The following is a 144179-nucleotide window of genomic DNA, read 5'->3' as shown; positions in this document are numbered from 1 at the left end:
CCTTTGGTTTCTGGGGACATTTTGTGGTGTCCAGGAAAACTTATTTAGTACTGATCTATGAGAATAGAATGGTTTAAAGAATTTGTTGGGGATTGCTCTTTTTGAAAAAAGTTACATTATGTTCATTATGATTTCTAGAATTGTATACTATGCTGTATCTCACCCAAAAATAGTTTTTGATGTCAGTTGTAGTCATCGGAATGCAACAGTGACACTTGTTTCTTAAATAATAAGTTTTAAGCTTTATTATTTTATGGTAATAGCACTATCTTTCGTTAAAGAAATTTTGCCAAATACAGAAAAATAATGTATATTGTTTGAATCATCAATTTTGAAAGATTACTTTTTCCCTAAATTTACTTAGGCCTGTTGCACCCACAGCTAAATACCCAGGTTCCAAATTGGGAATGGTGTTAATAGCGTTGAATATGCAATTTGGGAGACTGGGGGCTTATTAAAAAATGTTATTTTTCTCCATTGAAACGTCAGCATCAGCAGAGACTATTACAGCATTTTCTCCTTAAAGAAAAGGATGTTGGGACTTCCTTGGTGGCGCAGTGGTTAAGAATCCGCCTGCCAATGCAGGGGACACGGGTTCCATCCCTGGTCCAGGAGGATCCCACATGCTGGAGCAACTAAGGCAATGCACCACAACTACTGAGCCTGCACTCTAGAGCCCGCGAGCCACAACTTCTGAAGCCCACGTGCCTAGAGCCCATGCTCCGCAACAAGAGAAGCCACTGCAATGAGAAGCCCGCACACCGCAACGAAGAGTAGCCCCCTCTTGCTGCAACTAGAGAAAGCCGGCGTGCAGCAATGAAGACCTAATGCAGCGAAAAATAAAATAAATAAATTTATTTTAAAAAAGAAGGGGATGTGATGATAAAATGCTATAATAATTTTGAATATTACAATAACTAACATTAAATGCTGGAGTTTTTTAATGGCAGTAAGTTGGAAGATTTTGAGAACTTAAGTCTTTCTGTCATCTCTCAGTGATGTGTCATTCCTAGAAGAGTTTATCATAGAGATCTCTCTTTGAGGGCTCAAGATTTTCTTTGCAGCATGCATGTAAGAGCTGTGATTTGATGTCAAGGCTCGTCAACTTCTTTTTGAATTTTTGATATGTTACATGAGCAAAATTTTGCAGTTTTAGATTTGGGGATTTACACAGATCGAATTAGTAAAGCATCCTTTGTCATTTCCCCTAAGTACCTTTTATTTTCTTTCCCATTAAGAGTTAATTAGGTTTTTGGAAGGCATATCACTCATACTTATGAAAATTCTTTAATATTTTAGATACATCTGACCCAGCAATTCCACTTCTGGGAATTTATTCTAAGGAATGGATATGTACACAGGGTTAGTTACTGGATGTTTGTTGCAATGTTGTTTATGATGATGGAACTTTGAAAAAACTAATTGTTCCTAAAAAGGGAAATGGTAAAATAATTTAAATCATGGAATATAATAATTCATACTATATATTAATACAATGTAAATCTATACAACCATTACAAATCATGTTGTGGAAGAAATTTGACAAAATGAGAAAATGGTCATAATATCAGTGTAAAAAAGAAGAACTTCTTTAAATTTATGAATATTATCCCATTTTGGGTAAAAGAAGTACAAAAAAATTGTAGTGAAGATAATACTTGATTCAGGCTTGCCACTTTGAGAGAAATTCTTCTACATAGTATAGTGCTAGACTGCAAGAAGGAAAAAGGAAAGGCTGTATTCACATATCTAGGCACTGAAACCATTCTATCTCTGAAATAATCATTGACTACCTAGAGATGAATGGGGAGTTTTCAAGTGTCCCTGCTTATCCGCAAGGTTTACTCCTTTTTATTTTATTTGAGCCTCTATAATCTTATTATAGGTTAGTAGATTTACTGTTGTGAGGATTAAAAGACTGGCAAGTAGGCTCTCAGGTTGGCATGTAAGTGTGCAAGTTCAAAATATGTGATAAGATTGCACTGTAGGGCTTCCCTGGTGGCGCAGTGGTTGAGAGTCCACCTGCCGATGCAGGGGATGCGGGTTCTAGCCCCCGGGAGGATCCCATGTGCCGCGGGGCGGCTGGGCCCGTGAGCCATGGCTGCTGGGCCTGAGCGTCCGGAGCCTGTGCCCCACAACGGGAGAGGCCACAGCAGTGAGAGGCCTGCGTACCGAAAAAAAACCAAAACACACACACACACACACACAAGATTGCACTGTATGTACATCAAAATGTTTTATCTCTGGAGAGATGGGATTTGGGGGTATTGTTTTCTGTATTTTCATTATTTCCCAAAATATTGAAAATTATTATATTTTAATTTTACACCAAGATAAAGAGTTATAACTTAAAATTTAAAAAAAAATTTCAGGTAGGCAATCATTTCACAGGGTTAAAGGTCAAAAAGTTAAAAAATAGTATACAATGGAAAGGCTCCCTCTTTCCCCTGTTCTTCATCTCCTCAATTCCTATTCCTTCAATTTGCCTGCCCTGGGTAGTCATTATTACCAGTTTATTGCTTGTCCTCCAGAGATATTTCATGCATTTCTATATCAAAATAGATTTACATTTTCTCCTTCTTAGATATATTTGAAGTTTTCTTCCATTGCTTTTTCCACTTGACAGTGTATCATAGAGACCTTTTTGTATCAGTACATACAGAGTATCCTCAATAAAAGTGTTTTTCTTTTTTTTTTGAATTTTATTTTATTTTCTTTATACAGCAGGTTCTTATTAGTCATCAATTTTATACACATCAGTGTATACCTGTCAATCCCAATCTCCCAATTCATCCCCACCCCACCCCCCTGCCGCTTTCCCCCTTGGTGTCCATGCATTTGTTGTCTACATCTGTGTCTCAATTTCAGCCCTGCAAACCGGTTATCTGTACCATCTTTCTAGGTTCCACGTATATGCGTTAATATACGATATTTGTTTTTCTCTTTCTGCATACTTCACTCTGTATGACAGTCTCTAGATCCATCCACGTCTCAACAAATGACTCAGTTTCATTCCTTTTTATGGCTGAGTAATATTCCATTGTATATATGTACCACATCTTCTTTATCCATTCATCTGTCAATGGGCATTTAGGTTGCTTCCATGACCTGGCTATTGTAAATAGTGCTGCAATGAACATTGGGGTGCATGTGTCTTTTTGAATTATGGTTTTCTCTGGGTATATGCCCAGTAGTGGGATTGCTGGATCATATGGTAATTCTATTTTTAGTTTCTTAAGGAACCTCCATACTGTTCTCTATAGGGGCTGTATCAATTTACATTCCTACCAACAGTGCAAGAGGGTTCCCTTTTCTCCACACCCTCTCCAGCATTTGTTGTTTGTAGATTTTCTGATGATGCCCATTCTAACTGGTGTGAGGTGATACCTCATTGTAGTTTTGATTTGCATTTCTCTAATAATTAGTGATGTTGAGCAGCTTTTTATGTGCTTCTTGGCCATCTGTATGTCTTCTTTGGAGAAATGTCTATTTAGGTCTTCTGCCCATTTTTGGATTGGGTTGTTTTTTTAATATTGAGCTGCATGAGCTATTCATATATTTTGGAGATTAATCCTTTGTTGATTCGTTTGCAAATATGTTCTCTCATTCTGAGGTTTGTCTTTTCGTCTTGTTTATGGTTTCCTTTGCTGTGCAAAAGCTTTGAAGTTTCATTAGGTCCCATTTGTTTATTTTTGTTTTTATTTCCATTACTCTAGGAGGTGGATCAAAAAAGATCTTGCTGTGATTTATGCCAAAGAGTGTTCTTCCTATGTTTTCCTCTAAGAGTTTAACAGTGTCCAGTCTTACATTTAGGTCTCTAATCCATTTTGAATTTATTTTTGTGTATGGTGTTAGGGAGTGTTCTAATTTCATTCTTTTACATGTAGCTGTCCAGTTTCCCCAGCACTACTTATTGAAGAGACTGTCTTCTCCATTGTATATCCTTGCCTCCTTTATCATAGATTAGTTGACCATAGGTGTGTGGGTTTATCTCTGGGCTTTCTATCTTGTTCCATTGATCTATGTTTCTGTTTTTCTGCCAGTACCATACTGTCTTGATTACTGTAGCTTTGTAGTATCGTCTGAAATCAGGGAGTCTGATTCCTCCAGCTCCATTTTTTTCCCCTCAAGACTGCTTTGGCTATCTGGGGTCTTTTTTGTCTCCATGCAAATTTTAAGATTTTTTGTTTTAATTTTGTAAAAAATGCCATTGATAATTTGATAGGGATTGCATTGAATCTGTAGATTGCTTTGGGTAGTATAGTCATTTTCACAATATTGATTCTTCCAATCCAAGAACATGGTATATCTCTCCATCTCTTTGTGTCATCTTTAATTTCTTTCATTAGTGTTTTATAGTTTTCTGCATACAGGTCTTTTGTCTCCCTAGGTAGGTTTATTCCTAGGTATTTTATTCTTTTTGTTGCAATGGTAAATGGGAGTGTTTCCTTAACTTCTCTTTCAGATATTTCATCATTAGTGTATAGGAATGCAAGAGATTTCTGTGCATTAATTTTGTATCCTGCTACTTTACCAGATTCATTGATTAGCTCTAGTAGTATTCTGGTGGCATCTTTAGGATTCTCTATGTATAGTATCATGTCATCTGCAAACAGTGACAGTTTTGCTTCTTCTTTTCCAATTTGTATTCCTTTTATTTATTTTTCTTCTCTGATTGCCATGGCTAGGACTTCCAAAACTATGTTGAATAATAGTGGTGAGAGTGGATATCCTTGTCTTGTTCCTGATCTTAGAGGAAATGCTTTCAGTTTTTCACCATTGAGAATGATGTTTGCTGTGGGTCTGTCATATATAGCCTTTATTATGTTGAGGTAGGTTCCCTCTATACCCACTTTCTGGAGAGTTTTTATCATAAATGGGTGTTGAATTTTGTCAAAAGCTTTTCCTGCATCTACTGAGATGATCATATGGTTTTTATTGTTTGGTTTGTTAATGTGGTGTATCACATTGATTGATTTGCATATATTGAAGAATCCTTGCATCCCTGGGATAAATCCCACTTGATCATGGTGTATGATCCTTTTAATGTGTTGTTCGATTCTGTTTGCTAGTATTTTGCTGAGGATTTTTGCATCTATATTCATGAGTGATATTGGTCTGTAATTTTCTTTTTTTGTAATATCTTTGTCTGGTTTTGGTATCAGGCTGATGGTTGCCTCATAGAATGCGTTTGGGAGTGTTCCTTCACCTGCAATTTTTTGGAAGAGTTTGAGAAGGATGGGTGTTAGCTCTTCTCTAAATGTTTGATAGAATTCACCTGTGAAGCTATCTGGTCCTGGACTTTTGTTTGTTGGAAGATTTTTAATCACAGTTTCAATTTCATTACTTGCGATTGGTCTGTTCATATTTTCTATTTCTTCCTGGTTCAGTCTTGGAAGGTTATACCTTTCTAAGAATATGTCCATTTCTTCCAGGCTTTCCATTTTATTGGCATAGATTTGCTTGTAGTAGTCTCTTAGTATGCTTTGTATTTCTGCGGTGTCTGTTGTAACTTCTTTTTCATTTCTAATTTTACTGATTTGAGTCCTCTCCCTCTTTTTCTTGATGAGTCTGGCTAATGGTTTATCTATTTTGCTTATCTTCTCAAAGAACCAGCTTTTAGTTTTATTGATCTTTGCTCTTGTTTTCTTTGTTTCTATTTCATTTATTTCTGCTCTGATCTTTCTGATTTCTTTCCTTCTGCTAACTTTGGGTTTTGTTTGTTCTTCTTTCTCTAGTTCCTTTAGGTGTAAGGTTGGATTGTTTATTTGAGATTTTTCTTGTTTCTTGAGGTAGGCTTGTATTGCTATAAACTTCCCTCTTAGAACTGCTTTTGCTGCATCCCATAGGTTTTGGATCATCATGTTTTCATTGTCATTTGTCTCTAGGTATTTTTTTATTTCCTCTTGGATTTCTTCAGTGATCTCTTGGTTATTTAGTAATGTATTGTTTAGCCTCTATGAGTTTGTGCTTTTTATATTTTTTTCCCTGTAATTGATTGCTAATCTCATAGCATTGTGGTCAGAAAAGATGCTTGATATGATTTCAATTTTCCTAAATTTACTGAGGCTTGATTTTTGACCCAAGATGTGACCTATCCTGGAGAATGTTCCATGCGCACTTGAGAAGAAAGTGTAATCTGCTGTTTTTAGATGGAATGTCCTATAAATATCAATTAAATCTATCTGGTCTTTTGTGTCATTTAAAGCTTCTGTTTCCTTATTTATTTTCATTTTGGATGCTCTGTCCATTGGTGTAAGTGAGGTGTTAAAGTCCCCCACTGTTATTGTATTATTGTCGATTTCCTCTTTTATAGCTGTTAGCAGTTGCCTTATGTATTGAGGTGCCCCTATGTTAGGTACATATATATTTATAATTGTTATATCTTCTTCTTGGATTGATCCCTTGATCATTATGTAGTGTCCTTCCTTGTCTCTTGTAACATTCTTTATTTTAAAGTCTATTTTATCTGATATGAGTAATGCTGCTCCAGCTTTCTTTCGATTTCCATTTACATGGAATATCTTCTTCCATCCCCTCACTTTCAGTCTGTATGTGTCCCTAGGTCTGAAGTGGGTCTCTTGTAGACAGCATATATATGGGTCTTGTTTTTGTATCCATTCAGCAAGCCTGTGTATTTTAGTTGGAGCATTTAATCCATTCACGTTTAAAGTAATTATCAATATGTATGTTCCTATGACCATTTTCTTAATTGTTTTGGTGTGTTTTTGTAGGTCCTTTTCTTCTCTTGTTTTTCCCACTTAGAGAAGATCCTTTAGCATTTGTTGTAGAGTTGGTTTGGTGGTGCTGAATTCTCTTAGCTTTTGCTTGTCTGTAAAGCTTTTGATTTCTCCATTGAATCTGAATGAGATCCTTGCTGGGTAGAGTAATCTTGGTTGTAGGTTCTTCCTTTTCATCACTTTAAGTATATCATGCCACTCCCTTCTGGCTTGTAGAGCTTCTGCTGAGAAATCAGCTGTTATCCATATGGGAGTGCCTTTGTATGTTATTTGTCGTTTTTCCCTTGCTGCTTTCAATAGTTTTTCTTTGTGTTTAATTTTTGCCAATTTTATTACTATGTGTTTTGGCATGTTTCTCCTTGGGTTTATCCTGTATGGGACTTGCTGTGCTTCCTGGACTTGGGCGGCTACTTCCTTTCCCATGTTAGGGAAGTTTTCAACTATAATCTCTTCAAATATTTTCTCAGGTCCTTTCTCTCTCTCTTCTCCTTCTGGGACCCCTATAATGTGAATGTTGTTGCGTTTAATGTTGTCCCAGAGGGCTCTTAACCTGTCTTCATTTCTTTTCATTGTTTTTTCTTTATTCTGTTCCACAGCAGTGAATTCCATCATTCTGTCTTCCAGGTCACTGATCCATTTTTCTGCCTCAGTTATTCTGCTATTGATTCCTTCTAGTGTAGTTTTCATTTCAGTTATTGTATTGTTCATCTCTGTTTGTTTGTTCTTTAATTCTTCTGTGTCTTTGTTAAACATTTCTTGCATCTTCTCGATCTTTGCCTCCATTCTTTTTTCGAGGTCCTGGATCATCTTCACTATCATTCTGAATTCTTTTTCTGGAAAGTTGCCTATCTCCACTTCACTTGGTTGTTTTTCTGGGGTTTTATCTTGTTCCTTCATCTGGTACATAGCCCTCTGCCTTTTCATCTTGTCTGTCTTTCTGTGAATGAGGTTTTGGTTCCACAGGCTGCAGGATTGTAGTTCTTCTTGCTTCTGCTGTCTGCCCTGTGGTGGATGAGGCTATCTAACAGGCTTGTACAAGTTTCCTAATGGGAGGGACTGATGGTGGGTAGAGCTGGGTGTTGCTCTGGTGGGCAGAGCTCAGTAAAACTTTAATCTGCTTGACTGCTGTTGGGTGGGGCTGGGTTCCCTCCCTGTTGGTTGTTTGGCCTGAGGCAACCCAACACTGGAGCCTACCTGGGCTCTTTGGTGGGGCTAATGGCGGACTCTGGGAGGTCTAACCCAAGGAGCACTTCCCACAACCTCTGCTACCAGTGTCCTTGTCCTCACGGTGAGCCACAGGTGAGCCACAGCCAACCCCTGCCTCAGCAGGAGACCCTCCAACACTAGCATGTAGGTCTGATTCAGTCTCCCCTGGGGGCACTGCTCCTTCCCCCGGGTCCCGATGCGCACATTACTTTGTGTGTGCCCTCCAAGAGTGGAGTCTCTGTTTCCCCCAGTCCTGTTGAAGTCCTGCAATCAAATCGCGCTAGCCTTCGAAGTTTGATTCTCTAGGAATTCCTCCTCCCGTTGCCGGACCCCCAGGTTTGGAAGCCTGACGTGGGGCTCAGAACCTTCACTCCAGTGGATGGACTTCTGTGGTATAAGTGTTCTCCAGTCTGTGAATCACCCACCCAGCAGTTACGGGATTTGATTTTACTGTGATTGCGCCCCTCCTGCCGTCTCATTGTGGCTTCTCCTTTGTCTTTGGGTGTGGGATATCTTTTTTTGGTGAGTTCCAGTGTCTTCCTGTCGATGATTGTCCATCAGCTAGTTGTGATTCTGGTGTTCTCGCAAGAGGGAGTGAGAGCATGTCCTTCTACTCCGCCATCTTGGTTCAGGACCCTAAAAGTGTTTTTCTAAAAAACGATCAGAACAGAAAGAGAGAATAAAGACAGAAAATGGACCTTGATCAAAACTTCTTTTTGTTTTGTGTTTTTTTTGTTAACAATATTCATTTATTTAATTAATTAATTTATTTAGGCTGCACCGGGTCTTAGGTGCGGCACGCAGGCTCATAATTGCTGCATGCAGCTTACTTAGTTGAGGCATGCGGACTTCTTAGTTGCGGCATGCAGACTCCTTAGCTGCAGCATGCATGTGGGATCTAGTTTCCCAACCAGGAATCGAACCTGGGCCCCCTGCATTGAGAGCATGGAGTCTTACCCACTGCACCACCAGGGAAGTCCCACCTCGATCAAAAAGTGAAAAAACAATTAAAAGAAGAGTTTTCCTCATGTTTGTTGGGGTATTGAGAACAAGACTCTCTTGCTTAGTGAAGAGGAAATTGCTCTGAGTACTGATGTAAGGAATTGTAAAACCTTCCAGTTTAGTTAGTCAATAAATTATTTTTTAAATGTTACTTCAACATCGAAGTAATAATATACCTCATTGAAAAAATAAATCGATTCTTAAAATTTTACTACAGAAATGTGGGACACATTCCTCTTGAGTGCTTGTTTATTTCCTGGGAGGCAACTACTTTCAACTCTTGCAACTTTTCCTAGTAGTATTTACCTCTGTCTTTCTAAAAAGTATACTTTATAACTACTTCTTGATTTAAATGATTTAATGGCTTTTTTGGTAAATTGAGAACTAATACATGAAGATGAGGATTTAGCTCCTTTTCTCTGTATTCTATTTTGACTTCTTCCATCCTCTCAATTGAGATTTTTAATCTCAATATTTAGTTAAATCAGTAGTGAGGTTTTATATTATTATGACTAGGTAAATATGATTAGCCTTTCAGCCAAAAGATAAACTAAGATTGTTTCTTTCATTTACTTACTTTTCTATTAATGTATGGTTGGTTTTTCCCAGTTACTGAGATGTGTTAAACAAATGCAGGAATCTGTCAATTTCATTTTTTCCTTAAGACTTATTTTCTCTAGACCTCATTCTTTTTTTCCTGTTTTTTATTTATTTAGCAGATTACATTCCATTATAGCTTATTACAAACTGTTGGGTATAATTCCCTGTGCTATACAGTAAATCCTTGTTTTTATCTATTTTATGTATAGTAGTTTGTATCTGTTAATCCCATACTCATAAAGTAGTTTTCTATGTCTGTGAGTCTGTTTCTGTTTTGTATATAGATTCATTTGTATTACTTCCACATATAAGTGATAACATATAGTATTTGTGTTTCTCTGACATTTCACTAAGCATAATATTCTCTAGGTCCATCCATGTTGCTGCAAATGTTAAAATTTCATTCTGTTTTATGGCTGAATAACATTCCTATGTGTATATATATATATATATATATATATATATATATATATATATATATCACATCTTCTTAAGCCAATAGGCTGTTGATGGGCACTTAGGTTGCTTCCATATCTTGGCTACTGTAAATAATGCTACTGTGAACATTGAGTGCATGTATCTTTTTGAGTTACAGTGTTCACTTTTTTTTTCCAGATACATACCCAGGAGTGAAACTGCTGGATCTTATGGTAGTTCTATTTTTAGGTTGTAAAGGACCTCCGTACAGCTTTCCATAGTGGCTGCACTAATTTACATTCCCATGAACAGTATGCAAGTGTTCCCTTTTCTCCACATTCTCTTTGGCATTTTTTTGTAGACTTTTTGATGATAGTCATTTTGACCCATGTGAGGTGATACCTCATTGTGGTTTTGATTTGCATTTCTCTAATAATTAGCAATGTTGAGCATCTTTTCATGTGCCTGTCAGCCATCTGTATATCTTCTTTGGAAAAATGTCTATTTAGGTCTTCTGCCCATTTTTTTATTGGATTGTTTGGGTTTTTTTGATATTGAGCTATATGAGGTGTTTATGTATTTTGGATATTAACCCCTTGTTAGTTGCATCATTTGCAAATATTTTCTCCCATTCCATAATTTATCTTTTCATTTTGTTAATGGTTTCTTTCGCTGTGCAAAAGCTTTTAAGTTTGATTAGGTCCAATTTTTTAATTTTTTATTTTACTTCTTTTGCCTTGGGAGACTGATCTATGAAAATACTACTGTGATTTATGTCAAAGAATGTTTCACCTGTGTTCTCTTCTAGGAGTTTTTATGGTGTCATGTCTTACATTTAGGTCTTTAAACCATTCTGAGTTTATTTTTGTATATAAGAAAATGTTCTAATTTCATTGTTTTACGTATAGCTGTACAGCTTTCCCAGCACCACTTGTTAAAGAGACTCTCTTTTCTCCATTGTATATTCTTGCCTTAGTTGTCATAGATTAATTGAGCATGGGCTTATTTCTTGGCTCTCTATTCTGTTCCATTGATCTATGTTTCTTTTTTTGTACCAGTACCATACTGTTTTGATTACTGTAGCTTTTTTTTTTTTTTGCGATATGCGGGCCTCTCACTGTTGTGGCCTCTTCCGTTGCGGAGCGCAGGCTCAGCAACCATGGCTCATGGGCCCAGCCGCTCCACGGCACACGGGATCCTCCTGGACCGGGGCATGAACCCGCGTCCCCTGCATCAGCAGGCGGACTCTCAACCACTGTGCCACCAGGGAAGCCCGATTACTGTAGCTTTGTTGTGTGTAGTCTGAGGTCTGGAAGGGTTATGCCTCCAGCTTTTTTCTTTTTTCTCAGGTTTGCTTTGGCAATTCTCAGTATTTTGTTATTCCATATAAATTTTTAAATATAAATTTATTTATTTGTTTATTTTTGGCTGCATTGGATCTCTGTTGCGGCACACAGGCTTTCTCTAGTTGCAGCGAGTGGGGGCTGCTCTTCATTGAGGTGTGTGGGCTTCTCATTGCAGTGGCTTCTCTTGTTGAGAAGCATGGCTCTAGGTGTGCGGGCTTCAGTAGTTGTGGCATGCGGCCTCAGTAGTTGTGGCTCATGGGCTTAGTTGCTCTACGGCATGTGGGATCTTCCCAGATCAGGGCTCAAAACTGTGTCCCCTGCATTGGCAGGCAGATCCTTAACCACTGTGCCACCAGGGAAGTCCCCGTATAAATTTTAGGATTATTTACTCTAGTTCTGTGGAAAATGTCATGGGTATTTTGATAGGGATTGCATTAAATTTGTAGATTTATTTGGATTATATGACCATTTTAACTATTAATTCTTTTAATTCAAAAGCATGAGATATTTTTCCATTTCTTTTATCAGTGTTTTGTAGTTTTCAGTATATAGGTCTTTTACCTCCTTGGTTAAGTTTATTCCTAGGGTTTTTTTTTATGTGATTTTAATTAATTAATTTATTTTTTAACATCTTTATTGGAGTATAATTGCTTTACAATGGTATGTTAATGTCTGCTTTATAACAAAGTGAATCAGCTATACATATACATATATCCCCATATCTCTTCCCTTGATGTGATTTTAAATGGGATTGTTATTTACTTTCTCCTTCTGATATTTCATCACTGGTGTATAGAAATGCAACAGAGTTCTGTATATTAATCTTGTATCCTGCTACCTTGCTGAAATCATTTATTAGTTCTAGTAGTTTTTGTGTGGAGACTTTAGGGTTCTCTATAGAGTATCATGTCATCTGCATATAGTGAGTTTTACCTCTTCTCTTACAATTTGGATATGTTTTCTTTCTTTTTTTTTTTTTTGTCTCATGGCCATAGCTGGGACTTCCAATACTTTGTTAAACAAAAGCAGTGAGAGTGGGCATCTTTATTTTGTTCTTGAATTCAGCAGGGAGACTTTCAGCTCTTCAGCATTAAGTATTTTGCTGGCTGTGAGTTTGTCATAAATGACCTTTATGATATTGAGATATGTTCCCTCTATACCCACTTTGATGAGAGTTTTTATCATGAATGGATGTTGAATTTTGTCAAATGTGTTTTCTGTGTCTATTGAGATGATCGTGTGGTTTTTGCCTTTACTTTTGTTAGATCTCATTCTTCATACTCTGATCTGGTCTGGTTCTAGGTTTGTACCAACCTAAAGAGTAGGATCTTTAAAGAGATAAGAAAGGAGATTGCACCCATGAAATAAGAATTGGACACTATGGAAAGGAACAATCAGAGAAGGGGAAAGTGCTGTATAAAATTAAAAATATGATAGCCAAGATGGAATTTTGAACTGAAGGGAGAAGATAAAGTTCTCTCAATTTGGTGCATAGCTGGGACTTTCCTTCACGTCTCTCCTAGTTTGGATCCTTTATTTGGATCCTGGTTTGGTTTACTCAATCACTTTGGTGAAGCACTTAGTCCAGTTACTTTCTAAGAAAGGATAAATTTTCTAAGTCCTTGTGTGTCTCAGAAATGTCCTTATTCTACCCTTACACTTGATTTCTCTGGCATGCTTTTTCTGGTACACTCCTCTCTGGTATTCTGAAATTTTATGGTTATGTGACCTTACTGTGGTTCTTTTTTTCCATTTATTGTGTTTTGGCTCTTTCAACCTGAGGCCTTTTTTTTCCTAGTCTGGTGAAATTTATTTCAATAAGCTTTTTTCTTTCCATTTAAAATGTTCTCTCTCTCTCTCTCTCTTTTTTTTTTTTTTTTTTTTTTTTTTTTTTTTTTTTTTTGCGTTACGCGGGCCTCTCACTGCTGTGGCCTCTCCCGTTGCGGAGCACAGGCTCCGGACGTGCAGGCTCAGCGGCCATGGCTCACGGGCCCAGCCGCTCCGCGGCATGTGGGATCCTCCCGGACCGGGGCACGAACCCGCATTCTCTGCATCGGCAGGCGGACTCTCAACCACTGCGCCACCAGGGAAGCCCAGTAAAAAATATTTTTTAAACTCATAAATATTTCAAAATTAACAAACATACTACTAAATAATGTTTCACTCAAAGAAATCAGAAGTGAAATTTCAAACCATTTTGAAGGTGATGAAAAGGAGAAAAATTTAGACCCATGAGATACCACTCTAGGAGCTAAAAGAGTCCTCAGAGGAAATTTTAGAGCCTTAAATGCCTTCATCATTAAATAAGGTTTTTAAAAAATGTAAGGAAATTATTATGCAAAGTAAGGAAAAAGGATAAAAAGCAGAATACAGTAGGAAGCAAGAATTGATACAGATAAAGCTAAGAGTAAATTTTAAAAACTAGCAAGGATATATAAATCCAAAAGCTTGTTCTTTGGAAGAACAGAAACCAAAAACCTGATTTCGGTAAATAGTGGGGAAGAGGGGGAGGGCTGAACGAAAATGCATAGGATCAGAAAGAAGAAACAAGACGTAAAAGAGCTTAAATAAACAGCAAGAAAACATCAGGTGCAACTCCATGACGACAAATCTGAAAACCAAAAGAAAACAAATGACTTCTCAGCAAAATATAAATTATAAAAATTGACTCATGAAATAATAGAAAATTTGATTAGATGAATTACTTCAAAAGAGAAAAACTGGGCTTCCCTGGTGGCGCAGTGGTTGCGAGTCTGCCTGCCGATGCAGGGGACACGGGTTCGTGCCCCGGGTCCGGGAAGATCCCACATGCCGTGGAGCGGCTGGGCCCGTGAGCCATGGCCGCTGAGCCTGCGCGTCCGGAGACTGTGCTCCGCAACGGGAGAGGCCACAACAGTGAGAGGCCCGCATACCGCAAAAAAAAATAGTATCCGTCTGCTAATGCAGGGGACACAAGTTCGAGACCTGGTCCGGGAAGATCCCACATGCCACGGAGCAACTAAGCCTGTGCGCCACAACTACTGAGCCTGTGCTGGCAAGCCACAACTACTGATCCCGCGTGCCACAACTATTGAAGCCTGTGTGCCTAGAGCCCGTGCTCCGCAACAAGAGAAGCCACCACAATGAGAAGTCCACGCTCCACAACAAAGAGTAGCGCCCGCTCACCCTAACTAGAGAAAGCCCGCATGCAGCAATGAAGACCCAAAGCAGCCAAAAATAAAATAAAATAAATAAATTTATAAAAAAGAAAAAAAACCCCACACATTAAAAAGGAAATTTAATGTAAATGGGTAAAAATATATTAACTTGATTACCGGTAGTGCTCCTGGAATAGTGAATAGTTGGGGTTAATACTGGACCATGTTGGAAAGAGAAGTCATAGATTTAATAATTTGTTTATTGCAGATTTTACTAGGAATAATTTTAGACCAAAAGCTTAAAAATGCAACCAATATAGTAATTATCACCATAAATTGGATATTGATTCCTGAACTTAAGATAGTTCAAGACTTTGCAGGATTTATGGTATGCACAGCTCTAGTTTCCAATATGTAGTTTAGAACTCATAGTGCTTTTTTAACTGTTATAAGAAATCAATCTGGGGACGTCCCAGTGGTCCAGTGATTAACACTCTGTGCTCTCAACGCAGGGGGCACCAGTTCGATCCCTGGCCAGGGAAATAAGATCCCACATCCCGCATGCAGCACAGTGCAGCCAAATAATAATAAAAAATAAAATAAAATGCAAGGATGGAAAAGGAAAAACAACAAAGAAATCAATCTGTACTTGTCATTCAAGGGAAAATCTTTGCCCTCAGTTTACCAGTGATGAATGGCTCAATGATTTGGCTTGTTTGGTTGACATTACAGCTCATCTAACTACTGCAAATACAGGGGCATTCACAAGGAGTGCAGCATTTATATGATTCAGTTCTCCAGTTTGTAGTAAATATATATGCTTTTTGGCAAACTTTCTTTTTTTTGGCTGCTCTGCGCAGCACGTGTGATCTTAGTTCCCCCACCAGGGGTCGAACCCGCACCTCCTGCAGTGGATGTGCGGAGTCTTATCTACTGGACCACCAGGGAAGTCCCTGGCAAACATTTTTTTAAGGAACAATCTGGATCACTTTCATATGCTGAAGTTGGTTTCCAGAAATGAAAATTATGGCCTTAACTTCATTCCCCAAATTATGGAATTTAAGACTGAATTCCAAGCAGGCTTTTTGATTTTACACTTTATGAAAATGAACGTTTTTCAATTAATAGCAATAAGGTGAATGGATAGCTACAAATGAAAGTATTAAAAACTAAATATTATAACATCGGAGCACAGAACTCTGCAAATAGCTTTGAATTATCCTAAATTTAAAGAACTATGCAAGGGCTTCCCTGGTGGCGCAGTGGTCGAGAGTCCGCCTGCCAATGCATGGGTCACATGTTCGTGCCCCTGTCTGGGAGGATCCCACATGCCATGGACCAGCTGGGCCCGTGGGCCATGGCCGCTGGGCCTGCGCGTCCGGAGCCTGTGCTCCGCAACGGGAGAGGCCGCAGCAGTGAGAGGCCCGCGTACCGCAAAAACAAACAAACAAACAAACAAAAAACTATGGAAGAACTTCATCTTTGTTTGAAAGTACCTGTGTTTAAGAAGAGTTTTTTTCTCTTATGAAACTCAGTTTTAAACAACATACTGCTCTTAGTTCAAGGATTCAGGGCTGAATTCTATATTATACATTGCATGCTAACTACATTGACATCTTGCTACAGTTTTATATCAAAAATATATGAGCTACAAGAAAAATTTAGTAATTACGTTCCTATTTTTTAATTTGTATTTTTTGAGTTTCAAAATTATGATCTCTTATATCATAAATGCTTGCATTATGTTACATGCCTAAATCATAGTTCATTAAAAATAATGTTTGATTCTATTCCCGGCATTGAATTTTCTGTTATCTTGATCACTTTAATTATTTATGTTACTAGCTTGTCCCCTGTAGGTATTTGAGTTTGTGACCTTTGTCATAGTTGAAAGGTAAAATCTTAGCTGTGTCCTTGGGGAAGATGCCTGTGAAAATATGGTGATCACATCATCCTAATTAATTTTACACTGTTACCACTTTTCCTTAACTTAGGCATTAAATGTATTTTCATGGTGGTTTGTTTCATGGTGGCAGTTTTAGGAACTGAAAATTGAGCATTTATGCTTATTTATTTCAACATTGTAAGTACATATTAGACAACTCAGTATCATGGGACAAGAGCATTTCCCTTCACCCTTCTCTCACCCCCTGTAGAATCTTCAGGGAAAATTCCCTGTGAAAACTTCTGGGCAAAGCATTGAAAAATAACACCCATAAGCTGTGATAGGATCAGAGACTCCACCCAGATTGTTTAGATGGGTAATTCTGTTCAGGTGAGGAACCAGAGGCTGTGCTACGTTTTGTAATAACTCCCGAGTTTCTGTCGTTGCCTCATTGAAATTCTTTGGTTTGGGATCAATCATATGCCGTCTGTGAGAAGCTGCCAGGTACTCTTCTCTCCCTGGCAGCACTATTCTTGCCTTGGCTCCAATGCAGCTATGGCTCTGCCTTCTCAATTGCTTGCTGTGTGTTGCCTTTTCATAGAATTATAGACTTTAAAGAGTGTAGTAAAACTTTTGACCACAGAAGAAAAAGATTTTATCTGGTTTCTAAACTGGTCCAAGGAAAACAGAAAAAGAGGACGATGGAAAAAGTTTTTCTAAATCTTATGTAATTTGTAGGTACTGAATTGTCACTATTCATATTTCCTTTGTTCTTCCCTAAAGTTCAGTGTCTATTTGGGTGTTTAAATTTTAACTTTGCTGACTGATTAGAAAAAATACGTTTATTTAAAGAAATGACAATATCAAGGGGTAAAATGGCAACTCTCCGCTCTTCTCATTTCTCCTCGCTCCCTTTTGATCCTTCTTTGGGGTCAGATAGGTATAACGGGAGTTATGTTTCTGAATCTGTTCTTCAGTGGTTCTCAAGTGTGGTCCCTGTGCGAATACTTACTGAAAATGCAAAATCTTGGGGGCCATCCCAAACCTACTGAATGAAAAACTGTTGGGGTGTATGGGGGCAGCAATGTGTGGTGATTGCGGCTTACACTAAAGTTTGAGAACCACCGTGCTATATGACTTGAATTATACCTCTCTTAGCTTTGTACATGGAAACCTAGAAAAGTTTTCAAACTCCTTTAGTGTCTTTGTGCTTTCCTTTCATTGCTTTGGGAGTCTGAGATAAAGTATATATATTGTGGTAAGCCGGGCACCTTTATCCTAGCTGGCTGGGACTTTGTGGTCCCTGCATTCAGTGAACTGCCTTGAATGATAAAACTGATTGGTGAGGTAATGGATGAGACAGAGATGCCATGGGTACTTCCAGAAGTCAGTTAGGTCTGGCATCCCAGGAACTGTTGATCAGAAGGGAACCTAGTTCTGAGACTTGGCCAAGAGCAATTATTCTCATCTTGATTAGTTAGTGTATGTAATTCACTAGAGAAAAAAGAAAGTCTGAGTATATGACTTTGCATGCGAAATCGTGTGTTTAATTTCTTTTTTTTTTTTTTTTTGCGCTACGTGGGCCTCTCACTGCTGTGGCCTCTCCCGTTGCGGAGCACAGGCTCCGGACGCGCAGGTTCAGCGGCCATGGCTCACGGGCCCAGCCGCTCGGCGGCATGTGGGATCCTCCCGGAGGCACGATCCCGCGTCCCCTGCATCGGCAGGCGGACTCCCAACCACTGCGCCACCAGGGAAGCCTAATTTCTTTTTGTTGTGGTAAAATATACATAACACGAAATTTACCATTTTAATCATTTTTAAGTGTACAGTTCAGTGGCATTAAGCACATTCACATTGTTGTGCACCTATCATCACTATCCATCTCCAGGACTTTTCCATCATCCCAAACTGAAATTCAGCACCTATTAAGCAATAACTACCCATTCCTCCCTCCCTGGAGCCCCAGGTAACCACCATTCTACTTTCTTTCCTATGAATTTCACTATTCTACGTTCCTTATATAAGGGGAATCGTACAATTTTTGTACTTTTGTGTCGGGCTTATTTCACTCAGCATAATGTCTCCAAGGTTCTTTCATGTACAGTAGCATGTCAGAATTTCATACTTTTTAAAGGCTGAATGCCATTGTATGTCTATACCACATTGTGTTTATCCATTCACCTGTGGGTAAACATCTGGGTTGTTTCTACCTTTTGGATCTTGTGAATAATGCTGCTATGAAAACTGGTGTACAGATACCTGTTCAAGCCCCTGCTTTCGGTTCTTTTGAGTATCTACCTAGAAGTGGAACTGTTAGATCACATGGTAATTCTATGTTTGGTTTTTGAGGGACTGCCACATTTTTTTCCATAGTGACTGCACTATTTTACATTCCCACCAGCAAGGCACAGAGGTTCCAGTTTTTCCAAATATTTTCTTTTTTTTTATAATGGCCCCCCTAATGTGTATGAAGTGGTCCCTTATTGTGGTTTGGATTGTATTTCCCTAATGATTAGTAATATTGATTTCATGTGCTTATTGGTCATCTGGATATCTTCTATGGAGAAATGTTTCTTCACATCTTTTGCCCATTATTTTAATTGGGTTATTTTTTTGTTCGTTTGTTTTTGAGTTGTAGGAGTTCTTTATATATTCTGGATATTAATACTTTATCAGGTATACATTTTGCAAATATTTTCTTCCATCCTGTCGGTTGCCTTTTTACTTTTTATACTGTCCTTTGATGCACAAAAGTTTTAATTTTGATGAAGTCCAGTTTATATGTTTTTATCTTTTATTACCTGTGCATCAAATGTGTAGATCCCTTTGGGTATTATTGAGATTTTAACAATTTTAATTCTTCTAGTACATTTACTTGTTGAGTATTTTTATCGTGAAAGGATGCTGAATTTTGTCAAGTGCTTTTTCCGTGTCAGTTGAGATGATCATGTGGTTTTTCCCCCTCGAATTCATTTTATGAAGCTAGTATTACCCTGATATCAAAACTAGACAAAGAATTAAAAAAAAAGAAAAGTACAGACCAACATCCCTCGTGATATTGAAAATGCAAAATTCTTAGCAAAATATTAGCATTAGAATTCAACAAGATATAAAAAGAATTATACACCATGATCAAGTAGAGTTTATTCTGGGGATGCAAGGATGGTTTAATACCTGAAAATTAATCAATGTAATCAATCATATTAACAAGTTAAGAAGAAAAATCACATGGTCATATTAATCGATGTAGAAAAAGCATTTGACAAAATGTAAAATACATTCATGATAAACACTCTCAAAAAATAGGAAGAGAGGAGAACTTTCTCAGCTTGGTAAAGGGAACCTACAAAAAGCCTACAGCGAAAATCATATCAATACTTAATGGCGAAAGACTGAATGCTTTCTCTTTAACATTGGGAAAAAGAATGGTCTGGGAGTTATAGCAGAGAATAAAAGACATACAGATCAGAGAGGAAGAAATAAAGCTGTCTCTATTTGCAGATGACATAATTATCTTCATAGAAAACCCCAAGGAATCAAAAGAAAAACTAGAATGAATACATGAGTTCAGCAAGGTTGCAGGATACAAGAAAAACATACAAAACTCGATTGTATTTCTAAATGCCAGCGGTGAACACATGGACACCAAAATTAAAAATATAGTGCCATTTACAATTGCTGCAAAAATCTGAAATACTTAGGTGTAAATCTACCAAAAAATGTACAGGACTTTTTTGCCAAAAACTATACAACACTGATGAAAGAAATCAAAAATGATCTAAATACTTCTTTGGAAAGAAATACTGTGGATTGGAAGACTCTACGTAGTGAAGATGTTGATTCTCCCCAAATTGATATACAGGTTTAATGCAATTCCTATAAAAATATCAGCAGCTCTTTTTTGGAAAATCTAGATAAGTTTATTCTAAAGTCTATATGGAAAGGCAAAGAACCTAGAATAACTACAATTTTGAAGAATAAGAATAAAATGGGAGAAGTCAGGCTACCTGACTTCAAGACTTACTATCTTTAGCTACGGTAAGCAAGACTGTTGGTATTGCTGGTAGGAGAAACACATAGATTAATGGCACAGAATAGAGAACCCAGTTATAGACCTACACAAATATGTCCAACTGATTTTTGACAAGATGCAAAAGCAATTAATGGGGGAGATAGCTTTTTCAGCAAATAGTGCTACTGCAAGTAGATATCCACAGGCAAAAATATGGACTTTGACCCAAATTTCACATCTTATACAAAAATTAACTCAACATGGATTACTGACTTAAATGTAAAACTCTGACACTTTTAGGAAAAAAAAAACATAGTAGAAAATGTCAAGATCCAGGGCTAGACAAAAAGTTCTTAGAATTAATACCAAAAGCACAGTCTAGAAAAGGAAACATTGATAAATTGGAATCCATCAAAATTAAAAACTTCTGCTTGACAGAGGACCTTGTTAGGGGATGAAAACGAGGCACAGAGTGGGAGAAAACATTTGCAAACCACATGTCTGACAAAGGACTAATATTTAGCATATATAAAGAACTCTCAAAACTCAATAGTTAAACAAAAATCAGTCAAATTAGAAAATGGGTAAAAGACATGAGGAGACATTTCAACAAAGAGGATATGCAGATGGCAAGTAAGAACTTGAAAAAGATGTTCAACATCATTAGCCATTAGGGAAGTGCAAATTAAAACCACAGAGAGATATCACTATACAATTATTAGAATGGCTGAAATACAAAATAGTGAAAACACCAAATACTAGCAAGGATGCCAAGAAACTGAATCACTCATGCTTTGCTGGTGAGAATATAAAATGGTACACTCATTCTGGAAAACAATTTGCCAATTTCTTATAAAACCAACCATGCAATTACCATACAACCCAGCAGTAGCACTTGGGCATTTATTTATCCTAGAGAACTGAAAACTTTTGTTTACACAAAATCCTGTGCACCAATGTTCCTAGCAGCTGTATTCATAATAAAGATTGGAAGCAACCTAGATGTTCTTTGAAGGGTAAATATTTAAATTATGGTACATCCATACTATGGAAAACTATTGGGCAATAAAATGGACTGAATTATTGATATGTGCAACAACCTAGGTAGATCTGCAGACAATGATGCTAAATGGAAAAATCAATCCCAAAAAGTTACACACCATATGACTGCATTTATATAATTCTTTTTTAAATTTTTATTTATTTTTTAATTAATTAATTAATTTATTTTTGCCTGCATGGGTCTTCGTTGCTGCGCGCAGGCTTTCTCTAGTTGCAGTGAGTGGGGGCTACTCCTCGCTGTGGTGTGCAGGCCTCTCATTGCAGTGGATTCTCTTGTTGCAGAGCACGGGCTCTAGGCGCACAGGCTTCGGTAGTTGTGGCACGCAGGCTCAGTAGTTGTGGCTCGCAGGCTCAGTAGTTGTGGCTTGCAGGCTCTAGAGCGCAGGCTCAGCAGTTGTGGCTCATGGGCTCAGCTGCTCCGCAGCATGTGGGATCCTCCTGGACCAGGGCTCGAACCCGTGTCCCCTGCACTGGCAGGCGGACTCCCAACCACTGCGCCACCCGGGAAGCCCCTATATAACATTCTTGAATACAAAAATGGTGAACAAATTAGTGATTGTCCCTTATATGGAAGAAGGTGATTGTGAGAGGGAAGTAGATGTGGGTATAAAAGGGCAATAAGAGGGATCCTCGTGATGGACGTGCTCTGTATCTAGGCTCTATCAATGTCAGTATCCTGGCTGTGATATTGTACTATAGTTCTACAAGGTGTTACCTTAGGGAAAATGAAATAAAGGGTACAAAGCACCTCTCAGTATTATTTCTTACAACTGCATATGCATCCACAATTATGAAAAGTTTAATTTAAAAATTGTATGTAGACAAATTCAGCAAAGTAGCAGGTTCCAAAGTCAACACACAAAAATCAGTTGCATTTCTACACACAAACAATCTGAAAAGGAAATTTCAAAAACAATTCCATTTACAAAAGCATCAAAAAGAATAAAATACCTAGGAGTTAACTTAACCAAGGAGGCAAAAGACTTGTACAATGAAAACTATAAAACATTACTGAAAGAAATTAAAGAAGATACAAATAAATGAGTACATATTCCATGTTCATGGGTTGGAAGACTTACTATTTTAAAAATGTCAGTACTACCCAAAATGATCTAGACATTCAGTGCAATCCATATCAAAATGCCAATGACTTTTTTTTTTGCAGAAATAGATAAACCCATTCTAAAATTCATATAGACTCTCAAGGGAACCCCAAATAGCCAAAATAATTTTGAAAAAGAAGAACAAAACTGGAGGATTCAGACTTCCTGATGCCAAAATTTAGTACAAAGCTACAGTAATCAAAAGTGTGATATTGGCATAAAGCCAAACATATAGACCAATGGAATAGAATAGAGAACTCAGAAATAAACCCTTGCATATATGATCAAATGATTTTTGCTAAGGGCTCCACGACCATTCATTGGAGAAAGGATAGTTTTTTCAACAAATGGTGTCAGGAAAACTAGATATCCACATTGAAAAAGAATGAAGTTGGACCTTTACCAAACACCATATAAAAAAATAACTCAAGTCCACCTGCTGATGCAGGGGACATGGGTTTGTGCCCCAGTCTGGGAAGATCCCACATGCCGCGGAGCTGCTGGTCCCGTGAGCCATGGCCACTGAGCCTGTGCGTCCGGAGCCTATGCTCCTCAACGGGAGAGGCCACAACAGTAAGAGGCCCACATACAGCAAAAAAAAAAAAAAAAAAAAAGAAAAAAAAACTCAAAATGGATCAAGGATCTAAATGTAAGACCTAAAGCAATAAAATGCTTAGAAGAAAACATATGGCAAAATCTTCATGACATTGAATTTGGCAATGATTTCTTGAATATGACACCAAAAGCATAGGTAACAAAAGAAAAAAATAGACAAATGGACTTGATGAAAATTTAAGAATTCTGTGCATCAAAAGACACTATCAGCAGAGTAAAAATGTAACCCACAGAATGTAAGAAAATATTTACAGATTACATATTTGATAAGGTATTAATATCCAGAAACTATACAGAACTAAAACTCAACAACAAAAACGGCCCAATTCAAAACTGGGCAAAGGACTTCCCTGACGGTGCAGTGGTTAAGAATCTGCCTGCCAATGCAGGGGACATGGGTTTGAGCCCTGGTCCAGGAAGATCCCACATGCTGCGGAGCAACTAAGCCAGTGCGCCACAACTACTGAGCCTGCACTCTAGAGCCAACGAGCCACAACTACTGAGCCCCTGCGCCACAACTACTGAAGCCCGTGTGCCCTAGAGCCTGTGCTCTGCAACAAGAAAAGCCACCACAATGAGAATAGCCCCCGCTCGCTGCAACTAGAGAAAGCCTGCGTGCAGCAACAAAGACCCCACGCAGCCAAAAATAAAATAAATAAATTTTAAAAAGCAGGGTCTCAAAGATATATTTGTAAACACATGTTCATAGCAGAATTATGCACAATAGCTAAAATGTGGAAGCAACCCTATTGTTCATCAACAGATGAAGGGATAAACAAAATGCGATATGTACATACAGTGAAATATTTAGCCTTAAAAAGGAAGGAAATTCTGCAATATGCTACTCAAAGATATGAGTCTCAAAGAAGTGACCAGAGCAAGAGGAAGCTTTTATACATTTAGACAAAGAAACAGTACATTTGTGAAGAATTGACAAGGCAGAGGTTTGGGCTAGGGACAGTAAATGGTGAAGAAGTAAGGTTTCTGCAGCCTTCTGGTCCCTATATTCCTTGACTCTGGTTGACAGGGATTTCTCCCTTCCTCCTGGTACAGGGAGGATACCTTTCACATAAAAAGATTTATCTCTTGCTTTCAGGGAAGAAGGGCAGGGGTTGGGGCTGAGGGGGTGGTCAGAGTGATCTTGCTTCTGCTGTCTTCTCAAACTCCTTCAGCTTATGATCCACATTTTGGGGTGGCATGTCCTGAACCCCATCATGTGTAAATTGCTAGAAAGTACTTTGGAAAAACTATTTGGCATTATCTACTAAAGTTGACCGAGAATTTTTACTCCCTTGGTTTATATTAGGGTAATCAACCATCCCAGTTTGCCTGGGATGAAGGGAAATGTTCCCTGGACATAAGACTTTCAATGCTAAAACTGTGAGAGTTCTAGGCCCCCCAGGACATTTGGTCTCCTAGTGTATAATCAAGAGATATGCATACACATGTGCACCAGGAAGCATTCAATGGATGTTCATAGTATCATTATTTAGAATAGTTCCAAACTGCAAATAAACTGCTCAAAAACAAAATTCAAACGAGTAAATTTTAAAAACCTTATTGATTTTATTCGATGATTCATGAATCGGGCAGCATCCCATCCAGCAGATAGAAATGAGCTCCGAGAAGCTGTACAAAATGAAAGATTTTTATAGGCAGAAGAGAGCAGGACAAGGAAGTTGTAGCAAAAAGTGGATTGACTGTGTCAAGGTTGCTTTCCTTTAGGGGATGGTGGGGGTCTCTGTGACAGATTACCTCACTAGCCTTGACCAGGTAATTCCAGATTGACCGGTTTAAGATTCTGTTTCCGGAAAAACTGAAAGTATAATCAAGTATTGGTTTGGTGATGTGGGGCTTAGCGTAAGTAACTCCATTTTGAGCCTGTTGTCTTGTTTTTAACAAACCCAAATGCCCTCCAACAGTGGAACAGTTAAGTTATAATATGTTCAAATAATGAGATATTATGCAGCAATAAAAATGAACAATGAAAATGTAACCATATAGGTGAAATTCACAAACATAACATTGAGTGAAAGAAGCTATATACAAGAGAATACATGCATGATTATAATTATATAAAGTTTAAAAATAAAGAAATGAAATTAAAACGTTTAGGAATGCAAGATTAGGTGGCAAAACTATAATGAAAAGCAAGGAAGTGATTATCATAATTGCCAGGCCCATAATAGTGGGGAGGGAAGGGATATTATTGAGAAGGGGCAAGGACCATCTTTGTAATGTTTAACTTCTTGACCTTGGTAACAGTTATATGGGTATTTACTTCGTCATGAATTATTAAGTTAGACATTTCTGTTTTGTCTTTTTTTCGTGTATATATGTCACATTTCTCGAAGAGCCCCCCTCCCTCTTTTCCTCCCTCCCTCCCTCCCTCCCTCCCTCCCTTCCTTCCTTCCTTCCTTCCAAGGTTTAGCCTTGCTGGGGAAGTATTAGAGAGCAAAAATAAAAAGAAATCATTGCTCACCAGGAGTATGATGGTAGTATCCTCTCACAGGTATTGTCACATAAACTATTGCAAACCTTCAAACCATTCTCCACACTGAATGATATCTGGCATTTATCAGTCAGAATAATGACCGTTTCAAAATAGACGTCTGATTATGCTCTTTGGCTTGAAATCCTTCCACAAAGACTGGTTAAGTATATTCTAGGATACCTCCATAAAATGAAATATTCTGCAGTCATTAAAAAGGATGAAGTAGAGCCCTTTGTATTAATATAGAATAATTTCAAAGAATTAAGTCAGGGGCTTCCCTGGTGGCGCAGTGGTTGAGAGTCTGCCTGCCGATGCAGGGGACATGGGTTCGTGCCCCGGTCCGGGAGGATCCTACGTGCTGCGGAGCGGCTGGGCCCATGGGCCATGGCCGCTGAGCCTGTGTGTCCGGAGCCTGTGATCCGCAACGGGAGAGGCCATAACAGTGAGAGGCCCGCGTACCGCAAAAAAAAAAAAAAAAAAAAGAATTAAGTCAAAAAGAAGGTGCAGAACAGTGTTTAAAAATGGGTCGATATAGTGGAATTTCATCAAAATTCATTTAAGCTACTCAAAATCAACCAATTCATGGAGGTGAAAGAAAAATAATATATTATTAGAGAGGGCCAAGGGGACTGCCATTGCCTTTTTCCCACTTTTTGAATATATAGTCCACTCTATAACAGTCTCTGGAAATAGTGTGTGAATAATTTTAAGGGTTTTACTCACCATTTATAAAGAAGAGTTATGCGTGATTTGAGAGGCCAGACAAATGAACGGTAGTGGTTCCCTTAACTATCGCGCTGGATTATTAATTTTAAGAGAGTGTCTCGCCCATTGCAGGATTTTTATTTATTTATTTTTTTAATTGAAGTATAGTTGATTTACAATGTTGTGTTAATTTCTGCTGTTCAGCGAAGTGATTCGGTTATACATATATATACATTCTTTCGTTGCAGGATTTTTAGTACATCTGACCCTCAACCATTAAGTGCCAGTAGTTCCTGAGTTATTGGGTCAAAGAACCACCCTTACAGATCTTCAAACATTAGTGGGTAGGGCAGGGGTTAGGAGCATACTGTCTCACGTTGAGAACACTAGAAGAACAAAAGAAGAAAGAATATAAGGTCATAGAGAAAGAAAGCTGAGTGAAGAAGAATTAGAGGAACTGACCACCTGGTCTTTAGCATTGGTTGCACAAAACTGTGAATGCTGTATTTGAATAAACAATTTTCAAAGATTATTTCGACCATAAGCAAGGCAGAAAAGCAGGTAAGGTGGGTTCATTCAAGTTCTCTCTGGGGCTTAAGTTGGACTCTCAGTTGCCAACACCAGGGAGCTGTCAGAAAATGGACTTGTGCCTAAGGGACTCATCAGTCTTCCCTCCTGACCCTCACTCAGAAGTGTTCCCCTGAGACCTGCACTTGCCTTGTCTCCCCAGTGCCAGCCGGTCCCTCCTCCCTCCCAGAGGAAGGGAAGGGGAAATACCCTTGAGGGGGAGACTAATTTAAGATTTCTAATTTGATACAATGTGTTACTCGTGTTAACTAAGGAAACCCCGAATGAATTCTGCATAAAGAACTGTCTTGAGACTCATAACTGTGAAAAGTCACACAGACTTCCCCTCAGAAGGGGCTTGGTGGGACTTCCCTTTATGGTTTTGGGCGTGGCAATCATTCATCTAGCACTTCAGTGATAGACTGGATTATGCCCAGTTTTGGTTTCTACACTTTTAAAATGATGTAGATGAATTCAGGAGCCGGTGGAAAGGTGATCAGAGCCCAGCCCAAAGGTTTAAAGTTTTCAGTAGTGATACTATAAAAGACCACAAGATGGCAACAAAAGAACTCTAACATGCCACTTTTCTTTTTTTTTTTTAAAGCTAGATTTGGGAGAGGCGATTATCAGATCAGATGTTCCTTGATGAAAACAAGAAAAAGAGTTTAAGAATGTCTATATTTTAGGTGGTGTGATGAATTGGGCGATTGGGATTGACATGTATACACTAATGTGTATAAAACTGATGACGAATAAGAACCTGCTGTATAAAAAACTAAATAAAATTAAATTAAAAAAAGAATGTCTATATTTTAAAACTTATGAAATGATCAAAATACTTGCTGTGGTAAATTTTTGCAATGCTTGCTTATTGTTTAGGCGAAGGATTTCATACATGTTAAAGAACAATATTGTGGTATCACTTATATATGAATCTAAAACAACACCTCAAACTCATAGAAACAGAGAGTAGAAAAGTAGTTTCCAGGGACTGGGGGGTGAGGGAAATAGGGAGAGGCTGGTAAAAGGATACAAACTTTTAGCTATAAGAGGAATAAGTTCTAAGGATCTAATATAAAACGTAACTATAGTTGATAACACTGTACTGTATAATTGAAATTTACCAAGAGTGAAACAAATATTCTCATAATATATATGTGTGTGACTCTAGCATATATATCATTTATATAGATATATACAATATATAGAGTTAATTAATATATCCATCAATATATAGAGTATAATATATATAATATATATACATAAGGATCTTAGTAAAAAATATATATGTAAAGCCACATGTTGAGATGGCAGTGTCACAAGAAGATGGAACCATTTCTGGGTTCCATGGACATGGACACACTGTGTGACTACTTGGAACAGAACCCTCTACCAAACTGCATTGGACAGGTAGCACAAGCAAAAAATAAACTTTGTTGTGTTAATTTAAATATATCAATATATATGTATATATACACACATATATGATGATGGATGTTATATGGTGATGGATGCTGTTAATTAACTAGGTGGGAGGAAGCCTCACAATTATATCTATGTCAAATCATCACGATGTACACTTTAAAAGTCTTACACAATTTTATTTGTCAAGTTACCTCAACAAAGCTGAGGAAAAAAAAAAAGCAATATTGTGGGGCTTCCCTGGTGGCGCAGTGGTTGAGAGTCCGCCTGCTGATGCAGGGGACACGGGTTCGTGCCCCCGTCCGGGAAGATCCCACATGCTGCAGAGCGGCTGGGCCCGTGAGCCATGGCCGCTGAGCCTGCGCGTCTGGAGCCTGTGCTCCGCAATGGGAGAGGCCACAACAGTGAGAGGCCCGCATACCGCAAAAAAAAAAAAAAAAAAAAAAAAGCAATATTGTTAAATGAGTTAGATATTTGTTTCTCAGACTTTAACAGGTGTCAGTATTGCCTCCTTAGCTTTCTGCCCTCTTTGTCTCTCTTTTCTGACCTCTGACCCTTTCTCTGCTTCCACCAAGACGTTACCAGAGGAAAACAATATAACAAAGTGGTGAAGGGCATGGGTTATGGAGCCCTACTGCTTGAGTTCAATTAGAGAGCACCAGTTATTAACTGTGTGACATTCAGCAAATTGCTTAACTCTGTGCCTTGGTTCCTTTGTCTGTAAAATAGGGATAATAATAGTGCCCACTTCATTGGCTTATTCTCAGGATTAAATGAATTGATATGTTAGAAGCACTTAAAACAATGCCTGGCATAGAAAAATATTGAATCTTTATGGAATTAATGTTTCAAATTTTTCTACTCATTTATAGAGTTACATTGTTTCAATTTATTAAGCAGATGAGTTAACTGTTTGAGGATTTTCTCATTAAAAACAAAAAACAAAAAAACTTTTAGGGAATTCCCTGGTGGTCCAGTGGTTAGCACTCTACACTTCCACTTCAGGAGGCATGGGTTGGATCCCTGATCGGGGAACTAAGATCCTGCAAGCCACGTGGTGCAGCAAGAACAAAAACACACCAAAAACCAAACTTTTAAATCAAATAGTTGTTTTGGTGTAGGTGGCATTTAATAGCTTTTTTTTTTTTCTGTCAGTCATGTTTTCCTATTTTCCACCCTTAGATAAGTCACTGAAGAGACGATGGCATGAATTTTGTTTATTTATATGGAAGGCTTTTATTAAAGGGTTTAGGGTTGTTATATTCCAGAAAGTGAAACAAGAAAATAAAAAGACAGATTAAAGCAGAATAGATTTTTATTTTATAGATATTTGCTATCTGTATAGAGGAAAGACCTTTTCAATAATCCAGAAGGTTTCTTTTTTTTTTTAAAGGATACTATGCTTACTTATTTAACCATTTCAGGATAATATTATTTTAGGGTTTTTAAAAATTGAAATACATAGTGATTTAAAATTTTTATAGATTATACTCCACTTATAGTTGTTATAAAATATTGGCTATATTCCCTATGCTGTACAATATATCCTTGTAGCTTATTTATTTTATTTTACTTTTTTTTAAACTTATTTTTGGCTGCGTTGGGTCTTTGTTACTGTGTGCGAGCTTTCTCTGGTTGCAGTGAGCGGAGGCTACTCTTCGTTGCAGTAAGCAGGCTTCTCATCGCGGTGACTTCTCTTGTTGCAGAGCACGGGCTCTAGGCGCGCGGGCTTCAGTAGCTGTGGCACGCGGGCTCACTAGTTGTGGCTCACGGGCTCTAGAGCGCAGGCTCAGTAGTTGTGGCACACGGGCTTAGTTGCTCTGCGGCATGTGGGATCTTCCCGGACCAGGGCTCAAACCTACATTCTTAACCACTGTGCCACCAGGGAAGTCCCCTTATTTTATACAGAGTGGTTTGTACCTCTTAATCCCATACCCCTATCTTGCCCCTTCCCCTTCCCTCTCCCCTCTGGTAACCACTAGTTTGTTTTCTATATCTGTGAATCTGTTTCTTTTTTGTTAAATTCATTTGTTTGTTTTCTTCTTTAGATTCCATATATAAGTGAAAACATCCAGTATTTGTCTTTCTCTGACTCATTTTACTAAACATACCTTCCGGGTCCATCCATGTTGTTGCAAATGGCAAAATTTCATTCTTTTTTATGGCTGTGTAGCATACCATTGTGTACATATATATCTTCTTTATCCATACATCTATTGATGGACACTTAGGTTGCTTCCTTGTCTTGGCTATTGTTAATAATGCGCTGTGGGACAGGAATAAAGACGCAGATGTAGAGAATGGACTTGAGGACACAGGGAGGGAGAAGTGTAAGCTGGGACGAAGTGAGAGAGTGGCATGGACATATATACACTACCAAATGTAAAATAGATAGCTAGTGAGAAGCAGTCGCATAGCACAGGGAGATCAGCTTGGTGCTTTGTGACCACCTAGAGGGGTGGGATAGGGAGGGTGGGAGGAAGACACAAGAGGGAGGAGATATGGGGATATATGTATATGTATAGCTGAGTCACTTTGTTATACTAACACACCATTTTAAATCAGTTACACTCCAATAAAGATGTTAAAAAAAATAATGCTGCTGTGAACATTGGGGTACGTGTATCTTTTCAAATTAATGTCTTTGTTTTCTTCAGATACATACCCTGGAGTGGAATTGCTGGATCATATGGTAGTTCTATTTTTAGTTTTTTGAAGAACCTCCATACTGTTTCCCACAGTTGCTGCACCAATTTACTTTCCCACCAACCGTATACAGTGGTTCCCTTTTCTCCAAATCCTCACCAACATTTGTTATTGTGGTCTTTTTGATGATAGCCTTTCTGACAGGTGTGAGGTGCTATCTCATTGTGGATTTGCGTTTTCTGATTAGTGATGTTGAGCATCTTTTCATGCGCGTGTTGGTCATCTGTTTGTGTTCTTTGGAAAAATGTCTATTCAGTTCTTCTGCTTTTTTTTTTTTTTTTCTTTTTGCGGTACGCGGGCCTGTCACTGTTGTGGCCTCTCCCGTTGCGGAGCACAGGCTCCGGACGCGCAGGCTCAGCTGGCATGGCTCAAGGGCCCAGCCACTCCGCGGCATGTGGGATCTTCCCGGACCGGGGCATGAACCCGCGTCCCCTGCATCGGCAGGTGGACTCCCAACCACTGCGCCACCAGGGAAGCCCTCTTCTGCCCATTTTTAAATCAAGTTTTTTTTTTTTAAAATATTGAGTTGTATGAGCTGTTTATATATTTTGGATATTAACCCTTTATCAGTCATATCATTTGCAAATATCTTCTCCCATTCAGTAGGTTGTCTTTTCATTTTGTCAATGGTTCTTTTGCTGTGCAAAAGCTTTTAAGTTTAAATAGGTCCCATTTGTTTATTTTTGTTTTCTTTGCCTCAGGAGAGAGATCCAAAAAAAAAAAAAAATTGCTACGCTTTATACTGTTTTTTTTTTTTCTTGTCTTACCTCATTAGCTAGGACCTGCAATGTAATGCTAAAAAAAGCAGGGAAAATGGGTATAGTGATTGAATGGCATTCCTCAAAATTCATGTCTGCCTGGAAGCTTAGAATGTGAATTCATTTGGAGATTGAGTCTTTGAGGCTGTAACCAAGGATCCAGATGAGATAATTGGGATTAGAGTGGGCCCAAATTCCAATGAAAGCATTCTGATAAGGGCAGAAAGGACACACACAGCCACAAAGAAAAGAAGGTGATGTGAAGATGAAGACAGAGGTTGTAGTGATGTATGTACAAGTCAAGGATTGCCAGCGACCACAGGAAGTTAGGAAAGAGGGTCATGTCCCTGTTTCTCCCTCAGAGCTTTCAGGAGTAACCAACCCTGCCAATACCTTGCTTTTCGATTTCTGGTCTCCTGAAATGTGAGAATACATTTCTGGGTTTTAAGCCACCCCTTTTGTGATTTATTATTACAGCCCAGGAAACTAGTGCAATGGGCATCTTTATCTTTTTTCTGGCATTACTACTGTATTTATTTATTTAATTTCTGTGTGTGTGTGTGTGCACGCGTGCGTGTGTGTGTGTTAGCTTTAAATCTGAGAGAACTTTAAAAAAGTACATTCTTTTAAAAAATTATTTTGAATAGGCAATGCATTTAAATGGTTCAAATTTAAAAGGTATAAAGGGCTATACTCCAGCCACCCACTGCACACACTGTTCTGCCTCTTATTTGTTGCTTGTCACTAAATATAGCTCAGTGATTATTCTTGACTATTCTGCAGATTCCTTGGTCATTTCTACAATTTCACGGTATTTTTATTTGTTGGATGTACCATAGTTTTTAAACTAATTCCTTACTGGTGGATATTTAGGACGTTCTCAGCTTTTTTGCAATTACAACTATTGCTCATATAATCTTATATGTTTGTACAATTATGAGTACATCTCCAGGATAATATTCCTAGTAGTAGAATTCCTAGTAATTCCTAGGAATTGTTTCAAAGAGCATGTGCTTTTGTAATTTTGGTAGATATCGCCAAATTGTCCTCCATAGAGATCACAACAGTTTACACTCCAAATAGAAATATATGGGGGTGCTGCTCTTCGCCTTAGCGCCATCTTCTGATAAACCTCCGCGTCATAGGACCGGAGTGGAGGAAGATGCGAATGCGCATGCCGAAGCGCAAAAGAAAGATGAAGCGGATGTCAGAGTAAACTCTTACACCCGTGGAAGCCACAGGAGCAGAAACAAGGGAAGCCAGAGGCCAGGGACGCTGGTACAAGTTGTTGGACTGCATGCCTACTGTCTAGAACTTGTCTCAATGGATCTGAAACATCTATGGCCATTCTGATGGCCTTGACCACCTTTGAGAGTCCCACCTTGCTCTTATCAAAACAGCCTCTTTTGGTCCTTTGTCCTGGACCCGGGACATTCTGGACTAGTTCTGTTCTCAGTTGTGACTGAATGTAACATGTGTACAATAAATTCTCTCTCTTGCTATCTTAGCTGAAGAAAAAAAAATATATATATGGGGGTGCTGATCACCCACACGCTAACCAATGTAAGTCATACTTTTTGATCTATGCTAATCTGATAAGAATAGCAATGAGTTATTTTTTCCTTTTTGATTTATAGGTGCTGTGTTGGGAAACTAGTCCTTTGTTCGAAATATGCTTTACAAATATTTTCCTTGATAATTTACTCTTTAATAACGTTTTCCACACTTTCTGATTTTGTGAATTTTTTTGTAAATTGTTTTTTTCCCTTGGTGCTAGTATGTAGTTGTGATAGGTGTCAAGCCAGAAAAAAATAGAAATTTAGCCTGCCTGAGAGATTGTATTTTCAAAGAATCCTTATGTGACTTTGGCAATCTTTAGTTAAAACTTGAGGGCTCTTATTCTGTGTTTCAGGTAAAATTTTAAATCTGAGAACTGTATCTTGATGGACACATAAGTTTTGCAAAGTTTGCTTTGGCACGAGGGAAAAGCTTGTTGTCATTGTTAAAAAAAAAAGTAGAAATAAAAATAAGCAGGAAAAAAACTCTCTCAATCTCTTCCACTGTTAACACCAGGCTTTTTATGACATATACTTTTGGATATGTGATTGCATATATATTTTGTTGTTTAAAAATGGGAACGTACTATAGATACTTTAAACTCTTTCAGCTAATCGTACGAATCTAAAAAATGCAATAGGTTAATAATATTCTATTATATGAATATAAAACAGTTATGTGGTCTGTCCTCAGTTATTGCTGTATGCTCATCCTTTTCTTCATAGTTATTCATTATTGCCTGTTCTCAACACTTGGCCTTGGCCATCTGCTCTTCTCACTCAATACTATCTCCGCAGGTAATCTCATCCACGGTTTTCAGCTTCAATTATTAGATACATGCCAGTGACTTCCAAATTTACATCTCCTAAGCCTCTTCTGAGCCCCAGCCTAGATATCTAACTGCCTATTTAACACTTCTAATTGTGTCAAAGACACCTCAAACTCTGTGCATCCAAGCTAGACAGAACTAATGAATCCCCTCTCCCCCAAACCTGGCAGTCTTCCAGTGTTCCCAGTCTAAGTGAATAGCAAGATCATCTGTCCCACTGAATAAGCCATAAACTTAGGGATCACCATTGCTGCATATTTCACCTCTCCCCTCTATCTACTGTATTACCAAACCATACCAATTTTTCCTCTTAAATATCTCAAGCCTTTCTTGTCTTACTGTTTTCAATGCCAGTGTCTTAGTCTCTGCTATGATCTTTGGCCAGACCAGCTGGTTTCCTGGACCCAATCAGGTATTTTTTGTAAGATACAATAAAAATAAGTTACTGGAAAAAATGAAATAATTAACAAAGATATACAAAGTACAAGCGTCACATTTTATTAGATTTAACAGACATAAAACTGCTCTGTCAAACTGGTATAAAAGTTTCTGAACACTCTTGATGTTTGCACGTAACTTGATGTGTTGCATCCCCAGTGCTTAGCATAATGCCTGGCATATAGAAGACATATAGAATAAATAAATTAACAAGTATTTGTGAAACTAAAGATATAACTTCGGCAATTTGGGGACATTTAAGTTGTTTCCAGTGATTGGCCATTTTGAATGCTATGAGAATGTTCTCATAGTATAGTTAAGTCTTCATTTCTTTTTAATTGAAGTATAGTTGATTTACAATGTTGTGTTAGTTTCTGGTGTACAGCAAAGTGATTCAGTTATACATATATATATATATACATATATATTCTTTTCCATTATGGTTTATTACAGGATACTGAATATATTTCCCATTCTATATATAGTAGTTTGCATCTGCTAGTCCCAAACTCCCAATCCAACCCTCCCCCGACTCCCTTCCCCCTTGGCAACCACAGGTCTGTACTATGTCTGTGAATCTGTTTTCTGTTTCGTAGATAAGTTCATTTGTGTCATATTTTAGATTCCACATATAAGTGATATCATATGGTATTTGTCTTTCTCTTTCTGACTTACTTGGTAAATTGGGAGGTTGGGATTGACATATATTGTACACACTACTGTATATAAAATAGGTAACTAATAAGGACTTACTGTATAGCATAGGGAACTCTACTCAATTCTCTGTAATGACCTATATGGGAAAAGAATCTAAAAAAGAGTGGATATATGTATATGTATAACTGATTCACTTTGCTGTACCCCTGAAACTAACACAACATTGTAAATCAACTATACTCCAATAAAAATAAAATAAAAAATACAGCTGTTCCCTGGCTGTCCAGTGGTTAGGACTCTATGCTTCCACTGCAGGGGACCTGGGTTCAATCCCTGGTGGGGAATTAAGATCCCTCAGGCCACACGGCACAGCCAAAATAAATAAATAAATAAATAAACTAAAAAAAAAAAAAAAAAAAACCCTGGCAACCGTAAGTTTGTTTTCTCCATCTGTGACTCTATTTCTGTTTTGTAAATAAGTTTATTTGTACCATATTTTAGATTCCACATAGAAGCGATATCATATGATATTTGTCTTTCTGTGTCTGACTTACTTCACTCAGTATGACAATCTATAGGTCCATCCATGTTGCTGCAAATGGCATTATTTCACTCTCTTTTATGACTGAGTAATATTGCATTGTACATATGTACCACATCTTCTTTATCCATTCATCTGTTGATGGACGCTTAGGTTGCTTCCATGTCTTGGCTATTGTAAATAGTGCTGCAATGAATATTGGGGTGCATGTATCTTTTCGAATTATGGTTTTCTCTAGATATATGCACAGGATTAGAATTGCTGGATCATATGGCAGCTCTATTTTCAGGGGGGTTTTTTTGGGTTTTTTTTTTTTGCGGTACGCGGGCCTCTCACTGTTGTGGCCTTTCCCGTTGCGGAGCACAGGCTCCGGACGCGCAGGCTCAGCGGCCATGGCTCACGGGCCCAGCCACTCCGCGGCATGTGGGATCCTCCCGGACCGGGGCACGAACCCGTGTCCCCTGCATCGGCAGGCGGACTCCCAACCACTGCGCCACCGGGAAAGCCCCTATCTTCAGTTTTTTAAGGAACCTCCATACTGTTCTCCATAGTGGCTACACCAATGTACATTCCCACCAACAGGGTAGGAGGGTTCCCTTTTCTCCACACCTTCTCCAGCATTTGTTATTTATAAGTCTTCATTTCTTTAGGATCAATTCCTATATATAAAATTGCTATATCCAGGGTGGATACATTTTTTTAAATCCCTTAATTGGGGTATAATTGCTTTGCAATGGTGTGTTAGTTTCTGCTTTATAACAAAGTGAATCTGTTATACATATACATATATCCCCATATCTCCTCTCTCTTGCGTCTCCCTCCCACCCTCCCTATCCCACCCCTCTAGGTGGTCACAAAGCACCGAGCTGATCTCCCTGTGCTATGCAGCTGCCTCCCACTAGCTATCTGTTTTACATTTGGTAGTATATATATGTCCATGCTACTCTCTCACTTCGTCCCAGCCTACCCTTCCCCCTCCCCATATCCTCAAGTCCATTCTCTACGTCTGCATCTTTATTCCTGTCCTGCCCCTAGGCTCTTCAGAACTTTTTTTTTTTTTAGATTCCATATATATGTGTTACCATATGGTATTTGTTTTTCTCTTTCTGACTTACTTCATTCTGTATGATAGACTCTAGGTCCAAGGGGTGGATACATTATTTAAAAAGGTTTTTTTTTTGGAAATTCCCTGGTGGTCCAGTGGTTAGAGCTCAGTGCTTTTACTTTGGGGGCCCGGGTTCCATTCCTGGTTGGGGAACTAAAATCCCTCAAGACACAAGGCGTGGCCACAATATTTATTTATTTATTTATTTTTGCGTTAGGCGGGCCTCTCACTGTTGTGGCCTCTCCCTTTGCAGAGCACAGGCTCCGGACACTCAGGCTCAGCGGTCATGGCTCACAGGCCCAGCCGCTCCATGGCATGTGGGATCTTCCCGGACTGGGGCACGAACCCGTGTCCCCTGCATCGGCAGGTGGACTCTCAACCACTGTGCCACCAGGGAAGCCCCACAATATTTTTTTTAAAAAGGTTTTTGTTAAGCTAAATTGCCTTCTAGAAAGACTGCATCCCCATTGATATTGAATGGGAAAGCTCATTTCTGTTCCTTAGGAATAGGCCTCTTTCTCGGTTAAGCTCCTTCAATCAATTTGACTGTTTCGGTCTTGGCCTCTGTCTTCAGGCAGCTTTGAGGTGGGGAGGCACAGCTTATCTTCCACTTGTCCCCATTCTGCATCCCAGAGACTGGCTCACCTATGTGGTATTTACCTTCGTCCCACCTAGAGCCCTTTGGGGTGGGCTGGAGGAGGCAGGAAGGACCTTGGCCCTTCAGCTGTCCTGGTTCTTTGGCTCTTCCTGGATCCTGATCAGATCTCCCATTTTGTCTCCTTCTTTACTTTAGCACGCAGTAGAAGTTTTGGCTTTTGCACCCTAGTAAGGTTATTATATTTGACTCACACCATTTTGGGATTTCTGTCTAGGCAATAAAGGTACCTCTTTGCAAGGCTATCTATCGTATTTCCTGTTTGCTTTTAGGTGGACCAGTTTGACTGAAGCTTGTTCTTTCCTGCAAGAATTATATGCCAGAAGTAGCCAATTATATGACTTAGAATAGTTTTTGACTTTGAGATACAGAAAAAAACAATTCAAACAAATTTATTGTCTTATGTAACCGAAAGTTCAGCAGTAGGGTGGGCTTCAAACTGCTAAACATCAGCAATGGCTCATTTATGTCGTTATAGACCCAGGTTTATTCCTCTCTTCATCTGCTATTATCAGTAGAGGCTTCATCCTACAGTAGAGGCTTCATCCTAAGACTGGCTTCTTGTGGTGGCAGGGAAGCTGCCAGTAACTGTGGAGAGCACCAGAGACTTCCTTGGTGATTTCTTGGAATAGAAGCAGGGAGGGTCTTTCAACTAAAATGGAAGAAATCTTTTCCCTTAGTCTGATTGGAACAACCTAAGTCACGTGTTCACATCTAAAATTTTCTAAAATCCTCTAAAGCTTTAGGTGTGATAGGCACAAAGTCAGTGTTCCAAGTTACAGCAGTTTTAACGAGCTCCTTTGTAACCACAGAATAAGACTTGTTACTTCCCAGCCAGGAATAGAAGAATCTTCATGGCATTCCATACTGTAAGGTCTATCATTGCCACCCCTCCCCTTTTCCATATCAATTTATATATTAGTTAGGACTCTGGTTTGCAAGTGACAAATACCCAACTCAAACTGGCTTAAAGAAAATGGGAATTTATTTACACATGGAACTGACAGGGCTGTGGAATAGACTGGATTTGGGCATGCCTGGATATAAGGGCTCAAGTGATGTCATCTACGTCCTCCTTTTCTCTCTAATAGGTTTTCTCCATTTGGTAGTCATGAGAGCCACCAGAAGCTCAAGACTCACATGTTATCAGCTTAGCAACCTTGGCAGAAAGAGAGCATCTTCTCTGATAAGTCTGGCAGAAAAATCCCAGAGAAGATTCTGATTGGCTATGTCCTCATTCCTGAATCAACCACTGTGACCATGGGAATGGAATATTCTGACTGGTCATGTGTCTACTATGGTCAGGGGAGGCAGATCAGCCACACCTAAACTATTTAGAAGTGGTTCCCTTCTGGAAAAGGGTTTGGTTACTGGAAGAAGGCAGGATGAATGCTGGGAAGGCAAAAGTAACAGCTGCTCACTATACTGGTATTTTAGCAATTCGAAGGAGGTCAATTTGGCTAGAGCAGTGGCTCTCAAATTGTGGTCCCCAGACCTACTGAATCAGAAACTCAGCAATCTGTGTTTAATAAACCCACCAGGTGATTCTGATACAGGATAAAGTTTGAGATCCAGTGATAAAGAGGTTTCCCTCAGGGGATATGGAAGTGCAATGGAGCTAGCAATTAATTCTGGGTATGGGGGGATTTCTTAGGGGACGTGGAATCTATTTGGGTCCTAAAGTAGGAGGTGGACCTCATGTGTGAGGAAATTTCCATTTCGTACTCTAACTTCCTAAGCCTGGCTGGTGCCAATTTACCATATTTATCCTGCCTCTTTGAGCCACTGTGACTCATCTTTTCTTTCTCCTAGAATATCCTTCTTTTTCTCTTCACTGATTCAAACCCTAGCCATCCTTGAAGGTTCAGCTCAAACTTTCGTCTTTTCCCGGAAATCTTACCTGATAATCTCAATTTTCACATGCTCAATGCTTCCTTATATACCAGGTACTGGTATATAAGGTGTACTCTTTTTTTTTTGCATTTTAACACATGTAGATTTATGTAACTACCACCATAATCAGAATAAAGAATGGTTTCCTTATATACCAGGTAAGTACCATGGTAAGTACTGGAATTGCTTAAATGAATTATACTCCTTGGTTTAAAGGCTATATGCATTTTTTAAATTCATTTATTTATTTATTATTTATTTTTGGCTGTGTAGGTCTTCGTTTCTATGCGAGGGCTTTCTCTATTTGCAGTGAGCGGGGGCCACTCTTCATCGCGGTGCGGCCTCTCTTGTTGCGGAGCACAGGCTCCAGACGCGCAGGCTCAGTAGTTGTGGCTCACGGGCCCAGTTGCTCCGTGGCATGTGGGATCTTCCCAGACCCCGGCTCGAACCTGTGTCCCTGCATTGGCAGGCAGATTCTCAACCACTGCGCCACCAGGGAAGCCCGCATATTTTTAAAGATGCCATCAGAATGCCCTCTAAAAACGGCTCTACCAGTTTACATATTCACCAGTACGTGAGGCTGCTTAGTTCCCCGTGCTCATCACCACTATAGACACTATCAGTCTTTCTCATTTTTGCCAGTCTGAAAAATGTACAATATCTTGTTGCTGTTTTAATTTGCATTCCTTTGACTTTTAATACACCTGAACATCTTTTCTTTGTTGGCTATTTGCATTTCTTCTATATCTTGCTTGTTAATACCTGTCTTAGTTTGGGCTTTGGCAGAATATCATAGAATGAGTGGCTTATAAACAACAAAAATTTATTTCTCACAGTTCTGGAGTCTGGAAGTCCAAGATCAGGGTGCCAGCATAGTCGGGTCTAGTGAGAACCATCTTCTAGGTTGTATCTTCTTGTTGTATCTTCACATGGCAGAAAAAGAGCTGTAGAGCTCTCTGGGGTCTCTTTTCTACAGGCACTAATCCCATTCATGAGGGCTCCACGCTCATGACCTAATTACCTCTCAAAAGCCCCACCTCCTGATACCATCACATTTGGGATTAGGATTTAAATTTATGAAATTTTGGTGGGAGGAAAGCATAAACATTCAGTCCATAACAATATTCTAAGCCCATTAGTTTTTAGTTTTTTTGATTTACTATATAGAAAAATTGATTTTTTTCTTTTGGTGTACTTTTTTTTTTTTTTTTTGCATTTTAACACGTGTAGATTTATGTAACTACCACCATAATCAGAATAAAGAACGGTTTCATCATTCCAAAAATCTCCCTTGTGCTAACCCTTTGTAGTCATACTTTCCCTCGACCCATAACTTCTGACAACTACTGATCTACTCTCCATAACTATAGTTTTGTAGTTTTGAGGATGTCAAATATATGAAATTGTATAGTGTGTAACCTCTTAAGGCTGGATTCTTTCACCCAGCATAATGTTTTGAGATTCTTTCAAGTTGTTGCATGTATCAGTAATTTGTTCCTTTTTACTGCTGAGTAGTGTTAACTGTATAGATGTACCACAATTTCTTTATCCATTCACCCTTTGAAGGACATTTGGGTTGTTTTCAGTTTGGGATCATTATAAATAAATCTGCTATGGACATTTGTGTACAGCTTTTGTGTGAACATAAGATTTTATTTCTCTAGGGTAGATACTCAGGAGTGGGATTACTGGGTTATAGAGTAAATGCATTTAGCATTACAAGAAAGGAGTAAACCATTTCCTAGAGTGGCTGTATCATTTTGCATCCCCACCAGCAATGTATCATATTACTTAACGCCCTTGCCACAGCTAATTAAATCAGGGGTAATTGCCTTAGCTAAAAGGTATATTACATTAGCCAGACCAGTGACTTATGAGTGGACTAGCATGAGAACTCTGCAGAAAAGGGGACAAGAATATCCGAAAAAATTGAATCTGAGACTATCAAAAAGAAGAGAGGCGGGCTTCATTGGTGGCACAGTGGTTGAGAGTCCGCCTACTGATGCAGGGGACACGGGTTCATGCCCCGGTCCGGGAAGATCCCACATCCCGCGGAGTGGCTGGGCCCGTGAGCCATGGCCGCTGAGCCTGCGCGTCCGAAGCCTGTGCTCCGCAACGGGAGAGGCCACAACAGTGAGGCCCGCGTACCGAAAAAAAAAAAAAAAAAAAAAGAAGCAAAAGCCAAGATTAGAAGTGAAGGAGAAATCTAGAAATACTGAGTCACCTGTGTGGTAGACTTATTAAAGTAGGGGACAACAATTGCCTGTTTCAGAGGGAATGAAAAGAGAAGTCAGCAGAGCTGCTGTCGGATCATGAATGATGAAAAGCTCATAGCCCATTGTTCCTTGAAAACTGGCCTTCCAGTAGCTGAGCTGAAAACATACTTTTCTTTTCTTTTCTGTGTAGCCTTAAGATAAACTCTCATTAGTTATGAAAGGAACCTTTAATATAAAAGCTTTATTGAGATATAATTAATATACCATAAAATTCATCCATTGAAATTATTCATTGTTTTTCAGTATATTCATAGAGCTATACAGCCATAACCACAATCAATATTAGAAACATTTTCATCATTCCAAAAAGAAACTCCATACCCATAGCCAAACAACCTTTCTTATTATAGGGACCAGGCACAGTTCCTGCTTATCCCTGAGTAACAGATCTCCTTTTATTGCAAGTCTGTGAAAGTATTCAAACAAGACAATCACAACTTACTGCAGGAACCAGGTATCAACCCACCTTCTTGAAATTGCAAAGCCTACCTCCCACATGGGAGTTCTTGAGTACAACTCCCATGGGGTCCTGTGTGGTGTGTCATGTCCTTCTCCCCCAGGCTGTGAGTATATGTGTAACAAACTGCTCTCAATCTCATTTGTCCTGTTTTGGTTGTCATGTGTTCAGTCATGCCCTTAATCCTAGAATGGGTGTCCCACCCTCACTAATGGGTGATTAAGGAGTAAATTAAAACAAAGTTCCCAATAGCTAATTTGATCAACACACTTTAAAATAGTTAATTGAGATTTTCCAGTCTGAGGGGCAGTAAAGAAAAAATAAAAATTTTAAAAAAGAACAAAGCCTAAGAAGTGTGTGGGACATCATCACACGTACCAATGTATTATAGGATTCCTAGAGAGAGAGGAGAGAGAAAATAGGGCAGAAAGACGTTTTGAAGAAATAATATACAGAGACTTCCCAGATCTGGTGAAAGACATGAAATTACATATCCAAAAAGTTTAATGACCTCCAAACAGGATAAATTCAAAGAGATACACATGAAGACACAATACAGCCAAATCGTTAGAAAAGACAAAGGGAGAATCTTGAAAGCAGAACGAGAGAAGGGACCTATCTTGTACAAGGAAGCCTCGGCAACACTGGCAACCAGTTTCTCTTCAGAAACCATGCTGGCTAGCAGGCAATGGGATGACTTAAACTGCTAAAAGAAAAAATTGTCAACCAAGAATTCTATATCTGGTAAAACTATCCTTGAAAAATGAAAGAGAGCCTCACTCCTTCAACTGCCACTGCTGCCACCCCCAGGAAGAGGGAAAGTGAGAGAGGAGCCCATGTCACCTGTCACCCAAGTCCTCCAACTATGTCACCCCAAAGATATAGTTCACCTATGCCAAGCTTGTCTGCACCCCACCTCTGATCCAAGCTGGATCCAGGATTGCATCCAGAGGAATTTCTGCATCATCGATATTCTCTTTGACTGGAGAGAGCTCTACAGTATTTAATGGGGCCCAGAATGGTGTCTCAACTAATCCAGTGGGAGTTTCCGACCAGTGCAATCAGCAGAGACATTGATACTGAAGCCAAATTTATCGATGCAGGTGCTGCAACAGTAGGAATTCTGGTCTGGTGCTGGTATTGGAACAGTCCTTGGTGACCTTATCATTGGTTATGTCAGAAACCCTTCATGAAACAATAACTGTTCTCATATGCTATTCTTGGATATGCCTTCTCTGAAGCATTGGTTCTCTTTTGTTTGGTGGTTGCTTTCTTGATTTTGTTTGCCTTGTAACAAAAACTACTGCTTAAAATGTTGTCATTTGTGGGCTTCCCTGGTGGTGCAGTGGTTGAGAGTCCGCCTGCCGATGCAGGGGACACGGGTTCGTGCCCCGGTCCAGGAACATCCCACGTGCCGCAGAGCAGCTGGGCCCATGAGCCATGGCCGCTGAGCCTGCGCGTCCGGAGCCTGTGCTCCGCAACAGGAGAGGCCACAACAGTGAGAGGCCCGCGTACTGCAAAAAAAAAAAAAAAAAGTTGTCATTTGTATTAATTACAGATGGAATTCTGTGTATCTTACTGTGACTCTGAAAACTATAGTGTTGGTGTCATGGAAATGTATGTTATTTCCAAAGTTATTTTATTGAAGGTTAAAAAAAAAAACAAATGAAGGAGAAATGAAGATATTCCCAGATAAACAAAAACCGAGGGAATTAGTTATTAGTAGACCTGCCCCATAAGAAATACTAATGGAAGTCCTTCAAGGTGAAATGAAAGAGCACTAGACAGTAACTTAACGCTATATGAAGAAATAAAGAAAAATAGTAGAAGTATCTGCATAGGTGAATGTAAAAGTCAACATTATTGCAAGTTTGGTTTGTAACCTTTCTTCCTATATAATTTAAAAATCAAATATATGGTGTAAAGCAATAACAATAAATCTGTATTAATGGGCACACATTGTATATAGTTGGTGACAACAGCAACATAAGGAGGGTGGAGCTGTAAACAAGCAGAGTTTTTTAATATAATCAACACTGAATTGGTAGAAAGTCTATTTTATCTAATATTAATATAGCCACCTCATGGGCTTCCCTGGTGGTGCAGTGGTTGAGAGTCCGCCTGCCAATGCAGGGGACACGGGTTCGTGCCCCGGTCCGGGAAGATCCCACATGCCGCGGAGTGGCTGGGCCCGTGATCCATGGCCACTGAGCCTGCTCGTCCGGAGCCTGTGCTCCGCAATGGGAGAGGCCACAACAGTGAGAGGCCCACGTACCCCCAAAAAAAAAAAAAAAAAAAAAAAAAAAAAAAAAATATATATATATATATATATATATATATATATATATATATATATATAGCCACTTCAGCTTTTTATTATTGCTATTTGCTTGGTATAAGTTTTTCCATCCTTTTACTTTCAACCTATTTGTATCTTTGAGTCTAAAGTGTGTGTCCCATAGACAAAATATATTTGGAGATATATTTTTATCTATTTTGATGGTCTCTGCCTTTTGATTGGATTCTTTAATCCATTCACATACAATGTTATTATTTATGTGATTGGATTTATGTCTGCTGTTTTACTTTTAATTTTCTGTTAGTCTCATAACTATTTCCCTCCTTTATTGCTTTCTTTTGTATTATGTGGATGTTTTCCTACTGTAATATCTTAATTCTTTTAATAATTTTTTCATTATATAGATATTTTTGAATTATTTTCTTAGTTGTTGCTCTAGGGTTTACCATGTACATTTTAACTTTTCAGAATCCATTCAGATTTATACTGACTTGTTTGTAGTGTTATTTAAAAGCATTACTCTTGTGTAGCTCTAGTGTCTCTTCCCCTTTTTGGTGCTTTTAAAATAACATTACTTTATATATATTACAAACCCCAAAATATATTGTTATAAGTATTATTTTATATAATTTTATGTCTTTTAGGGAAGCTGAGAGAAGAAAGGACAGCAAGTGTATATTTATAGAGTTTGTTATAGTAATCTTCTAATTTACCATTTTTGGTTCTCCTCATTTGTTCCTGTGTTTTCAAGTTACCACCTTGTGTCATTACCTTACTGAAATACAAATTTGCTTCCATTCACTTCCTTCTATTATTGTCAAATAGATTACATTTCTATGTGTTGTAGGCCAACAAAACAATTATATACCTGTTGTTTTAACAGTTGATTTTTAAACTACTTAAGAGAAGAAAGAAGAATAAATAGGCATTTTTATTGTCTTTCATAATTATCTTTACTGGTATCTTTGCTTTTTCATAAGGATTTGAATTACTGTCTGCAGTCTCTTGTTTTCCACCTTAATAACTTCATTTCGCATTTCTTGTAAGATAGGTCTTCTTGCAACAAATTCTCAGTTTTTGTTTGTTTGGAATGTCTTTATTTCACTTTCATTTTTGAAAGATTTGCTGGATAGAAGATTCTTGGTTGACAATTTTTTTCCTTTAATACTTTGAATATGTCATTCCAGTGCCTTTTGGCCCCCATTGTTTCTGATGAGAAATCAGTATGCTATGAGTTGTTTTTGTACTGCTGCTTTCAAAATTCTTTTTGTCTTTGTCTTTCAACATTTTTACTATGATATGTTTGTGTGTGGATATATTTGTGTTTACATGACTTGGTCGAGCTTCATGTACGTGTAGAATAATGTTTTTCATCAAATTTGGAAAGCACTTGGACATTATGTCTTCAATTTTTTTTTTTTCTGCTCTTTTCTCTGTCTCATCTTTCCTCTTCTTCTGGTACTTACATTATGCATATGTTGGTGCACTTACTGGTATCCAGCATTTCTCTGAAGCTCTGTTAACTTTTCTTCATTCTTTTTTTCCCTCTGTTCTTTGGGTTGCATAATTACCATTGGTCTGTCTTCAAGAGAGCTGATTCTTTCTTTTGTTAGTTCAAACCTATTGTTAAGCCCCTCTAGTGAACTTGTCATTTTAGTTATTGTACTTTTTTACCTACGCAATGTTCATGTAGTTCTTTTTAAAAATTACTTCTCTCTCTTTATTGACATTCTCTATTTGTTGCAATGTTGTCATACCTTTGTCTACTTCTTCTAGCATGGTTTTCTTTAGCTCTTTCAATATGTTTATAATGGTTATTATGAAATATTTGTCTGTTAAATCCAATATCTGGACCCTCTCACAGCCAGTTTCTGTTGCCTATTTTCCTATGTATGAGTCAGTCACACATCCTGTTTCTTTGTATGTCTTGTAATTTTTTGTTGTTGAAAACTGGACACTTAAGGTAATATATTGTAGCAAATCTGATACTGATTATCCCTCTCCCCTGGGACTTGTTTGTTGTTGTTTTTTTGTTTAGTGACTTAACTATTTTAGTGAAGTCTGTTGCCCCTGCAGTGTGCAGACTCTGTACTTGCTCCTTAGAGATTATAGCCTTCAATGTGCACAAGTTGCTCTGGGATGACAGTGTTTTAGCAGTGCTCTCTTTGAGTGTCTCTTTCCCTGATCTCTCTGTTAAGCTGTCTGCCTCCGTTGGTATCACATCCAGCTTTTAGGCTGATTTCTGTATTGTTTCAGACATAAATTTCTTTATAATCTGGTCCAATTCAATTTGGGCTCCTTGGCTGGTGTACTTTTTGAGACTAGTCTCTGACATGTCTTCTGTCCCCAGGAGGCTATTTTAACTTTTTCTTTCCCTGGTTCTCTCTGTTAAACTTGCTGATCTGCCAGTTTAGCTTGCTGATATTATGAAGCTATCAGCCTTCCTCCTAATTTCTTACCCAATTTCTCCATTATTTCTGAGATTGCCAGTGTCGGTTTGAAGTTCCCTACACTGTATTAAGTAAAGTCATTTCCTCTGAGGAGAGCTTAAGAGCTCTCTGTTGTTATGACTGCCTTCCTCCCTAGGCAAAACCTCTGAGCCACTGCTCCAGAGCAGGTGTTGGGGACAGTGGCCCACTTCTTTTGGAATGACAACTCTGCTTACGAACAGGACTTTGGGTGGGGGCAGTAGCCTCTGGTCTTCTTGGCTTGCCTCTCCTGGAGTAAAACCTCTGTCCTACCAACAGACTGGGACAAGGGCAATTAGGGCCACAGTATTTTTGGCCTGCTTCATCTGGGATTAAGCCTCCAGTTTATGAGTGTGGTCTGGGCTTAAGAAGGGAGCCCTAAACCTCTGTGCTGCACTTGCCTGAAATTTAGCCTCTATAACACAGAGCTGGGAAGGAACAGAAATGTTGGTGGCCCATCCTTCTTGATGGGGGGGGATGCCCTATCCCTTGGGAGTTAGGGGAAGAGGGAGCCCCCTCCTCTTATCAGTAGCAACTGGAGTAGAGCTTCCATCACACTGAGATTGGTGGGAGTGGCAAGTGAGTGGGCCATGGGTAAACTGCCACAAATGCTCACTTCTTATCAAAATTTAGTAGATTTTCTTAAATAAATATTTCTTCATTTGGCGTCTAAACTTAGGACAATTTACAGACACTTTAAATGATTGTTTTTTAAAAATAATTTTCACCGGTATGTTTGGTTCACTGGGGAGTATGTCTATAGAACTCTTCATGCTTCCACTCTTGAAGTGGGTCTTTTTCTGGAATTGCTTTTGTAGCTGGTATGTAGACTCTACATAGAATGTATAGGGGTAAGGAATTCGTAAGATGAAAATCTTGAAGGGAAAGGATTATTCTCATTTTATGCTTGTGGAAACTATTATTATCACTTAAATTAGAGTTCAAGTCAAAATTCTATTGTTTCTAAATCCCAGGTCTTTGTTCACTGATTGATATATCATGCTTTTGATTTGTATTTTTAATGAATTGAGACCCTAATCTTCAGAGAACAAATGCATTAGTTATGTACGGCTACATAAAAAATTACCCTAAAACCTAATGGCACAAAACAAAAATATACTTTTTAAAAACTATTTTATTTATTTATTTTTGGCTGCATGGGTCTTCGTTGCAGCACGCAGGATCTTAGTTGCAGCATGCAGGCTTCTTAGTTGTGGCGTGTGTTGCGACATGTGGACTTCTTAGTTGCGGCATGCGAACTCTTAGTTGCGGCATACATATGGGATCTAGTTCTCTGACCAGGGATCAAACCGGGGATCCCTGCATAGGGAGCTTTTAGTCTTACCTGCTGGACCACCAGGGAAGTCCCCAAACTATACTTTTTTATCCTTACCATTTCCATGGATAAGGAATTCATAACTGGGTAGTTCCTCCTTAGAGTCTGTCGTGAGATTGCTTTCAGGATGTTGACTTAAGCTGCAGTCATTTATGCTTCACTGAGGCTGGAGGTTCTGTCTCCCAAGTGGCTCAATGAAATGGCTGCCAATTTGGTGGTAGTTGTTGGCTGGAGGCTTTAATTTCTCTCCTTATGGGCTTCTCAGAGGCTGTTTGGATGTCCTCATGACATAGCAGCTGGCGTTCCCTGGTGTGAGTAATCCAAGGGAGAGAAGGGAGGGTCAGTCAGAGGCTACTCTTTTCCTGACCTAGCCTTGGAAGTCACATAGCATCACTTGCACCACATTGTATTCATTAGAAACAACCTGCTAAGCCTGACCTACATTCAGAGGAAGCGGAATTAGGCTCCACCTTGTGAAGTGAAATGTATCAAAGAATTTGTGGACAGGTTTAGAAACCACCTTAACAAGAAGAGGCAAAGGGATTTCTGGTCGCCATTGCACTAGCTTTGACAAAAACTCAGAAAAATAACTGCTTGGTTTTTTTTAATATTTATTTATTTGGTTGCACCAGCTCTTAGTTGTGGCAGGAGGGCTCCTTAGCTGTGGCTCGCCAGGTCCTTTGTTGCAGCATGCATGTGGGATCTAGTTCCCTGACCAGGGATTTGAACCCAGGCCCCCTGCATTGGGAGCACGGAGTCTTATCCAATGTGCCATCAGGGAAGTCTCAACTGCTTGTTTTCTTGAGTTAGTTTCTAAAATTCTATATATGTTACACCTGGGTACACACCTTATAGTCTGGCATGAATGCTGCAAAATTCAAGTGTCAGAACTAAGTATTCTCGATGTTTATGTTCTATTGCAGGACATGAAATGTTGTGGGATTTCTCAAACTTTCATCATGGCCCTGTGTCTATCCAGTCATTAGATTTGGATTCTAAAGACAGAAGGAAGGCAATGGTTGCCCCCAAATCCTGTTTATTAGGACAGTTGCAATAGAGATGAAATGGTGATGAGATTCTTTATGTCATTGAAACAAAGCCCCATTTATGTTAACAAATCACAGGAAACAGTTTGTGATGACTATTCTTTTTCTAATACGTTCGGGCATTGAGCTGTGGCTATGCTGAACAGGCAGAAGCTGAGCTTTGGATAGAGCTGCTCAGGACTTGTCTGGCCAATCAGAAAACAGAGTGGGTAAAAGTAGAGGATGGGGAATTGTAAAATAGAGTAATGGTGAGAAGAAGATGTGGAGTAGGATACATTTTTTTCTGTTAAGAAAATTGACATTTTTAGATGGGAATGAGAATTTCTGTAAGTGGTCCAAAGAGACTAGATGACATAAAAGCTTGGCATAAAAGCATGAATACAGTAGACTCTAAGGGTAAAAATATATTTTGCTTTGGAATGCCATGAATACTGGTGAGCATCTTTCAGTTTACAGATTTCCAGGCTCACATCTTATAAGCAAGCTAATCTAGTCCCCTCCCTTATAAGAAGTTGAAATCCAGTGAGATTAGTATCAGAGCAGGGACTAGAAAGGTAACTCTTTTGATTCCTAATCTAGGGTTTTATTCAGTGTTCTATATTGCCGTAAGGGGTTTATAAGCCTTTGCATTATCAGGTTCCTTGCTACCTCAACTTGTCCTTTCTTTACACCACTTCACCTCAGCTGAGCTGGCATTCATGTTATTCCTCAAACACACCCAACATGCTCTGGTCCCAGGGCTTTGCACTTGATGTGTCCTCTATTGGAAAGCTCTTCTTCCAGATCTCTGTGTGACTTTCCTCCTCCCTTCCTTTATATCTCTGCTTAGCTGTCACCTCACCAGGGAGGACTTCTCTGATTACCTTATTGAAAGCATTACCTAGCCCCTGCTTCATCATTTTCCCTTACTTCCTTTATTTTCCTTTAAAGAAGTGATTACAGTTAAATGAGATCATATGGGTGGGCCCTAATCCAATATGACTGGTGTCCTTATAAGAAGAGGGAGAGACACCTGGGATGTGTAGGCATACAGAAAAGCCCACATGAGGTTGTGGCAAGAAGGTGGCCAGCTGCCAAGGAGAGAAGGCTGAGGAGAAACCAAACCTGTCCACACCTTGATTTGGACTTTCAGCCCCCAAAACTGTAAGAAAATAAGTTCCTGTGGTTTAAGCCACCCAGCCAGTGGTATTTTGTTATGGCAGCTCAAGCTGACTAATACAACCTGTAAGTATTCCCTGTTCCCCTCCACTTACCTCCTCTGTCTCCTCTTACTCATGCTGTTGCAGCCTTATTGGCTTTCTTGCTGTTTCTCAAATATGCCAAGCTGGCGTTCACCTCAGTGCTTTTGTGTTTTACATTTACTCTGCCTGTAATACCCTTCCTCCTGGATATCTCTACTGCTTATTCCCACACTTCATTCAGATTTCTGCTCACATGCTGCCTTCTTAGTGATACCTTTCTTGACCATCCTATTTATTTATTTATTGGTTTTTATTTATTTTTTAACATCTTTATTGGAGTATAATTGCTTTACAATGGTGTGTTAGTTTCTGCTTTACAACAAAATGAATCAGTTATATATATATATATATATATATATATATATATATATATATATATATGTTCCCATATCTTTTCCCTCTTGCGTCTCCCTCCCTCCCACCCTCCCTATCCCACCCCTCCAGGCGGTCACAAAACACCGAGCTGATCTCCCTGTTCTATGCGGCTGCTTCCCACTAGCTATCTACCTTACGTTTGGTAGTGTATATATGTCCATTCCTCTCTCGCGCTTTGTCACAGCTTACCCTTCCCCCTCCCCATATCCTCAAGTCCATGCTCTAGTAGGTCTGTGTCTTTATTCCTGTTTTACCCCTAGGTTCTTCATGACATTTTTTTTCTTAAATTCCGTATATATGTGTTAGCATACAGTATTTGTCTCTCTCTTTCTGACTTACTTCACTCTGACAGACTCTAGGTCTATCCACCTCATTACAAATAGCTCAGTTTCGTTTCTTTTTATGGCTGAGTAATATTCCATTGTATATATGTGCCACATCTTCTTTATCCATTCATCCAATGATGGACACTTATGTTGTTTCCATCTCCGGGCTATTGTAAATAGAGCTGCAATGAACATTTTGGTACGTGACTCTTTTTGAATTATGGTTTTCTCAGGGTATATGCCCAGTAGTGGGATTGCTGGGTTATATGGTAGTTCTATTTGTAGTTTTTTAAGGAACCTCCATACTGTTCTCCACAGTGGCTGTATCAATTTACATTCCCACCAACAGTGCAAGAGGGTTCCCTTTTCTCCACACCCTCTCCAGCATTTATTGTTTCTGAATTTTTTGATGATGGCCATTCTGACTGGTGTGAGATGATATCTCATTGTAGTTTTGACTTGTATTTCTCTAATGATTAGTGATGTTGAGCATTCTTTCATGTGTTTGTTGGCAGTCTGTATATCTTCTTTGGAGAAATGTCTATTTAGGTCTTCTGCCCATTTTTGGATTGGGTTGTTTGTGTTTTTGTTATTAAGATGCATGAGCTGCTTAGAAATTTTGGAGATTAATCCTTTGTCAGTTGCTTCATTTGCAAATACTTTCTCCCATTCTGAGGGTTGTCTTTTGGTCTTGTTTATGGTTTTCTTTGCTGTGCAAAAGCTTTGAAGTTTCATTAGGTCCCATTTGTTTATTTTTGTTTTTATTTCCATTTCTCTAGGAGGTGGGTCAAAAAGGATCTTGCTGTGATTTATGTCATAGAGTGTCCTGCCTATGTTTTCCTCTAAGAGTTTGATAGTTTCTGGCCTTACATTTAGGTCTTTAATCCATTTTGAGCTTATTTTTGTGTATGGTGTTAGGGAGTGATCTAATCTCATACTTTTACGTGTACCTGTCCAGTTTTCCCAGCACCACTTATTGAAGAGGCTGTCTTTTCTCCACGGTACATTCCTGCCTCCTTTATCAAAGATAAGTTGACCATATGTGCGTGGGTTTATCTCTGGGCTTTCTATCCTGTTCCATTGATCTATCTTTCTGTTTTTGTGCCAGTACCATACTGTCTTGATTACTGTAGCTTTGTAGTATAGTCTGAAGTCAGGGAGCCTGATTCCTCTGGCTCCATTTTTCGTTCTCAAGATTGCTTTGGCTATTCGGGGTCTTTTGTGTTTCCATACAAATGGTGAAATTTTTTGTTCTAGTTCTGTGAAAACTGCCAGTGGTAGTTTGATAGGGATTGCATTGAATCTGTAGATTGCTTTGGGTAGTAGAGTCATTTTTCACAATGTTGATTCTTCCAATCCAAGGACATGGTATATCTCCCCATCTATTTGTATCATCTTTAATTTCTTTCATCAGTGTCTTATAATTTTCTGCATACAGGTCTTTTGTCTCCCTAGGTAGGTTTATTCCTAGATATTTTATTCTTTTTGTTGCAGTGGTAAATGGGAGTGTTTTCTTGATTTCACTTTCAGATTTTTCATCATTAGTGTATAGGAATGCCAGAGATTTCTGTGCATTAATTTTGTATCCTGCTACTTTACCAAATTCATTGATTAGCTCTAGTAGTTTTCTGGTAGCATCTTTAGTATTCTCTATGTATAGTATCATGTCATCTGCAAACAGTGACAGCTTTACTTCTTCTTTTCCGACTTGGATTCCTTTTATTTCCTTTTCTTCTCTGATTGCTGTGGCTAAAACTTCCAAAACTATGTTGAATAAGAGTGGTGAGAGTGGGCAACCTTGTCTTGTTCCTGATCTTAGTGGAAATGCTTTCAGTTTTTCACCATTGAGGACGATGTTGGCTGTGGGTTTGTCATATATGGCCTTTATTATGTTGAGGAAAGTTCCCTCTATGCCTACTTTCGGCAGGGTTTTTATCATAAATGGGTGTTGAAATTTGTCGAAAGCTTTCTCTGCATCTATTGAGATGATCATATGGTTTTTCTCCTTCAATTTGTTAATATGGTGTATCACGTTGATTGATTTGCGTATATTGAAGAATCCTTGCATTCTTGGAATAAACCCTACTTGATCATGGCGTATGATCCGTTTAATGTGCTGTTGGATTCTGTTTGCTAGTATTTTGTTGAGGATTTTTGCATCTATGTTCGTCAGTGGTATTGGCCTGTAGTTTTCTTTCTTTGTGACATCCTTGTCTGGTTTTGGTATCAGGGTACTGGTGGCCTCGTAGAATGAGTTTGGGAGTGTTCCTCCCTCTGCTATATTTTGGAAGAGTTTGAGAAGGATAGGTGTTAGCTCTTCTCTAAATGTTTGATAGAATTCGCCTGTGAAGCCATCTGGTCCTGGGCTTTTGTTTGTTGGAAGATTTTTAATCACAGTTTCAATTTCAGTTCTTGTGATTGGTGTGTTCATATTTTCTTTCTTTCTTTTTTTTTTTTTTTTGCAGTACGTGGGCCTCTCACTTTTGTGCTCTCCCGTTGAGGAGCACAGGCTCCGGATGCACAGGCTCAGCGGCCATGGTTCACGGGCCCAGCCGCTCCGCAGCATGTGGGATCTTCCCGGACCGGGGCACGAACCCGTGTCCCCTGCATCAGCAGGCAGACTCTCAACCACTGTGCCACCAGGGAAGCCCTGTTCATATTTTCTATTTCTTCCTGATTCAGTCTTGGCAGGTTGTGCCTTTCTAAGAATTTGTCCATTTCTTCCAGGTTGTCCATTTATTGGATAACTTTATTGGCATAAAGTTGCTTATAGTAATCTCTCATGATCTTTTGTATTTCTGCAGTGTTAGTTGTTACTGCTCCTTTTTCATTTCTAATTCTATTGATTTGAGTCTTCTCCCTTTTTTTCTTGATGCGTCTGGCTAATGGTTTATCAATTTTGTTTATCTTCTCAAAGAACCAGCTTTTAGTTTTATTGACCTTTGCTATCGTTTCCTTCATTTCTTTTTCATTTATTTCTGATCTGATTTTTATGATTTCTTTCCTTCTGCTAACTTTGGGGGTTTTTTGTTCTTCTTTCTCTAATTGCTTTAGGTGCAAGGTTAGGTTGTAAAGTAAAATAAAATAAAGTAAGATAAAATATAATAAAGTTATTAAAATAAAAAAATAATTATTAAGAGAAAAAAAACGGACGGATAGAACCCTCGGACAAATGGTGGAAGCAAAGCTATACAGACAAAATCTGACACAGAAGCATACACATACACACAAAAAGAGGAAAAGGGGAAAAAATCATAAATCTTGCTCTCAAAGTCCACCTCCTTAATTTGGGATGATTGGTTGTCTATTCATGTATTCCACAGATGCAGGGTACATCAAGTTGATTGTGGAGCTTTAATCCGCTGCTCTTGAGGCTGCTGGGAGAGATTTCCCTTTCTCTTCTCTGTTCTCACAGCTCCCGGGGCCTCAGCTTTGGATTTGGCCCCACCTCTGCGTGTAGGTCGCAGGAGGGCGTCTGTTCTTCGCTCAGACAGGACAGGGTTAAAGGAGCTGCTGATTCGGGGGCTCTGGCTCACTCAGGCCAGGGGTTGGGGGGGGGGAAGGAGGGGCACGGAGTGCAGGGCGGGCCTGCGGCGGCAGAAGCCAGTGTGACGTCGCACCAGCATGAGGCGCGCCGTGCGTTCTCCAGGGGAAGTTGTCCCTGGATCCCGGGACCCTGGCAATGGCGGGCTGCACAGGCTCCCCGGAAGCAGGGTGTGGGTAGTGACCAGTGCTCGCACACAGGCTTCTTGGTGGCGGCAGCAGCAGCCTTAGCGTCTCATACCCGTCTCTGGGGTCCGCGCTTTTAGCCGCGGCTCGCGCCCGTCTGTGGAGCTCCTTTAAGCAGCGCTCTTAATCCCCTCTCCTCGCGCACCAGGAAACAAAGAGGGAAGAAAAAGTCTCTTGCCTCTTCAGCAGGTCCAGACCTTTCTCCGGACTCCCTCCCGGCTAGCCTGCAGGCTGTGTTCACGCCGCCAACCGCAGCCCTTTCCCTGCGCTCTGACCGAAGCCCAAGCCTCAGCTCCCAGCCCCGCCCGCACTGGTGGGGGAGCAGACAAGCCTCTCGGGCTGGTGAGTGCCGGTTGGCAGCGGTCCTCTGTGCGGGCATCTCCCCACTTTGTCCTCTGCACCCCTGTTGCTGTGCTGTCCTCTGCGGCTCCGAAGCTTTCCCCCTCCGCCACCCGCAGTCTCCGCCTGCGAAGGGGCTTCCTAGTGTGTGGAAACCTTTCCTTCTTCACAGCTCCCTCCCACTGGTGCAGGTCCCATCCCTATCCTTTTGTCTCTGTTTATTCTTTTTTCTTTTCCCCTACCCAGGTACATGGGGGGTTTCTTGCCTTTTGGGAGGTCTGAGGTCTTCTGCCAGCGTTCAGTAGGTGTTCTGCAGGAGTTGTTCCACGTGTAGGTGTATTTCTGGTGTACCTGTGGGGAGGAAGGTGATCTCCGCGTCTTACTCTTCTGCCGTCTTCCTGGAAGTCCTCCTTGAACATCCTATTTAAATTATAGCTTCTGTCACCTCCTGGTTCCCTATGTCCTGATCCCTATGCTTGTTTTTATCCATAGCACTTAACACCATCTGACATACTACATACTTACTTTTTTATTGTCTGTCACCCCAATCAAGGCTGTAGGTGTCATGAGGGCAGGAGTTAGTGTTGCTGTCTGGTTTGCCACTGACCCTTTGGTACCCAGAAGGGTTTCTGGCATAGAGTAGGCCCTCGAGTAGTATTTGTTGGATCAGTTAATGAATGAACAAATGGTACTGGCCCATAGGTAGACAAGTATATTGGTAGGATAGACTAGAGAGTCCATAAATCCATTTTTGTATACAGGAATTTAATAATTTGTGGTTGTTTTTTAAGGGGAAGGAGCATTTCAGTGAAGGGGGAAAATGGTGGTTTGTTTACTTAATATCTGGAAGCTTCATGATGGATCTAATACATTTGGAAGAAAACAAAGTTAGGTTGCTACTTCATGTCACAAAAAGAATACATCTTAAATTAATTGAATATCTAACTGTAAAAAATAAAGTTATAAAATTGTAAGCAAAAATATAGAAATTTTAGAAGAATTTTTGTATAATTTCCGGGTGTATATGCTTCTGGAGGGGGTGAGATGAGCCTTCTTAGACCAGAAACAAACAAAACAAAAACCCACACCATTTAGAAGTCGTAAAGGAATAGATGACAAGTTTGATTGCATTTAAATTTTATAATGGCAAAAGACACTCAGAAACAAAATATCAATGTGGAGAAACCAATTGCAACATATTTGACAAAGGGTTATATTCCTTATATACAAGCACCATCTCCTGATAAAAAAAGAGACAATCAGCTCATTAGAAATACCAGCAAAGAATATTAAAGGTTTTTTTTTTACCCATCAGGGTCATTCACCCTTTCATCAAATATACACTGATTTTCTACTGTGTGCCAGGTATCGTTCTAGGTATTAGAGATAAAGCAGTGAAGAAAACAGACAAATATCCCTAACATAGAGCTCATGTTCTAGTGGAGGAAGCTAGATAAGAAATAATAAGAGATAAACTATATGGTATGTTAGAAGGTGATATGTGCTATAGAAATAAAGCCATGTAAGGGGGCAGCATAAAGGAAATGAATCAGTTTGTGCAACTCTAGGGAAATGAATTAGAAAACCTAGGTGAAATGGATGCTTTTCTGGGAGAATGTAAATTATAGGAATGATTGTGGAGGAGAGAGAAAAATTGTAATCAAATTATATATCATAAAATATCTAGAGAGCTTCCCTGGTGGCGCAGTGGTTGAGAGTCCTCCTGCCGATGCAGGGGACACGGGTTCGTGCCCCGGTCCGGGAAGATCCAACATGCGGCGGAGCGGCTGGGCCCGTGAGCCATGGCCGCTGAGCCTGCGCGTCCGGAGCCTGTGCTCCGCAAAGGGAGAGGCCACAACAGTGAGAGGCCCACGTACCACAAAAAAAAAAAAAAAAAAAAAAAAATCTAGAGAAAGTTGTTCAAGAACAGCTCCTAGAGAAAGCACCAGAAGAGATATTTCAAAGATGAATTCTACCAAACTTAGAAAGCAGACAGGTCCATTGATTTTTAAACTACGTCAGTTTAGAAAAAGAAGTAAGGTTGTGGAGAAATGGTCATTCTTTTACATATTTAGTGACAGTGGGAATTTGTATAAGCTTTTTGGAAAGTATTCTGTCAATATCTAGTAAAATTAAATAACTATCTATCCATGTCCTTTAATCTAGCTGTCTCACTTGCCTTTGGAAATAAAAATATTAGTTGGTAAGGCTGTTTGTATAAAACAATGTTTGTAAGTATCAAAAAGACTGAAAACAACTTTAGTGTTCAGCAGGTTGAATAATTGATGATAGAGCCATACTGTGAGTCTTATGCAACTATTAAAAAAAGAGGATTTATATGATTTACTTGGAGAGATGTCAGTAATCAGGAAAGTAAATAGCAGGCCAATGTGTAAATCTTTGGGAAAAAAAGAATGAAGAACATTTCCCATTACATGCAATTAACACGTTTGGGTATGTTTGTATGAATATAAAGAAATATATGGAAGGAAATAATCACACTTTAACATTGGTTATTTGGAGTTTGGGGAGAGCTTCTTGGCTTTTTCCTTGTTTTTGGCTTGTTGCCTCTATCAGGACTTTAAGTTTGAAAAGAAAATCCGGTAAGATTATTTTATAAAAGACTTTTCTTTCAGCCTTTTCTATGCTTAATGTGAATAAAAGAAATGCATCTACTTGTGTTGCATCACAACTAGCAGTCGCTCGTAGGTGATGTGAATTGCATGGTATCCAAGGGGCAGGACTTGTGAATTCTACCAGATTTTGTCCAATGATTGAATTTTTTTGTTGGTGTAGTAGAGGTACTTTGAGAAGTTACTCAAAGTCTCTCAACTCAAGGTTTTTAATCGGTAAAATAAAGGTACAAAATATCTACCACATTAGGTAGGTATTTTTATTATGAAACGACTCAAAGGATTTTCCAGGTGTTAAGCTTTTAGCTCAATTAGCTTTAATTGAATTCAAATTTCTTGACGTTTTCAGTGGCTATGATATACCTCGCATCATTGCAAATTTATATCTATTGATTTGATATTGAAATATTAAGTATTTCTATATCTATGTTTAAAGGATAAAGACAGGTGAAATCTTAATCATACAAAGCCTTACGATATCCAATGCCAGATGAATACCATGTATTTTAATGTGTTATTGAAGGTAAAAATGATCAGGGAAGACTTCATGGAGGTGAGACAATGCAGGTCTCACACATGCGCATGATTTGAACAGGACAATAGAGGACAGGCACATAAAAGGCAGAGGCACCGATACCGGTGCCCGAGTTTTGCCGGGGAGGCCTGGAACGCCGCACGAGAGAGCGCCCCCTCCCGGAACCGAGTTCCTCCTGCCCCTTTCTCGTGCCTCCGGGCGAGCGCGGTGCCGGCGGTACGCAGGCGCCGCGAGCAGCTGAGGGCTCGCAAAGGCTCGACCGGCGCGCATGCGTGCGGCTCTTTGGAGGCGGTAGCTTCTTCGGCGTCGAGACTGGAGGCTGAGTCTAAACTGTGTGGGGCGCAAATGGGATCCGGCTGTTAGTCGGGTAGGCATAGGTAGGACGGCTGCCTTGTGGGGAGCAGGGGGCTGGAAGGCGGGAGTCCGTAGCGTGGGGGTCCTGAGCCTTTCCTTTGCAATCCGGGCCGACTATTGTATCTGTGTCGCAGCGGCTGCGCACAAAATGGCGGCGGGCTGACGGCGGGGGCGGGAGGAGGTTGGGGGACCCCCGGGATGGGAAGGGAGCTCGGCTGCCTCGCCACCGCGTCGTTTCACCGCACTGCCCCCGGAGGGCCGGGTCGGGGCCCGTGCTAGGACCCTACTTCAGGAAGAGCCGCCTGACGCCGTTTGCACTGGGCGGAGGAACGAAAACAGCCCTTTGGCAAGGCCGTGGCGGCCCCTTCCCCATCCGCGAAGGGCCTGCCGAGAGCGCACCAGGCCTGACAGCCGGAGGAAGCGGTGGTGAGGGAGCATCGCGGAGGGAGTAACCATTCCCGTCGGGCCTGGAAGAGAGGCGGTGGAGCTCGAGCTGAGCCCTTTGGCGAGCAATATTGTGCAAGAAGCGTGGAGAGAAGAGCGTGTTTGTGTTTGGGGCTGGGGAAGGGGGAGTTGGGGTGAAGAGGGAACCTACGATCCAGCGGCTTTTGCTGGTCGGGGTTTTCTCTCCCTGCCTTGTGCGGGCCTGAAAGCAAAGAGAGTGTCACCTCTGTGCGGGATACCGAGGGCTCGTGAGCTGCTCTGATACTTAATTCCATATTACTCAGAGGAATCCAGAATGCGGATCGTTACTGATTTAGTTTTGCGTGGTTCCTAGCTTGGGCCCCGTTCTGTTCAAGGTGGGGGGAGAATGTGTACCACACACAAGAATCCTGGAGGACATCTGAAACAGATCTTTTGTTGTTTGGGATAACTGAATAAGGGAGACATATTATTACAAGATCTTTAGTTGAAGTAGACAACGAAGGCTTCCTCAAGCTATTTTCTCTTAATTTTAAAATTTGCTCTGAGGCAAAATTTGGGGGGAAAATAATATTTTAATCTGGAGGAGTTCTGAAGAAAAATTTGTTAGCAGGATCCGGCGACTTCTGTTGATTCAGATTCTTTTTCTAACCAGCTTTGGAATTGTGCACAAAATTTTTTTTTTCTTTATTTGTTATAAAGGGTTAACTCATTTTTCAAGGATGTTTGCTGGCTCAGATTTGCAACTAAAATTGATAATCTGAAAAACAATTTTAAAAAATGAGTTTAATGAAGTTTATACAGAATAATGAACACATAATTGACATTATTTCAACATAGCTTAAATATTGTTGATGATTAGGTATTCTAGGCTTAGTGGGCTTATGTTGCATTCTTTTTCCATTTGACAGCATTTCATGTACACTATATTCTCATACTCGGTAATATACACTTAAATAATCATGTGAAATTAACATGTTAATACACAGAAATAATGCTGGGCCTTCTTGATTGTGTTGGAACCAAGTGAGGGTAAAGATAAAACAGTTGGAAGAAACCACAGAATCTCGTTCGTTTTTATTAACTAGTTTTCATGTCACACATATTTATTACCTTGAGTAGTGGTTGTATTTTAGTTTTGTAATCTCTTGTATTTTGTTATGGAGGGCGTATACAGCATATACTCAGGTTTAAAAAAATACTTCTTACAATCAGTGATCACTTTGTACTTCATGGCTGTCTTAAAATTTTTCTCTTGGGTGCTCTTAGGAAGGTGATCTCTGGAGATTTTTTTTGTGTAGTGCAAGAAAATGAGAGACAAATAGTTTAGTGGAAAGAGAATATAGGCTTTGGAATCAGAAGATCTGGCTTCGAATCCCTGTTTTCTTCTTAACTGTATGAGTGAGATTTGGGGTAAGTTATTTTAGTCTTTCTGAACTTTTGTTTCCGTATCTATAAAATGGTGATACCACTACTTCCTGCTTGGGATTATTGTGAGGATTAAGTTAGAAAAGGTATAAAAAGCCCCTATCCTTTGGCACATAGTAGGTACTTAATAAATGTTAGCTGTTACTATTGTTGCAAATTTTTAAGTGCTTAGGCAGCATCTTTTTTTTTTTTTTAAACATCTTTATTGGGGTATAATTGCTTTACAATGGTGTGTTAGTTTCTGCTTTATAACAAAGTGAATCAGCTATACATATACATATGTTCCCATATGTCTTCCCTCTTGCGTCTCCCTCCCTCCCACTCTCCCCATCCCACCCCTCCAGGCTGTCCCAAAGCCCCGAGCTAATATCCCTGTGCCTTGCGGCTAGGCAGCATCTTTTAATAGAAAATTGCAACCTGTGGATACTACCTCTTAATTAAAAAGAAGAGGCTTAAAGGAATTTAGGTTAAATTGATAGAATTTTGGAGCTGAAAGATCATATAATCTTTCCTTAAAATATTTGGTTCATCTATTGATATAAACTTATCAAAATAATATTGTATCCATTTATTTATATGATTATTATGTTCATCTTTGTATCTGTCCCAGTGCCTGGTACGTATTAGATGCTCCCACGTTGAGTGAATGAACTCAGGTGGTGGTTGCCAGAGTCTGGATAAGAACACAGGCCCTTGGGAGTGCAAATCGTGCTCTTTCTACTGTGACTTAATGTATACTGGTCAAGGTTTGGAAAATATCTGTCCAAATAATTAATAAAATGCTTTATATACTGAGAAACAGTGCTTCCAGTATGGGTACCCAGTAATATATTTTGGGCTGTTGTGCAAGGAAACAAGCTACTGAATGTTGAAATGTGGTTTTAGAGATCCTCCAAACTGAAAGTAATCATACTTGTGGCTAAAGCCAATAAGCCTTCTTTGTATCCAACTTTACTTACTCTTTCATTGCTTCAACTTTATTTACTGTAGTCTGAAATTTGTGATTGAAATGAAAATGGAAGGAAGATAGGTATATGGAAAATAAGAGAATAATGGAATGGAAGAAACAATGGTAGGGAAAAGGTGAGGTACAGAAATAAAACACAGCTCTTATGATCAGTGAGGATCAAGAGTAACGGGCTTTGTATTGAAAAGAGAAATGTTCAGGGAGTATAGGAGAAGGGGTTTTAAGGTGCATATATTTTGATGTTTTCTTAGTGCTTACCTTGGGGTACGTACATTTTGGATTATTTTTCTACTCTTTTGAGCCCGTTAAATAACAAAGTATATTTATTGTTACAGTCATTCTTAAGTTTTCATACTTTTTTCTTGCCTTACTTCCACAGTCTTCATTTTATTAATCTTGCAACTGATTTCCCTGTTGTTCTTGCTAATGAGTGAATGTTGCCAACTTTCTATTCTTTTGAATTTCTTCACTTCTTTCAAAAAAATTTTTTTTTTATTAGGGAAAATTTTAAAGATACACAAAAGCAGAGAGTATTTTATAATGATTCACCTATCACCCAGCTTCAACAATTATAAGCTAATGGTCAGTCTTGTCTCTGCCCTCCATCCTGTTATTTTTAAGCAAATCCCATAACATATCATTCATCAATTTATAGTTTAGAATTTTTCTCCAAAATATTTAGGAAAAAACATGCATATCACACCTAAAGTAATAATAGTTCCTTAATATCAGAGATTCAGTCAGTATTCAAATCTCCCTAATTGTTTCTTATACACCACACATGTGTCTGTGTATACATGTATTAATTTAATTTCTATTTCTACTACCATATTGAAATTTTCAGAAATTACCCATGTCTTAATAAAAGGAACAAACAACTACCTGCTTCTTAGGTAAAGCATTTTGTTTACTGTCTTAACATTTTTTGAGCATCTGTTGCATGTCATGGGGTATAATTTTAATCATTCTTCACATCAACGTTCTGTGCTGTTATACTGAGTCTTGGGTTAATCAGCTTGCTGAGGCTCACATTTTTAGCAAGCAACAGGATCAGAATTAAAGCACTGAGTCCAGGGTCTAAGTTCTTAAAAAATGCTATGCTATGTTAGTGTTAAATTTTACTTATGGGAGTTACCCAATTTTGCATGAAGTCACTTGCTGGCACCCCTTGTAGCAGGGTGGATATCTTCAGATAAGTGGAAATTTCCCCAAAAATGAGATAATTATGGATTGCATAATGGGCTAACAGTCAATAGTTAGGGAGTGAACATGTTGCAGAAGAATAGCCAAATCCAAAAATGTGCTTAGGACTGATGCTCTTTATCATTGCCAGCTTTCTGCCTGTTGCCATACTTGCTTATAGTCCCTTTTTGACCTAGTACTAAGGTGTTAGACCTAGTACTAAGGTGTTAGATAGCCGGGTATTGGGTCATTTACTATTTGAATGAATTAAACTGCTGGCTTACAGGGGAATTCCGTATTTCCCTTCCCTTTATCTATCGTTTTGCGTGCTTGCATGCACCCTTATTTTTTTCCTGAACTATCTTGAGAGTAAGTTTCATATATTATGTTCCTTTACCCTTTATTAGTTTATTAATTAGCGTAATAGTTTGTTTCCTAAGAACAGGATGTTTTCTTTTGTAGTCATAGTGCCGTTATCGATCTCAGTAAATTTAATATTGATAATATTTTTTACCATATTCTGATTTTGTCAGTTGGCCCAATAATGTTTCTTATAGCAGTTTTTTCTCCCCTCCAGTACAGGATCAGTCTAGGATTAGGTAATTGCATTTAGTTGTCGTGTTCCTTCAGTCTTCCTTGCTTTGGAATATTTCTATAGTCTTTTAATCTTTTTGTGAAATTGCCATTTTCGAAGAATACTATTTGCTTTCTTTTTTTTTTTGAATAGAACATTTTTCATTTTGGATTTTTTTGATGTTTCCTCTTGAATAGACTCAGATTATGCATCCCTGGAGAGAAAAATCAAATTGCTTTGTTCCCCCATGGTATCAGATCTGGAGGTGCAGGAAGTCCATCTGCCCCTCATGGATAATATGATCTTTGATCACATGTTTGGTCAAAACGTTTGAGGTTTTTTCTCCCTTGAATTAATTGATCTGTGGAGAGATATTTTAAGACCATGGAAATGTCCTGTTCCTCATCAGAATTTCACTCAGGATTTAACATGCATGGATGATTCTTGCCTGAACCAATCTTTACATTACTGTGATGGTTATAAAATGATTTTCCAACTTAGCATTTTCTCCACATTTACAGTGATTGATTGGTATGGTGTTATGGACTCCTGGCTTTCTCAGTGGTTACTGCCCAGTCCTTTCTTGCTTTATCTTATTCCATGTATATATCTTGTTTTCCACAGTGAGAACCCTGGTCCCCAGCACTATCAAAACATTTACTTATATGCTCAGTCCCATGATATATAGCTAAAGTAATTTAAGAATTGTTTCATCCATACCACTGCAAAAAAAAAAACAAAAGACAAAACAAACTACTAAAAAGAGTAAGAATTTGTTTGTAGTTCTCAGTTTTCTCCTAGCTCCACCAAAACTGAGAGCGTATAAATCAAATAGTGGGTTCATAAATTACTTGTTTTTAGTTTAGTTTAGTTTTCTTTTTCCCCTTCAGTGAGTTACGGTATTCATTTGAAAAATGAATTAGTTTGCTTTCAGTTTTAGCTTTTTTCCTTCTTCCCATCCTTGATTTAATTTTTTTAAAACTTTAGTTTGTTGACATGCTTCTGAAAGTCAAAATTATATAGTAAGACATACTCCATGAAATATGGTTCCCATTTATTTCTTTTCAGTCCTGTTTTCTGTGTTATCCTACCTATATTTCTTTTTGTAACCATAAGCAGATACATGTGTTTTCTCATTTCCATTTTTTATATAAAGTAACATCATATATGCTCTTTTGTACTTTGTAAAGACTTTAAGGCATTTGGCATTTTAAGTCATTTGGCCAGATAATTTTGGTACACTTAATTGAAGATTTTGGAAACCCGTTTTAGGCAGATGGGAACATTTTCTGGCTCATGCACTTCATGAAAGAAGTGAACAACCAAATGGCAGGAAGGGTAGGAATGCAGTCTGACTTCAAGAACAGTTGGGAACTGGTAGTCTTCAGTACTATATTTACCTCTTGGTCCTGCTTACCTATTTTACTGGCTTTCCTTTTTTCAGTTTTCGTGCTTTCTCACTAAGGCAGTGAGTATGCCGTCAACAGCATTTTGACAACAGAGTTTTATCAGTATTCACCATTTTTCTCATTTCTAGTTTAAAAAAAAATCTCAGAAAAGATTTCTTTATTCCAAGTTGGATCTAGTGGTTTCTCTTGGACTAATGTGTTCTGTTTGTTGAGGGTGGCAAAGTAATAAGCAGGACCACCAGTGTGTTCACATCTCAGGGGGGCATCATTTACTGTGGGAATACAGTGTTGTCTGTAGAGACCCATTTATGTATGCAGTATACATATTCCTGAAAAAGAAAAAAGCATCTGATTATACTCACATATCCTGTTTATCAAAAAAGTTGTCTTCCTGGAAATAATAACTATTAAATCATTGCTGTATAAGGTTGTTAATGGTGATCTGTTCCTGGTATTGTGCATTATTAGCAAGTTGATCTTCCGTTTTCTTTCAGATCTGAAATCATGATGGTTACCAATCCTTCCAGGTAGCAGTGAAGTTTGACGATGCCCTTCATGATAAAAACAATGTTGCTAGTTTTCTGCTTATTTTTTTCTTTCTGTTTCTTTGACGGTTTCATTGAGGTGTACCACGTTTTGGCATTTTTAACATCCAGCATGGTACTCGTGGCACCTTCAGAATTATGACTTGTGTACCTTTTGTGAGACATGAGGCGACAAAACTAAAGGTAGAAAAGAGTTGGCTGAGTGGATCTACCTATATACTAGAGGAGATTAGAAGATTGAGTACCAGTCAAACTGAGAAAAGCACGGAATGACATGTACTCTTGTATTAACTGGCCAGTGTAATACTTGCATTCTTAGGTGTGAAAGTAAATTTTATATATTTTGAGACAAACAGTTGCTCTAACACAGGGTATCAACTGAAGTATGTGGATATGTACCTAGAAAATAATGTTAATTGTAGTTTTCCCTTCATGGTAAGATTATAGAAGACTTTTAATTCTTTTCTGCTTGTCAAGAGGATGATCTTTCTTTTGGGGGAGGGTGTTAATGAACATGTATTGCCTTTTTTAATAATTAGAAAAAACAAAGCTATAAAATTTAAATTTTATATATCTAGAATACAGCACGGAAAGAACACCGAGAGGAGTCACAGGTTCTGTTTGTGACCTTGCCACTTAGTTCTAAGGCTTTACTTAACCTGTAAACTTGGATTCACTTGCTCACTGGGTTGTTGCAAGGCTCAGATGAGATAACGGATATCAAATTGCTTTTTAAACAGTGAAGTGCAATAAAGTTCAAGTATGGGGTTTGATAAGTCTTTTCATTATGAATCTAATGGAGCCATTATGATCTGGCTGACTAATTTTTGATGATGCTTTTATATGTTTAGATTTCAGATTTCTTTATGAATATCTGTAAAGAAAATTAAGGATTCCCTTCCATCTGAAAGACTGTATCAAAATAGGTAGTGGACATCACAGAAATATCTCATGGGATATCATGGCGATTTTTTAAAAATCTGTTAAGCCATTTCTTCATGTCTGCCTCAAGAACTCAGTTTCTACTAGATGCTTCTAAAAGAATTTGTATGGTTGACATTTTATTGAATATATCATTTCTTTTCAGAGTGGCATATTTTAGTTCTTGATAGGACATAGAGTTTTTAACTGCTACTTATCAAAATAATAATCCTTCAGGAGTTGAGAATGTTTTGTGACCATTAAATATCCTGTTTTTGAAAACCATTAAATTTAGGAAAATAAAATGTTGATTGAAAATAGAAAATAGCGTAGTTCATACGATAAAGTTTGGTGTACCCTCTTCCCCTTCCCATCCATGTATGTATGCACATACACAAAACTAGAAGAAATTACATCAGAATATTAGTTCAGTGTTGGTAATGGCTTTACTGGTAAGCTTTTCATTTACTACTTTTTATTGTTTTCTTTAAAAAACATCTGTTACATCATCAGGAATAAAAATTTATTTTAAAGGGTAAGTATTATTTAATTGCAGTTGTGTTCAGTGGAGTTAATAATTAAGAACTCAGATCTCAACTCAGATTTTTCCAAGTTAGTTTTATGATTTGATGTGTTGGCTCTCTGTAAATTCCATTAGGTGAATGAACCTCTTTATGGCCAGAACTCCTAGAGTTAAGTGAACAAGGCTTTATAATTGTTGTCTTTATTTGTTCAGTTGTTTTCCAGGTGTTAATGCCAAATTTACCCTTGTCTTCCTGGTTCTTGTTTCTTATCACATTGTTTCTAGGTTATATCAGTTTCATTCTCAAAAGACTGAGGGTTTATTTTCTTTGGTGTGGCATAACCTAATTCTTAATCAGGGGTTTCATATCAAGAGTCCTTTGCTTGTTTTGCTTAATTTTACTTTTTTCATCTCACAAATAGTTTTTTTTCCACACAGAGAAAGAGTGAAATATGAAACTGTTTAATAACTAATAAGTCGGTTGAGTCAGGTGGGAAGGAATGATGTAGGAGAAAATGAACTAAAATGAGATTTTAGACTTAAATCTGCATGTTATTTATACATTGCCTGTTAATCATAGCAAATCAGCTGATTTGGGCTTTTGTTAGACTTTGGTGTGATAATATTAGATTAGATTGAGAAGTATGAAGTTACGTTGGTTTTATACTCTCCCACCCTCCTTTTTTGTTTTGTTAAAAATGTCATACTTAATATTTAGCACTTTAATTTTTTATTTTGGTAATGTTCAAACATGTAAAAAAGTAGAGAGGAAAGGTGATAAATCCTTTTGGACCCGTCACTCAGCTTCCACAACAAATATCTTTGCCGGTTGTGCTTCATCTAACTTCTCACTCACCAAACCCCACCCCTCACTCCCGCCGACATGCACCCTTTGTTTTCTAGATTATTTTAATGAAAATCCCAAATTCATCATTTCACTTGCTAGATACTTGAGTCAACATTTGATTCTTTAAATGCCAGTGCATCAACAAATCTATGTGGATAACTGTAGATTTTCAGTTTATAACAGCCAAGGAAAAAGTGTTAACTTCAGACTGGAGCATACTATTGTGTAGCTGGGAAGCTTGCCTTTTTCTGATCTTTTTGCATTTTGAGTTGTGTTTTGTTTTTTTTTTAAGACACTGACATTAGCAGGAATTCATTGCTTCAAAACACTTTTATAAAGCACAGCTGACTTTTTGGATTGCTTTTACTTTTGGGCTTACAGAGCATCTATTATATTGTAGTTCTTCCAGGATAAGTTTTGTGTTCAAGAGATTTAACTCTAATTCTTCTGAATCTGTTAAGATAGAAAGAGGTTGTATGTGAATAGAGATAGAAATTATTTTTATGATTTCTGCTTTTACTCATCTCTTACCCTTTTCGCCCCCCTAAATTTAGCTACTCTCTGCTTTGCAGAGGCAGAGATTAAAAGATATTGATGCTTAGGAGTGAGATTTGTCTGCCTGAAAGACCCCTGCTCAGTGGAATGAGGGGAGGGAGAGTGAAACTGACATTTAGTGGGCAGCTCATTTGTCAGACACTGTACATATTTGTATTTCATCTTAGTCCTTAACAGTAATCTGTAGAGGAAGATACTTTCCTTTTTTACAGATGAGGAAACTGATGCTCTGGAGATCAAGTAGCTTGCCCAAAATCTTAATAGTAAATGGTGAATCTGGTAGAATTCAAACCCTTCTCATCTGACATATAGAGATACATTACTAGCTTAGAAATGAATTTGAACATTGTATGTATTACTGCATTTATTAGATTAATAGCTTAATGTGTGCCATAGGAGATGATCAAAGAGATTCTTGTGGGGTGGGACTTGGAAACAATCTTGAAGATTGAGTTTGATTCAGAGACCTGGAGTATTCTAGGTAGTGAGGTATGAATAAAGTATGGAATGTGTTGAAAGTGGTCAGGAGATTGCAAATAGACCAATTTGGCTGTAGCAAAAATTTTTCATTAAGTAAGTATAGGCTAGGAAAGCGTGAAAGGTAGATTGGGATTAGGTTATATATTAAATGCCAGGTTGACAAGTTTGGACACTATCTTAAGAGAAGCAGTAAAGTGGTGAAGATTTTTATGTAGAGGAGTGATAATAAAAAGTGTTTTAGGGATATTAATCAGTAACGACAGAATGAATTGGGGTGGAGGCCAGCTGTGGTATAGAGTGATGAGAGCTTGCAGTAGGGTGGTGGTGGTGGTGAAAGGAAAAAGGAAAGTATATTAGAGACATTGACAGGAATATGTAGAATTTTATGTTTAGTTAGAAATGGAGAATAAAATGTTTTTGAGTTTCATTGACTAAAGGAATTGGTGTAGAGAACAGAGGGTTGAAAATGGATAGTTTTGGGAGAAAGTTCCAAAGTCAGTAAAAACAGTAGCTAAAAGTTGGCATAAGGGAGAGAGGTTCTTGGCAATTTTTTTTTTTCTGTCTTCATAGATACTTTTATTAAATAGTCCTGGGGTTAATGAAGAATCACGTGTCTTAAACTATATTTTGTCTTGGTCCAGAATTTTATAGCTTTGTCAGAAACACGCAGTTAATAAGTTTAATTAGTTTAAAAATTTTAAATCATCCCAGCAAGCTGTTTCATCTTATTACAGTGTTTTGTTCAGAAGCTTTAACCTAGGCTATTCTACATTTAAAAAAATTTGATAAACACATGTTTAGTAAGACCTTGTTAGCTGAAATCTCTCTTATCTCAGTTCCCTCAAAACTCTAGAAGATACTCATAAAACTCAACTCAAGCATTCATGACCTCTTCCAGAAATAAACCCTTTTATGATGCTTTTTAGCATTGTTGTAATAATGAAAAACTCTATTTTGTTTTTCTTGTTAGATTGCTTGCACTTTGGCAGGAATCATGTTTTATTTGGCTTGAAAACTCCATAATGACTGTTACATTAGACAAAAAATGTTTAATAAATTGAATGATTCTGTACTCATTCCTTTCCACTAAAATCAAAAAGAAGGGGGAAAAAGATCTATGATGATAAACAAACAACTTCTGAGAACTTACTGACCACAGCAACTGAATGTATATTCTCACCCCATCCCCCAGTGGCATGCAGGATTTGGACACTTCTAAGAAGTTTTAAAAGGAGTTGTAATTACCGCTCAGCACCTAGGACAGCACCCAGTGCAACACAGTGTATGAACTCTGGCTTGAGGTTTGGGGTTTGTGTTCTGGATTCGGGAAAGAAAAGAAGAGAAAGTTTTGGGGAAAGTTTAATATCCTCGTAAACACCCTAAAAGTGTATGAAATGCAGAATGGTTTCGTGGCTTTGTTTCAAAATGTTTTACACTGGCTGTAGAACCCACTTCATGAAGTAGTTTGAGTTAAAATGATCTAATATTTGTGTTTTAACTTTCAGCTTTGTGTTATTCTTGGAAAATTTCGCACCACTTGTGAATTCCTTGAACCTGGGCATTGCAAACCCACTTCTGTTGGGCCCATCTCCTTTGCACTTTGCTCAGATTAAGACTCAGTTGGCGCTTCAGCAGCTGAATGCCGTTGCCTCACATAGTTCAACACCACCTTATGCTTTATTAAATCAGGCTTTCTTGAAAATAGCCATGTCGAGACCCAGGTTTAATCCTCGAGGAAACTTCCCACTTCAGAGGCCACGAGCACCTAACCCTTCTGGGATGAGGCCTCCAGGACCATTTATGAGGCCTGGATCTATGGGTCTTCCAAGATTTTACCCAGCAGGGAGAGCCCGTGGGATACCACACAGATTTGCTGGCCATGAATCTTACCAGAACATGGGACCACAGAGAATGAATGTTCAGGTAACTCAGCACCGAACTGATCCAAGATTGACCAAAGAAAAATTGGATTTTCATGAAGCACAACAAAAGAAGGGGAAGCCTCATGGTAGCCGGTGGGATGATGAGCCTCATATGTCTGCATCAGTGGGAGTGAAACAGAGTTCTGTAACGCAGGTTACAGAGCAGAGTCCTAAAGTACAGAGCCGCTATACAAAAGAGAGTGCCTCAAGTATCTTAGCAAGTTTTGGATTATCTAATGAAGACTTAGAAGAGCTCAGTCGCTATCCTGATGAACAACTAACTCCTGAAAATATGCCATTAATTTTGAGGGATATAAGAATGCGAAAAATGGGGCGCCGATTACCTAATTTACCTTCTCAGAGCAGAAATAAAGAAACACTTGGTAGTGAGGCAGTTTCGAGTAATGTGATTGATTATGGGCATGCAAGCAAATATGGCTACACAGAAGATCCACTTGAAGTACGTATTTACGATCCTGAAATTCCAACTGATGAGGTCAAGAACGAATTTCGGTCACAGCCAAGCATTTCTGGATCTGTTCCCGCTCCAAATGTGATGTGTAATTCTATGTTTCCTGTTGAAGATGTGTTTCGACAGATGGACTTCCCCAGTGAGTCCTCCAATAATCAGTCCTTTTTCCCAGTTGAGAGTGGAAGCAAGATGTCAGGCTTACACATTTCAGGAGGACAGTCAGTCCTTGAACCTGTAAAATCTGTCAGCCAATCCATTAGCCAGCCAGTTAACCAGACAATGAGTCAGTCTCTGATTCCTCCTATGAACCAGCAACCGTTTTCATCGGAATTAATTTCAGCTGTAAGCCAACAAGATCGGATCCCACGTGAACCTGTCATTAATTCATCTAATGTACATGGATCGGGAGGAAGTAAAAAGAATTACCAGTCAGAGGCTGACATCCCCATTCAGTCTCCCTTTGGGATTGTGAAAGCATCATGGCTACCAAAGTTTCCACATGCTGATGCCCAGAAGATGAAGAGACTTCCAACTCCTTCTATGATGAACGATTATTATGCAGCGTCTCCAAGAATATTTCCACATTTGTGTTCTCTGTGTAACGTAGAATGTAGTCATTTGAAGGTGAGTGTTTTTAAAGATCACTGTATCATGATACTCAGCGCCCAAGTTTCCTCTAAATTCTCATGTATGCTGGTGTTAACTAGTCATTAAGGAAAAGGCAGAAATTTTGATTGCAACATCAACACTTAGTTGTAATCTTAAGTAGCCTGGCCTAAGTACTGAATTGGGTGTTAGGCTTTCTGTATTCCTGTGACTGGGCACACCACATGGGTCTGTCCATTTATTTTAAGCTTCTGAGAAGTTATCCCAGAAAATGCAACATAAAATTGATATGACGTAAACCGTACTTAGAAGACAATGTCACATGAGTTACCTTTATCTAAATAAGAATCTGTTAGTATAAAAATAAAAACTTGGAATAAAACATTTGTACTGCACACTTTTAAGAGACAGTCTATTGTAGCCTTGCATGTATCTTTCGGTCTTGAGCTAAAGACAATGTTGATTTAAATATTTTCTGATTCTGTCTGAAATAGGATTTTTAGCATTTCATGAGAAGGAGCTTCCTAAAATAACTTAATCCATAGCAAAGTTCAGTCAGGATGAATTATTCGGACCAGCTGTGGGCTCAGAGCATAGATTATAGAACGATAGAACTTTAGAGAGAAGAGTCTTTAAAAGACAAAGAAGCCTTAGGTGTCTTCATGGTTAGTATAGTTAGAATGAAGTGTTTTACAGAGGTGCCGAAGAGTAATGTAGACTATACTGTTTGATAGTAATCACTGGTGGATTTGAGTAGAAATTTCCAAGTATGTTTTATTTACTTACATAATGTTTGGAAACCACTGTTTCTTCTATTTACTAATGTGATTTGAAGATGTATATTATTCAATACAAGTGGTCAGGAAGGAATGTACTTCCCATGGGAAAAAGGCCCATGATTGGCCTTTGATTCAAGGCCATAGCATTGGTTGTATACTTTGAATAGGCCTAAAAGTCTTTTGGTGTTAATTCTCTTGTTTTTTCTCCTTCCAGTGCTGCCCTTTTATTGTCTTTCTATTACCCACTCACCAGGTTTCAGCCAACAAGAATCTGATACCTAAAACTGACGCTTTTGTCATAAAGGTTAATGCCAGCAAAGGAAATCAGCATTCTACCTCATTTTAGCCATATTTGCTGAGTTCTAATAAAATAATAATTGCCTTGCCCTATCACAGGGGATAGCAATAGCAAAGTCTTGGAAAATCTCAGAATAATTCATAGCACTTAGTTAAAATCTGTAAGTAGTCCTGGCCTAAGTACTGAATTGAGTGTTAGGTCCCCTGTATTCCATTTATTTTGAACTTTCAGTTAGTCATGATAAACCCAAGAAAAATATCTTAAATGTTTTAATTTTTTATCTGGTGAATAGAAAAGGTATACATTTATTCAGTAACTATTTACTGATTACTTGTTTTGTACATGGCTATATTAGGTGCTGGGATGGAAATAAAGAACTATATAAAGTTTACGTGTTGTTTCTAAGCAGTTTTTACAGTCTCACTGAGGAGAAAAATTATACACCTAAAGAATTTTTTAAAAATTGGAGGGTAACAAATGGTTCATAATTAACTTGTTCAGATATGCTGTAGGGGGAGAGATGTTTAATATTTCTATCTTGATTGCAGACATTTATATCAGTTCAGGCTAGCATTATCAATTTACTGACACTTGTGTATTTAGCAGTATGTAATTAGAAAGTATAATATACTTTCTGACATCAGAAGACTTCTGTATTCTAGTTAAAGAAGACTAATTGAGTGACTACTGCACTAAGTCTGTCTGGATTAGAGTGGTCTGGGAGGGAAAACTTCATGGAGTAGGTTGAAGATGGGTCTTGAATGATGAGTAGGCTTAGATATACCCAGGGGAGGAAGGGTGACATTTCAGATAGGAGCAACAACAGTAAGTTTGAGGGGCCTTGAAAAGCTAGCCTAAGGAGTTTAGACTTGAGGTGAGAGGCATTAGGAAGCTAATTAAGGTTCTTGATATGTGAAGTAACACATTAAAAATGTATTTCAGGGAGATAAATCTGACTGACGTGTGCAAGATGAATAGAAATGAGAAGAGATAGGGTAGGGCACCTAATTCGAGGTTCCCTAGTTATTCAAGTATAAGTTGGTGAAAGTATGGATTACTGTGATAAAAGTAAAAGTTCGAGAGGAAAAATCATTTAATGATTATTAGAATTCACAGAGATTGATTGCCATTTTAAATGAACAGATACCTTTTAATAGAACAACACAATGGACCTAACTAATGAATTCTTCACTACTGGATGACAAATTATAGGGATTTGTGAACATGGACTTAGGTAGTACAAACTACCTCTCTTGTTTCTGTGATATATCTTGCTGCCTTGTAAGTGTGCATGTATTTGACATTATAAATATGTAACCAATAAATATAAATTACCAACTGCAAATTTTTTCTTGCTAAGTAATATCTGACAGTATGTTCCCCATCTCTGAGTCTTTAAAACTATAGCCTGAAAAAGACAACAAGAAAATGTGAAATTATGTTTTTTCTAAATTGGGTTTCAGACAGAGGAGGAGCTGACCTTAGTTTAGAAGTTACGTCTTTTTGACTGTCACAGTTGGTTGAGAAACCATGTCTTTTTTTTTTTTTTTTTTTTGCGGTACGTGGGCCTCTCACTGATGTGGCTTCTCCCGTTGCGTGTGCTCCGGACGCGCAGGCTCAGCGGCCATGGCTCACGGGCTCAGCCGCTCCGCAGCATGTGGGATCTTCCTGGATCAGGGCACTAACCCGTGTCCCCTGCATCAGCAGGCGGACTCTCAACCACTGTGCCACCAGGGAAACCCCAGCCATGTCTTTTTGACTGAAATAATTGAGTTTGAGAAAATACTGACAAAAGATTTTTGAAATAGTTGGTGGATAGTGAGCTCTGATATGGGTAGGTATTTGTACAGTTTGATTCTGGGCCCACTCAAGTCTACAGTCCTTGTAGCATCTCCTGCTTAGTAGATAATTATCACTTTTTCTCTGGAGAGGAGTACTGCTCTTGGACCCTTGTCTTACTGGAGAGTCTAGAAATTGGGGTGGTGTACATATATTTACTGAGCTTAAAAGCGAGTGATGTCAGTGAGTAAAGCGGGCCTGTTAAAAGGGTGTGTGTGTGCGTGTGTGTGTGTGTGTGTGTGTGTGTGTGTGTGTAGAACTGGAGAGAGTATACCTTAAGTAAGTTAGCTGTCAGCATCACCTGATGGTTGCTATATCAAATACATGTCTAGTATTAATTACATCTTCATATTTTTTCAAGAAAAGCTGGAAATCTCTGGATTTTTAAATATCGGCAACTTATTCAAATAAAACACTTTATGGTCCAAATAAATCATGCCCAACTTGATACCTGCCAGTGTGTCTGATGTAAACAATATCCAGTTAATGTCAAAGACATGGGTTTAACAGTACTAAAGATTCTTAACTGCCAATCTCTTCTAGCTTTCTAAATATTTGTATCACTGAGCAGGATATACAGACATTTCTTTTTTGCAATCCACAATGAGTTTCATGGCTTAATGAAATAATTTTAGGGTTTGTCATAACCTGCTGCTGAGCATTGCAAATAGCATGCACTTATTTTCAAATAGTTCTCGACAAGGCAGATTCCAAAATTAGTGTCAACTGTTGTTTTTAACTCTGGATATTTCTAGTTCGTCTTTGGCAATGACAAACTAAAATGTTTTTGAAATGGAAATGAATAACATTTTCCTCAAGGAAAGCATTAAAATATGGAACTGTTCAGTAAGTTTTCTGCCTTCCCAAACGTTGGAGAAACAATAAAACATTGAGTAATATGCACATTGCTTTTAACTAACTGTTTCATTTGGGGGACTGTATCTTTGAAAACTGTATTGCCTTTAAATAAAAAAATCAGATGTATCTTCCAGGAGCTTTTTATGGATACAGAATGTAATTTTAGGGCAGCTTTGTGACACATGAAGTTATGTATAAGAAAGCATTTTGTTCATTGTAAAGCTCTATATGTAAGGGATATTATGTCTTTGAAATGATGTTACTTTCCATTATATCCTGAAAATAAATTAGATTTGATCAGCAGCATTTTTTCATATTTTTACTAATCTTATCCTTTGCCAATACATAGTGAGTACCTTGTTTGGAATAGTATTGGCCTAAGAGGTAGGATTTTTTGTTGTTAATGTTGTTAGCTTGAATTTTAGAGTTGTAAGGCATTGAGACTGTATTTTAGAGACTGTATTTTAGACTATATTTTATAGAATACCACCATTCTATCTATAGAGTTTTTGGTGTTCTCTGTAGTAGTGTTTTATATTTGAGATGAGTTATTTCTGATCCATGCTTTTATTTTCTCCAAGTTTGCATGTATATTTGACTTCAAAACGAGTATCCATGGGTATGATTTTAAAAATGTTTTCTATACTAACATGTTTTAAAATGGTATCAGTGAGTTGCTATGAAGTGCTTTTATTTGGAGGGCTTTTATTTTTGTTTGTGAAAATTTTGTTGTAGCCAAATGGTATTTATAACTAGAATTGGTTAATTTTTGATAAAACAAAGTATGCTGTGTCATGTTAAAAAGCCTAATTTCATTAGTCAAATAAGGAATGTTCTAATTTGTGCACTTTTCTCCTTTTACAATAGGATTGGATTCAGCATCAAAATACATCTACTCACATTGAGAGCTGCCGACAGTTACGTCAACAGTAAGAACAATTTTTTCCTTTTTTATAAGTAGCAAATTTACAAAATAATGTTTCAGGTACGACTGCTTAATACCTTTAGTGTGGTACTTTGGAGAAAAATATTTTTTAAGAAAGCTATTGTCTATTTGAAATATTAATATACAAATATATTTAATCGTTTTCCCAAAGGAGAGAATTAAATATGATCCTTTCTTCTGACTCCTTCCTAATTTAATCCCAGTAGGTAACTTTAGTATCATTGGTTCATTCCTGCTGGCTTGCCTTCCCTTGGGATGGTTTATCTCTTTCAGAGCACATAGTCTACCCTTCTCCTATACTTCTTCCCCCTCATCCCCACCCCTTTCCCAAAGGATAAAAAACTAAAAACCACCCAAACCAAACACTAGTCTTTAATTTCAGGTCTAAACCTCTCCAGGTTTACAACCTATATTCAGAAAAAACCTTAAGTGGGAGATGAACAAGCTAGATACGGTGCTTCCTCAACATTGGTTCTTCAATTCTCCGACCTTTTCCTTCTTTAAGACAGGGCACCTATGAAGGTGAAAAGTGTGATATTAACAGTATTCTCTAATATCACCTGGAGTTACATAAAATTAAATTGTGCTCCTTTTAACATCATTAAATATGCTGATATAGTTGTGTGTCAAATTCCCGGTCACTATACTGATGATAGTAACATGTTCTTGAGCAAATGGATTTGTGGCAGCTGTTTTGGTTTTTTGTTGTTGTTCTTTATGAAAATATCAACAAAATTTTTTTGAGAATATTCAGGACTCTTCTAGTCATATGTGATAAACCTAACTCAGACCAATTTTTTAAAGTAAGGAAATTTATTAGCTCATTTAACTGGGAAGCTTAAGGAGTGTGAACAGCTGAATTAGATGCTCAAACAAAAATCAGAGTGTCAGAAATATTTTCGTTTCTTGGCTGTTCTCTTCTGCTTTAGCCTCATGAGAAAGGCACACCTTTCTCCACAAAGCAGTGACCCCCTTAGTTCCAGACTTAAGTGATATGTATAGCTAGCAATTCCAGGAGTTAAAAAATAAATAACACTTCTTTCCTCATAAATTCTGCAGAAGTCCTTGGTTTGACTCTTTTGGTTCACTGTGGGTTAGTTGTCCATCTCTAAACCAGTTATAATGGTTCCAGGAATAGGGTACTGTACCTCGGTTGGTGTCATGTGTTGAGTGTGATATAAGTCCTACCTTAATTGTATAGACTAATAATAGAGTTGCTTACCTGTATAGATGTGTGCACACAAACATTGGTTATCATGCGGAGATAATTTGTTACTTGAATTGGATAGGCCTTACTGCCACTGTAAGCGGAAAATCTCTCCTAAGCCACAAATTTTCCCACAGATACCCAGTGGGATGTCTCATTTTTATGAAGGTAAGGGATTTAGGTGGGAGTTAGTTAGTTGCTGTAGGTAGGCATTAATGCTAGTAAGAGGATTCTAGCTACATGCACTGCCATTAATTTACTACATCACATGGCATTTATGCCTATTTAAAGACTTTTGTGTAGATAAGCCTTTTTTTTTTTTAATGCACACAGGACCCTGATTTTTTTATATATATATTTATTTTTGGCTGCGTTGGGTCTTTGTTGCGTGTGGGCTTTCTCTAGTTGTGGCGAGCGGGGGCTGCTCTTCGTGGTGGTGCGTGGGCTTCTCATTGTGCTGGCTTCTTTTGCTGCGGAGCACGGGCTCTATGCATGTGGGCTTCAGTAGTTGTGGCTCATGGGCTCTAGAGCGCAGGCTCAGTAGTTGTGGCCCATGGGCTCTAGAGCACAGGCTCAGTAGTTGTGGCATACGAGCTTAGTTGCTCCGCGGCATGTGGGATCTTCCTGGACCATGACTTGAACCCGTGTCTCCTGCATTAGCAGGCGGATTCTTAACCACTGCCAAGGAGGTCTCCAGGATGCTGATTTTAAAGCATGTGCTTTCCATGCCTGCTACTTCATTGCTTGTTTTACATTTTTATCTTTTTCAGGTTATGTGCTCTTGAATAGTTTCTTTATGGCTTTCTGTATTGCAAAAAAAATTTAACAAATATGTTAGATTTGATTAGGTGCTTTGGATCTTTCCATGGCAAAATATATGCTACTTTATTTATTTATTTTTTTAAAGCTGCGTTGTGTTTCTAAACCTTAATCTGTTTAGTCATTCCTCTGCTGATGTATATTTAGGTTCTTATTCCTTTTCTTAAGGCTGATTATCTCTTCTCTCTCTTTGTCTTGGATCTTTCTGGATTATGACATAAGAGTAGTTGGTTAACTTGAGCAAAGATACAGTGCATTAAAGTTTTAGTATTAAAAATAATAAATAATAAGAGCTGTATGCTTATTGTGTGCTGGGCATTCTTCTAAGTGCTTTACACGGTGTCTTTAATCTTCAAAGCAACCCTATGAGATATATGTATAATGATTATTTGTGATTTTACCAGTGCGGAAACTGAGACGCAACTTCCCTACTATAACACAGCAAATAATTGGCACAACTAATCTAACTCATGGATCTTCGCTCTTTTTTTTCTCTCAGCATTTTATTTTGAAAAGTTTCTAAGCTGCAAAAAAGTTGAAGGGATAATAAACATTCATAGAGCCTTTGTCTTTATTAACCAATTATTAACATTCGACATATCTATTATATCTTTATATGCACATTTTTAATACTATAGTTTTTGAAAACTACTTGAAAATAAATTAGACATTATGACACTTTACTCCTTAATTCAAAATCTGTCTCTTAAGAATAAGGAAATTTTTCTACAGTGGTTATCTGTTATAACCACAGTATAACACAGTGATTAACAATGATTTCATAATGCCTTCCAGTACATAGGCCAAGTTCAAATTTTCCCATTTGTTTCCAAAATGCCTTTATAACTACCTTTGCCTACCCCGCCCCTACACTTTTTTTTTAGCATTAATTTTTTTTATTGGAGTATAGTTGCTTTACAATATTGTGTTAGTTTCTGCTGTACAGCAAAGTGAACCAGCTGTATGTATACACATATCCCCTCTTTTTTGGATTTCTTTCTCATTTAGGTGACCACAGAGCATTGAGTAGAGTTCCCTGTGCTATACAGTAGGTTCTCACAGTTATCTATTTTATACATGGTATTAATAGTGTATGTATGTCAATCCCAGTATCCTTTTGAGGAGGATATTTTCACAATGGTTGACTTCTGAAATGTCCACAAAAGTTGTCTTGTAGAATATTCCACATTCTGCACCTTTCTGGTTTTTTTCCTCTTCATTAAATTCAGGTTGAACATTTTTGTCACAAAAACTTTATAGGTGATGTGTATACTTACTGCATCACATTGGGATACAGATAATGTCGTTTACTTAGGTCCTTGTTCTTAGCCATTATGTTTCTATTGCTTATGTATCATGCTTCTGAAACACATTTAAAAAAACTAGTTAGTACCAAATGTAAAATAGATAGCTAGTGGGAAGCAGCTGCATAGCACAGGGAGATCAGCTCGGTGCTTTGTGACCACCTAGAAGGGTGGGATAGGGAGGGTAAGAGGGAGGGAGACGCAGGAGGGAAGAGATATGAGGATATATGTATATATATAACTGATGGACTTAGTTATAAAGCAGAAACTAACACACTATTGTAAAGCAATTACACTCCAATAAAGATGTTTAAAAAACCCACAAAAACTAGTCAGGCAATATTTAGGCAGTCCAAACTCTATTTGCAGAATAGTATGTATGCTTTATCTTTCTGCTCTGGGCAGCAGAGACAAGAATATGTATTCTAGCAGTTAACCTAGATCTGAAACATCATTTCACATCTGAAACATTGTTACCCACTCTTGAACTGGAAAGATCTGGAAATTTAATAACTTCTGTGTGTCGACAACCAGCTGTATTTCCAGCGTTGTACATAAGAGAAAGCTAAGGCTTACTTATAGTAAGTAACTGGCTTTCAGATACATGGCCATTAAGTGGCAGTACCTACACTTATACACCCAGCTGTGTTTGATTCCAAAGGTCTTGCTTTAGTTTTTTTTTTTTTTTTTTTTTTCTTTTGGCCGCACCACATGGCTTGTGGGATCTCAGTTCCCCGACCAGGGATTGAACCCAGGCCCCAGCAGTGAAAGTGCCAAATCTTAACCAGGAGACCACCAGGGAACTCTCAAAGGTCTTGCTTTTAAACACAGTAACATAAGACCGGAAATGTATCTTCTTACATGGTACAGAGTAACAAAAGTTTTAAAAAATGTAGTAGTAGATGAAACAAAATTGTTCATGTTTTAACAATTGTTGATGCTGCGTGATAGATACATTGGATTGAAAGTTAAGTTTTTTTGCCTTCATAGTTTGTCACATTGTAGTTATAAGATGCATCATGTCTGCTCTTAAAGCAGGAAGAAGTGGGCAGAAGCTTTCTCAGAAGTCTGCCAGTGGTTTTGTACCTATGTCTGTCTCATTGGTTTGAACCTATCACTGGCTATCTTCTAAGGAGGCTGAGAAAGCAAATATTTAGCTTTTTTAAGCCTTTGTTGTGGAGGCAGGCATGGGAAAAGAGAGTTGAGAATTGCTTTTGAGTTAACCTGCTAACGATGTCTGAGACAAATATCAACAAATAAAAACCACTTTACTTTTAGTAAGGTTTTGACCTCACTTTATTTTCCTGCCAGGTGACTTGTTGAGTCTGCTGCCTTCATTTCCTTACCTGGCTCTCCTCTTGGTTACTGAAATTGTATTTTTGAACATCAGTGATTCAATAATTTAATTTAATCACCATTTCCAGTTAACTTTTAAGAGTCCAGAAAATCTAGAAAAGATGAGGATAAAGATGTCTTTTTTTAAGGCTTCTATGATGTTACTGTTCCTCCTACTTTTTCTTTCTGTAATTAACCCTTAATCTCTTTCATTGGTGTATCTTTGTCTGCTTTACTCTTAAGTGTTAGTGTGCATAAGATTCTGTGCTCAGCCCTCTTTTTTCCCCACAAACTCTATTCTCTGTTTATCTCACTCATTCTTAGTAGTATAGCTGATGCCTGATTTCTAAATATCCCAGCCCTCATCTTTTTCTCTAATCCAGATATTTATTTCCAGTTGTTCTGAAAACATTCCTATGTTCCCTTCATTTCAGAAATGTTTATTGTTCCCTGTTGCCTTTTAATTATGTGCAGCCTCCTTAACCTGATTTCAAGGACGTTCATAGTTTGTCTCTGAACTGCCTTTCCAGGTTTTCCCCCTTCTAATTGCTTTTCATCACTTCCATGCTGCAGCCATACCGGTTCCTGGAATAGAACACATGTTTTGCCTCCAATGCTTCTTTTATGTATCACCACTGTATGAAACCTAACCTGATCCATGCCTCTTAACACACCTTTCGCCACATGGCTTGTGAGATCTTAGTTCCCCTGAAAAGCAACCTTTTTCTTTGAATTCTCCCCTGAACCTTCCCACTAGATCCTCTCTTGAGGAGCACTTGGTACAGTGTAAGGGGCACTATTCGTGTATTACTCTGTAGAGCGGTGTCCCCTGGAGTTCTGCAAAGTGGGAGAACTGTCTTTAACCCCAACCTAAGCTTGTGTTTTATACCTCTTCTATACATCTCAACACTTCTATATGTACTGCTTGTTTTACCTAAATAAACGTCAAGGCCCTTGAAGTATAGGGAATGTGTTTCTTTTCCCTGAATTGCCTAATACCTTATTTATTGAATTAGACACTCAAAATATTTTACTTTGAAGAAAATATTCACATTTTAATATACTAATAAATCACTGTGTTAACTTTGTTTTTTTATCTTTTTTAAATCTTTTTAAAAATATTTTTTAAATTTTTAAAAATTTTTAAAAATTTTTTGTTTTTAAAATTTTTTAAATTTTTATTTATTTATTTGTTGCGCCACATGGCTTGTGGGATCTTAGTTCCCCAGTGAGGGACTGAACCCGTGCCCTTCGCAGTGAAGCACGGAGTCCTAACCACTGGTCCACCAGGGAATTCCCTTAACTTTGGTTTTGAACAGTCCTCTTGATATATTGCAGGGAAAGATTGAGCCTTATAATCTTATTTTAACTGTTCATTAATATTGTTTATTCTCAAAATAGGTATCCCGATTGGAATCCTGAGATCCTCCCATCAAGAAGGTAGTTATTTTTTTAATAGTGGTATTATTGAAATTTGATTTTCTTTTAAAAGTAAACAAGTACTTTTTTTTTTTAAAGGTACTGTTTTGAATAGAGTCCTGTTTTGACCATTTTTACTTTTAAACAATAGGCAAATGGAACCAGCTCAATGAATCTTTCTTTAGTTACCCCAGTTTAAGTGTGATAGCTCCCATCTGTGAACTTTTTTTTTTTTAAGTCTGTTCTGAAAATACTTTGTACTTTTATTATTATTTTATGTTTGTGGGATCTTAGATTTGAAGGCTGGGAATGGGGTTCCCGGTTCAATGTGTAGGTACACAAGTACAACAGTCAAAGAAATATTTGTGGATGGCATAATGTTTCAGGAAAAATTGTTGAAAAACATTTGTTTATGTAAGTCATTTCCTAAATTCTTCATGTAATATAATACTTTCAAAACATAATTGGATATAATAGTGGTATAGGAAAAATGCAAGAAATGGGTGATAATATTCTTTTGTAAATTAACAAAACAGAGGAATCTAAGCAATGAGAGAGGTGATCATCTGCTCTGATTGTGTCTTACTCATCTACAAGGCTGAATTGCATCATGTCAAACAGGTTTTTGCTTTATGTAAATACGTGGTATCAGAATTTGGCATTGTTAATAGTCTGTTTTTAAGAAGATAAATCTGTCATTTAGTATAGATTTAAATTTATGTTAAATTGATGAATCTTGTGGTTTTTTCCTGCACTTTGTAGAAATGAAGGCAATAGAAAAGAAAACGAAACTCCAAGAAGACGATCTCATTCTCCCAGTCCTAGACATTCTAGGAGATCAAGCTCAAGTCACAGATTCCGTCGATCCCGAAGCCCAGTACGTTATATGTACAGACCAAGAAGTCGAAGTCCAAGAATTTGCCATCGTTTCGTTCCTAGATACAGATCCAGATCCCGTTCACCGTATCGAATGAGAAATCCATTTAGAGCTAGTCCAAAATGCTATCGATCAGTTAGCCCTGAAAGGACATCAAGGAGATCAGTGAGATCATCAGGTACACTTATGGTTGTGAATAATAAGTACTTATTTTGACTAAATTTTTTTAGCTTTTTTGTTTGTTTGAATTTTTTATTTCTATTAAGCTTGAAATGGTGACTTATATACTACTGTCAAGATATTTTTAAATGTTGACATTTTGAGGTATTTGGCTCAGCTCTTTTTAAAACTTTCAAGGTTTTTAAGAAATGGAATGTTCTACTTTATTAAATTTTAGAATTTCTATATGAAATCCAGCCCACATCCCAACCTATTTCATTCTTCTTCCCTTTATTATGTATCAGAAGAAGTGTGGGAGACTGTATCTATCCACCCAACATCAAACTTAAAAACCAAGGATATACAAACATCTTAGTTTGCTTTAGTAATTGATTATAGACTTGTCTTCGGTGAATTAATTTAAAACATTAAAAAAGTTATTCATATTTTCAACCTGTGTCTTTGTATTGGTTTAGTGACCTTTCTGGAAATAGCTCTTATATAATTCTTTTCTGAGATCTTTGCAGAGGTCTGTGAGGTCTTTCCTTTTCCAACTACATGTCTTTGTGAAGCTGGATTTTTCTTTAAACGTTTCAGCTGAAATAATGTATCCAGCAGATTGGATGCAGAAGCAGATACGAGAATTCAGACTTTTTTTAAGCCCAACATTAAAGTGTTTGGAAAATATACAGTGGTGCTACTCATCTAACTAATTTTTGTTTTGAAATTAAAGTTTTTTATAAAAATATATTATTTATATTAACATAGGAGTTTATTATTATTAAATGAATTAATATTTTAAAAATTCTATTTTAGTTTCTTATATGGTAAACATTGATAAATTGAACAAAAGCTCTTGGGAGTCCTCAATTTTTAATAGTGTAAAGGGATACTGAAACCAAAGTTTGAGTACCACTGGTATAAGAGAAGCTCACTGAATAAGGGATCTTCATGTTTTTACATCTTCACTTTTGAGTGAAGAATTAAAGAATAATAATTTTGTGTGTGTGTGTTTGCCACCTTTTTGGCCTAACAATAGCTCAATGTGGTAAATATTTGGACAGTTGAGAGATGATTCTTTTTTTTTTATAATGTGATGAGATGTTTCCTACCTTAAGTTCTTTTCAGTTCAAGTAGTATTTATGTCCTTCTTACTAGACAGAAAAAAAGCATTAGAAGATGTAGTACAACGGTCTGGGCATGGATCAGAATTCAGTAAACAGAAACATCTTGAAGCAGTTGATAAAGGACACTCACCAGCACAAAAACTTAAAACTGTCAGTGGAGCAAGGCCATCAGTTAAATCTACGAGCTCTACAAAGAGTGATTCAAATATAGGACATTGTACTCGTTACAAATCAAAGAATCTTGAAGATGACACCTCACCAGAAAGTAAACAGGTGTCTGATAAAGCTGTTTCTCTACAACGTAAGGTCAGTAGTTCTTTGTTACTGGAAGTGTGTGCATACATTTGTTAATATGACAAAGAAAACAAAGTTTTCAGAATTTTTAATTTTCATATTTCCAGAAGTTTGAAATCGTGACTTGTTATGTTGATATGGAATATTCATTGGTTTCTCTTCTGAGTATAATAAAAGTCCAATAATTAAAATCCTGTAGATTACAAATCCTAGAGGTTTGGCATTTGATATATCAAAAGTGAGAACATTTTGACAGTTTGGTGTTTTTGGCTAACCATACAAACAGATCCTTGTGATAAGTTTTGCTCCCTTATTGGGGAAATGGATGTAATCAGCAGCATTAATGAGGTTTTATAATCTTTGTTAGTAAGTTATTAGTGAGTCTCTGCTGAGAATTGGTCATTTTTAATCTGTTTTATACTTTTTGCAGTACAGTTCATAAGTTAAATCATTATCCAGTGTAGAATACTAGTCTCTTTTCTGGGTACTAACTTATTGGTGTATTTTGATGGTATTGCTTTACTGTATATGTTAATGAAATTACTATTATAGCAGATAATATATAAAGCATCCTGAGACTATCAGAGTAACTCCTGATAGGCCAGATTTTCAAATGTTTATTATATTGTAATAATAACAAGTCTTCAAGTATTTAGGTATACATTGCTCTTAACATTGTCTTAACTTTCAACAACTACAGTTCCCTGCCCCAGAGAGCTTATATTTAGAAGGATAAACTTAAAATAATCAACCTGCAATTACAGTATTTTGAAGAGCATTAATTAGGAAGAAATGTTGAATACAGGGAATTAATCTCAAAGAGGCTTAATTATTCTGTAACGTTCTTTCATTTTGTTTCTAGACTTCTAGATGGTGGCAGTGGAACTTTTAAAAAGTTTTTTTTTTTTGAGTCAATTTTTAACATAGGTGGCAAATTTGATAAAATATATTCAAATTGTATGTAGTATAAATCTTTAAAAATATTATGCCTATCTAGATAACATTTTTAATTATTAGAACACAGTAAATAAAGCTATAATTTCAGCTTCACTAGTGATGTGCCATGCAGATTCATATAGAAAAATACTGTTTAATAGTTTTGGACCATTTCATTTCATAGGTCTTGTTTGTTACAAAATGTTTCTAAACAGAAAAGAGTATCTGTGATTGGTTACCCATAAACTCTGACCACTGTTGGGTTTGAGTGGTAAAATGTAAAACATATTCCTTACTACTTTTCTTTGGCCTTTAAAATTTTTTTAAATATGCTAAAATATGTTGAAAAGACTGCTTAAAGGACTAAGATTAATGATAGAAGAAATTATATTGGGAATTATTATTACTGTACTTTGTCACTTAATTTGGTTTAATTTTCTTTCATCCCCAAAAAAGCTTCGGAAAGATCAGTCTTCACATTATGGTCCCGTTCTTCTTATATCTGAATTACCAGAGGATGGCTGTACTGAAGACGATATAAGAAAAATATTTCAGCCATTTGGAAAAGTTAATGATGTCCTGATTGTTCCATATAGAAAGGAAGTGAGTTATTTAGTCTGTTCTAAAATTCATACAAAGTCATTATTTTATAAAGACTGTTGTTGGATCTTTTAGCTGCTTTTCCTGCATACACAATTGTTAACTGATTTATGTAAATGTTTGGATTCGAATGAACAATGTCCCTAAATACTGCTTTATATCGTTTCAAACAGCACACTGTTTTCTTAGAAGAGCACACTTTTTCCTTGAAGGGCCAGATAATATTTTAGGCGTTGCATGTTATAGGATTTCAGCTATTCAACTCTGCTATACAACTCTGTTGTTGTACAAACACAGTCTTAGATAATATATAAATGAATGAGCATGGCTGTGTTCAAAAAACCTGTTTACAAAAACAGGTGGCAGGCCATAGTTTGCCATTCGTTGCTTTAGTACACCAGTAAGGTCATATTAAAAAAATGATTTTATCTGTACAGTATTTTTTTACATATGAGTTGTATTCCTATAACTCACATAGTAGAGTTCACCAGAACTACAAACCCTAGGTTAAGCAGAACGTAAAAAATTGCGAGGTAAGACAAAGGAACATAGTTGGTATTGTTTTCTTTGTTGCAAGAACCCTTAAAAAGGTCAGACTTAACAGCAGCTAGACCAGATCCTGCCTTCTCTTCGATTGTTCAGTGAGCCCTCCTTCCCATTTCTTATTGTTCCATGATCCTGCCATGGACCCATGCTTCCTTCTTACCTTGGTAATGGTACAGAAATTCTATAAGATTAAGTGTCCATTTCATGTGTGAAAACATCCTAAACATCAAATTACACTTTAGCGAAACAAAAAGAGGTGAAAGTAACCAGGACTTGAGGTAATTTCAGTTTCATATTCCACGAAGAAGTATTATATTAGGTCATACAGAGAAATTTAAGGTAGATTTTTTTGGCTAAAAGTGGAATACATTTCATTTTAGGCTTACTTGGAAATGGAATTTAAAGAGGCAATTACTGCAGTCATGAAGTACATTGAAACAACACCACTTCTGATAAATGGGAAAAGTGTGAAAGTATGTGTTCCAGGAAAGAAAAAGTCACAGGTAAACTGAATTAAGTTCTTATGTGATTCATTGTTGATTAATTTTTTGTTTAAGTATGGCACATACAGAAAAAGGCATAAAACAAAAATGTTCACTCCACAGGTTAGGTATAAATTCAAATACATTGAACTTAGCAACATCTTTATGCATACATATATATATCACACTGTAAACAGTACTGAATGATAAGCAGTAGACTAGGGGAAAATACTTAACAGTATTAGCAAAAGTCTGTGAACCTCTACCTAAGTCACAAACTGCAACACTGACAACACCCTGGAAGCCCCTTGCATACTTCTTTTGAATACTTTGGGGCAGAAGGGAGTGTGTAACCCCACCTTGGTTTCTAATACTTGAGTTTTGCCTGTTTTGAAGTTTCTATAAACAGAATCATAGTGTATATATTCTTCTGGGCCTTTTGCTTCCTTAGAAGTATCAACGTTTAGGAGTTTAGTCTTTGTAGATCATTTTCTTTGCTTTAGTTTATATATCCATAGGTAAGTCTATAGAAGTACTTTAAAATATCCAGTAAGTTTTGCTTTGTGTATATGTGTTCTTTTTATTTTATTTTCTTATTTACTGAAGAATGCCTGCGTTGGAGCACACATTTTTCAATTACTAATTTGATTTGGAGATCAAACCATGTTAGTACGTTATAGATTTTCCTTATTCTTTTAAGGTTATATGTGGTGTTACTTCCTATGAATATACCACAGTTATTTCACCAGTTCCTTATGGATTGCTATTTAGGTTATTTCTAGTTTACTATAAATTGCTATAAATAGGACTTCAGTTAACTTCCTTGTATATGGCTTTCACAGGCCTTTCTTAATGCATTTATGATAGTGTTTTTTAAGGTGATAGCTACAGTGGAATTGCTGGGTTATAGGGTATACAGTAATTAATAATATTAGATTGCCTGTTAAATAACTAATAATTTATAGTCTAATAATTTATGTGAGTACTGGTGTTTCTCTGTTATCAATGACATCTTAATATTTGCAGTTTTAAAATTCAGTATGTAAAAAATGGTATCTAGTTTTGATGATCATCTTTAGTTTTGATTTGGGTTGTTTTTTCTCTTTTGTGTGTGTATCTGTGGTAGTGTTTGGGTTTGCTGTTCCCATGAGGTTTTGGTATAGCAGTCTATATATGTACAAGGTTGTTTTAAGTTGCTGGTCTCTTTCCCGCTTGAGAAGTTCCTTTAGCATTTGTTGCAAAGCTGGTCTGGTGGTGCTGAATTCTCTTAGCTTTTGTTTGTCTGTTAAGCTTTTGATTTCTCCATCAAATCTGAATGAGAGCCTTGCTGGGCAGAGTGTTCTTGGTTATAGGTTCTTCCCTTTCATCACTTTAAATATATCATGCCACTCCCTTCTGGCCTGCAGACTTTCCACAGAGAAATCATCTGATAATCTTATGGGTGTTCCCTTGTTGTTTTAATACTTTTTCTTTGTCTTTAATTTTGTCCATTTGATTACTATTTGTCTCAGCTTTCCTCCTTGGGTTTATCCTGCCTGGGACTATCTGCGCTTCCTGGACTTCGGTGACTGTTTCCTTTCCCACGTTAGGGAATTTTTCAGCTATTATCTCTTAAAACATTTTCTCAGGTCCGTTCTGTCTCTCTTCTCCTACTGGGACCCCTATAATGTGAATGTTGGTGCATTTAATGTTGTCCCAGAGGTCTCTTAGACTGTCTTCATTTCTTTTTATTCTTTATTCTGTTCTGTGGCAGCGATTTCCACCATTCTTTCTTTCAGGTCATTTATGTGTTCTTCTGCCACTGATTCCTTCTAGTGTATTTTTAATTTCAGTTATTGTGTTGTTCATCTCTGTTTGTTTGTTCCTTAGTTCTTCTAGGTCTTTGTTAAACATTTCTTGCATCTTCTTGATCCTTGCCTCCATTCTTTTTCCGAGATCTTGGATCATCTTCACTATCATTATTCTGAATTCTTTTTCTAGTAGGTTGGCTATCTCCACTTCACCTAGTTGTTCTTCTGGGGTTTCATCTTGTTCCTTCATCTGGGACATATTCCTCTTCCGTCTCATTTTTTCTAACTTTCTGTGATTGCGGTTTCCGTTCTGCAGGCTGCAGGATTGTAGTTCTTGCTTCTGCTCTCCTCTGGTGGATGAGGCTATCTAAGAGGTTTGTGCAGGCTTTCTGATGGGAGGGGCTGGTTCCTGCCTAGTGGTGGGTAGAGCTGGGTCTTGTCTCTCTGTTGGGCAGGGCTGTGCTCAGGGAGACTTGTCTGCTGATGGGTGGGGCTGTGTTCTCGCACTGCTGGTTGTTTGGCCTGAGGCGACCCAGCACTGGAGCCTACAGGATGTTTGGTGGAGCTAATGGTGGCCTCTGGGAGGGCTCATGCCAGTGTGTACTTCCCAGAATTGCTGCTGCCAGAGGCTTTGTTCCCGCAATGTGCCACAGCTGCCCCCTGCCTCCGCAGGAGATCCTATAATACTAGGCAGGTAGGTCTGACCCAATCTTTTATAGAGTCACTGCTTTTTTCCCCTGGGTCCTGGTGTGCACATGACTTTATGTGCACCCTGGGGGAAGAGTGGAGTTTCTGCTTCCCCCAGCCCTGTGGAATTCCTGTGATCAAAGCCTGCTGGCCTACAAAGCCAGTTTCTCTGGGGACTCCTCCTCCTGTTGCTGGACCCCCAGGCTGGGAAGCCTGACATGGGGCTCAGGTTCCAGTTTGTGGGTCTCCCACCCAGTGGGTATGGGATTTGATTTTATCGCGATTGCACCCATCCTGCCCCCTCGTTGTGGCTTCTTCTCAGTCTCTGGATGTTGGGTATCTTTTTTGGTAGCTTCCGACATTTTTTTGACGATCGTTGTCCAGCGGTTAGCTATGAACAAAGTGGTGCATGTATCTTTTTGAATTACAGTTTTATCTGGATATATGCCCAGGAGTGGGATTGCTGGATCATATGGTAATTCTATTTTTAGTTTTCTGAGGAACCTCCATACTGTTTTCCACGGTGGCTGCACCAAATTACATTCCCACCAACAGTATAGGAAGGTTCCCTTTTCTCCACACCCTCTCCAGCATTTATTATTTGTAGACTTTTTAATGATGGCCATTCTGACCAGTGTGAGGTGGTACCTCATTGTAGTTTTGATTTGCATTTCTCTAATAATTAGCAGTGTTGAGTATCTTTTCATGTGCCTATTGGCCATTTGTATGTCATCTTTGGAGAAATGTCTATTTAGGTCTTCTGCCCATTTTTCAGTTAGTTTTTTTGTTGTTGAGATGTATGACCTGTTCATATATTTTGCAAATGAAGCCCTTGTCGGTCGAATCGTTTGCAAATATTTTCTCCTATTCTGTAGGTTGTCTTTTCATTTTGTTTCTGGTTTCCTTTGCTGTGGAAAAGCTTGTAAGTTTGATTAGGTCCCATTTGTTTATTTTATTTTATTTTTTTTTTGATTTTTTTTAAATTTTATTTTATTTATTTATTTTTTTTGTGGTACGCGGGCCTCTCACTGTTGTGGCCTCTCCCGTTGCGGAGCACAGGCTCCGGATGCGCAGGCTCAGCGGCCATGGCTCACAGGCCCAGCCGCTCCACGGCACGTGGGATCTTCCCGGACCAGGGCACGAACCCGTGTCCCCTGCATCGGCAGGCGGACTCTCAACCACTGCGCCACCAGGGAAGCCCCCATTTGTTTATTTTTATTCTGTTGCCTTTGGAGACTGACCTAAGAAAACATTGGTATGACTTATGTCAGAGAATGTTTTGCTTGTGCTCTCTTCTAGGAGTTTTATGGTGTCACGTCTTATGTTTAAGTCTTTAAGCCATTTGAGTTTATTTTTGTCCACGGTGTGAGGGTGTATTCTAACTTCATTGATTTACATGCAGCTGTCCAACTTCCCAACACCACTTGCTGAAGAGACTGTCTTTTTCCCATTGTATATTCTTGCCTCCTGTGTTGAAGATTAATTGACTGTATGTGTGTGGGTTTATTTCTGGGCTCTCTATTCTGTTCCATTGATCCATATGCCTGTTTTTGTACCAGTACCACACTGTTTTGATAACTGTAGCTTTGTAGTATTGTCTGAGTCTGGGAGAGTTATGCCTCCTGCTTGCTTTTTTTCCCTCAGGATTGCTCTGGCAATTCTGGCTCTTTTATGGTTCCATATAAATTTTTGGATTATTTGTTCTAGTTCTGTGAAAGATGTTATGGGTAGTTTGATAGGGATTGCATTAAATCTGTAGATTGCTTTGGGTAGTGTTGCCATTTTAACAGTATTGTTTCTTCCATTCCAAGAGCATGGTATATCTTTCCATTTCTTTGAATCCTCTTTTATTTCCTTTATTAATGTTTTATGGTTCTCAGCATATAAGTGTTTCACCGTGGTCAGGTTTATTCCTAGGTATTTTATTTTTTTGTGTGCGATTTTTAAAAGGTATTTTTTTTTTACATTCCTTTTCTGATATTTCATTGTTAGTGTAAAGGAATGCAACCGATTTCTGAATGTTAATCTTGTATCTTGCTACTTTGCTGAATTCACTTATTAGATCTAGTAGTTTTTGTGTAGAGCCCTTAAGGTTTTCTATATATAGTATCATGTCATCTGTATGTAGTGACAACTTTACCTCTTCCCTTCCAATTCAGATATGTTTTATTTCTTTTTCTAGTCCGATTGCTGTGTCTAGGACTTCCAATACGATGTTGAAGAGAGAGTGAGAGTGGGCATCCTTGTCTTGTTCCAGATTTAGCAGGAAGGCTTTCAGCTTTTCACTGCTGAGCATTATATTGGCTGTGGGTTTGTCATAAATGGCTTTTATTATGTTGAGATATGTTCCCTCTATTCCCACTTCGGTAAGAGTTTTTATCATGAATGGATGTTGAATTTTTGTCAGATGCTTTTTCTCCGTCTATTGAGATGATCGTGTGGTTTCTGACTTGTCTTTTGTTAATGTGGTGTATTACATTGATTGATTTGCATATGTTGAACCATCCTTGTGAACCTGGGATGAATCCCACTTGGTTGTTTATGATCTTTTTTATGTGTTGTTGAATTTGGTTTCCTAATATTTTGTTGAGAATTTTCACATCTACATTCATCAAAGATATTGGCCTGTAATTTTCTTTTTTGGTGGTGTCTGTCTGGTTTTGTTATCAGGGTGATGGTGGCTTCTTAGAATGTCTTTGGGAGTGTTCCCTCCTCTTCAGTCTTCTGGAAGAGTTTGAGAAGAATTGGTATAAGTTCCTTACGTGTTTGGTAGAATTCACCTGTGAAGCCATCTTGTCCTGGACTTTTGTTTGTAGGCAGTTTTTTTGTTACAGATTCTATTTCAGTTATAGTGATCGGTCTGTTCAAATTATCTATTTCTTCTTGATTCAGTTTTGGTGGGCTGTATGTTTCTAGAAAGTTGTCCATTTCTTCTTAGGTCGTCAGATGTGTTGGCATGTAATTGTTCATAGTATTCTCTTATGGTTTTTTGTATTTATGCAGTGTCAGTTGAGATATCTCCTTTTTCATTTCTTTTTTTGTTTATTTGGGTTCTTGCTCTTTTCTTTTTGGTGAGCCTGGCCAGAGGTTTGTCAATTCTGTTTACCCTTTCAGAGAACCAGCTCTTGTTTTTGTTGATTTTTTTTTTTAATCTCTATTTTATTTATTTACTCCCTGATCTTTATTATTTCCTCCCTTCAGTTGACTTTAGGTTTTGTTTCTTGTTCTTTTTCTAATGCCGTCAGGTGGTAGGTTAGGTTGTTTACTTCAGATTTTTCTTGTTTTTGATGAAGGCCTGTATCGCTATGAACTTCCCTCTAAGAACTGCTTTTGCTGTGTCCCATAGATTTTGTATGGTTGTGTTTTCTGTCCATTGTTGTTTGTCTCACGGCATTTTTTAATTTCCATTTTGATTTCCTTGTTGACTGATTGGTTTTTTACTAGCATGTTATTTAGTCTCCACGTAATAGTTTTTTTCTCGTTTCTTTTCCTGTGGTTGATTTCTAGTTTCATGCCGCTGTGGTCAGAGAAGATTCTCAAAATAATTTCCGTACTCTTAAATTCGTTGAGGTTAGTTTTGTGACCTAGGATGTGGTCAATCCTAGAGAATGTTCTGTGTGCACTTGAAAGGAATATATATTCTAGTTTTTTTGGATGTAGTGTCCTGAAAATACCAATTAAGTCTAACTGTTCTGTTGTATCATTTAGTGCCTTTGTTGCCTTATTGATCCTGTCTTGAAGATCTGTCCATTGCTGCGAGTGGGTGTTAAAATCTCCTAGTATTATTGTATTCCTATTGGTTTCTCCCTTTATGTCTGTTAGTATTTGTTTTATGTATTTGGGTACTTCTGTATTAGGTCCATATATGTTGATAAGTGTAAAATCCTCTTCCTGTATTGATCCTTTTATCATTATATAAGTGTCCTTTATCTTTCTTTCTAGCCTTTGCTTTAAAGTCTATTTTGTCTGATATGAGTATCGCAACTCCCACTTTCTTGTCATTTCCGTTTGCATGAAATATCTTTTTTCATCCCCTCACCTTCAATCTATGTGTGTCTTTTGCCCTAAGGTGGGTCTCTCGAAGGCAGCATATTGTAGGCTCTTGTTTTTTTATCCAGTCTGCCACTCTATGTCTTTTGATCAGAGCGTTCAGTCCACTGACATTTAAGGTAATTGTTGATACGTATGTATTTATTGCCATTACAAATGGTGTTTTTCAGTTGATTCTTTGTTTCTACTCTGTTCCTTTCTTTTTCTTTTTCTTTTTGTGGTTTGATGATTTCCTTTTATTTTATGCTTGTGTTCTCTTCTTTTAGGTTTTTGTGAATCTATTGTGTTTTTAATTTGTGGTTGCCCTGTTTTTCAAGTATGTTAACCCCCTCCTGTGTCTGCTTGCTTTAGACTGATAGTCAGATAGGCTCAAACACATGGTAAAAAAAAAGAAATCTGCATTTTCTTACTCTGCTTCCCCACGTTTTATGATTTTATGTCCCTTTTTACATCTTCATGTTTATCCTTTTGCTGTTCCTTGTGTTTATCATTGCTTTCACAAATGGGGTGTTTTGTTTTGTTTTTTTCTTTTTGATCTGTATACTGGCTAATTTAAGTGATTTACCTTCCAATTGTGATTTCCTCCCTCCTATTTCTTCTTGCCTCTTTTCCATTTAGAGATGACCTTTCAATATTCTTTTAGCATAGGTTTAGTATTGCTGTATTCTTTCAGTTCTTGCTTGTCTGAGAAATTCTTTATTTCTCCTCCTATTCTAAATGATAGTCTTGCTGGGTAGAGTATTTTAGGTTGCAGATTTTTCTCTTTCAAGACTTCGAATATATTTTGTCACTCCCTTCTGGCCTGCAGTGTTTCTGAGAGAAATCAGCTCATAGCCTTATGGGGGTTCCCTTGTAATGAACTCTTTGTTTTTCTCTTGCTGCCTTTAGAATCCTCTCTTTAACTTTTGCCACTTTTATTATGTCTTGGAGTGGGTCTCTCTGGGTTCATATTGTTTGGGACCCTCTGTGTTTCCTGTATCTGGATATGTGTTTCCTCCTTTAAGTTTGGGAAATTTTCAGCCATAATTTCTTCAAATACATTTGCAATTCCCTTTCTCTTTCTTCTCCTTCTGGAATCCCTATTGTGTGTAGATTGACCCGCTTTATGTTATCCCTTAGGTCTCGTATATTGCTTTCATTCTTTTTCATTTGGCTTTCTGTCTGCTGTTTTGGTTGTGTAATTTCTGTTAGTCTTTTTTCCAGGTCACTTATTCTTTCTTCTGCATTATTCATTCTGCTGTTCATTGCCTTGAGCTCAGCTTTTGTCTTAGCAAATGAAGTTTCTAATTTTTCTTGGCTCCTCCTTATAGTTTCATTCGTTTTCACAGTAATATGCATTTCTGTCAATAGCCTTTCTTAACTCTTTCAGTGTTTTCATTACCTCCTTTTTGAACTTAGTATCTATTAGACTGAAGTGGTCTGTTTCGTTGTTGGTTCCTTCAGGGGAATTTTCTTGGTCTTTTAACTGAGAGTGTTTCCTCTGCTTCTTCATTTTGTTTACGTATCTCTTAGTTTGTGAGTGTAGGGGAAACAGTTATCTACTGTAGTCTTGGGGAGCTATTTATAAGTGGGAGTGTCCCTGTGTAGCTGGTGTGGGTTTAATATTTTTTTGGCATGAGGGCTGTTTTTGGTTTGGATGCTTGCTGTCTCTTTCCTTAGCATGTGCTGGCTGTTATCCCCTTGATAGGGGTTGCACAGGTGCACAGCTCCTGCAAGCTCCCAGGAAGTCAGGGACAGTGGTTGGGTCCCAGTTGCGGGTCACTCCACAGTGGTAGTGGTGGTTTTTACACCCCCGGGGAGGTGGGGGCAGTGGTTGGCACTGGGTCGTGAGACCCTCAGCAGCAATGGTAGGCCATGCACGCTCCCAGGGCAGTTGGCCCCGATCATGGGACCCTCGGCAGTGGTGGGCTGTGCCTGCTCCCGGGAAGGTGGGGGCAGTGACCTGCACCCACTCACAGGGCCCTTGGCATCAGCAGTGGCTTGCACACCCGCCCCTGGAGCTTGTGTAGGCAGTGTCCTGCCGCCTGCGAGTGCACAGAGAAAGAAGCTCCAGAGGTGGGCCAGTCTCCTCCTTGTGTACCCCCCAACAACAGTGGTGCCTTGCCTCTCTGGTGGGCCCAGCTTTCTTCCTGGACTTCCTCAGTTGTGGTGCATTACACCGTAGCCCCCTCAGGGCTGTCTTCACTCAGCCAACCCCAGTACTCTCCCCAGAGTCTGACCTCTGAAGCCCAAGCCTCAGTACCTAGCCCCCACCCATCCCAGCAGGTGAGCGAGCAGACAAGTGTCTCGGGCTGGGGAGTGCCAGTCGGTATGAGCCTCTGTGCAGGTCTCTCCGCACTTTGCACTCCACACACCTGTTGCTGTGCTTTCCTCTGAAGCCTACCCTCTGGCTTGGCTGATCTACTTGCCAGCGAGGGGACTTCACAGTGTGTGGAAACCTTTTCTTTCACAGCTCCCTCCCAGAGGCACAGGTCCTGTCCCGATTTCCTTCCTTTCTTTCTTTCCTTTTTTTAAAATTTTTATTTATTTGTTTGTTTATTTATTTATGGCTGCATTGGGTCTCCGTTGCTGTGTGCGAGCTTTCTCTAGTAGCAGCGAGCGGGGGCTACTCTTCGTTGCAGTACACGGGCTTCTCATTGCAGTGGCTTCTCTTGTTGCAGAACATGGGCTCTAGGTGCGCAGGCTTCAGTAGCTGTGGCACACGGGCTTAGTTGCTCCGCAGCATGTGGGATCTTCCCAGACCAGGGCTTGAACCCTTGTCCCCTGCATTGGCAGGCAGATTCTTCCTTTCTTTCTTTTCTAGTTTCGTTTGCCCTACCCAGTTACCTGGAGATTTTCTTGCCCTTTTGGAAGTCAGAGGTCTTCTGTCAGTGTTCAGTAGATGTTCTGTGAGAGCTGTTCCACATGTAGATGTTTTTTGGTTTTTGGGGTTTTTTTGCGGTACGCGGGCCTCTCACTGCTATGGCCTCCCCCACTGCAGAGCACAGGCTCCGGACACACAGGCCCAGTGGCCGTGGCTCATGGGCCCAGCCGCTCTGCAGCATGCGGGATCCTCCCGGACCGGGGCACAAAGCCGTGCCCCTTGCATCGGCAGGCGGACTCTCAACCACTGCGCCACCAGGGAAGCCCTATAGTAGATGTATTTTTGATGTACCTGTGGGAATTCCACGTCTTAACTCCTCCACCATTTGATCCCATCTGGTATCTAGTTTTAAGTTGCATTTTCCTGATTATTATTGAACTTCAACATCTTTTAATATAATTACTAGCTATCTCTATTACCTGTTGTATATATCTTCTCACATTGTTCTGTTAGGTTGTCTTTTTTGTTTTGTTTTGTTTTTAGGTTATTTGTCTTTTAAAAAAATTTCATCTGAAGGTGTTCATTATCCTAGACACTAACTTTGTGTTATAAATGAGAAGTATTTTCTTTTAGACTATTGCTTGTATGTATACATATATAAAGTTTTAAGTAATTTCAGTGTACTAAAGTTTATTACCTTTTTTCCTCTTAATGGCTTTTGCTTTCTTTCTTTTATCTTGTTTTAGAAGACCTTTGTACCAGTGCCAAAAAGATATGCTTCCATTATGTTTTAAATCTGTGATTTGTGGTATAATGTGTGAATAGTATCAATATTGTTTCCAAAATGGGTAACCAATTAACCGAACACCATTTATGCCTGATTTGTCTTTCCTCATTGATTTGGAAAGCTGTCTTTATGTGTATAAATTATCCTGTACACACAGATCTGTTTCAGTCTGTTTATTTTTTACAAATACTGTATGCTTTCAATTATTATAACAACTGTAACTTTATAATATTTGCTTAGTTTTCTAATAGAATCCTTTTCTTTGTTCTTTATTTAAATTTATTTTGGTTAATCTTAAACATTTACTCCTCAATATTTGTTTCAGAATCAGTTTAAGTTCTCTGAACAATCTTATTGAGAGTTTAAATGATACTATATTGAATTTGTATTGATGTCTTTACAATACTAAATCTTTCTGTCAGAAACGTGGTTTATCTCTCCATTTATTTAGGTTTCATCTAGTGTCCCTCAGCAAGTTTTACATGTTTTTTAAATAAATTTATTTATATTTGGCTGCATTGGGTCTTCATTGCTGTGCACAGGCTTTCTCTAGTTGTGGTGAGCAGTGGCTACTCTTTGTTGTGGTGCACGGGCTTCTCCTTGCAGTGGCTTCTCTTGTTGCAGAGCATGGGCTCTATGTGCGTGGTCTTCAGTAACTGTGGCACGAGGGCTCAGTAGTTGTGGCTCGTGGGTTCTAGAGGGCAGGCTCGGTAGTTGTGGTGCACAGGCTTAGTTGCTCTACGGCATGTGGGATCTTCCTGGATCGAACCTGTGTCCCCTGCATTGGCAAGTGGGTTCTTAACCACTGCACCACAAGGGAAGTCCCACATTGTTTTCCATGACATCCTTTTGTAATGTTTCCATAACGTACATTTTGGAGGAAGTGTTAAATTTAACTTTTATTTATATTTATTTATATACATCATAAATATTATTTCAATTGCTATTAGATAAAAGAGTTATTTATTTTTTTCTCTTATGTTTTCTGGTTAGTTACTACCAGAGTAACGCGTCGTCCTAGTTTACTAACACCTGCTATATACGTGCCCATTCCATTGTCCCATTGTCCTGATTTGAATAATGAATAACATGGTGACCCTAGTTATTACCAATTTAGAATTTCTTTCATTTTCAATTAACAGAAAACTTCACCATTGTTTTATTAAACAAATCCGAGGTTTATTTATCTCATAACAGGAAATCTGCAGGCAGGCGGTCCATGGCTGGTGCAGCAGCTCCATACTATCTTCAGGAACCCAGCCTTTTTGATTTTCTCCTCCACTATCGTTAGCGTGTACCTTTCATTCTTGTTTGTAAGATGGTTGTTGTACCTTCTGATATTGTTTCTGTCTTCCAAGCAGAAAGAAAGGAATAAAAATCAAGAGCAGAATGGATTTTTATCCCCCCACCAACCCCTCCAGGAAGAGCAAGTTCCCCAGCAACTTTAACCTACATTTGATTTACCAGAACTGTGACACGTGGCCATGTCTAGTTGCAGAGGATAATAAGGGGAATCAAGAATTGAATGCATAATTTAAAAATTTAAACTTTATCCTGTAGACAGTTAAATGTTACTCAAGGTTTTCAGCAGTGCTATGACATAATGAAATGGATGGATTAGAAAGGTTCATCAGGAAGTGATCTGCAGAATGAATTAGTTGGGCAAATGACTCTGAAGGCAAAGAAAGCTTAGCAAATTGATTAAAGGAAAGAAGAGAAAAGATCACTGATCCAGTTAGAGTGCTCATCTAGCCAACCAGACTGTTATTAATAATAGTAATGGTTTGGGGTAGATAGTAACCTTGAGAATAGAAAGGAGAAGTAGCTTATACCAGTGACTCTCAAGCAAGACTGGCTGATCATTAAATTTGGAGAACTGGGGAGATCAGTCTTCTTTAATTCTAAAATGTTTAATCTGGGAAAATGGGTGACTAAGGATACATTTAGGGTATTAGAGTGACTTATTGATAAGTTTGGTAAGGCAGCAGTGCAAGTCAGATAGCCCAATCATATTGATTTATTTTTGGCTGCTTTGGGTCTGTTGTGCACATGCTTTCTCTAGTTGTGGAGAGCAGGGGCTACTCTTAGTTGCAGTGCGTGGATATCTCATTGTGGTGGCTTCTCTTTGTTGCAGAGTACGGGCTCTAGGCGTGCAGGCTTCAGTAGTTGTGGCTCGCGGGCTGTAGAGCACAGGCTCGGTAGTGGCGGTGCACAGGCTTACTTGCTCTGCGGCATGTGGGATCTTCCCCAAACAGGGCTCAAACCGGTGTCCCCTGCATCGGCAGGCGGATTCTTAACCACTGTGCTATCAGGGAAGTCCCCATATTTTACTGTTTTGATTTTCATGGTAATGAATGGGCTAAGTATCAACACTAGAAACTAGAAAACATGCCATCTACCTGTCAAAAACGTTGATGTTCTTCAATTAAATATGGTTTGGATGGTGCTGAACTGAAGCCTTAGAATGCTAACTCCTGACTTCTGTGTTGTGACTGACCAGAGGGGATCCCCAACAGAACTCTGGTTATGGCTTCTTCAGATTAGAAGTATATGGGACAGTCTTTCTGGCCTGTTATCACAGGGGAAGACATTAAGTTTTCCTAATAGAGCAAGCCCAAAATAGGCTTGAAACTCAAACTAGAAAAGAAAGGGCAGCCCTAAAGTTTTCTTGATCCACATCTTAATTTTGGCATGAATAGTCAAAACTACGATGAAACTTTTCTGCCCACGTTTGATATTTCATGTTAGGATAGCCTTGGACTCTGGCTGTGATTCATAGAACATTCTCTTCATTTTGCTACTTCTTGGAGTCAATAATGAAATGTTAGAGAAAAGGTTAAAATTTTCTACATCCCTGTATTTAAGCCTGAAAGATTAAAATATGGGTCTGCACAACTCTGCCAAACTCAGTAACCTTGTTTTTAATCATAAGCCAGCATAGACCTCAATCCTTAACAATGATTCTTAACCAATCTCCTGAAAGCAAGCATTCTTCTTTTCCAGAGAAATGGACACATGTCGATACTGAAAATTTTCCTTAAAGGAGCAGGAGCCCTTGATAAAAAAGTAGAATCAGATTTTCCAACAAACAGTACCCTTGTAATTGTAAAATAGTGCTGCAGGTCAACCCTTTGCAAAGACAAAACAAACAAGACTTTAAAATTTTTAATTTACTGTTTTCAGCAAGATTCACGGGGACATTACATCTAAAACCTAGAGCAAGCAGGCAGCTTAGATTTAAGAAGACTGAATGGAAACAAAAGCAGTGCTGGGAAGCAGTGAACAGTGGTTTGAGTGTTATGGAAAATCTAATGAATAACAGAGATAAAACTGCAGAGATACAAGCAATTCAGAAGAGAGTTTAGTTTTACTTTAATTCAGAAACTATTTCTTGAACATCTGTTATGTGTCTGGCATTATGTTACATGCAGAAGATGCAGTGATGAACGAGGCAGATGTGCTTCCATTCTTCTTAGAACTTATTGTCTATTAAGGTTAAAAAGTCTAAAATGATTAAGAGGAAAGGCATGGTGGATACATCTGGGAGACCCAATCTGCATATAACTGGAATTTCAGAAAGAGAACATCACTTAAAAACTGGTAAAGTTGTTAATTTTCATAGTTACAAAGGTGCAAGCTATAGTGATCCAGGCAGAAACAGTATAAACGTAAAAAGTAGACTAGCCTTAGATAGCTAAGCAACACATTCTCAAGGTTGAGTGGAAAAAAAGATTGATTGTAATGCAGTACGTGCATTTCAAGTCACATCCCAAGTTGTATGTTAGGACCGTATTCTCAGACATGTATGGGCTCGAAGAACATTTCATCAGTCTGTCTTTCCGAGAATATTGCTATCAAAATGAACAACTTAAGGAATGGAGAAGTTATGATATAAAATGATTGGTGATGAGTAATGAAACCATTTAAGCGTAGAGTAAGATCCAAATAGTCATTCGTATCTTTATAAACTAACATAAATTGTAAAAAAAAAAAATTACTTAAAATTAAAAACAATAATAATTTTGGTCTAAAATATGTCATCAGAAATTGGCATGGGGACTTCCCTGGTGGTGCATTGGTTAAGAATCCTCCTGCCAATGCAGGGGACACGGGTTCAAGCCCTGGTCCAGGAAGATCCCACATGCCGCAGAGCAACTAAGCCCACGTGCCACAACTACTGAGCCTGCGCTCTAGAGCCCGCAAGCCACAACTACGGAAGCCCGCGCGCCTGGAGCCTGTGCTTCACAACAAAAGAAGCCACTGCAATGAGAAGCCTGCACACCGCAACAAAGAGTAGCCCCTGCTCGCCACAACTAGAGAAGGCCCACGCGCAGCAACAAAGACGCCACGCAGCCTAAAATAAATAAATAAAATTTTTAAAAAGTGGCATGTGAGCCAAGGTGTAAGGGCTTTTAAATTTATACAGAAGAAGTCAGTGGATTCACATTTCTTTTAACACTGAAGATACCCATTAGTAGAATAAAAGTAGGAGGATGATTATCTTCTAAACCATTGGGGTGAGGAAGATGTTTCGGATAAAATCCCATATAGAACAAAAGGAAATGGCAAGGTTGCCCCAAAAGAACAGAAAACATAAAATAACATGACAACAATTTTTGTTAAGATCAGATTAGTTGAACACATTTATTGAATGTTCACTAATTGCCAAGCATGTTTTTAGGCACCAGTGATAGTGAAGAGAAAGACCACAAGGAAATTAAACATATATATATATATACTATGTCTATTAACAGCAAGTGCTGTGGAGGAAAGTAACAGAAAAGGGAAATAGAAGTGCTCTTTTTGGGGAATGAGGAGCCGTGCAACTTTCCATAAGGTAGTTATAGAAGCTCTCATTGAATAGGTGATATTTGAACAGACACCTAAAGGAGGTGAAGGAGCAAACTGTTCCTTGGATTGAGGGCATTCCAGAGAGAAGGAACAGCAACTGCAAAAGGCTTCTCAGGTCCATGCCTATGTAGTTTGTTTTGTTTGAGAAGTATAAAGGATGCTTTAGGATTGGAAGTAGAGAAGGATGGGGAGAAGTATGTGGTAGTTTGGGGGTAGAGAGTGCATGGAATGTGTGCTGTAAACGCTTAAGTATTAGCTTTTTCTCTGAGTGTGATGAAAGGTTTTGAGTTTAGGAATGGCAAGATCAATCTGGTTCTATGTTTAAAATGGAGTGAGGGTGGGTAAAAAGGCAAAGACAGAAGCAGAGACCATTATGAGTCTATTACGGTAATTAAAGGAAAAGATTGGACCAGAGTGGTAGCAGTTAGACATCAGAAATATTATAGCACTATTTGTTTTTTGTGTTTTTTTACACCCCCTCCCCCCCAATAATAAGACTATAATTCCTCATTAAATATGACAGCTGGAATCCCGGCTTCTTTTCACAAAAATGCCATATATTTAGCCTATGCTAGGCACCATACCGCGGATGCTCAGTACTGGCAAAAAAGGAAATGCCCTGCCCTCATGGCACTGCCATTTTTTTTTTCTTACATCTTTATTGGAGTATAATTGCTTTACAATGGTGTGTTAGTTTCTGCTTTATAACAAAGTGAATCAGTTATACATATACATATGTTCCCATATCTCTTCCCTCTTGCATCTCCCACCCTCCCTATCCCACCCCTCCAGGCAGTCACAAAGCACCCAGCTGATCTCCCTGTATAGCACCATTTGAAATAATGTTTTTGAAAGGTAGTGATAAGAAAATGTAGATAAGTGATAAAAGGCAGGTTGTAAAATTACACTGTATGATCACAAATTGAAGAATTTCTCTCTATAAATAGAAAACGGTGATTAACATTTGTACTTTAGGGTAGGAATATTTTAGATTTATGTACGTGTGTGTTTCTTATGCTTTTGTGTATTTTCTAAATGGTTTTTTATAATTGGGGAAGAAACTAAATTTTTCAAAATACTTTTCTTTCATAGAACAAAGAGGTGAAGAAAAAGTTATCAGATTCAAAGAAAACATCTGCATCTACTTTAAAGTAAGTAATTCCATCATCCCCTATGTGAGAATGACTATGCATATGAATTAAAATTTTTTAATTTTTACAATGACATTTTAAATATATTTTATCATCCTGACTCCAGTTTAAATGGGACATCATTCAAACTGAATTATTTTAAACTTTTTTAGATTTAAGCTTTGCATCTTTAGAAGTTTATTCTTTGCTAAATTTTTTTCTCCTTTTAATAGAAAAGATACAGATGCTTCCAAGGCTGTTGAAACTGTGACTTCAGCTTCTGCTAGTAAGTTGTTACTTTCAGTACTCCTCCAAATGAGTATGTTTTGTCAGATGACTAGAAACTTCTTGTAAGATGATGCTAGGAAAACATTATTCATTGTGCTTTAGGAGAAGGGGGACCCACACTGGCTCCTGTATTAAGCTAATGGTTAATGTTAAGTGTTTAATTATGAAATCTCTTGTGGAATAAATATAAGGACTCAATGAGATAATGTATGCAAAGTACCTATCATAGTTCCATAGTTAATAGCTATTTAGGTTAATTTTGCAGTGTCTGTCTCCATTCCCTCCCAGTAAACTGATAAGACAAAACATATAGGTATGTTAAGATTGCTTGTGTGGTCCCCTTTGATTTTGAAAGTCTGCTAAGAACCAAAAAGTAAACAAAAAAGACTGAACAGAAATAGATGATATTACACTCATGTGTTATTTCTTTACACACAGGCAAATACTTCAGGTCTTTATTATGAATCTAGCTAAATGAATTTTGCATACAGTTTTAAACCCAGTTTATTTTTTTCTCAGTCCATTTAGGATTGGAAATGTCGAGAGAAAAAAGTTATTGCCAAAACATACACTCTTGAATCTAGTAAACAGTGTGATAGTGAAGGACAAGACATAAACAATATATTAGGAAACTTAAATTGTGTTTTGTATGTTATCTTTTTGAAAGGTAGGTAGTTTATGGATTTATATTCAGAATAGATAAAAGAGTTTTTGGTATTAGAACTAATATTCAAGTGACTGGAAAACTGGATTGTGTAGAATATCTCAGTTTTCCATAATGTTTAGTTGGATAATGTCCTGAAGTTATTGGGAGTTAGTGGAGGTGACTATGAGTGGCTTCTGGAAGGCAATAAATTTTTACTAAAGTTTTAAATGTGAACGTGTAAACGGATAATATTTAGAGGCAGAAGATACTTCAGTTAGGCAGATGACATAAAAAAGGTAACAGAAAGGCCTTGAAGAGTAGTGCTGGGGTGTTTTTTAATCTGACCCCATTAACAGCATTTCTCAAAATGTGTTGCATGAAAGACTTATTCATAGAACATGTTTTGGATCAGGTGAAGTTTAGGATATGTATTATACCTTTTTTTTTCTTTAAAAAATAATCCACAAACCCATTCACTTTATGAAATCCTGCAGGAAAGAAACCTATTTAACTTTGTTTAACCCACTGTTTCCAAAGCTTGGATAAGTGCACCCCATTTTTTCTGTGTAAGACCTAGTAATAATTGGTACAAACTCTGGGAAATTTCCTTAGAGAATAAAGAACCACTAGTTGTTTAGGATTCTCATGTAGATTGGATACATGGAGTGATTGAAAAATCCTATTGAGAAAACATTTGGGATTCACTTTCAGGTAATTAGGACCTGATATTAAAAGGTTAATTAAAATGATCTGGTATGCTAAAATCTGAATTTTTATTATACAGAATTTTTTAGTGGATAATATATAAAAATTTAAAAAATAATTTAAAAATTTCAAGGTTTCAGGCCGGATGGATTTTTCTAAACGAATGTAGTAATGTTGATTATAATAAAATTCAGCTGCAGTGATTTCTTTGACCTGGGGGAGAACATTGCTAAATATCAGTTATCAAGGAATATCTATGGGAGATATCATTTAGTCAATCACATGGCATTGAAAGTGGGATACCTAGGAAAATTTTTTGTTAAGTTTAAGGTCTGAATTTTGGGAATGGCCCTAACATAATAAAAGTAATGCGTAGGGGGAGAAGTGCTTCAAGTTAAGTACTTCCTCCCTTCTAATATAAATGTAGAAAGAAAGAGAGGAGCCCAAGGCTGAGAAAGTGTCAGGTGAGAAAGATAAGATAGCTTTTTGAGATCAGCAATGTCAGGTTGAAGAGGGATAGGAAGTCAGGGTAGTTTTTTGTTTTTTTTTTTTAAACATCTTTATTGGGGTATAATTGCTTTACAATGGTGTGTTAGTTTCTGCTTTACAACAAAGTGAATCAGCTATACATATACATATGTTCCCATATGTCTTCCCTCTTGCGTCTCCCTCCCTCCCACTCTCCCCATCCCACCCCTCCAGGCTGTCACAAAGCCCCGAGCTAATATCACTGTGCCTTGCGGCTGCTTCCCCCTAGCTATCTACCTTACTACGTTTGTTAGTGTGTATATGTCCATGACTCTCTCTCAGTCAGGGTAGTTTTAAGGAGAACTTTGGGGGCTTCCCTGGGGGCTTCCCTGGTGGCACAGTGGTTGGGGATCCGCTTGCCAGTGCGGGGGACATGGGTTTGAGCCCTGGTCCAGGAGGATCCCACATGCCGTGGAGCAGCTAGGCCCGTGTGCCATGGCTGCTGAGCCTGCGCTCTGGGGCCCGCAAGCCAGTGCGCCACGGCTGCTGAGCCTGTGCTCTGGGGCCCGTGAGCCACAGCTGCTGAAGCCAGTGTGCCGTGGCAGCTGAGGCCCGTGTGCCTGGAGCCTGTGCCTGGAGCAGGAGAGGCTGCCGCGGTAAGGGGCCCGTGCCCCGCAGCGGGGAGTGGCCCCCGCTCGTTGCAACTAGAGAGGGCCCGCGTGCACCAGCGAAGACCCAGTGCAGCCAAAAATTAAATAAATGAATAAATAAATAAATTTACTTTTAAAAAACAAAGAGAACTTTGGTTATAAGCACAAATCTAAAAGGATGTAGGAAAGTACAGGGAGGGAGCAAAAGCCTAATTTTATCAGAAAGGGAAACTTTAGAACTTTTACCCAGTACTAATTACTTACTTAGCACTGGGCTATATGCCCATAATTAGATGCGTATTATAAAGTGGTTAGGATACATCAGAGAGTTATTTCTAAGTAGTTTATAGTTTAACTTGTGCCAGAAGACAGAAAACAAGGGAAAGAAACTTGCCATGGTTACACTATTTATAGTAGACAATTTGTTATTTCACTTAATATTTCAGACCACCGTATGAGTCTAGTTCATACTGTTCTCCTTTGATAGATGAGGAAACAGATTCAGAGAGGTTAAATGACTTACTCAGGATCACATGGAAGAGTTAGTATTCAAACCCAAAACTGTATGCTTCCCAAGCTTTTCACCTATACTAAAGTACCTCTCTGAGAATGAAAACTTGTTCTATATCTGCTTTGATTGCTCTTCTTTTATCTTCCCTTCATTGTTTCCCTAAATGTCTGTTCCTCTTCTCATGTCCTACTTTTCTTGCTGGTTGATTTCTTTCCTTTCCATATCTTTAAGGACCAATGACATCTCCCATACATACATAAACCTCTTCTGCCCCCTCCAGTTTATGCCTCATTTTCTTATATTATCTAACAACACCACTAGTTATCCAGTGTAGGAATCTATTAGTAATCCTTTACCCTGTCTTGTCTTCTTTTTTGTCCCACCCAGTTCAAACTTAAATAACATCCTTCCTAAATAACATCCTTCCTCTTCTCATCCAATAGGTGGCTGATTCAAATTAGTTCTCTCTTGAATATACCTCAAATTATCTCACCTTTACTCCATCACAGCTGTAAATGTTTTAGTTTAGACTCACATTTGAATTTTTGAAGATAGCCTCCCGACTGGCGATTTTTATTCTACTCTGCTCCGGTATTAACACTCTTGCCCTGAGGTCACTTTAAAGCAGATCTGATCGTTCCACTCCTAGTGACCCACAGGGGAAAACCCAAATTCTTCATAACGACCCCTTCCCCTTTGGCCCAGATGACTTTTTCAATCTCTTGTCACGCAACTGTATATTATGTTTAAGCTACTCAGAATAGTTTATTTTCCAGCTGTGCTATTTCATTTCTCGGGTCTTTATGCTATCCATTTGTGTGGAATCATTGTCTAAATTCCAGTTAACTTCACTTATTAAGCGCTTATGAAGTAGTTATTTAGTAGGTGCCAGGCCTCGTGCAAGGTATTGAAAATACAAAGTCAATTAAGACTCCTTTTGGAGGGTCGAGGTGGGGCAAATTCTAATTTATCTTTTAAGGCCCATCTCAGATGAAGCTTCTTTGTGATACCTTCCCTGACTCTTAGGCAGTTAAATGCTCCCAACTCCCTCCTAGAAATACTGTATTGTGTACATTAAATCACTTGGTATTAATAGGTTGTTAATAAGTCTGTCTCTTTCACTTGGCTGGGTAAGGGAATATTTGTAGTTTTATTTTTCTGTACCTTAATATCTAATGTGGTGTAAGGGTTCATGAATAAATATTTGCTGGAAGAAGAGTATAGGGATACTCAAATCACATTTGTATTAATGTCATAACTGAACCCATGGAAGGCAACTAGAGATTATCATACTAAGTGAAGTAAGTCAGAAAGAGAAAAATAAATACCATATGATATCATTTATGTGGAGTCAAAAATATGACACAAATGAACCTATTTATGAAACAGAAACAGAATCACGACATAGAGAATATGTGGTTGCCAAGGGGGAGGGGGGCAGGAGAGGGATGGATTGGGAGTTTGGGATTAGCAGATGCAAATAGAATGGATAAACAACAAGGTCCTACTGTATGGCACAGGAAACTGTATTCAGTATCCTGTGGTAAACCATAATGGAAAAGAATATGAAAAAGAATGTATATATTTGTATAACTGAGTCACTTTGCTGTATAGCGGTAATTAACACAACATTGTAAATCAGCTATACTTCAATAAAAAAAATAACTGAACCCTTGGAAAAACACATAGTGAACCAAAATTTTCTGATTTGTCATTCTTGAATTAATGATTATTTTCTTCTGTAAGATTTTATTGGTTTCCTTTTTTTTTTTTTTGCGATACGTGGGCCTCTCACTTGTGGCCTCTCCCGTTGCAGAGCACAGGCTCTGGACGCGCAGGCTCAGCGGCCATGGCTCACAAGCCCAGCCGCTCCGTGGCATGTGGGATCTTCCCAGACCGGGGCACGAACCCGTGTCCCCTGCATTGGCAGGCGGACTCTCAACCACTGCGCCACCAGGGAAGCCCCCCCCTTTTTTTCTTAAGTGCATGTCTTTTTATCTTTTCAATTCCCAGATGAAAATGACTTTTTTTGTTTAAGTCAGTTATTTCCCCAGTAAAAGCACTCTGCCCAAATAGTTCCCACATGTGAGTTCCAGCAAACCTTAAAGGAAGTAATAACTCTAGTTCTGATTTCAACTATTCCATAGCATGCAGAGGAAAGGAAAACATTCTTTAAAAGGGAGTATGGAGGGGGAGGGGAAACAGGAAGGAAAAAACAGGCTAATACCAACATCAAATGCTGACAGAGACACTGCACACTTAGCACAATGGCTAAAATAAGAAAATAGTAATACCAAATGCTATTGAAGATGTGGAGAAACTTGTACATTGCTGGTGGGAATGTAAAATAGTATGGCCATTCTCGAAAAAAGTATTGTAGTTTTTTAGCAAAACTAAACATGTGCTCACCATAAGACCCAGCAGTTACACTCTTGGGCATTTATTTCAGGCAAGTGAATTACATTTCACACAAAACCTGTTCACACAAAACCAGTACACAAATATTTATAGCCTCTATTAATAGCCAAAAGCTGGGAGCAACCCTAATGTCCTTCAGTAGGTGAATGGCTGACTAAACAAACGGTGTTATGTCTGTAGCATGGAATACCTACCACTTAGCAATAAAAAGGAATGAATTATTGATACATGCAACAACTTGGATGGATTACAGAGGAATTGTGCTGATTTTAAAAACTCAATCTAAGAAAATTATGTATTGTAAGCTTCTATTTACATAACATTCCTGAAATGATAAAATTAAAGAGATAGAGAACAGATTAGTGGTTGTCAGGGATTCTAGGGGAGGGAGGAGATGGCTCTTTCTATAATGGGTAGTAGGAAAGATACTTGTGGTGGAACTCCTCTTTGTTTTGACTGATGGTCACCATAATCTACATGTATATGATAGAATTTCATAGAACTAAATATACTTTACACGCATGCAACCTGGGGAAAATGGAATGTTTGTAAATTACATCAATGTCAGTTTCCTGTTTATGATATAATACTTAGTTATGCAAAATATTACCATTAGAGGAAAGTCCGTGAAGGGTATATGGGATCTCTCCCTATTATTTCTTACAACTCCATGTGAATATACAGTAATCTCAAAATTAAAAGTTAGAGGAATGTTTTAAAATGCTGATAAAGCTATCATACTAAATTGGAATTATAGAACAGTTTCACTTCTGAATATTTGATGTAAAGTCTTTAAGTAAAATTTTAGTGTCTGGAAGTATATTAAATGAATAACATAGTATGCCCAAGAGGGGGACAGGGGTCATGTCAGAAGTATAAAGATGGTTCAAAATTAGGAAATCTGTCAGTTCCATTTACTATATTAAATAGAGGGAGATAAATGCTGAGAAACTCTTCAAGTAGGTGACTACTTCCTTAATATGATAGTGTGTTTGTGTACACATACTTTATTTATTTATATGCATAACAAATACGCATATATCAAGTCAAAAGCCATCATATGCTTAAGAGTTAAACAGTAGAAGCATTCCCATTAAAGTTGGAACCCAAACAAGGGATACTCATCATCACTTGTATGAGTTAAAAAATATTGTTCTAAAACTAATAGCCATTAGCTGGTGCACTACAAGTCAAGAGGCATAAAAATTGGAACGTATGATAAAACATTATTGTTTGCAAATATATACTTATGATGGAAAACCCAATAGAGTCTATTGAAATGCTATTAAATAATTAGCCATCTTAATTCTCTAAATCACTATAAAGTTTTAATTGCTTTATTACATAAAAAAGAACCATTCATACTAATATACTAATAAAATATTAATATACTAATAAAATATTCCACTTATAATAATAAAAAAGGTAGAAGCTATGAAAAGAAAACTTTTAAATACTAAGAGGCATAAAATAAGGCTTAAATGAGAAAACAGCTCATTTTTGGATAGAAAGCCTTTCACCATTATAATATGCCTTTTTTTCTTATATTAAAAGATAAATATTAGGAACCTAATACCAGTAAAGATTTTTTGAATCTATATAAGCTGATAATAAAGTTTATACATAGAATAGACAAGAAAATTCTGCAAAGGAAGAGTAATTAGGACAGAACAGCACAAACAGATATTAAAATATAAAGTTAAAAGATTTATATAGTTTCATATAATTGCATAAATAGATAAAAGATCAGTAGGACAGAATAGATTCCATGAATACTCCCCCAAGCATATGGAATATCAGTAAATCATTATGGTAATATTTCAGATTAGCAGGGAAAAGATGAATTATTCATTAAATTGACTAGACTCTTTGTAAAGTATATAGTTTATAGTATCAAAATAAATTACAGGGACTTCCCTGGTGGCGCAGTGGTTAAGAATCCGCCTGCCACTGCAGGGGACATGAGTTCGAGCCCTGCTCCGGGAAGATCCCACATTGCCGTGGAGCAACTAAGCCCGTGCGCCACAACTGCTGAGCCTGCGCTCTGCAGCCCGCGTGCCACAACTACTGAAGCCCACACGCTTAGATAAGCCTGTGCTCCGCAACAAGAGAAGCCACCGTAATGAGAAAACTACGCACCTCAACGAAGAGTAGGCCCCGCTCGCCACGACTAGAGAAAGCCCGCGCACAGCAACGAAGACCCAGCGCAGCCAAATAAATTAATTAATTAAATAAATTAAAAAATAAATTACAGCTGGATCAGAGATTTAACATGATACATAGACAGTAGTTAAAAGTATTGAAAGAAAATGTGGAGGGTTTTTTGGTTTGTTTTTAATTTCAGAATGAGAAAGTCCTCCCCTATCAGGAAGACATTGATTACACAAAAATTTTTTTATAAGTATTTCTCATAACTTTTTAAAAGGTTGTTACCTATATGATACAGATTAATTTTAATGTATAAAGAACTCTAATAAGAAAATCCTCAAAACCCAAAAGATAAATTGGCAGATATTAAGAATAGACAGATCACAAAGAAATAGAGATGAATTTACACATATGAAAATTGACACAGCTTTACTTAAAATTTAAGAAACAAAGATTAAATCATACTAGTTTCTAGCTCAGATTGGAGTGATTAATAACTTCTTTTACATACTGTGTTTGTGTGGAAATGGGAAGCCCCACTCTTGTATACTATTGATGAATATTAATTGGTACAACCTTTCTGGAGGACAGTTTCATGTTTGTTAAAATTTAAATCTATCCCTTTGTCTCAGCAAGTCCATGGCTAAGAATTTGCCTATAGTTATAGTTCCATGGGCATACAAAGATGAGTATAAGGATGTTTCTTGCAGTGTTTTTACCAAAATTATGCTAAGTTAGCTCTTTCCTAAATCTAAGTGATGTTTTTTGTAATGTGATACTGATATATTTTTCTTGTTATTTTAGCCAAACCTGGACAAACCAAGACATCTGCAGCCAAAGTAAATAAATCTTCAGGTATGTTTTCTGTATTAGGATCCTAGACATGTTAACTTTAAATTATTTAAGCAGTTTTTATCAGTAGTGTTGGATCTCATGTGACACAGTGTGTGCTGAGTATATACCAATCTGTGAAATTTATAGTCATCTAGAAGTTTTGAGAAAGCAGGTTTAGTAGATAATGCTCTTTCCTTGCAGTGATTATCAAAATAAAATAATTTAACTGGCAAACTGTTTCTCATGATGAATATTGGCAATATTTCTGTCTTTCTCTTTTATTGAGGTCTTCTCTGTTTACTTTCTTTTATAAACAAACTTACAGCAAATTATGTTCTTTTTGCATTTTTATGGGCTATAGTGGATTTTAAAGTAATATTAATTTTTTTCTCCTTCCTCTAGCATTATCCCCATTTCTGTTTTTCCTCCCATTTCTGCTAAATGCTGGTTAATTCAGAGTCATCTTTTTAAGAGGATAGAGATCAGTGTATTACATTGTCTTTATAATGGTAGGAAGGAAAGGAAGCGGTCTTGAACCACTGTTGGTGGCAGATCCATAATTATCATATAGTAGTTTCTTAGAAGCAGTAATCTGAGGGAGTCAGGTGTGGCTAGAAAACATGTTTTGAAGATGCACTGATTTAGCAAACAGTTTGATATTACTTTAATAGTAAGTTTATAGGAGTCATTGGTGGAAATCTGGGGGAGTGGGTGCTAAAACCAGTAGCTTCCCCCTTGAGTGTTGGAAATTAATTCTAGTTATTTTTTCCTTAAGTTCTGGTACCCAACTAGAAGTAGTAAAGTGAATCGACTTGTGGTAGTAACATAGGATAGTGAAAGAAACACCTTAAGGGCTCATGGGGCTAAGGTTACTGCAGTGTGACAAAACTTGGGAATTACTAAGAAATGACTGGTTGCGTGACAATCTATAAAGATTGGTATTTCTCTTTATGAGCAATAATTAAGGTCTGTCTTTGGATATAAAGTGTGGATTTGTAAACTATTCTGATTAAATTTTGCAGACGTCGGTAATTCTTTTTGTTTGTTTAATAACTTCAAAAGCATGGTCATATTCTCACAGAAGGTCCTGTTAGGTAGTTAAGGCAGTTACCACCCTGGTTTATAAATGGGGAAACGTGCACAGAAATCAGTAAATTCCCCCAGCCTTCACACCTTGACTTGGAATTCAACTTGAATTCACTGACTTGTGATCCTGGGCTTTTTCCTTATACTACCTTGCTCGTTGGGCATCCTAATTTTCAGAGCTAAACCTCCTGTTGGTCTCTGAATGCTCTCTGAATGCAAAGGTTTTTGACTCTGGTAATCTTTTTAGTGACACTTAGATGATCACAGTCTTTATAAACAGCATCATTTTGGAATATAAGCAACAGTAATATACATATGTAGAAAGAAGGGTCAGACAGTTTAAATAATCCTGTTCAGATAGGGATTTGACTATTTTGAAATAGTCTTTATGTGGCCTGACAATGATATAGGTATTCTTAAGTGCTTTTTAATCAACTGGGAGCCAAGGAAGCATGAGCTGGGAGGTCCTCAATATAACTGCTTTTGGAGCCATTAAAGGCATCATGGGCTTGTGTTTATATCCTTGAGGTTAGTAATTTTGCTTCTAATTACTAAGTTGATACACACATTTAGAGATCTGTGTAACTTGCCTGAACGCTGTTTTTAAGTACCCCAAAGGGGAGGTGAATTCTTATTTCAATGATATTTTTCTTCCTAAAGAAATTATCATTTCTAATTTAGCAAATGACCTGTGTCCCTAAAGATGATAACATTTTGTTTTGAATAAAATATAGTTTGTTGCTCTTATATTCTTTGTGAGGTTCTTTGGGAATTGTTGATATTAGTTAAATAAATCAGTTTTGACTAAGCTTTTGTGATTTAGGGAAATCAGCGGGTTCTGTAAAATCTGTGGTAACAGTAGCTGCTAAAGGTAATAAAGCTTCAATCAAAACAGGTAAGACTGTTGGAAAAGAGAGGTTATATTAAGTTTATTCTTAATTCTGCGTTAAAGAATGTAATAAATATGATATCAAAAGCAAGTTTTAATTTGTAGTATATAACATCTTGAAAAGTTTAGTAAATAATTCTTTGATATTTAGAACCTGACACACATAGGACTTCTGTTTTTTGATGCTTTGGTCTTTGACAGTATATCTGCCATTGCAGTTACATTTTTGTTTAGGAAACATTTCTGACAGCCATATAATCATAGGTTGCTCTGCCACTTTCCCCCCCGTTTAATCTTTTTTTTACTCATTTTTTTTAGAGCTGTCACTTCATATTACCTTCCCCAGCTTGTAAAATTCCTCTGATACTTGTTACTTTAAAGATTTTCTTTCCATGTTACAAGGATGTATCCTCCATAAAGAAATGGAACACTAAATTGTAACATGTTGAAAATAACATGTTTATTAATATATTTTTCCAATTGACTAATGTAATTTTAAAGAATCTTTGTGGAAGTTATAAAATAATGATTTTTATGTGTGTGATTATGATGTACTTTTGCCACATGAGGATTTCATAATTTGTGAATCATTAATAGCCCTCAACAAAAGTTGTATCTCAGTTTAAATTTGCTTTTAATCTTATTGGTAAACAGATACTGAAAATAAATGGAAATAAATATGTGGAATAATAAATATGTGGAAAAGAGCTGCTTTTATAATGAAGTTGAACTACTTATTTACTAATATATTAGTATGAAACATGCTAAATGACTGAATAGACCCTTAGAATAATGGTTCAACTCTACTTTTAAAAGCAAAATCTAGTGGAAAGAAGTCTCTAGAAGTCAAAAAGGCTGGAATTGTCAAATACAAAGACGCCAATAAACCTGTGATTGTACCAGGTAAGCTTGAAATGCTGTCATGCAGTGCTTTCTTTTCATTAAATCCTATTGGTATACACTCTAGGTATATTTTGAAATAAAACTTTTTGCTTAAAAATCTTCAAAAGGATTATTTGGTGTTTCAAAGGAAAACTTGTATTAGCTTTGTCTTAAATCAGGTCAGCCTAAGGAGACTTGAAGTAACAAAATAAACTAGCTTAAGTTCCTCTTTAGATTCATTAGTTTAATTATATTAGTGTATTTTTCTAGACTATTAAAGCAGACTATTTCATGCAGAAAACTCTGAAATAAAGACGAGTGTGGAAGTCAAAGCCACTGAAAATGGTGCTAAAGAAACTATTTCAGGTAGGTTAATAGAAATTTTATTTTGTTCTCTTATGTTTAAAGATAGAAAATTAAATTTTAGGTGAATAATTTTGTGTCATATATATATATATATATATATATATATATATATATTTCAATACCAGAGTCATACCTAAGTGAAATTAAGAATATTATGATTCACGTCTTCACCTTGTCTCTTGATTAGTCTGAAATTTTGCTCTCAGAAAGAATAAAACTGAATGTATTATTGAAAAGCCAGTGTTACTTATGTAGCTATATCCTACTTAAATTCTCTAGTCTTTTGCCCACTGTATACATTTTCATGTAGCTACTATTTAATCCATTGTGGAATAAAGTGGGATCTTGATAAATAAAGTATATCTGCATGAATTCTTATTTTATTTTGTATCTTAAGAAGCTGCTTTGGAGGCCACAGAAAATGAACCAGTTAACAAGGTCAGCTTTTATATTTTACTTATTTTTATAAAGCTTAAGAAATTTTGACACAATGTATTTTTCTTACTATAAACCTAGGTAAAAAATACACAGATTTGGTATGGTGAAAAATCCTGGTCATTGGAGACTTCTAAAATACGGTTTGAGTTAAAAAAAATCTTGAGTTACAAAAATTTAGGTGCAGATTATCAGTAAATGTACATGTTATTGAGGATAACTTTTCACTGAGAAGAAAATGTTAGGCCAGTTGGGTTTTTGAATAGATAACAGGTTGTCAAATTAGAACCAATGGAACTTTGTGAAATTTCTTTTTCCTTAGAAGCAAATTGGAGATATGTTAGTATTTAGAATACCATTTATTTTTTGTGTTTTTAGAGGAGCAAGTGGAGTTTACAGTTCTATTTGAAGGGCATAAAGTTCACTTTATTGTTTTCATGTGCTTATATCCGTTATTATGAATATATTAAGATTTCATTAATTTAGACTTTACTGGTTAAGATCTTGAGATCCTTCAGGTGCTCAGGTTAAGTTTATTTTAGACTGGTTGCTCCATTCTTCAAGTAGTAACTAAGTAAGTAGTATGTGTTAACTTACTGTTTTGTTTTAAGAAGAATATTGTAAAACACCAGTAGAGTATCTTAGATTTACTTACTGCACTTTAGAAAGAATCTATTTTTTATACATATATAAACTTATTCATCTTATTTATTATTTTATTTTTGGCTACATTGGGTCTTCATTGTTGCACGCGGACTTTCTCTAGCTGTGGCGGGCGGGGGCTACTCTTTGTCGCAATGCACAGGCTTCTCATTGCGGTGGCTTCCCTTGTTGCAGAGCACGGGCTCTAGGCACGCAGGCTTCAGTAGTTGTGGCACACAACCTCAGTAGTTGTGGCGCACAGGCTCAGTAGTTGTGGCACACGGGCTTAGTTGCTCCGCGGCATGTGGGATCTTCCTGGACCAGGGCTCGAACCCGTGTACCCTGCATTGGCAGGCGGATTCTTAACCACTGTGCCACCAGTGAAGCCCAGGAATCATTTTTGAACACAATTTACTTGCTAGTTAAAAATCGTTCTCAACTAGCTTATGAAAATTATAATTTCCCACCTTCCCCCACCAAAAGAAAAGTCACAAGTTGCCACATTTATGCCTTTGGGGATTTCGCCAACATCCACTAAAGGAAAAGTTGGCATTTATGAGAGTGATCTTGAAGAATAAAACAGATCTGAGAGAAGAGAAGGCAGAAATGAAAGTATTTACTTTGTAGTGAGGATCGGGTTATGGGGTAAGGATCCTAAGAGACTAGGTAAGCTTTTTTATATTGCCAACAAGGGATTATTTTACTCAGTAAGATAAAAGAATATGCACCAATTTGGAGCATGGGGATCTTGGCATCACAAGGCACAGGAATGGCAACAGTACATGAAAGGAAGGAGCTGTAGTCAGAGACAGGCAAACCTGTGTTTTTAAATTTATTTTTAAGCAGTGGTTGCAGAAGAGAACTAAAGACCTTGACTAGATGACAGATGGTATGACTGAATTATTCTGTGTACTTGAAGAGTGGAAAAGTGCATTTTGTTTTGTTTTTAATTTGTGGTTTAGACCAGCCTTCTGAATTAATCAGATTTAGTATTAAATACAATTTAAATACTAACATAACATATGATCTGCAGTGTAAATTTAAGTAAATATAACAGCAGTTAAGTTTTAATGTCAATTCTTAAATTGGTTTTGAAGGAAACAGAAGAAATGTGTGTGGTACTTATTTCTGATTTGCCTAATAAAGGATATTCTATTGAAGAAGTTTACAACCTAGTAAAACCATTTGGTGGTTTAAAGGATATTTTGATTTTATCATCTCATAAAAAGGTAAGAGTTGAAAATAGTTGTGAATTCATGTCTGCAAGCACATTTTGAAAAACATTAACTTCACAAAACTAGGACGAAAGGGTTTAAGAGTAACACCTCAGAATAAGCTGCCTCAAGTTAAGGCATTTTTAAAATATAAAACACAGATAATCCTTTATTTTAAAAATACATTATTCTAATCAGATGTAGTTTTACGTTGGGAAGGATGGATTTCCCCATTGAAGTTTTGCTCAAACGTTTAATTTAACAGAAAATACTTTACGTCTCTAATATGTTAATACAAAGTTTTTTAAACAACTTATAAAATTTTGTTGAGCACTCTTTACTATCATTTCTGGGTTTTTTTTACCCGTTATACTCAAATGGGAAATAACCATTTTCAGACTCAGACTAGTGAAGTCATCAGTATTTAGAACAACCTAGATTTATCTGTATGTCTTCAGTTTTCTATAATGAGTATATATTGCTTTTGTAATTTAAAAACAAAACAAAATATTGTTAATAATGAACAACTTGTGGAAGGTATTTTATAGGAAGTGAATTTCAGGGAAGTTTAAATAATGGAAACAACACCGTTAAGAGTGGTGGGAAGTAGTGTTCTTACTATAGGAAGGAGTTAATGATCACTAGAGATTTTTGAGAGTCAAGCAAGTGTGCTTAAGAAAACAAAGTAGGAGGGGAGAGTAAGTGTAAGTAGTCATATGCAGTTTTACCTTATGTTAAAAGTAGATTATTTGAATGGTTGCACAACTCTATAAATGTACTAAATATTAAAACCCATTAAATTGTACACTAAAACAGGTGAATTTTATGATATGTAAACTGTATTTCAATAAAGCTGTTTTCTAAAAAGCACATTATTTGTAATGTTTAGAGATGGACAAGAATAAGAAAGAATACATTTTTTAATGTAAGAATTTTATGTGATGACACATTAAAATAGGGGGAAATTGTGGGAAACTGGGAATGAATAATTCAAATTCATACTTTGCATCATATACCAAAGTGGATGTGTATGTAGATAAATATAGAATCCAAATACAGAAAATCTAGATTATTTGTGCCCAGTTTTGATTAGAGTTGAGTAGAATTATTTGGAGATTTAATTATTTGGAGATTTAATATTTTTCTAGACGTTATATGGAAAAATATCAGGTTCAGTCATATAAACATTTTAAACATTTGTGAAGCTAAAATTAACATAAAACAAAATGGAAATAAAAAATTTAAAATATTTATGTAAAATGATAAACACAGTTCATATAAACATGCTATAAAATATTAAAGTTTAATAAATAAATTGGCAAATGACATAAAGGGAATTTATTTTTTAAAATTACAACTATAAATAAAAATATGGACTATTTCCACCTCATTAACTATCAGACATATGGAAGAATGTTCAATCTCTTTACTTACCCAGGTATGAAAATTAAAACCAAAACGTATGGAGTTACAATTTGACACTTATGAAAACAACAAAATAAAAAATAACTTGGTAACCATTACATGTTTCTTTGATTCTTTCATTCCTCATATTTCTCATATTTTGTCAATCATTAAATTTATTTACTCAGTAAATGTTCATTAAATGTTTGCTACATGCTAGATACTGCTCTAGGTACGAAGGGTATAGTGATGAATAAGATAAATAAGATTTCCCTAGTGTCATTTACTACAAAGTCCCTTCTTATTTCTCTTTAGTATTGCCTTATGAGTTCAGTCATTCATTATTTCTTGGTTATGGTCGTAATGTTCTAAGGAATGCTTTTTTTATCTTAAAAACATTTACTGAGTTATTGAATTCATTTGACTCTTTAAGTATTAAATTTTTTTAAGAAAAAGTAACTTAAGATTTATTTTTTCATTCTTATAATTTGTATTTTAAAAGGCATTTATAGAAATAAACAGAAAATCTGCAGATTCTATGGTAAAATTTTATACCTGCTTCCCAATATCACTGGATGGGAATCAACTCTCAATAAGTATGGCTCCTGACAACATGAATTTAAAAGACGAGGTAAATAATAGACTTACCATCTTATTCACTAGAATATTATTAAATTTTTAAATCAGATTTATTATAGTCCATTATGTTTTCTAGTTTTCTTCTTTGGGTCACATATTTTCTCTCAAACACTGAGAAAGCGTCTTCCTATATTTCTCCATAGTTGCCCATCTCATTGTTTGAGAGTTACCTCCATATTGAGGGAATCCAATCCCTCATGTATGTTGGAATGGGGAAAAAAAAGTTGAAAACGGTAGTCTGTAAAGAACCCTATTCTTATCTCACTGCCATTATCTGTCATCCAAACTGGAATTCCAGAGGTTACCTTTATAATTTTTTCCTCTCATTTCTCGTAACCAGCTGGTCACTAGGTCTGGTCTGTTTTAACTCCTGAATATGTCTGGAATTTCCCTCTTCATCCCATTCACCATTGCCTCACCTCTTTAAAACGCCGGCTAAAATAGTTATTCTTTATATCCTCTACCTTCAGTTTTATCTCCCTTAAAACCTTTTTCCCAAAGTCATGAGACTGGCATACAGTTCAAACCTCTTCAAATTAAACTGATTTAGAAACCCTTCATTGTTTCTGTGTGGCCTACAAACATTTACTGCTAAGAGGCATGAAACAGAGATGCTAGAATCTCTAGAGGAAGGTGGAAATGCATGTATTTTTTAAAATTAATACTTATTGGAGTATAGTTGCTTTACAATATTGTGTTAGTTTCTGCTGTACTGCAAAGTGAATTAGTTATACATATACATACATATATCCACTCTTTTTTAGATTTCCTTCCCACTTAGGTCACCACAAAGCATTGAGCAGAGTTCACTGTGCTATACAGTAGGTTCTCATTAGTTATCTGTTTTATACATAGTAGTGTATATATGTCAATCCCAGTCTCCCAGTTCGTCCCACCCCCCCCCCCACCTCTGCTTGGTATCTATGTTTGTTCTCTACATCTGTGACTCTGTTTCTGCTTTGCAAATAAGTTCATCTGTACAATTTTTCTAGATTCCACATATAAGTGATATTATACGATACTTGTTTTTCTCTTTTTGACTTACTTCACTCTGTATAACAATCTCTAGGTCATCCTCATCTCTGCAAATGTCACTATTTCGTTCCCTTTTATGGCTGAGTAATATTTCATTTTATACATGTACCACATCTTCTTTATCCATTCCTCTGTTGATGGACAATTTAGGTTGCTTCGATGTCCTGGCTATTGTAAATAGTGCTGTAATGAACATTGAAAATGCATGTATTTTGAAAAAGCCTTCCATTGAGAATCATTCTAATGTGATGTAATTGCTGGGGTGGTTTTATATATATCAGTAGTGTCAAAGAGAAAAAAAAATTTAAGAACCATAGTCCATAAGATAAAGTTCCTTTTCTAAACATTTAAGCCTTTTATCAGCTAGCTTCTCCCAGCTTTGACATCCCTGTGTTGTGCCAGTCTTGGCCTCTTTATATAATTTAGCAGCACCAAATCACTATACACTTAATACCCTGTGATGTTTTTTTTTACTAGCCTACATCTCTATTCTTCCTCATCCTCTATTTTGCTTAGCTGACTTTTTGTTGTGTAATTTGAATTCTCTTACTGTCCACTAAATTAAATCTCTTATTCCTTGTATATGAATTTGAGTGTCTTCCCCTAAATGGTACCACCTTATTAGTCTTTAATGTACTTAGGGGATTAGGAAGAATTAAAGTCTGTGGGTAGGGTGGGACTTAGATAACTTGTTTTAGGAAGAGGGAAAGATTGTTGGAAGGAACAGAAATTTTGCTTACTCCTCATTTTATGAAATAGTTCTTAATGCTTATTCATATAGATTATTATATCAGTAAATCTTGACTAATTAAATATACAAATAAGAAAGAGCTTACACTTTCAATCTTCCTCTGTTTGCCTTTCTAGGAAGCTATATTTACAACCTTGATTAGAGAAAATGACCCAGAGGTGAGTTTTGCATTTAAATGCTTTTGTACACTTGTTTAATTGATAGAAACATTGGTTGTTTTATTGTTCACCTGTCAAGAATTAAAGAAAATCTTAGCACTAGTTTTAAAATATTGAGGTGATGGAGATGTCAGATGAGTCTTCTCTTGGTAAAAATAAGAAATGGAGGGCAAAGGAATCCTGATGTGCAATATTTTTTAGATTCTGGAGCCATATTAACTGACTTGGGTAAATATTCGGTATATTAAGTGTTTTGGGTACATATTATGTTGACAGAAGAAAGATTATACTTCCTTTTTTAGTATATTGTTTCACTGATTATTCACATCTAGTACTAAGACCTCACTGTCTTTACCTGTATGGTCATTTTCTTATTCTTGGGAGAGGACATTACCTGACCTCTGAAAAATAAATTGTTAATCTGTGTTTTACACTTTGATACTTTAGCTGTTTTTCTCTTTTTCTATGCTGTCTCTTTAAAAAAAAAACAAAACAAAAACTACAGGCAAATGTAGATAAAATTTACGATCGATTTGTACATCTTGATAACTTACCAGAAGATGGACTTCAGTGTGTACTTTGTGTTGGACTTCAGTTTGGAAAAGTGGATCACCACGTATACATGAGTAATAAAAACAAGGTAACAAGGTCCCTTCTATTTTTGCTGTATGTTCTGTAAAGAATATATAATTGAACCCTATATTCTTATGGTCTGTAACTTTTAATTCAGCTTCTGAACTGAAGCACCTATAAACATTATTCAGCCTCTTAGCAGAATTATGATATACCATCATATTTTCTCCTGGACTTTGGCAGGAAGGAGGAAGAACTCTTAGTTTGAAGGGGAAATAAAAACTTGCACAAGAGAGAAAGGTAATACGTGCAAAGAGCATTGTCTTTTGGGGAAGTGCAGACTTGTGTTCATCTAGCCTTAACTACCTTTGTGACCTTAGCTAAGTTGGTTTACACTTTTAGTTCTTATTTATAAAATGAAGGGGTGTCAACCAGGTATTTCTAAAGTCCCTTTACGTTTTCTGTGCCCTCTGTCTTCTCTATTTAATTCAGACGTGTCTATGAAAATTAGATTTTGGTCAACCAAAAGGTAGAAAGGGTTTTATAGCAAAGTTGACAGTATTTGCTTCATAAAAAATACCTAATTGACCAAGTAGTAGATACTAGTTTCTTTGACATGTTTAAGAAATTTCTTTAACCATGTTTAAGTGTCAGTTCAGTGGCATTTAAACATATTCACGTTGTTGTGCAGCCATCGCCACCGTCCATCTCCAGAACTTCTTCATTTTCACAAACTAAAACTCCCTGTCCATTAAACAACAGCTCTCCATCCCCCCTTTTCCTAGCCCCTGGCAACCACCATTCTACAATTTAAATTTCTGTATTTAACTACTTTAGGTACCTCATATAAGTGGAATCATACAATTTTTGTCCTTTTGTGTCTGGCTTATTTCACTTAGCATGTCTTCCAACATGTGTTGTAGCATATGTCAGAATTTTCCTTCTTGAGGCTGAATAATATTCCATTGTATGCATGTACCACATGTGTTTATCTACTCGTCTGTTGATCGACACTTGGGTTGCTTCTGCCTTTTGACTGTGTGAATAACACTGGTATGAATATGGGTGTACAAATACTTGTTCCAGTTCTGGCTTTCAGTTCTTTTAGGTATATACTAAAAAATGAAATTGCTGGATCTTACGGTAATTCTACTTTTAATTTTTTTAGGAACTAGTAATTAATACTTTTCTATCTTTTCCAAAGGCAATTCTTCAGTTAGATAGTCCTGAATCTGCTCAGTCAATGTACAGCTTTCTGAAACAAAATCCACAGAACATAGGTAACCATGTATTGATCTGCACATTATCTCCAAAGCTAGACTCATCAGAGGTAAGATTATTTTGTATCAACTTCTGTGCTTTTAGAATATGAGGAAAGCATAAAGGTCATTCTCCCAAAGCTAGAAGATACACTCTGAAGCTGATTTCGATAATTATTCTTGGACAGTAGTCAAACTCATTCTAAGTTTAGATACTGTTTCTTTTAAAAATTTATTTTGCAATCATTATTCCAGTTTTCATGGTTTATGGAACAGTATAAATTTGTATAAATGAGAATAAATTGAGGTAATTTTAGAAAATGTAGCATATTCATTCTGATGCTTACTATGGACATATGTGCAGAGTGATGCCATATACATAGCATGATTATCTCCAGGATGCAGTCTAGATGGAGTCCATTTTGACTTCCTCCTGTTAGAAGTTTGTTCTTTTCTTTTACTTGTTTAAATTATTATACTCTCTTCTTTTATAAGAAAGAAGATTTTACAGGTTCTTGGCTTGCACAGTAATAATCTTTGAAAACTATGAATAGTTTACCTTTGAAAGAATTAAATTGAAACTCAGATGTTTTCTCTTTCTAATAGTTTCATTGTATCTCAATAGCAAGAGGTAAATAGGGCCTTATATTTGGTGTCTGCAGGTTTTTGTTAATCTGCCAAACTCTTGTGCTAGCTCAAGAAAGAGAAAATTCCACCATCTAAATCCAAATTAAATAGATCACCTATAAGTAAATGAATGCATCATGATACTGATTTAAGCACAAATTTATTTTTTTAAATAAATTTATTTGTTTTTGGCTGCATTGGGTCTTCGTTGCTGCGTGCAGGCTTTCTCTAGTTGCAGCGAGCGGGGGCTACTCTTCATTATGGTATGCGGGCTTCTCATTGTGGTGGCTTCTCTTGTTGCGGAATACAGGCTCTAGGCACACAGGCTTCAGTAGTTGTGGCACACGGGCTCCGTAGTTGTGGCGCGCAGGCTGTAGAGCGCAGGCTCAATAGTTGTGGCACACAGGCTTAGTTGCTCTGTGGCATGTGGGATCTTCCCAGACCAGGGCTCGAACCCGTGTCCCCTGCATTGGCAGGCGGATTCTTAACCACTGGGCCACCAGGGAAGTCCTTAAGCACAAATTTGTGTGCCTTGTTTAACCTGATTTCAGAAGAAAATTTTTTGAAGTTTTTAACTTTTTTTTTTTCTCAACAGCACATTGTATTTTTAAAACTTTGTGTTGTGGTATGTTTCAAGTTATTACTTTCAACTGTGTTCAGAATTACAGTAAACACAGACTACACAGAAATTTTTCTTCCAGAATTGTGGTCCCAAATTCTTAGACTTAAAATGAAACAAGTGGAAATTATATGAAATTTCTGCCTAAATTAATGCTTTATTTCCCACATCCTAATTCAACCTCATTCTTGAAGAGCACATTTAACTTATTGTAAAAGACTTATTAGCTCAACCACTGATAAGCTAGCCTTGTAATCTTGAGCATGTCACATAATGTCCATTATATCCATTTAACAAATCATAAATTGGATAGTAGAGGCAGGTGGACTAATTTCAAGGTATTGTGATAGTCTGTATGAGAGGTAATGAAAGCCTAAGCTAGACTATGAGGTGGAAATAAATCCTGCCCCCAGAGTTTTTTAATAACAGTTTTTAATTTACCATGTTTATAATGAGTTAATTAGTATCCTATGTACCCTCTGTTCAATATCCTCCCCCCATATTTGTTACCTGTAATGTTACTTCCACATGTAATACGTTACAACCTTTAATTCTATAACTATAGTTACCTTGCATACAGAGTATGAAGGCATAATTCTAAGTACTGAAACCCAGTACCTGCATTTTTGATATCTTGATTATGAAGATATTTACTGCAGAATTTAGTAATGAGAGTGGTTCTATAAAGAAAGAAATACGTGTAATTTGCACACTTGGAAGTGACTCACTTGTACTCCCAGTCTTTTCTCAAAATGATGCTGTGTTTTTGTTCAGTATTTGGGTTATGGCTTTCCTGTACAGTTAAGGAGTTGTTTTTTGTTGTTGAAAGGAAAAAAGAAGACTGTCTTCATGTTACTCGGGTCACATAACTTAATTACTATTTGTTGAATAGAATATGCTCTCTTCTTAGAGCTATCCTTCTGACACCCTGTTCTAAATTTATGGCCATTTGCTTTGTAAAGCATCTATATACCTTTGATTTTCTTTTTATTGCTCTTCTGAGTTACTTCTGTTATTTCTTGGACTCTGTATCTCCTACTCTCTTGGATTACTTTCTGTTTGCCAGAATATATTGTCAAATAATTTTCCCAGAAAGTGTGTATGGCCAGTAAACTTTCTAAATCCCTGCATATTTGGAAATGACTTTATTTTTCTCTTACATGTTTCATTGATGGTGTGTCCAGGTGGAGAATTCTGTGCTCAGATTGTTCTTGCTTTTATTGTTTTGTTTTTCTTAACCAGTGTTTTTAAGGAGAAGGCTGATTCCAATCCTACCTCTATGTAATTTTTTTTTCTCTTTGAAACCTTTTAGCATTTATTCCTAATTCATTTAGCAAATAGTTATCTAATTCCTTCTCTATGCCAGCACTGTTTTAGACTTTGGAATACATTGGTAAACAGAGGAGTCAATGGCCCAATCTTCAAGGAGCTTATTTTATATATATATATATATATATATATATATATATATATATATGTACACATACACACACACACACAAATACACACACATATATATACGTAGTGTGAGGTGGTAAAAAGTGCTATGAAGCGCTGTGGAGAAAAATCAAGAAAAAATGATAGAGTGTGCTGGATGGTGGGGTGTACAGGGGGATATGTGTATTTTAGAGTGGTCAGGCCCCTCTGAGAAAGAGTTATTTGAGAGACCTGAAAGAAAGAAGTAGGAGAGCGAACTCTTCTAACGTATCAAAGAGAAGAGGTTTTTAGAGCGAACAAGAGCTAAGGCCTTAAGGACATATTTGGTGATTTGGGAATTCCAAGGAGGATCAGTATGGCTAGTGCAGTGAGCAAGGTTTTAACTTGGTTTGGGACTTACTTCCTATATCCTGCTTAGATCAGTCATTGAATTTATGAAATCTAAAAATGAGTGTGTTCCTTCACCTGAGGAAAATTTTCCTCTTATATCTTTGAATATTTCTTCTCTTCAAATTTTAATGTTCTGTCTTTCTGGAAGTAGCACCTGTACTGATATTATGGATGCTATATCCTATTGAATTTATTTTTAGAAAAATTTTTTAGAGAGTATTCTTTAGAGTTGTTTTTAAAGTAGTTCTCTGAAATATCTTCAGTCAGTTTTGTATCCTTAATTTGTTCTCTTGTGCGTTTTTCTCTTCTGTTAATTTATGAATAAAGAAGCAAGTTAGCTAATACAGGTATCTGGTATAGATTTTCTCTACTACCATATAGGTTGGTTTTGGTTTTGGTTTCCTCTAACAAGTTTCTCCTGTGAATGAGAAGACCGCTTGTAAGCACTGTGGATGGGACTTATCAACTGCCATCTTTAATTTTCTTTATATACCATTACAATGTAGACTGGATACCTTACCAGATACCCTAGTAAAGAAGGTCTTTACTCTGGGACTCCAACACCCCACCGGGAACCTCTCTAGAAATATTATTCAGTTTCTATACAATATAATTCTCGGCTTTTAATCTGAGAAAATCTAGAGAAAGATAATTCTCAACTCAGCACACGATTCCCCACAGAAAAAGCCTTCAGCTAGTATATGTAAGTTCTAAGGGGCAGATATTTTTGCTGTTTGTTCAGTGATGTATCCTAAGTACCTGGATCAGCGCTTGGTACATAAGCACTGAATTTTAATTCCTCCTTTCATTTTGGGCCCCAGGACATTGCTTTCTTGGTGGTTCAGATACATGTTTAAAAGGATTATTGTTAAATTTTGTCCAGCACTTCTATGTGTTTTGAGTAGAAAGCTTTCTAAGTCAACTAGTCTCTCATAAATAGAAGTCTTTTAAAATAATAATTGCACAAAAAATATGTTGATATTTCAGGTTGATTGTTTTTATTCTTAGTAAAAGGTGGTATTTCCAGGCTTTTAAAGTTAAAATTTTCTTATTTATTATAAACATTATGGAAACTTATTTTTCTCATTAATTTCTGTGTGTCATTTATTCTGTATAATCTTATTTAGAAATCTTTATCAAAAAATGGGAAAAAAATTCTAGAAGCTGATGGTTATGTGGACACTGAAAACTATCTGTTTTGATATATTTTTAAGGTATGGGTTTTTTTTTTTTAGCTTAGATTTTAAGAACTGAAAACACTGCATTGATGAGTTAAATATTTTAAATCCAGTAGAATAACCTCTAATAAAATGTGGAATTATATTACAGGCTGAAGCTGAGAAAGACCCAGAACTAGGGAAAAAAAGGTATGTTGCTTTAAGTTTGCTAACAGTTTTTGTAGTACGTAGTTAATTACTGAATATTATTTCTGTATTTTATGGTAGTTGTTCACTAGTAACAAAAAGTTTGTATCTTTTATGAGTGTTATGAGGGTGTTTTTTGTTTTGGGGTTTTTGGAGGGCTCTGTTTGACCTAGGGGCCTTTTTTGTTATTATTTTTGGTCTCTTTCAGATATTTACTGATTTTTTTTTTTAGGAGAAGTGAATGTGTACACACAGTTTGAATTAAATATATAAATTTGCCTTCTTTATGAAATGTTTTGCTAAGACTCTTGAACAGCTCAACTCTGTTATCAGTATTACATTCTTGTTAGATTTTTCTATTCCAAAATAGGCACAGTAGTAAATTTTAAGTTTGTATAATCCTTTTAAATTTTCATTGAGTTTTTAAAACTGGAAAGATAATATTTAGTGTGTATTTTGGTATAAAACAAAATAATATGTACACTGCTTTATATTTTCAGAGGTTGAAAGGTTGTTCTTCAGAGTCTATACAAACTGGTAACTCACAACTTTTTTTGACCACATATAGTATATCCTGTTCGTAGTGACTTCCTCATCCTGATGAATACACTTATCACCACCCTTGTCCCATCAATGAATAACCTCCCTTTTACTGTTCTTCATTGGGAATCACTGATAGAGAATTCTTTCTCTCTTTCATACTAAGTGGTTTACCCTTATTTCTTAGTCAGTGTAGTAAGAGCTTATCAGTTTGAAAGAGGAGTTTGAGTGTTTAAATATGGAAAGTTTATTTTATTTGATACACTGCCTAATTATAAGATGCCTGTAAAACAGGATGTCTTATAGATTTTTCTTCTCAGTAATTAATTTTTATAAAATGAGACTTTTTTAAATGATAAAGATGATTATGAGTATATTAAAATACATCGGTAACTTTAAGCAATAGGTTGGCTATATGTATCCACACAGACTTTTTTAAGTTGCACATCAGCATACCAATTATATTTACATGCCTAAGAAGTAATAACCAACAGCAAGCAGTGTTTGCTACAAAAGCCTGCAAAGGGCTGAATAAGTAACAATGCTGCATGTAGTAGTATAGATAGACCTGCAGTCTGGCTTTAGTAACTCTGGCTGGTAATAAAGTAGGCTCTTCCAAAAATCCATTTTATATATTTCATTTGACAGTTTCTTTCACGTCCAAAACAATAGCTATTGTGTGCGTTTGGTCATTTTCTCTTTCATTGTTTTCACTTATCTTTTAAAATCAGATACGTCTTAATGAATTTACAAATAGTTGTCTAATCTTATTAATTTTTAAAGTTCTAGCACTAATAATTTCTTAATTCCCACTTTGCAGTTTTTTTCTGACTTGTATGACATTAGAGAAAAAAGACATGGGATGTGGCTGAATACTTCACATTTCTTTATTGGAGTAAGCTGATCCTGAGAAAACACTGGTCCTTGTTGGTTTTTTTTTTTTTTTAAGCACTTGTGGATGCTAATTCGTTAACATGATCCTCTTGTTTATAGTTAATGTAGAGTATTTGTTTCCTTTTTAAAAGAAATCTCACATGGATATATTAATAATTTAATAAAATTCTACATTTTCCCTGTTTTAACCAACCCCCATGTGAACATTATTTATTTATCATATGATTAAGGCTCCAAATAAGGGTGCAAGAGGAAATGTTCATCAGTTCATTAATAATGTTGGGCAGTACTCAGTGGCCCTCTGAAATAAATACTGATCTTCAGTGTTATGTCTCAGTCTAAAGTTTCTCAGAAAGTGTATGGTATGGTGTTAACCTTTGTTCTCATGGCCAGCTTTTACTATATACCTTCTCTGAAGATTTTGAAACCCTGGTTTTATGGAGGGATGGGGTAAGACAGGGGAATGGGAAATTAGATACCCCTATCCTGAACCCAGCCTTCCTGGAATCCTTTTTTGGTCCAGTTTCCAGAATATGATTTTGTTTTCTTTGTTCTTTTAAAAGACTGTTTTTTATACTCTGGTGTTAATAATTTCATTTATTTGACATCTCAAACTGACTTTCCAAGCTAACTTGATGAACACTGAAGGTTTTTACCATATCAGCCAGAAAACTAGGTACTAATTTTTGGAAAATAAATCCTATGAAGAAAGCACTATAATTTTGAAAGACTGGCACACAAGAACAAATATGGAATTAACCCATTTTCCTAAGTAGGTTCATGCTGTCTGTTTCAAGTGTGAAACTGCATAGTGATTCATTTTATATAAAAGATAACAGCTTTTTAAATTTACTGACAAACTTTAAATGTGGTAAAGGGGGAGGACTTGCTATGTCCTAGAGCCAGGAATCAAAATCTCCATTGTTCACCTTCTAAAGCCCAGTAAATTGGTGTTTTTGTATAGCTCTAGTTTTTAAAGCCTTTAGGGTTAATATGCAGTTCTGTACTGAGGCAGGAGTTTGAATTTAATGTTCATTATTGGAAATGAGTCTTGTAACTTAAAAATGAAAGCTTATTTCTTGAAAAATAATATTTATATAACTGCTTTAACTGAATATTACAACTTTTTCTTTGTCATACTTGTGCTTGGCAGCAAGTTTTTTTTTTTTTTTTTTTTTAACTTTTCCTAAGAATTTGGAACACCAAAAATCAGCCATTGGTTTTTTTTGTTTGTTTGCGGTACGCGGTCCTCTCACTGTTGTGGCCTCTCCCGTTGTGGAGCACAGTCTCCGGACGCGCAGGCCCAGCGGCCATGGCTCACGGGCCCAGCCGCTCCGCGGCATGTGGGATCTTCCTGGACCGGGGCACGAACCCGTGTCCCCTGCATTGGCAGGCGGACCCTCAACCACTGTGCCACCAGGGAAGCCCCCATTGGTATTTTTTAATATAAGGGATGTGAATCATTTCAAATACAAACCTTTAAACCCTTTCAGCATACAAAGGATAGCTTATACAGTTGAATAGAATATTATTTGATAAAGGTCTATGGTTACTGACTTTTTAACTTAAATAAATTCGTCAAACTCTTTGCCTTAATGGCTTTTCTTTAAGAGGTGTTTCTCTGATCTCTTAGAAAAGTTTTCTCCTCTGGAAGTTTAAACTTACCATCATTGGAGGAGGGAGGAATAGTTTATTGGCTCATATGATTAGACCCTGATGTGGTAGCACTTTTTCAAACTTCTGAACTATTATTAATGTCTCAGGACACGGACACCATCTTGCAGTAACTAAAGAATATATAGCCATCCTTTGAGAAGCATATCAAAAGGGATGTCTCATCCCCTCCTTCCTTGAAGAGTAGGAGGAAAAAGTCAACACTGAGATATTGATATGGCAGGATCACTTTCTGGAGTCTTTTTCCAAGCTGTACCTTCTAATGTAATTAAGCAGATGTATTTGTTAAACATTATTGTGTTGACAGCGTGCTGGATGTGTCTTCAGAAGCTAAGATTTTCCTTATTACTATTCAGGATAATCTCTTATCTATGGAGCATTAATATAAAAAGTTTATTCTGTCTCAGTGAAAATAGTTGTATCGCACACTTTTATTTTTATGTTGGATTTGGGAGGACCTTGATGAATTAGATCAGTTGCATGTTATTTGCCATGTATTTCCTCCATTTCTTCTAAATAATTTTACTTAAAATTTTAAGCTATGTATCAGAATCTTAAATTAGTCTCTGTAACTGGAAGGATTTCTTTTAACAAATTTCTTCTTGTGATACAGCCAAAGGCACATACTTTATAATAAGAATACATGTTTATGTTAAGGTGATTGTATCAGCTTTGCCTCTAACTTTAATCTCCAACAGAGTATTTAAAAGATATTTCCAAAGAAAGTTTTCTTTTAAGTATTACTAATAAATACAGTTCTTGGGAAATTGAAAACAAATCTGTTTCACATCCAAAAGAAAGAGGTGACGTGGTTAAGATAACTGTGGCCTATCAGTTCTGTTCCTTTTAGGTAAGGCTCACTTATAAAATTGTAAATTTTAAAGCATGGATCATTAGTTTCGCGAACCATAAACATGTTTTATTATTTCAGTTACCACTGTTGGGGAGATAGGACCTAATAATAATTTGAGATGTCTCAAATTCACATTCAGCCTTCTGGTCTCCGGGGCAAACTTGACACAGAAGGAAAAAAAAAATGGTTATAACTTATATGAGTAAAATGATTGTATCAGTGGTCATAATATTGCCATAATTTCCTTTGAACTAAAAAGAAATCTTTAGTGCAATGGAGGATCTTTTTAAAATTTTATGTTATTTGTATATTTACATCAAAATTTCTTAACCATTATAATGCTGATTGACTGGATTTCCCAATGCTTATTGCTCTTGTATCAGGAAGTCTTAACAATTAGCATCGACAGGACTATTTATGATGGTTGAATTCTCATCATAGTTTGATATTTGTTTGTGTTCTTTTTGTTTTTAAATACTTTTAGCCCTGACTTGAAAAACCGTCCAGTTGATGAAAGTGAGGTGCAAAGAGCAGCTGATAGTCCCTCTGTTAAACCTAGTGAAGTTGAAGAAGAATCTATTCCCAGCATTCAAATAGAAGCTTTTATACAACAGGAAGAGCCTTGTGAGGAAGAACCAGAAAAAGCACTATGTGTCTCTGACTTTGCTATTGAAACATTTGAAGTTGAAACTCAGGGAGAGGAGGTCAAAGTGGAAATTCCTCTTGTAGCATCCACTCCAGCCAGTATTGACTTATTCACTGAAAATGGAGAGCAGTCTGTTTTAAATCAGCAGGTGTATACCAGTGACTTTGAGAAGGAAGAGGCAGAAATTATTAACCCTGAAACAGAATTATCATCATCTGATAGTGCATTTATAGAAGAAAGGAACATCAAAGGAATTCTAGAAGACTCTCCATCTGAAGCAGAAGATTTCTTTTCTAAGATTACACAGTCTATGATAGAAGCTGTAGCTGAAGTAGACAAACATGAAACTGTTTCAGAAATAGTACCATCTACTTGTGTTGTGGCCTTAGTACCTGGAATTTCCACTGGGGATGAGCAGGCAGTGAGCACAAAGGGAATTTCTGCAAAAAGTAATATGGATGAAAAGGAGGAGAATGAATTAAGTACCAAGGAAACCAGAATGGATCTGCAAATACGAATAGAGAAGGCTGAAAAGAATGATGATAAGATGGTTGCAGAGAAGTTGGAAAAGATTGTGGCTGCAATGAAAGAAAAGCCTGCAGAAAACTCAGTGACCAAGGCATGCCCAAATAAAGGAGTGGTTCAGGCCAATAAGTCCGATGAAACTAGTAAAATTAGTATGCTTCCTGCATCAAATGCATCTAGCAGTAAATCAAGCATCAAGGCTGGTATGGTCTCTTCTCTAAAGGCAAAAGCTACAGCTTCAAAATCTGAAAACCAGAAAAGTTTTCTAAAATCTGTACTCAGAGATCAAATAAATGCTGAAAAGAAACTTTCAGCCAAGGAATTGGGTCTCCTTAAACCTACAAGTGCCAGATCAGGCTTGGCTGAAAACAGCAGTAAATTGAAACCCACTCAGAGCAGTGTTACCAGAGGAGGCAGTGGAAGGATCTCAGCCCTGCAAGGCAAAGATTCTAAACTGGATTACAGGGATATTACAAAACAGTCTCAGGAAACAGAGGCTAAACCTTCTGCCATGAAACGGGATGAGAGCAACAATAAGGTGAGGAGGGTAGGAAGAATGTTCAGAGAATCTATGAAGTGATTATCTCTGTAGCTAAGGAGCAGGAGATGTAATCTTGTTTTATGCTTTCATCTCCTCACTCCCTTCGCCCCCAAGCTCCCTTTTCCCTTTCTTAAATGACTCCATTGATTTAAGCCAGTAGACACTTAGAATAATAAGCTCAAGTCTGTAATTTATTAACAGGTGTGAAAGCATTATTTGGATAAAGTGTGGTCAGAAATAAAACTTTGTATTCAAAAAAAAAATTCTGCATTGAATCTCCTGAGGTGATTTAGCACTCTGCTCCTGCAATGGGAAACAGTTTTCTCTTTTAAATTGAAGCTCCCTTTATCAGCTTACTGATGGCCCGACTTAGGTAGTAAAACTGAATTTAACTACAACTTATGGAGATGATGCCTATACTGTTAAATGATTGTTGACTTAGCTTGGTATACCTGTTAAATATTTGTATAATTGAATGTGTTTGGGTAATATTTGCTGTTTGAATTCTTTTTGTGTTTTAAAGAACATTAATAACCTAGTTGTAAATTCTGTTTTTCTGTATTTCTTATTTAATATTTCAGACTTTGACTGGGCAAAACACTAAGACTTCTAAAAGCACCACTGGTAGAAGTTCCAAACCCAAAGAGGTAAGAAACAATCTACTAACACAGACCCATCTATTCCATCATTCCATAAAAGAGTTCGTCCACCTTGTAACTTGTGTCTCTCCTGTAATAATTAGTTTGATATAGAGCAAGGGACAGGAATGAGATAGTATATTTTTGACCCCACCACCAGTTCGTTTTCTGACCTTGAGCTAGGCTAAATAGTTTGTTCTTGGTGTGGGGCAAAAAGTTACACAGGGATGGAAAGGGGATTAGAGTAGGAAGACACGTCCAGTCTCACATCAGTAGGAATGGGTTGTAACACAGAATAAAATCATCTATGTAAAGGAGGTTGACATTTGACTTGAGTCCTCTCCATTTTGTTATCCTTTTGGTATGGCTCAATTTATCCTAACAAGACGGGCTTTAAGGTTTACTTTCTTGGTACTGACTTCTACTGCCAAATAAACGTGTTACAATATATTTGGCTGTTTGGTATTTTAGATTTCTGTTATTCATAGAATATTTTTTCAGTTATTTTACTTTTTTCCCCTGGTAGGGCATAAATTTGGGTCTATTTTATTAGAGCAAGGAGAAATGTTAGTAGTTTAAGAAGCAGAAGTAAGGATTATGGTTCTTCCATGGCTTAATAAATTGATAGTACAGTTGCTTACAGATTCCCCCTCCTGCCCTAAATTTACTGGGTATGTATTGTAATGCCACTATTATATTTACTAGTAATTGACCATTGATAGTGTACTAAATGTGTAGGATGCCTGCCAGGAATTTATTTTCTTTAGTAATTGGCACCATTTTTCAAATTACAGATACTATTTTTTTTCCAAGTGCAGTCATATTTGTCATTAAGTCTTAGTAATAAATTTTCCATATAACTTTCTCAAAATATAAATCTTATATAGGCATACCTCAGAGATACTACAAGTTCTATTCCAGACCAGAATAGTAAAGTAAATATCTCAATAAAAGTGAGTCACACATATTTTTTGGTTTCCCAGTACATGTAAAAGTTATGTTTATACTATACTGTACTCTATTAAGTGTACAGTAGCATTGTGTCTTTAAAAAAATGTGCATCCCTTAATTAAGTACCTTATTGCTAAAAAATGCTAACCATCTTCTGAGTCTTCAGTGAATCATAATCTTTTTGCAGTCGTAACATCAAAGGTCACTGACCAGAGATCACCATAACAAATATAATAATAATGAAGAAGTTTGCATATTGTGAGAATTACTGAAATGTGACACAGAGACATGAAGTTAGCAAGTGCTGTTGGAAAAATGGCACCATTAGACTTATCACAGGGTTTCCACAAATCTTCAGTTTGTAAAAAGTATCTGCAAAGTACAATAAAGCGAAGTGCAATAAAGCAAAATGTGCCTGTATCTTAGTATTACACATCTTAAAATATGTATATAAATTGATTGATGGAACAATCTAGTTAGCTATTAATTTTCTAGTTGCATTTGAGGTGCTTTTAGTAGTCCATGAAGTCTCCAAAACACTTGCTAGATATCATTTAACGTATGGAATAGTAAATTCTTTATATTATATTAATTGTTTGATAAATGCTCTTAATGTAGTATTTTTGTACATCATATTGACAATTCGCACATCATTTAGGAAATAATTGTAATCTTACTGAAATTAAGTAAAGGTGGAATTAGATTGATATTGTTAGGATTTTACCTTTGGCATTGTTTACTCTTCGGATTTGTTTGTGGGGCTTTGAAAAATAACTAATTTCAGCTTTTGGAAACATCTCTATACTGAAATTCTCACAAATGATAGATATGTCATGAACATTTATTGAGACTGTATGGAATCTAGCCAGTTATCAGTAGTTGTTCACAATTCTGTGAGTTTTTTTACCTTTCCAACAGGAACCCTTATTTCCATTTAATTTGGATGAATTTGTTACTGTGGATGAAGTTATAGAAGAAGTGAATCCTTTTCAAGCCAAGCAGAATCCACTGAAAGGAAAAAGGAAAGAAGCTCTCAAAAATACCCCTTCCTCTGAACTTAACTTGAAGAAGAAGAAGGGGAAAATCTCTGCTTCTCGTGTTGTTGAGGGAGAATTATCTTTTGTAACATTGGATGAGATTGGGGAAGAAGAAGATGCAGCTGCACATATAGCACAAGCTCTAGTCACTGTGGATGAAGTAATTGATGAAGAAGAAATAAATATGGAAGAAATGGTAAAAAATTCAAATTCACTTCTTACATTAGATGAGTTAATTGATCAAGATGATTGCATTTCCCACAGTGAACCTAAAGATGTTACTGTACTGTCAGTGGCTGAAGAACAAGATCTTCTCAAACAGGAACGCTTGGTAACTGTGGATGAAATTGGAGAAGTGGAAGAGCTACCTTTAAATGAGTCAGCAGACATAAGTTTTGCTGCTTTAAATACTAAAGGAGATGAGGAAAATACTGGAAGGGATTCCATTGGGTTCATTTCTTCTCACATGCCTGAAGACCCTTCTGCTTTAGTTACTGTAGATGAAATACAGGATGACAGCAGTGATCTGCATTTAGTGACATTAGATGAAGTAACTGAAGAGGATGAAGACTCTCTGGCAGATTTTAACAACCTTAAAGAAGAGCTTAATTTTGTTACTGTTGATGAAGTTGGAGAGGAGGAAGATGGAGACAATGATTTAAAAGTTGAATTAACACAAAGCAAACATGACCATCCCACCGATAAAAGAGGGGATAGAAAAAAGAGAGCTATGGACACAAAGAAGACAAAACTTGAAGCTTTGTCCCAAGTGGGTCCAGTAAATGAGAATGTTATGGAAGAAGATCTGAAAACCATGATTGAAAGACACTTAGCAGGTAGATACTCAGAAGTGGTAGCTTTTGCTTTATGAGGGGACTACATTAAAAATTTTTTTAAATATATGTTACAGCATTACCAATAATTTCACTGTGTATTGACATAAGAAGCCAACAGATAGTTATGGCCAAGTGATATTTTCCAAAGAAATATGTTCAAGTTTCACAAATTTCTCTTAGTTCAGACCCTGCCCCAAGTTACTGTATCTCAAGAAAAGACAACAAAGCCAGAAAGCAAACTAGAATACCCAGATTAGAATTGGAATGAAAATGATATGTTTGTATTATTGAGAAAATACAGCTTTTGATAAGTAGAAGGCTGTTTATACCAGCCTGCCTTCTAGTTTCTGCTTAGACTTAGGATTTGGGAAAATTTGTGAAGGTACCATTTCACTTTTAAGTAATATTTTGATGGTATAGAATAATAGGTCAGCTCACTTTCAGTACTTTAGGGAGATCAAAATAATTTCAAATACAAAAATCTTGAAAGATTTAACCAAACTAAGAATAAAAAATACTAGCAAGGTCCCACAGTCTTGAACAAAATAGAAAAATGTGTGTAGGCTCCTTGAGAAAAGCAGGTGGGAAGGTGGAGTTTTGATCAGGATAAGTGGGAAAATAAAAGGAGAATGCTTAGACTAGTGCTGAATTTTTAAAAACAGAATTCTTCTATTTTATATTAGAAATAGGTTTCCTTCCCAAATTTGAGTAATATCTATCTTGTTTGCAAAAAAAGGTGTTAAAGTTGTTATTCAGAGTTAAAAGCAATTTAAACACTGTTACTGTAGCAATAAATTAGACTTTCTCTTTAAAGCTAAAGTGCCAGCCAAGAGAGTTAGAATTGGGAAAACGCCACCATCAGAAAAAGCTGTTACGGCAGAACCAGCAAAAGATGAAGAGGCCTTCCAAATTAGTGAAGGTAAAGCAGGATCGACAGAAGTGGGGGAGAGAGTAACACAATATGAGGAGGTGGTTAAAGTTCCAAAGATCTACTGTCTAAGAAGAAAAGTAGAAAAAGAGTCAACAGAGCAGGGATGGGAGTTGAGGGAGTGAGGGAAGGCAGCCCATTAATGATTAGATCTGGATAAAGATTTTTATCTTTGCAATTATAGAGATAATGGAACATAATGGAATGGGATAATAGAGAATAATATGTGATCCTATTATAATAGAATGTGACAAATTTTCGTGGAAATGATCTACGAAAGGTTATTCTGACCATGTTGCAGCATCAAGTAAAAATTATTTATTAACTAGCTTTAATTTGTGTACCAGGTCCCTTGCTTTGTGGATGCTGCCAAGCAGGCAGCCATGAATTAAATAAGATGTCTTAATAACATTAATACAATTTATGTTGAAAGAAATAGGGAACAGTGTCTAGAATACTCCAGTTACTTAACAAGTATTTGTCATTGTGTCCATATATTCATAGCAAAATCCTAAATCCCTAGTACCATTCTCCTTGAAAACAGCACCCTCATTGCCCTCCTGCTTTTGTATGCTATGTTCTCTAAGGAAAAACTACCACCTGTGATTCAGTGGAATCTCATTGACCTAGCTCTCAGCTGGGTCCTCAGTGCTGCTCCACAGTTTATTTAGGCCTCTTCCTTTCCCATTTCCTAACCAGGTGTAATAAAAACCTAAAACCCTTCTGCTTGTTGTCATACTGGATTAAGTTTTTTTCTTCTTAATTTAGTCTTATTTGACTTCTCTGCATCATTTGTTACTGTTGATTATGTACTCTTTCTTGATGCTCTCTCCCTTGGCTAAGTGGGTACTCCTCCTTTGTTTATTGTTCTCCATTAACCTCTCCTTGATACCAAGCCATAGTCAATGGTTTTACTAACTGACAAATGCTTCCAGCATAATTTCATGAGGGCTTTCCCCCCTCGGATTTCTGTTGTGATAGGGCAACTTCAGCTACCAGTTTGCTTAGAACTGCCTCATCTCAACAGAAGAATAGAAAAAGAATCATTTCTTTACTGCTTTTGTAACCATTTATTTTCATTAATAGACAATATATTTGATGAAAGAATCTAGCTTAAGAAAAAGTCATTTTTTAAATAATTTTAAACTTAAAATATTTGTTTTAATCTCTTAAATGATTATGTAATTATATATAATATGTATTATTGTTGTTATTAGATAAAGGTGCCTTTGGCCTGGTAGCAGCAAATGTGTTTGAGAAAGTATTACTCTGTTGAGGGTTGTAGCAAGACACTGGAGGCTGTTTTAAGCATCAAGTCAAGAAAAGCGAGACAGCCTTTTTAATCTACTCTTTGGGACTTGATGACTGGTAAAATGCAAGGAGTAAGAGAACAGTAAATAACGATGTCATAGTTTCTAACCATCCCCTCAGATTTGGGAAAGAGTAGCCCAGTTACATGGGGAGAGCACTGAACTTGAAGTCACAAGTCTCTGTCACTTACTGGCTATGCATCCTTGGACATAATCAGTTTCTTACCTCTTTCGGTTTTTCTTTCTCCATCTGTGAAGAAACAGGGATAATAATGATTTGACCTGCTTGTCTCACATGAGATAAAAGCTAAATGAATGATATGTATGTGAGAGAGATTTGTCCAGTGCTTTACAACAGTTAGGTATTTCAGCTGCTGAGGGTAACCAGAATTGCTTGGAACCAGTTTTTGTTTTTGTCTTCCCCCAAGATCCTGTTAGGCATTTTGCTGATAACATTGAGTGCTTCTTACATGTTAATTCACTTTGCTGGGTTTGAATGTTTGTAATTTCACTTGTGATTCAGTCTAACAAGGGTCTTAGTCCATCAGTTTAGGCTTTGTTTTTCTTGGTTGGAAGGGTTTCAACACAGGACAGCAGAATTATTCTCTGCTCTGTGTCCTTTTCTCCTCAATCCACACTCTTCTCCCACCCCAGCACTTTTTCATACACACGTTAACTCTTGCCAGTAATATAGAACTTGAACTTCTTCCATTACCTTTAAAATTTTTTCCTGAACAATGTGTAAATAAAGTATGCTGCTAAGCTTTAGTCCCATATCCTTGAATCTATTTAATAAGGTTGAACAGATTTACCCATTTATTCCTTATATAAAGACTCTTGGAAGAATAGTCGGGTGGGATTAACCAAGAAAGGTTTACTTAGAGAGATGATCCGTAAATTAATCTTTTTTTTCATAGATTAATCTTTGAAGGCAGAGATTATCTGATGTTAGCTTCAGATAACATCACTTAATATAAAATCTATAAATCTATTTTGAATAACTTTTTTTTTCCTTGAAAAATTTAATGACTTTAGTTGATGAAGAATCTGGATTAATGGATTCAGAACCAGAAAGAAAACGCAAGAAGATTGAGGACTCTTCTTTGGGGAAATCAGTGGTACCTGATGTCCCTGAAGGTAAAGTAAAAACGACATTTTTTCCATATCCATGTGAAATAAAAATTCAGAACCGTATTAAGTGTTCTGTTGTTTAGATGAGTAATGCAATGACCTTGCTTAGATGATTAGAGTGGAAATTAGCAAGCTTTGCACACTGGCATTTCTGAGAACAGTTTATTAAGCTGTGTTTTTACCTGACAAAGATACTTTTATTGCACTCGTGAAGTCTGGGATATGTACTCTGTTTGTTGCTCTGGTAAGAATTGAGTTATACTTGCCCAGGCAGAAATTCCAGTTGAGTAGGACATGATGGAAAAGCTTAGCTAGCAAACTTTGTTCATGGCCAGCTCAGATGAGCTAAGGGGCACCTTATTTGTTTACCCATCGTATTCCTCAAGCAGACAGTTGACTATCATTTTGCCTCTTCTCCCTGTTTTATTTTAACAGTGGATTCCTAAGAGGTTTATTTCAAAGACTACCAGATTCTTTTCCAGTGAACTGCTATTCTGAAGGAATTCCCTGCCATTCCTGGAGGCTCTGGAATATTACAGAATTTGTTTAAAAATAAAGACTTCTGTTTTGTGATTAGAGGCTTAATTGCTCTTGATCCCTAGATATATAACAGTGTGTATTATGTTTGTACATAAATGTATACTGTGCTTAGTATGTTTATCATGTTCAGATAAATTAACACAGCTCTAGATAAATTATCGTTAATTTTTTTCCTTCCTCTTCCCCCTCTCTCTTCCTGTCCTCTAGATTTAGACTTTCTTGTACCGAAGGCTGGATTCTTCTGTCCAATTTGTTCCCTCTTCTACTCAGGTGAAAAAGCAATGACAAATCACTGCAGGAGTACACGTCATAAGCAAAATACAGAGGTAGATATTTCTTATTTTTAACTCATCAAATCTTCAGGTGGTGGTATTATAGTCAAACTACTGAAGTGTCCACACAACATGTACATTCTTTCCTTTTGGAAGAACTTTTTAAGGTTAGTTTATTCCTCTTAAGTTCAAAGTACTATTCATGTCCTTCACTGTATCTTGCCAGTAACTCCTAGTTTTTATTTCTTTTCCTCTGGCAGCGTTTGCCAGAGTAGATTTTGCATATCACTAGTCCCATGTGACACTCCATTAAAGTGTGGGAAACTGTATATTCTGATGCCCTCTTGCAGAGTCATGGACACATAACATGTTAAAGTTTCAGACTTGTCTAGCCAAAGAATCCACTTAACTTTATTTAATCCATTTCCTCACTACTACCACCTCTGTTTTTAGTTGTACATGTCTTTGGGACACATTTAGATTAGAACTGTAGAGAATCATCATTAGCCGTAATTGAAACAGTGGTTCTGATTCCTCCTGAATGTTTGAGAGTTGCTTTATATATCCTCTGTATTGAATTTGTGGCACAGACACTCATCTAACATTCATTGAGCTGTTATTTGCTGGAAGCTTATTCAGTCCCCCAATCAATTTTATGAGGTAGATGCTATCAGTTCCAATTTTGAAGATGAGGAAACAGGATTAAAGAGTACCTAATCCCCAAGATCACATAGCTAGTTAGTGGCAGATTTAGGATTTGAACCTACCTTTGTTTTATTCTAAGCTTATGCCCTTAAACATTGTGCTGTGCTACCTATGCTCTTAACGTGTCACTTTTCCACTTGAAATCTTCCACTGGCTTCATATTACACTTGGAATAATACGCAAACTTCTTATTGTGGGTCTGTAAGGCCCTACATGATCTGATTTTTTTTTCCTACTTCTCTGACCTCACTGTTATTGCTCACTGTGTTTCAGCTTTTTTGGCTCTCTTTTTGTTCGTACATGAAATGCCCCTTTGCTGCCTTTGCACCTTTATATTGCTGTTCCTTTGCCCTCTCCCAGCCCCCCTTGTATAGCTGGTTCTTCCTCATCTTTTAGGTCTCGACTCAAATAACAGCTTCCCTGAAAGGCCTTTGACAAAGAAAGACCTAGCTAAAGTAGAACACTCCTCCCAACCCAAAAAGCAGTCAATCTCATTTGCTTTACAGTCTTTCTTTCCTTTATGATACTTACCACCACCCCCTAAATTGTTTATTCTTTTATTGTTTCTCTTCCCCTACTAGAATGTCAGCTCCATGAGGTAAGGGGCCTTATCTATCTTCTTGACCACTGAGTCCCCAAGCATCAAGATAATGCATAAGTATATCATAAATATCAGATGATTCACAAATGGAAGGAAGGAATGTTAATGTAAGGCACTGTGTTTCTAATCTTTATTCTGTAGGATCAAGCTCTTTAAATTGTAAATACAGTGAAATATATAAGATACATTTGTAACACAGCAAAGCAACATCTAATAAATATTTTATATTATGAATTGCTTTTAACAGAAGTTCATGGCCAAGCAAAGAAAGGAAAAGGAGCAGAATGAGGCTGAAGAAAGAAGCTCTAGGTGATTGGGGGAAAGGGGAAAAAATTCATTAGAAATTCGTTTAGGGTCCAGTTGATTTGTGTATTTTTGTTATCACTTAATTTGTAATTTTTGTTTCAGAAGCAAATATTCATGTTGTACAAATTTTGATTGCCCTTGATGTAGAGAGACTGAAGGGGAAAGTATGATGGGTTTGATTTTTATATCAAATCATCAGGCATGGAGAAATATCTTTTAGAAGTGTTAAAATAAATGTTCCTACTGTATATTTAAAATACCATGTTGTGTTTGTGGCTGATTTATTAAAGACTTGCTGGCCTCTGCAGACAAGCTTCTCTACAACCACTGAGACTTGGGATGTTTGGGGATTCTTCTTGTGTTACTGGAAATCATAGGCGTGACAGTGTTTGACTTTGCTTCAACTGGTACAGGTCAAAGATTTCTTAAAACTCTCGATTTTTCTGGGTAAAATTCAATTACAGCATGTTTGGCTCAGGTAGGTTTGAGTAAAACCTTGCTTGACTTTTTTAATGGCTTAGAAAGACATTTTTTCTGCGTCTGGTAACATCTGCTATTTTTGCCAGGACCCATTTAACGTAGCTCCTAGCAAGTCATTTAATATTAACTTGAAACTACAAAGACAAAGTAGCCTTTACTTTCTGTAGACCACAAGAATTGCTTTTTAAACCACTTGAATTATTATTTAATGTTTGTGGGGAGTTGTAAAGGTACAAAAAAATAATTCACTGGATTGTTAGGTGCTGGACACAGCCCTGTACTGTAAAGTTTTAGATGAGGCCATGCTTCAGACATAAGCCTACTGACTGAGAATTTTTAGTATCTGATTCTTTATCTCTTTAGATTAGAATGCACCAATTAACAATAGAGGGTGAATGGAGGGAAACAAAAAACAACTACTTTTTTAGATCTCTTACTCCCATCACAGCACAAGAGTTAGCTCACAGTCAGCAAGAGTGGAGTGAAGAACACAGCATCTTTTTGTTGCTCACCAAACTCACTGCACACTCAGTTCGCACTTAGCCACAGCCTGAGCAAAATGATAAAATACTACACGCCACAGAGTAAGGAATGGGGTGGGGAGAGGGATGGCTTGTGAATGCCAAGAGTCTGTTGTAATTAAAACCATATAGGTGAATGAGGTACTAAGAGGGAGAAGAGCTATTAAAA

General features: G+C 37.3%; 1 protein-coding gene and 1 pseudogene across 1 annotated transcript; both read left to right on the top strand.

The window, feature by feature from the left end:
• LOC136133552 (ATP synthase F(0) complex subunit C3, mitochondrial-like) overlaps nt 1–43479 on the top strand; it is a 44091-nt pseudogene extending 612 nt beyond the window's left edge.
• A 15326-nt stretch (nt 43480–58805) lies between these two features.
• On the top strand, nt 58806–143016 carry ZNF638 (zinc finger protein 638). Its single transcript, XM_065890938.1, has 28 exons — nt 58806–58889; nt 70226–71738; nt 76362–76423; nt 82507–82545; nt 83287–83579; nt 84719–84993; nt 86374–86520; nt 87444–87566; nt 103606–103664; nt 103877–103929; nt 112282–112332; nt 114221–114292; nt 115103–115189; nt 115466–115534; nt 115932–115972; nt 117709–117840; nt 119732–119860; nt 121771–121812; nt 122318–122452; nt 123590–123715; nt 128047–128084; nt 132527–133751; nt 134336–134401; nt 136262–137216; nt 138031–138135; nt 140490–140591; nt 141333–141451; nt 142951–143016. Exons 2-28 carry the CDS (start codon nt 70428–70430, stop codon nt 143014–143016), a joined length of 5922 nt encoding a protein of 1973 aa, XP_065747010.1. The 5' UTR covers nt 58806–58889; nt 70226–70427.
• The last annotated feature ends 1163 nt before the right edge of the window (nt 143017–144179 follow it).

Source organism: Phocoena phocoena, chromosome 14, assembly GCF_963924675.1.
Source record: "Phocoena phocoena chromosome 14, mPhoPho1.1, whole genome shotgun sequence".
NCBI classification, from domain to species: domain Eukaryota; kingdom Metazoa; phylum Chordata; class Mammalia; order Artiodactyla; family Phocoenidae; genus Phocoena; species Phocoena phocoena.
Note: the sequence above shows the minus strand (reverse complement) of the source record. Positions and strands in the feature narration are given on the sequence as shown.

Coding starts and splice junctions, on each gene's coding strand:
- ZNF638 (XM_065890938.1), top strand. CDS start 70,428: ATGTCGAGACCCAGGTTTAATCCTCGAGGAAACTTCCCACTTCAGAGG. Junction 84,994..86,373: donor CTGTTTCTCTACAACGTAAG/GTCAGTAGTTCT, acceptor TCCCCAAAAAAG/CTTCGGAAAGATCAGTCTTC. Junction 115,535..115,931: donor TGCTAAAGAAACTATTTCAG/GTAGGTTAATAG, acceptor TTGTATCTTAAG/AAGCTGCTTTGGAGGCCACA.